Below are 134,348 nucleotides of genomic sequence, written 5' to 3' on the forward strand. Positions count from 1 at the left end.
GTGTGGACACTGAGGACACTGTCATGGGCTCAGGGACAGGATCCTGAAACAGTCTCCTGTATGGGCTGCCTGAGCTCAGGGGCCCAAACCATCCAGGTATATCCCCCAGTTATAACGTAGTTCCCCAGCAATGTCTCCCAGTTATAGGGTAGTAAGAGGGTAGTATCCCCAGTTATAGGGCAGTGTTCCCCAGTTATAGGGTAATGTCCCACCAGTTGTAGGTAATATGCCCTAGTTACAAGGTGGTGTCCCCCCTGTTGTAGGATAGTGTCCTCTATTTATAGAGTAGTGTCTCCCCAATTATAGGGAAATGTCCCCTTAGTTATAGATAGTGTCCTTCATTTACAGGTTAATGTCCTTCAGTTATAGATAATGACTTCTATTTATAGTGTATTGTCTCTGAGTTATAGGTAATGTCCCCAGTTATAGGATATGTCCCCTAGTTATAGGATAATCACCAGAGCTTGGCTAATGAGAAGCTGTAGGTTCATGTCTACAGAACAAGCATGGCGTGTAGGGTCCTGGTTCTTTTCTGAGACCAAAATGCTGACCCATGGAGAGAACATTGAAGCCTCCTGGCAAACACAGAGCCAGCTTGGACTCTCCTGGGGTCACTCCTGAGAACTCAGACCCACTAGCACCTTCCTCTCACCACTAGATGGTCCTACCAGCTTTGGCTGAAACATTTCACTGCTTCTGAACAAAGCAGAGTCACTGCAGCCAAGTGACCCCAGAGTCACTGCAGCATGAGTTTACTGAAGCCACACCTGCATCAGCTGGACCTTGTATCCCTGAACAGCATTGGTCAATGAAGCTTCATTTTGTGAAAATTCTCAGGACTGAAGAGGAGTTTTGAGAGAGACATCACAACCCTCAAGGTCAATCCATTATAAACCAAGGAAAAAACAAAACCCTGAATTCAGACACCAGAACATGGCAGAAAAATGGGCAAAGGGCAAAGCACATCATTTCTAAGAACCAATCCATACCTGAAAGGAATTTAGCAGTGCTTGTTATTCCAAAATGAACATTAGATAATTCACTGCCATTAAGGTCCAGCGTTGTCACTGCAGTGGTAAGGGTTCAATTCCTGACCTGGGAATTTCCACCTGTCATGGGAATGTCTTTAAAAAAAACCTGAAAATTGGCAGAATTTTAAATGTAAGGCAAAGTTGAAATTGACTCTCCAAGGTTGGTGAGTGACTTGACAACCCTTCCTGACACACTTTCTGAAGGATAATCTGACAGTAGGTTTCAAAAAGTTCAAACATGTGCATTTGGTTTCATACACCAAAATATCTGTTTCCAGTGGTTCTTCCTAGTTTTTAAACAGAAAAGGCCATGAAGGGAACTACTGGGGGATGACTTGGGGAGCTCTCTGCTGATAATGAGGCATGGTTACCACCAGGAGTTTGTGGGCACAGTGCTTCAGGGAGACAGGTCCATCCTACAGGCCTGCCTTCTCCACATTGCCAGATGGGGGCACTTTCCCATCCTCAGCATCTTCCACCTCCTCACCCAGGGCTCTTTGGAGGACAACCCTGAAGGGCTTACTTGACAGCTGCCTCTGAAGTCCCCTGATGAGACAAATGGCAGGGTTAGCCATGCTGTTGATGCAGGACAGGAGGACACAGATGTCTTTGAGGGTCTGATCTCTCATTTTGGCTGTGGGGAACCAGATGATGCTGAGTGGTAGACCAAAGAGGAAAAGTCCAGGACAGAGAACAGAAGGACCAGGTAGAGCTTTTTAGGATGATGTTGCTGGGAGGTGGTCTGGACTTGGAGAAGCAGCGGCAGACTGGACACGCCCAGGATGGAGAATGGGAGGAAGACCCAGGCAGTGGTGACAGTCACAAGTGTGGGACAGAACTGACCACAGTCATGGCCTCTCAGTATATTGATCAAAAAGGTCAGAATCCAGAGGATGGCAGTCATGATGGCAGACAGGTGCTTGGGGCAATGACACCAATACCAAATTGGGAGGAGGGCAGACAGACAGCACTGGAAGCTGATGATCATCATCATTCCCAGGCCAGTGAAGTCGAAGAACCTCAGGACCACGAAGACCTCAGGAAGGTGAAGGCAATACTGAGGGAAAACCTTCAGGATTCAGCAAACAGAGAATGCATCTGGAAGCAAAGATGCATGAAATCTGTGATGGCCAGATTGAGGCTACAAATGAAGAAGGGGCATTTCTTGGCAGATGGATGGACAAACCAAATGACCAGTCCATTTCCCACCAGCCTGCAAAGGGCCACAGACACCATGATGGACCGGAAATTCACTTGGCCAGTGAGCCCTAATCCTGGGGCCAGCCCTGAAGCATCAATACCTGAATGACTGGTTGTCTTGCAGTAGTTGTCCATAGTGAGGAGGTCCAGGCTCAGGATGATTCTGATGGGTCTTTGGATCCATGATTCCTGGCCCTCCTGGGTAGTTAGAGATAGAAATTCAAGAGCTCAGGCACATAAGGAGGGCCCTTGACCCCCCCCCTTCTCTCCCCGTGTCTCTCTTCTCTCCTCCCTCCTTCCCTTCTTCCCCTGACTCCTTGTATCTCTCTCTTACTCTTCCCCTTCTGTTAATCCCCACCACCAGGCCCAGCCACAAATGTCCTCAGCACAAGACTTTCCTATGGTCTTGGCTCTCCCTCGAGGATGAGACAAGATCCCAGCTGAATCCTCTTGAGCTGGACCCATGAGCATCAGCACAGCTCACTTATTCATCTCTGCATCCAACAAGCTGATTTGCTTGTTTCCCCTCTAGCTCAGGCTCTGAGAAAAAATGTAAGGTGGAAGGGAGTGGAGAGAACCAGATTTTGCCCCCAAAGTGACAACCATTTACAGAACAATGTGATTGGAATTCTAGCACTTCCGGGGGGGAGGGGGGAGACGACCCTTGAAGACATGGTAGACATTACCAAGGAGGATGGTACCCAATGCAGAGAAAACACTTGAGGAAGGGCCAGAGGCTTGGGGCAGCATTTCCAATCCAAGGGTAAAACATACTATGGTTAGTACAGGGAAGAGGATGATAGAAGATGTAAAGCTGTGTGGAGGTATCTGGTCTACCTCCTCACTTAGGTCCAGGTGGCAGCCCATATGCATGGTGAGCCATGCCTGGGTCCCTAGAGGATCTTGATTTTTTTTCTCTACTTTCTTGTAGTTGTTAATGCTAGTTGAAAATATGGTGCTAAGTTTGTACTTTCTATTCTTGGATAGGGTTGTGTGAATAATTCTGAACAGTGAGTTCTCAGTGGGAGGTTACTTTCAGAAGGAAGATTTATTTATTTGTTTGAGAACTTCCAGACTTCCTTCTCCATGACTTGGGGACCAACAAGACAATGCTTCTCTATCTTCCTGCAATAGACATGGAATGTGAGTAGGAAACAAAAATTCAGTACAAAACAAGATAAAATAAAAAGCTTTTTTGTCTTAGGACACTAAGATTTAGGGATTGTTTGCTACCACAACATAAACTAGCACTCACTGACTAACGCACTTTCCTTGTTTCCACTCCCATGCTCACACTCTCCTATTTTCACACTCTTGAGTGTCTCCTGATTTGCTTTTCTGACTCCAATATTGCAAGGCCCACTGATCCTTCCTACCATCTTCCCATCTTTAGCACATCTGGTCATGTTTTTCCCCATCTTAGAATCTATCAGAAGAGCCCTCAGGATAAAAATTGGGCTCCTTAGCACATGTCCTGCATGTCTTTCTGCTGCCCTGTTTTTGGCTCTCATCATCACACTCTGCTCTTGAGCAATCTTGACTTACTTGACTCATATGTCTGTCCTATGTTCCTTCTTGTTTCCACAGCTTTGCATGCTGAGTGATCTATACCTCAATGCAACCCTATAAGAGTTTTGTCTACATCTACCCTATTTGTCCTTCCAGGCTCAGCTCAGGAATCACCACCCCCAATAAGCCTTCCTTGACTCTTCACTCCTAGCATCACCTTAGATCTTTAGGTGACTATTCCCAGAGTACTTTCTTTCATTACAGGGTTGGTACCAAGAGGACATTATGGAAAGTGAGAGATGGGTGTAAAGACTCTCATTTCAGGCTGTGGATGAGGTACATTGAAAAGCAGACTCTGAAAGATACAAACTACTGTATATAAAATAGATAAACAATAAAGTCCTGCTGTACAGCACAGGGAAATTGATTCAATATCTTGTAAGAAACTATAATGGAAAAGAATATGAAATCATTGCTGTATACTCAAAACTAACACAACATTGTAAATCAACTATTCTTCAATAAAAAATTTTAAATAAAAAAATTTAAGGAGTTCCCATCTTGGCACAGTGGAAATGACTCCAACTAGGAACCATGAGGTTGTGTGTTCAGTCTCTCGCCTCACTAAGTGTGCTAAGGATCAAGCATTGCTGTGAGCTGTGGTGTATATTTCAGACATAGCTCAGATCTGGCATTGCTGTGGCTCTGGCGTAGGCCAGCAAAAACAACTCCAATTAGACCCCTAGCCTTGGAACCTTCATATTCCATGGGTGTGGCCCTAAAAAGACAAAAGACAAAAAAAAATAAAAAGCCAACTTTGAGGAATGGAGAGAGGGTAATGAATTAATTTTTACTTATGTTGATTTGGGGTTGTTTGTGGAACATCCAGGGGAAGATGTCCACATAGTCAGGATTACAGAAGAGAGCTGTGGTCCAGAGGTGTGGATTTAGCAAACATGATGATGTAAGTGGTACCTGAAGCCTGTGAAGAGGATGACATCACAGGGAAGAAAGAGGTGGGGCTGGTGAAGAGTGCCCTCTGATGGACAGATGAAAAATGACCAAGGACAACCTAGAGAATGGGGGAAAATCTTTGCAAATGAAGTGACCTGCAAGGGATTAATCTCCAAAATATACAAACACCAAAATATACAAATATCAAAAAACAAAAACCCAGAGTTCCCGTCATGGCTCAGTGGTTAACAAATCTGACTAGGAACCATGAGGTTGCAGGTTTGATCCCTGGCCTTGCTCAGTGGGTTAAGTATCCAAAGTTGCCGTGAGCTGTAGTGTAGGTTGCAGATGTGGCTCGGATCCCACATTGCTGTGGATGTGGTGTAGGCTGGTGGCTACAACTCTGAATAGACCCCTCCATATGCCACAGATGCGGCCCTAGAAAAGACAAACAAACAAAAACAATAAAAAAATTGGCTGAAAATCTAAACAGATATTTCTCCAAAGAAAACAGACAGATGGCGAAAAAGCAGATGAAAAGAGGCTCAACATCACTAGTTATTACAGAAATGCAAACCAAAACTATGATAAGGTATACCTCCCACCAGTCAGAATGGCCATCATTAAAAAATCTACAAACAATAAATCCTGGAGAGGGCTTGGAGAAAAGGGAGCCCTCCCACATTAGTGGGAATGTAAGTTAGTACAACCACTATGGAAAATAGTATGGAGGTTCTTTGAATAACTAAAAATAGAATTACCATATGATCTTGCAATCCCACTCCTCAGCATCTATCCAGAGAAAAACATAATTCAAAAAGATACATGCACCACAATGTTCATAGTGGCCTTATTTACAATACATTATTCATTTAAAAGACATGGAAGTAACCTAAATGTCCATCGACAGAATAACAGATAAAGAAGTTGTGCTAACTTATACAATGGAATATTATTCAGCCATAAAAAGAATGAAATAATGCCATTTGCAGCAACATGTGTGGACCTAGAGATTATCATACTGAGTGAAGTAAGTCAGACATATGATATCACTTCTATGTGGAATCTAATAAAAAATATCTAATAAAAAGATCTTATTTATAGAACAAATTCACAGATTTTAAAACCAATCTTACAGTAACCATAGGTGAAATTGTTGTGGGGAGGGAAGAATTGAGAGTGTAGGAATTACATACACATTCTACTGTATAAAATAGATGATTAATAAGAACCTACTGTAGAGTACAGGAAAACCCACTCAGTAGTTTGTAATAACCTATATGGGAAAAAACAATGGATATACAATGTGTATACACCCCAATAAAACAAAATAAAATGAAATGCATAATTTAAAAAAGGACCAGGGGATCCACAGAAAAGGAGAATGTTCAGAGGAAGAAAACAGGAGAGAGTGATGTCTGAGGAGCTAAGAGCAGAGCACAGAAGCAGAGGAGAATCAGCAGTGCTATAGAAACTCCTCGGAAGTTTGAACTCATAAAATATATTAGTAGCATGAAGGATTTAGCGTATTTTATATTGTAGACTCATAATGTACTAGTAACAGTATTCTAGGAAAATGGAGGATAAGATTGTAGGAGATCAATATCATCAAAAATAACTATTACTTTGCTCACCAAAATACCCTGAGGCCCCTGTCTTCAGAAGGAACCCACTCCGCAGGCTGGTCAGCTGCTTAAATGGCTGGAGGGTGGTCAGGACTCCAAGGCCATCTTTGCTGTGGTAGGCTCATCCTTGGTCCTAGGCTGCTTATTTTAGCAGCCCTATGACTGCTGACTTCAGTAGCTGTTCCATTTCAGACTCTCATGGTTTAAGGTATTAGTCTCTCCATGCTGTGTAGTCCTAATGTAGAAGTAGAATAAGTCATTCCATGAAGTAATTGGATTAGAATGATGGGGTGGAGTAGGCTGGGAAGGGAAGAGAGCAAACATGTGGTGGCTGAAATTGGAGAAACCCCACTGGGGAATTGTGCAGAAGGGCATGACCAAGGCATCAATGTTCCCCATCAAGATATCAGACCAAAGCCCAGTGGGCAGGGAGAGAGGCTGAATGAACCACAGATCCATGGCATGTTGGGAATACAGGGTGGAAACAGCATGCTCTAGGCTCCAGACCAGGAACAGGCTTAACCTCTGGGAGAAATTCAGAGAACTGGATGGCTCACACTTCCCTTTAGAGCTGATCCAGGAAACGGTCTGTGAGGACAGGAAGGACCTTCTCCATAAGTCTCACCCTGGAGACATCTGCTCCATCCTGGGACCACTGAGCCACTATCAGTGGCTCCTGAGGCAAGTGGAGGTCTGAGTGTTACCAAGATGGTTCAAGGTCCGTACTGTTTTCCCTTGTGGGGTCAGTGGCCAATCACAGGCCAGGTTTCACCCCAGGAGGATATCTCAGTATCACTATTGTGGCTTCTTTGTTTCTTCCTGTATTGCTTCATCCTCACATTAAGCTTCTATCTCAATATTCTCAGAATCATTCTCTTGTGACTTTTTTTACTGCCACACTTGTGGCATATGGAAGTTCCCAGGCCAAGGGTCACATCAGAGCTGCAGCTGCTGGCCTGCACTGCAGCCACAGCATATGCTGCACTCATAGAAACACTGGATTCTTAACCCACTGAGCAAGACCAGTGATCAAACCCACATCCTCAGAGACAATGTCAGGTCCTTAACCCACTGAGCCACAACAGGAACTCCTCATTAGTTTCATGCAGAATCTGAAACCCTATCAATAAACTTCTCATACTCTGTTATGTTAAAATTCATCGATCTAAATTGCAATTTGACTGGCTTTTACCCATGTGTTATTTTGTAATATCATGTATTGGTCATTTGGAAAATATTGGTTCACTGATATTTCAAATGCTGATGAATTTCATTGTATGCTCTGTTTATCTATCTATCTATCTGACTGTCTATGTATCTATGTATCTATCCATCTATGTGTCTATGTATCTATCTACCTATATATATATATGTATCTATCTATCTATCTACCTCCCTATACATCTGTCACATCATTAATACTACCATGAATCTTTCAGAAAGCTCTTTAATTATTGGGAAGACATAACACTCAATGTAACAGATATATGTTTTTCATAATTCTAGTTTTTGCTTGAAAGCCCAAAAGGTACCATTGGCAATAAAACTTCCTGTTGTTTTCCTTAAGATGACTGGTTCGCTTTGCTCATTTTGAGAAAATTTCTTCCAGATCACCTAGTCTGAATAACCAAAGTTGGTCAATTAATCATTTTTTCAAGTAAAAGTGGTGATCAACAGAATAAAGAGGTTGTTTCCCTTCTAAACTCAAATACTTGTGATGCAATAACTTGAGAAAATTACTGACTATGATAAAGCAAAGGTGACATTTTTTAAAGATTTCTATTTTTATTATAGTTGATTTACAATACTCTGTCAATTTCTGTTATACAGCAAAGTGACCCAATCACACACATATATATATATTCTTTTTCTAATGTTAACTTCCATCATGCTCCATCACAAGTGACTAAATATAGTTCCCTGTGCTATACAGCAGGATCTCATTTCTTATCCACTCAAAATGCAATAGTTTACATCTACTAACCCCAAATTTCCAGTCCATCCCACTCCCTCCCCCTCTCCTTTGGCAACCACAATTGTTTTCTCCAAGTCTATGAGTTTGTTTATTTTCTGTAGATAGATTCATTTGTGTCATATATTAGATTCCTCATATGTGACATATGGTATTTGTGTTTTTCTTTCGGACTTATTTCACTCAATATGAGAGTCTTTAGTTCCATCCATGTTGCTGCAAATGGCATTATTCTGTTCTTTTTTTTTACAGCTGAGTAGTATTACATTGTGTATATGCACCACATCTACTTAATCCATTCATCTGTAGATGGACACATTTAGGTTGTTTCCATATCTTGGCTATCATGAATAGTGCTGAAATGAACACAGAGGTGCATGTGTCTTTTTTTTTCTTTTTTCTTTTTTTTTTTTTTTTTTGTCTTTTTGCGATTTCTTGGGCCGCTCCCGTGGCATATGGAGATTCCCAGACTAGGGGTCCAATCAGAGCCGTAGTCACAAGCCTACGCCAGAGCCACAGCAATGCAGGATCCGAGCCACATCTGAAACCTACACCAAAGCTCACGGCAACGCCGGATCCTTAACCCACTGAGCAAGGCCAGGGATCGAACCCACAACCTCATGGTTCCTAGTCGGATTCGTTAACCACTGCGCCACGACAGGAACTCCATTTTTTATTTTTTGCATGTGTATTTTTTAATGAAAGTTTTTTCCTGATATATGACAAGGAGTGGGATTGCTGTGTTATATAGAAGTTCTATATTTAGTTTTCTCAGGTACTTCCATGTTTTCTTAGGTCAGTCTCCCAAGGCAACAGAAATAAAAACAAAAATAAACCAATGTGACCTAATCAAACTTACAAGCTTTGCACAGCAAAGGAAACCATAAAAAAAGACAACCTACAGAATGGGAGAATATTTTCAGGAGAATATTTTCAAATGATGCAACCAAAAAGGGCTTAATCTCTAAAACGTATAAACTTAAAAAACTCAACAACAAAGAAACCAACAACCCAATTGAAAAATGGACAAAAGACCTGAATAGACATTTCACCAAAGAAGGTATACAGATGGCCAAAAAGCACATGAAAAAAAATGTTCAACATCACTAATTATTAGAGAAATGCAAATCAGAAAACTACAATGAGGTACCAACTCACACCGGTCAGAATATCCATCATTAAGTCAACAAACAACAAATGGTGGATAAGGTATGGAGAAAAGGGTACCTTCCTTCACTGTTGGTGGGAAGGTGACATATTTATAATACTTATTTACATATTTATTATATAACTATGTATTTAGACTATATAATATTTCTTATTTGGTCACATAAAGTAGTAAAAAGTCTTAAACTCAATCTAAAGCATCTATATTTAATAAAATTAAGAGTTTTTATGGTTCATCAAAGATCAAGGACATTCCTAGGTGAAGGTGGCTTTTTCAAAAATTGCTGTGAGGCCATTATGCTGGGAAAGAATACAATAGTATGATTACACTCTTTACCACTGCCTTGATTTGAGCTAAGACCCCAGCTGTTTTACCCATCAATGCTTTTGCATTGATCAGTGATTATCTCAACAAATTTGTTCCAGAATAAACTATGAAGCTCAAAATAAATTATTCAAGAATTTCCTGGTGACCTAGCAGTTAAGGACTTGGCATTATCACTGCTGTGGTTTTGTTTGCTGTTATGGCCTGGGTTCAGTCCCTGGGCCAGGAAATTTCACATGCCATGGATGTGGCCAAAAATTATTCAATGTATTGAACATTTGAGCACTTTTGTTTGCTGCCTAGCATTCATATCAAAGAAGACTTTCTTCAATAATTGTCTGCTTCTGATACCAGACAGATACTAGAAATTCAACTATATCCATAGGTTTGTTTAAATATATGTGAAGCAAGTATATTAACTCAGTTTTTTGTGTTGCCAATATATCTTTAAGTTAATGAGTTATGTATCATTAGAAAGAGGGGAGTACCAGCATTCTTTTGCAGACTTATCTCCAATAGGCATTCATCAATGTCATAGCTGCAAGTCAAGTAAGTAGTTGAAGTAAGCAAAGTAGTTCAGAGTGGAAATAGAGATACCTTAAGTATTTATAAGAAATGAGGAAATTTTAGGTAAAGCAGGAAGATTTTCACAATTTATTGAGGGTGAACATTTCCCAAATTACTAAAATATGTTATCTAAAATGTCCAGATTTCAACAAAATATCACAAGACACACAAAAGAAACATGAAAGTATGACCCAGATGCTGAGGAAAAAAAGAAAATCAGGCAATAGAAACTGTAGATGAGATTGAGTCCAGGGGAGAGTGAGAGGGTTTTCACAATCAGAGGAAAAGTGGGAAGAAGACATCCCTCAGAGAAATTCCATTTCTTCTCCACCTCCCCTCCAAGTTCATACCTGGCTTTCCTTCCAGGGACAGACTCACCTCATTCTATGCCCGGTTGTTTTAAATAATGCCCCAATAATCAGATTTTCAGCCATTTAGAAGCAGCCTATTTATCATACTCCAAAACTGCACACAGCATCGGCTAGCCATAGATTAGGCAAACATCCAGCTGTGAAAAGCCTCAAGCCATAGCTTCTGTTGGTGCTCTCTGAAGCAGATGCTCTTGCCATGCTGCTGAGTGATGTCACCTGTACCCACAAGCTCTCTGCCATTCCCCTGTACCCCAGAAGCTCCCCTGCTGTCATCACCCTTGGTGGTGGCCCCTATGCTGTAGCTTCTAGAAGGTCTCATATTGTGAGGGACTTCAAAAACCTAGGTGACCAAACACTTCAGATGCCATGTCCTCATCTGAAAAAATTAAGATACTCATAGGATCATTGGGAGGATCAAATGGCATAAACATCAATCACTTGAAGCCCCACCTGGCCCATTAGTGTCTGTAACATGGGACAGAGCATAGGTGCAAGGTGCCTCCTTGGCCTCTCCCTGCATAGATCTGCTTCCTGTTCATCTTTTCCTTTTTGATGTCTCATTTTTTTTGTTGTTGTTGCACCAGACCTGACTCACAGGCCACAGTGACCATGTGTTTGCAGTATTCTGGAAGGATCATAGCCTCTGGGTCAAGACAGACATGGGTTCTCACTTAGTCTTATGAAAGAAACAATCATCAAGAGTAGCCTCTTCTGCAGCATGAAAAATGGGATGGCCTTGTGGAAGTCACTGGAGAACAAAGTTTTAAAATGCAGGGCATGCTTATCTGTACTAGGTGTGTAGGCATGAGGAAGATGGGGAGAGGAAATGCCATCTTCCACTTAGGCACCATGAGCCCATGAGCTCTCCTGAACTAACTTTCTTCCACGTGGGAAGCCTCTCTTGGCAAATGCATGTGTGGCACTTGGGCCCCTTGCAGAATCTGGATTTGGTTTTGCTCCTGTTCTAGAGGTTGGTCTATTGCCACCTAGAGGTTGGTCTACTGCCACCTTGAGGCCAATTCAGGGACTGATGCCTGGCTGCAGTTCTGGGCAGAGGTTCTCAAACGATTCCTGACTCTCAAAACCCTTTTCTAAACAGCCACCCTGAGTGGGACTTGGAACCTACACAGCACTGACCTTCACACTTCATCATGCCTGTTTGCATAATTCTCTGTCTGCCTCTCACACTTGCATATTGGTGCTTGCCCTTTTTTCTGACCATGAAAACACGGAGTATAAAATACTAGAGAGAGATGAGCAGCTGATGAGGTGCAACATTCCAGAGAATATCAGGGAATTCTAGAGATCCCACCAACTGAAATAGGCAGAGCCAACCATTGTAACTGAGCAGGACCCTGTGAGGCTCCTGGGCACAAAAGCCTTTCTGTGTCCCCAATTTCTTGTTCTTAGGAAATGGGCCTCCTTCAGCCTCCATGGTCTTCCATGAATTCCAAGGGACAGGTTCAGACAGTTGCTGATCAGGGAAGGAAGGGAATGCAAAAACAAGACAGGAACAGTCAAGAAACAATAGAACAGCCTTGGGGCAAGATCTTTGTTCTCTCTTTTAGAAATGGATACTTTAAAATTGAAGAGCTTAAAGTCCTTCCTTGTCCTTCTCCCTGGCTTAATTGCACCCTAAACACAGTCACCTGCAAGTTAAAGATTAGGGACCCTGAGCACAATTGCCTGTGGGTTAAAGATTATTAGCATATGATATTTTTCAGGAACTTGCCTAGTTTGTTCTAATCTCTGATCAATATGCCCTTTTCCCCAGTACTGTTATTTCTGTTATTTTAAGCAATAACCCAGAAGACCAGGACCAGGATTACACAGAGTTCTCCCGACACCAGGTTTGATGACAAAAATTCCCTTAAAGAAGAAGGCATGTTTTCCCCAATCCTGTTTCCTATTTGAAAGCCAAATTTTCTGCTTTTTACTATAAAACTCTCTGCAATTTTTCCCCAAGGGGAGCACAGTTTTAAGGAATCAGCTTGCTGTGGCATCCTTTGCCTGGCAAAGCAATGAAAACTATCTTTTTCTCCTTCACCCCAAACTCTGTCTCTGCCTTTCTCTTTGGTACCACTGAAGAGAGGCCAAGTTTTGGCAACACATTTTGGGGGCTCATCTGGGATTGACTCCTGCACAGCTGCCTCTATGAGATGTTTTGGAGTTTGTCTCCATGCCAGCCTCCTTTGGGAGAGTGGAGGGTCAGAGAGTTGGAATTTGGAGGATGGTTCCAGAGGCCAGATTGTCGGGATCCCCACTGTAGGCCCACACCCCAATCATACCCATCCTTCCATCTCTGTAGTTGGAGCTCCAGGATAAGAGCAGAAAACAAAAGAGAGACTGGCCTAGCAGTGCCAAGGCCAGCTTCGCCTTGAGTACCTCTCTCTCTCTTTCTGCCTCCACTGACATGAACTTGCTACTAGGAGAAATAACTACTTTGGGGAAGAAGAAAAGTATTATCTGGGATATTGAAACCCCTCTGCCAGAATCTGGGTAAGTCCCCAGCCTCAACTCTGAGGACCCCTGGACCTTGTCTGTTTGTGGAAATTTTGGTTCTCATTTGGGGATTTTCCTTTTGGGAGATCCCATTTGTAAGTCGATGCTTGGACTAAGGTCCTGCACTTAGTGGGACTTGGAATTCAATTTGATTCATGGCTTCCTTTTGGCTGGCATGATTTCAGTTTTGCTTTCAGTTCCATGTGTGAATATTTAATTCCATTTCTGGCCTAGGCCTCAGTTTTCCATGCTAAGGAAAGCCAATATGGGAAATATCTTCTCTGAAACTCTATCAAGTGGTCCCCTGAGGAAGATTGTAGACAACTAGTCAATTTATAGATATGAAAAAATGACTAATATACTGGGGTTTGCTCCATTGAAAGTAATGAGGCATCTGGGCTGAGTGGTTAGGTAAGAAGCTAATTCGACACTTTCCCTCAATTTGGCTGCCTTAATGGAATTTATTGGGATAGAGGTCAAAGTATTCCATGAGAGTGTTTGCTCCAAAAACAAGGACAAGTCTCCTCCTGGCCAGGTACTAGTTTCTCAGGTAACTGAGAAATTTATGGGAGTGGTGGAGGCTGGTACTCACACCATGCAGTGTTCCCACAGGGAAACCCACTCATTAATTAAGACCTGCTCAACTGGGGAGAGGAATAAGAACTGGCCATTCAGTGATCTGAGCACCTGTGGTGTCCTAGATGCCACTGGGAGACATGTAGCATGTTAGAGCTGAAGCAACTCTGGGTTAAAATCTAGGTGGAATAGAGAATTTGGGCTCTCAAGCAGCACACTGTCCTACCACACAATGTCATTAGTAAAATTTATCCATGACAAATTTGACTTTAAATGAAAAATAGAGTGTCTCAAACAGAGAAAGAAGGGGTGTCAGGAAGCCAGCTTCCCACTAACACCTCAGCCAGGTTTATGTATGTACAAAACTTATACCTGTAAGTATCTACTTAATTGAGTATTAAAGGAAAAAATTTGTCTTAAAAATAGCCAAAATGTTTTTTTGTTGTTGTTGTTCTTTGTCTATTTAGGGCCTCACCTGTGGCTTATGGAGATTCATAGGCTAAGAAGCCACAGCAAGGCCAGATCCAAACCACATCTGCAACCTACACCACAGCTCACAGCAATGCTGTGAGCAAGGCCAGGGATCAAACCCACAACCTCACGGTTCCTGGTCGGATTCATTTCTGCTGTGCCATGAAGGGAACTCCCCCAAATGGACTTTTTTTAATTACATATGCAATAATTAGAGAAAACAAGCTTGGAAAAAAAATATTTTCAGAATTCTGACCCTGTGGTAACAAGTCCTATTAGGAGAACTTCTTTCCCCTCCCTGAGCCTTGACAACAGGGTCCTTAGGAATGTTTATCTTATTGAGACCATCTCTAATCCCTGAGACAAAAAAAAAAAAGGGGAAAAGAATTTTTTCAAAAATTATTTATAAGCTAATAAGTTTTATTTGTAATATATGACATATTACTAAGTTTAGAAAGTTTGTGTGTGCATACTATGTCAAATTTTGGATGGCATTGTCAAAAATTAAATGTAAATGAGCCCTACTTAATTGACTTAAAGGAAATTAAGAGCATATATAAACTCAAAATATGAAAGGGAACTGGCCAGAATTAATTTTAGGTTCATGTGAACTGGGAAATATTTGGTATTAAATTACTATCTAGCATTAAAGGTAAATTTTGCTGATTTAATAGTATAGTTGTCTTTAGAGTTATCCACATTAAATATAATACCTATCGCCCATAGGTTTCATATAATTCAAATGAGACACTGAGACCTCAGTTACTAATCAGAGAAACTAAAGATATTTAGAACTATTAATCAATAGTGCCACCCTGAGATGTTCTCTATAAGAAAACCACATGCTTTTAGAAATTATAATAGATAATCCACGGTTGCTTTAGAAAAGTAAGACATGCATTTTCAGTAAAGAAGGAATGAGGAATGGAATTGTATTTTATTAAGGGAAAATAAAGTAAGTCTGTCTTATAGCTTGTTGTTTTGGGTGGAAAACTAAGGGTCAGACTAATATGGATACAGAAAGTGATGGAAGGTTTGTGGAAAGTTTAACTGAGAGAAGAGTTTTGTGCATGGTCAGAACTAACTAAGTTCAGAATAAATTTAATTGAGTAAATTAATTTTAAAAGTAAGCTGGTGTAAAACTTAAATTTGGCTTTTCTAACTCAGCTAAAAAACAAAGTCTTCTTGCAATGCTACTTTTTGACAACAGTTCATGGGAAGTTTTTGCCTTTATGTGATCTGTATTTGCTTTTGAGATTTATTGTAACTTTGGGAAAAGTATGATCTACATTGACCTATAATTCTATCTGACCAAACATTAAAAAAAAACTGACATTTTTTCATGATCCTCCTAGAAAATTCTAATTAAAGGTTTTTTTTGGTTTTTTTTTTGTTTGTTTTTTGTTTTTTGTTTTTTACTTCAGCTAACTTTAGAATGATTCAGAGGGTCCCAGGGTTATCCCAGATGGAACAAAAATAAATAAATAAATAAATAAATAAATAAATAAATAAATACATAAATAAATAAATAAAAATAAAAGAGACAAGTCAACTGAGAAAATACATGGAGCGCATTATCAAATGAGTAAGTCTCCTCAGATTATACAGTATGATATTTCAACAGTAACCAGGTTTCTTTGTCATTGCATTGTAATCAGATTTTAAATGTGCCTTCTTAAGTCTTTTCTCATTATAAGCAGTTAATGGATTTCCTCTGATGCATTTGCAAAAATGCTTCCTCTTTATAGAAAGAACTTTTTGAAAAATACAAGTTCCTGATTTTTAGACCATATTTCTGAACTGGGCTTCTGCACTGGACTGGTCTACAGAGAGGATTGCTGATCTCAAAATCATCTTAAAACAATGTGCCAATGGAAGAGAACTACACCAGGCTGAGAAGTTGACATCAGAAGTAGATGGCTGGCCCAAGGTGCTGGACCTGACTTGTATGATGATTTATAATGTTTTCTTGACTTCTTAAAGTATTGCATATAAATCAAATGTTTTTCCATCAGGAGAAGGATCCTATGCTAATTTTAAAAATCAATACAACTTTTGAGTTTGTGGCCTATTACCTGTGTCTAATACTCTGAGATCACTTTGGTGGATTTCTCCTAAGTCTCTGATTGATAGCCCTTAGGAAATTTATTTCATTACTAGGTGGGATTTTCTCACCTGGCCGACTAAAAATACCTGCTCTGACCCTGACCATAAATATGAATTATCTTTTAGGGTCACTAAAACTCAGTTAGAACAAGCTAAGTCTCAATCAAAAACTGTAACCTCCTATTTATTCAAAGGGAGTCTCCCACAGTTGTGGGCTTGATTTATGTGGTTAACACCAAACCCAAGCCATTTACATTTAAAGCCTCCTCTGCTTTAAACATACTAAGAATGACCAGCCTAGTCTAGTAATATTAGGAAATTAGGCTGGGTCCCTTATAAACAATGCCTACCTATTATTGCCCTTAGAGATAGTGGTTGGTATGGAACAGACCGGGTCAAATAATCAGAGATTCACTGGGTCGCACCTAATGAAACTCAGTGGATTTGTGGTACTAATTTATGGCCTTGGCTTTACCAAAATGGATAGGAAGATGTACTTTAGGATTCCCTTGGACTCAAGGTCATATATGTAACAACTTAGAGATGAGCCCAACCAGTCTATGGGCCCAGTGGGTCCAGAGATCTGTGTTCCACTATTACATCAATTTAGCAGTGATTTTTGTACCTTCAATAGGGTTGGAGCATGTAATCAGCCATATTGAAATCTTAAGGAAATTCACTCAACATATTTTAAATGATAATAACCAAGCTATTAGCTGACAGAATTCTGCAGTCTCTTTGTTGCTTTAAGTGACCCACTTCCTAGATTTTTGTTTTTTTAGGGCCACACCTATGGCACATGGAAGTTCCTAGTCTAGGGGTCAAATCCAAACTACAGCTGCTGGCCTATCAAACATTTAGAGAAGAGCTAACACCTCTCCTTCTGAAACTATTTCAAAAAATTGCAGAGGAAGGGATACTCCCAAACTCATTCTATGAGGCCACCATCACCCTGGTACCAAAACCAGACGGATTCCACAAAAAAAGAAAACTACAGGCCAATTTCACTGATGAACATCGATGCAAAAATTCTCAACAAAATACTGGCAAACCACATCCAACAATACATTAAAAGGATTGTACATCATGATCAAGTGGGATTTATCCCAGGGATGCAAGCATTCTTCAATATCCGCAAATCCACAATATATAAGGTAACTGTAACAACCTTAAAAGGAAAAATCGACAATAACACAATAATAGTGGTATTAGCTCTTCTCTAAATGTTTGATAGGCCACAGCCACAGCAATGCAGGATCTGAGCCATGTCTGTGACCTAAACCACAGCTTATGGCAATGACAGATCCTTAATCCACTGAGAAAGGCCAGGGATTGAATGTACATCCTCATGGATATTAGTCCTATCCATTAGCACTGAGCCATGATGTGAACTCCCCACTTCCTAGTCTTTCTGGAAGCAAGATTTCCACCTCTCAGTCAAAGAAGAAACACAGATCTTAAGCTGGCAAGGCCCTTCCTGTGCTTTGAGAACTGTGACATGTATTAAACAACAAACTTCAGGCTTTCTTTTTCAAAACAGTATTTCACTCACTCAAGAATACCCTGCCTGGAGTTTCTGTTGTGGCGCAGTGGTTAACAAATCTGACTAGGAACCATGAGGTTGCAGGTTCGATCCCTGGCCTTGCTCAGTGAGTTAAGGATCTGGCATTGCCGTGAGCTGTGGTGTAGGTCGCAGACGTGCCTTGGATCCTGTGTTGCTGTGGCTCTGGCATAGGCTGGCAGCTACAGCTCCAGTTAGACCCCTAGCCTGGGAACCTCCATATGCCATGGGAGTGGCCCTAGAAAAGGCAAAAAGACAAAAAAAAAAAAAAAAAAAAGAGAGAGAGAGAGAATACCCTGCCTGAGTGGCCCTAGAAAAGGCAAAAAGACAAAAAAAAAAAAAAAAAAAAAAGAGAGAGAGAGAATACCCTGCCTGAGGGTGTTTTGCTCTACCTATAAAGATTTGCCATTTATCTAAATGACTAACAATTTTGATTATGCTTTCTGTAAAATGAACTTTTCAGATCCTGAACACTGTGAGTTTACTAACAAATCACATGCCATGTACAACAGCAAGCAAGCCTGACAGATTTTACCAATCATTCCAGATATATCAGACCAGGTATAGCACTTCCCTTCACAGAAAAACACTGTTGGAGAAAATGATTTAAGAATGGACTGGAAAGAGTTTCTGGTTTCCCTAGGAATGCATATATTTTATAAGGGTGAACAAGATCACTGATTTAAATACTATATAGTTATTGTTATGAGGATAGCAAATAGAAAAAGTATGTTCATACTAGGAATTAAAACCTTAAAAAGTAATCCTACCCACTTGAGTCCTTGGCAGGAAGCTCCTTCTGGAAGCAAGATTTCTAGATCTCATTCAATGTGGAAAACAGATCTTCAGCTGGCTGGGCCTTTCATGTGCTTTGAGAATTGTAGCATATCTTAAGAAACTTAAGGCTTTTGTATTCAAAACACTCTTCCACTCACTGCCTATAGGGCATTAAGAATATACTGCCTAAGGGCATTTTGCTCTACCTATAAAGGTTTGTCACTTAACTAAATGACTAACAAGTTTGATTATGCTCTCTGTAAAGAGACATTTTCAGATGCCTGGCACTCTAAGTTTAGCTCCATATAATATGCTATATACAAGAGTGAGCAGGTCTGACAGATTTTACAAATCGTTCCAGATATCTCAGATCAGACATAGCACTTCCCTTTGTTAGGTAGGTTAGGATAGGGACTCAGACCCAGGTGATTCAAAACTGGCCATTTATTGTTACCCAAATCCAACATGCAATCAAAGAATGAAGACACATGCAAGTACCAGAGGATTGCTCTTTGGAGCATTTACCTATAACCTTTTTCCCATTCAAATAAGGTGTCCCCACCAGAATCAATTAGAGAATGAAAACATGCCCCCATACAGAGATCAAAACAACACTCAGCCTTTACACACACTCACTGCCCAGGGGGGTTGGGACAAGAAGTTAGTGGGCATGGGGCAAGAGAATTGTGTCCCCAAACAGGTCCATGATATAGGGATATGAGGAAAGACCCAGTTGCAGCCAGGGCCAGTCCCTACCCAGAGCAGCCTGCTCTCTCTGAGGGCTTAAATAAAACTTGCTGTACACTGCTACCTGACTCTTGATTGTGACTACCAAGTCAACCAGCAGGAACATTTTTCACTCTGGGCAATGGAGTGGAACAGCTCAATAAAGGAGCCAAGTCAGAGCTGTTACACTGCCGTGTTGGTTCATGGAGAAATTCTCTTTGACCCAGAACTGCTCTCATCCTAAGCTTATTGCTCCTTCCTGGAGAGGCCACCTGCCTCCATCCCTGCACAGCAAGACTCATGGGTTTATCCTGGTCCTGCTTATAGCACCTCCAGCCAGAACCACCTCCCACCAGACCACCTCAATCCTTGTATGATGAAGCCCACTGGCTTTATCCCAGTGCCACTATAGTGCTTCTTGGCCTGCACTTCCAAATCACTGTTGTGTGCAGGCAAGGACCAAGAGAGAGACAGCACAGAGAAGAGGAACTTGATACATGGCATGTGATAATAGCACTAAACTCACAGTGTTCTGCATCTGAAAGATTTGCTTTACAGAAAGCATAATCAAAATTGCTAGTCATTTAGGTTAGTGGCAAACCTTTAGGTAGAGCAAAACACCCTTAGGTGCCGGGGTCCAGCCCCAGCAGCCAGGTGAAGATGAACAGGAGGAGGGGCTACAAACAGGCATGGAAAGAATTGGAGCCAACTCCCTCAGCAAGTGCTGCAGATGACCCGTTTATTGAAAGGAGAGAATCAGCTTTTATACATTTTACTCTTATGCATGATTATACAAACAACAATATATGTTAATTTATTATTCCAAACTATTCTTTTAGTTTTAGATTTTAAATGAAGATTACATACAAACTGTACTTTTATTCTTAGAAAATAAGTAATTAGCAAGCAGAATAATAGGTATCTAATTTTTACTTTAACAATGATTTGGCATAAGGTGATAGATATTCTTGCCTAAGCTACCTATTGTGCTCCTCTAGCAGGCATGAATAACCATTGATGGGGAGTGGGGTATTCACACGTGGCTTGCTTTCGAGGTCAGGCTGACCTCAGACCATTAGCAGGTTGTGCGAACATAAACTGTCTTAAATAAACCTTATCTATTATAAAAATCTTTATTAATTATAAAATTTATATATTAAAAAAATCTTGCCAATTATAATAATAATTTCCACCTGCTGGAACAGGTAGTGTTTATAATAGAAAAAAATATGTCTTGTCTTATAATATCCACAATTGTTGGGCCATGGGCAACACCCAAACGACCCCCTAATCTGTCTCCATGGGGAAGGACCAGAGTCCAACAAAGATCTCCAGGCCTACATGGCAGTTCTGCATAATATTTACTATTTCTCCTATGAAGGGAAACTTCCCATTCTTAGGAAAGTTCTTTATGCATGGTTCAATTGTTTTCAACCTATTTAACAAGGACTTAGGTTTATAAGTAAATAATGGCCCATACTTGGGTGGAAGCTCAGGAATTTGAGAAAGTTCCCATATTATGAGCCAAGAATGACTCACAACACACATAAGCATCAGACAGAAAAGAAGCACAAGAATAGAAGAGGAAATCATATTTCAGAAATTTTTACTGAACAGGATCAGCTGGGGGATTCTTCGAAACTGCTTTGCAGCTTCAGTTTCTTCAGCCTCTGCTGTAGCTTTGCTTACAGTTAGGCCTCACACAGGATTATTCTTCTTAGCTACTTTGTGGCTCCCAGCACTTAGGCAGGGTATTCTTGAGTGAGTGAAATATTGTTTTGAAAAAGAAAGCCTGAAGTTTATTTTTTAAGACATGTGGCAGTTCTCAAAGAACATGAAGGATCTAGTCAGCTTAAGATCTGTGTTTCCACTTGGACTGAGAGGTAGAAATCTTGCTTCCAGAAAGTACTTCTTCTGGAAGGACCTTCCTACCCAAGGCTCAAGAGGGCAGGGTTTCTTTTAGAATTTTTAATTCCTAATATAAGCATATTCTTGTTATATGCTATCCTCAATGAGTGAGGGGATGTAGGAAAGGGGTGAGGGGTGTTGAGAAGGGGTGAGAGGAGGTGAGTAGGAGTGAGGGGAGGTAAGGAGTGAGACTAGGTAAGAAGAGGTGAGCAGAGGTGAGTAGGTGTGAGGGGAGGTGAGGAGGGGTGAGAGATGAGAAGGGGTGAGGGGTGGTGAGTAGGTGGTGAGGGGAGGGGTTGGGAATGAAGGGAGTGAGTAACGTGAGGGGAGGTGGGGGGCAGCATGCCTATAGGAGGAAAGCATAGGGCAAAGGCAGAGCCCATGTAACTTCCCTTGGTTTCAGTGGTGGGGAGGGCTAGGCTAAGCAGGTTGGGGCTCCTGACTTCTTTCCCTTTGACTCAGGAGAGGGGTCTGCCATGTGGGACCACCCAGCCAGCTGGTGGCTTGAGAAGGAAGGGGAGCTCACAGGTAGGGGTCTCATGATTAGGCTTCTGGGTTGGGTAGAGGGGCTTTGTTTCTTTCTTCATGAGGAGGAGGGGGAGGAAGTATGGAGAAAGTGAAAAGGAAGTGGAGGATGGGGCGGAGCAGACCAAGAGAGGTGGAAAGAGAGCTGGAGGTGAATCCAGGAGGTGCAGGAGGGGTACAGGGATTGTCCTGTTTGCAGACAGGCTTCGGCCGGGCCTGGCTCCACTCCGGCCATGGAGAGTCAGGATGAAGGAATCACAAGACTCCAGGCATCAATGAATGCCTTTGAGAACTGGCCCAGAATTCTCCTCCCCACTCACATTCCAGCTGAGAGTTGTGGGACAGATGTGGGCCAGAGCCACTAGTAGGGAAGGTCATCATTCAACCCAGCATCCCTTTCTGGAATCAGCCTAGGCCTGGTGGCAGGCCAGGTGGCACAGCCCATCAGAGGGCAGAGGATTAGCCCAGAGCCTTCTGCTGTTACCACCACGGGACCATAGCTTGCTCACTGCCACCTCTCCCATCTGGCCAGCAGGTGAACTCAGGTGCCCAGAAAAAGCCCAGCTTAGCTTCTTAGGGGTGGAGGAGCTGGCCAGCCTTTCCACTGCTCTGACCCTAGGACCTGTCCCAGGGGGCTTCCCTGGAGCCCAGCTTTTGTCCAATGTCTAGCAGCTCCCTGGAGTCAACTGGCATCTGGCTGGGAGGGACCATAACAGTGCCAGGCTCTGGGGAAGCTTTCTCCTCTGCTTGGCTCCTCCCCACATGTGGGCAGTAAGAGAAACCTGGACCTGCCCTGCATTCTTCCTGGTGGGGATGTTGAGCAGAAGAAATTGAGATTTCAAGGAGAACCTGGGCCAGGCAGTGATCTTACCAGAACTTCTACTCAGAGACACCTACCCACCCCCCCAGTAGCGACCACTACCTCTCATAGGATGACTTGGAGGGGTCAGCTAAAGGCTAGGCTGCCAATGGGATCTGTGCTTACAGTGGAAGTGTGTCTGTGTCTAGAGAGAGCAGGGAGGAGATGGAAAGTGATGGAGATAGTGTCCTCTTTCTTAGACGTGGGGGGCGGGGTTGGCATCAAGAAGCCACCCACACAATCAATAGCATCGGAGAACCAAACATGTACAGCAGCATCATATCATATCAGTGGAACCTGCTGGTCTCAAAAAGGAAAAATCCCCTCTCCTTCGGTGCCCCATGAACCGCTGGTGTGCAAAAAGAAAATTAGCTTATATTTTGGCTTCTGATCTTCCCAGATTCCAGATCCCAGCAACTTTCCCCATCTTTATCAGTTGAAACTTTCCCAACATACAGAATATTTGCAAACAGCACAAGATTTACCTCGTGTTAGCATTCCCATTCCCATACTTGGGGTTTCTACCTAATGACTTGTCTCTCACAGAGACTTCTCTTACCTGTCTCTTACTTAAACCCTGTAGGTTCAAGTTTCTGATGCACACACTTCACCTTTAAGGACTTCAGTGCATCTCATGAGCAGAACACTGAGAGGTGGGGAGTGGGGGGGTGGGGGGGGTGGGGGGTGGGCAGGCTTCTCCAACAGCTGAGGCTGACAGGCTGCTTCCTCTCCTAAGCAGCCTCCCTCAGGTCCCCCAGGAGCAGGCAGGTCCCACCACCTACCCAGAATTTCTACCTACTCAAGCCTCTCCCTGGGAACACAGTCCTAGCCAGAACAGCCCCTGGCCTCCAGGAGTCCTGGAAGTGGGGGCTGGGGTGGGCACTGGCTCTGGCCCTGGGGCCCCAGCCTTCTTGAAGATTCTACACTGATAAGCCCAAAAGCCATGAGAACATTCTGCTGACTATCCTCCTATCCCTTGGCAGAATCCCCTGCATTCACGTCAAAAAAAAAAAAAAAAAAAAAAAAAAAAAAGGCCTGCAAGATCCCACTCAGGCTTCATTCTTCCTATTTGAAGGATTCTTATTATTTGACTGATTGCCTCCCTTATTCATTCTTTTATTAAATCTCATGCTTGAGGCAGCAGAGGAGAGAAAGGAGCTTGTATCTTGCAGCTGCCCTAAAGGAAGTACAGGGATTTCCCTCCTGTGTGCCCTGAAATATTAGGCCCCAAACACAACTTTTTTTTTTTTTTTTAAATCTAAGTGCTTTTAAAGACTTCTTTGAAATGTGGGACAATTATGCAAGCAGGAAAAAAAAAAGCATCCAGAACAAATATTGAACTTTGGTATGTTGAAGTCACTGGAGCATGCAAATCTCTCAGGCATGTCCTATAAAATTAACTTAAAACATCTTGGAGAGATATGGTTTGGGGTTTTGTATAATAGAAGGCTCTATTCTGGAAGCACGTCATTCCATATCACAGCCTGGATGCTAGTGTTTGCCACCACCACTCCCACCTCCCTTTAGACTGCAGATCTTGAAGGCAGAAAGCACTCTCCCTTTGCAGAATATTGGAAAAGCCAGAACTCAGAAACCTCCCAACCTCCCAATCAGGTACTCAGGTACTCAGAGAGAGGCTACTCCTACAGGTGTAGTGGCCAATGATCTTGAGAAAAGTTATTATCTGATTGCTCCTGCCCCAGGCTGGGAGGGGTAAAGCCAGCATTCCAGCTTGAGGTTGGGGGCCAGGCCTCAGCACAACTCCCTTGGGTTTTTGACAAACCCACTGATCCTGGAGTTACAGGATAATAGGATTTGCAGGCATCTTGGGTGGGTGGGGGGGGGGTGCTTTTTTCGATTCTAGGATTCACTTGAGCAGTTGGTTTCAAACCCACTAAATCTTTTCCCCTCCAGGAGGGGCCCTAGCCAAGTCACGGATCTGCACAGAGGCGCCCAGGTTCAAGGTGGCCCAACAGGCAGACGGCAGCGCTTCGCCCAGGCAGAATTGTCATCTGCTCTGCAAACTTTGAGATATGCAATACAGTCTCTGTTTCTGAATCCTATTAGCACAAACCACTCTGGGGCAGGAGTCCAGGGGCACGGGGAAGGAACAAAATTAAGGGACTTTCTGGTCCTCTGGGTTTCATCAATTGGGGGAGGGTGCAGCTCAGAGCAGGGTGGGCCTAGGCGGCCAGGGCGCCTACCTACCCCCAGTTACTACATCAGACCCTGCACATCCCACCGAGGGCGGGAGCCTGCGGGGGAGGGGGTGCCAGGTGGGGCGGGTCCATAGACCCTCGCAGGCCGGAGGGCGCATGCGCACCTTTTGGCGGGAAGAAGACCCCTCCCCCATCCTTGCCGTCCCAACTGCCTGCCTTGGCGAAGGGGAGGGACAGCCAAGCCACTCCCGCCAGAAACCCTGAGCCCAGCTGCAGTACGGGGCGGGGCATGGCGTCCCCACATTCCACGGGAACACCTGAGTGGCACCCGCGGTGGCGGCTTCCGCCCTCCGACTGGGCTGGGTGCGGTGCTGCTCGGGCCCAGCTGCCGAGTCAGGTGCGTCCAGATGGCATTCCTTACCCTGGTGTTCCAACCCACCCTGACTCGCCGAGCTGCCACCGGAGCCAGGAAAGATGGGCTGGGGGGCGCGGGGTGCTGCGGGTGCAGGGAGGGGGTGGCGAGCGCACCGTCCACAGAGAAGGACGTCCTGCGCCCCGCCCCCCGCACTCTTAGACCCTGCTCAGTGGCCGAGCTTTAAGTGCTGGACTCTACCCTGATCGCTGGCTGCTTGTGGAGTGCCCTTGAATTCCAGGAGCACTAGCTATCTGGTAAGGGCAGTCCTGGACACGTAGAGGCTGAGGATGGGGGTTGGGGAAAGGGTTCTCAGGGTCTGGGGCGGGGGGGTCGCTTCTCGGTAGAGACACCCTTCCCCCACCCCAGCTCCCAGTCTTCCTTCTGGAGTAGGGGCCCATTTAAATGCTTTGGAGGCAGCGTGGGAGCAGAGCGCAAGAGTACATCCTTTGTCCCCCACCACCACTACCCCCACCCCTGCGCTTGAACCCCCCCTCCTCACTTCTAGTGCCTCCCCTTGGGGCAAGGAAGATGGAACTACCTCCGCTCTCTGCCACAGGGGGTCTCCTAGCCCTAGGTCACCACCTCGCTGGCCTGGGTACTTGGACTTGCAGGTCCCGCCATGGAACTCACATGGGGCCTTCAGGGGGCACGCGGGGCGCTGGGGACCTGCGCGGGGTTGCAAGGTTCCCAGAGACTCTGCGTAGACTGCTGGTGTCCAGAACCCCCATTCAGGTGCGTGGGGCTGGAGTAGCGGGCTCCATGAGGCCGGAGCGGTGCACCTGGGCGCGGACCCAGGCTTCAACCCCCTGTCACCGGTCCAACCCCCAGGTCCCCAGGGTCAAGTAGTACCCCTCCCACCACCAGGCGCCAGGTCTCTGCCTTACGTGCACTCCAGCTGGGGTGGGGGCTGCTGGTTCTGGTGAACCGTCCCCTTCGCCCCAGTTGCTGCTTCTCGTGAATTATGCAGGAAGCTGGCACCCGCGAGCTCCTCAAGTTTCCTTGGCAAATTCCCTCCGCATCCCTCCTCCCAGCTGACAGGCAGCTCTGCAGGGAGGCATCTTATTAGGATTTTTGGGTAGGGGTGAACTTAGAGATAACTACTGCCGCCTGAGCTGGGGCCGCCGGAACCTGCAAGCATGAGCGACCCCAGAGGAGGGCATCGTAGCCAGGGTTGAGAGGGTGCAGGGATAGGGGTGGCTGGGGCTCAGAGGGTGAGGGCTAGCGGCGGGCCGCCTTCAGGTGAGTCTGTGCCCTCACTCTCTGCGGGGGATGGGAGGGCTGGTGTTCAGGCGAGGTCGGGTTTCTGTGGGGCTGAGGGTGCCCAAAGGGGGCAGGGCCGATTCTTGTGACTGCGGGCTTTCTGGAGAAGCTTTAAAGCGACCCTGGGTGGGTGGATCTGAGATGTTTGTGCCCCACAAGTAGGGGCTCTAGGTCGCAGTACTCCAGGCCCTGGGGACCTGCAGCTGTTGGCATGTCCTGGGATTCCTCAGAGGCCTTACCAAAATAAAGTGGTTTCTGGTTGTAAGTTTGAGGTAGTAAATTAGATGGTTTCATGACATCTTTTTGTTTGAAATCCAGGTTTGTATCTTAATGAAGTCAACTGCTAGTTAAATTAAGCTCCAAGCAGCAGAGTGGTCTATTTTCCAAAGTCCTCTGTGGAGGGATGGTGGCTTGATCCCTACCTGGGACTTGCCCCTGGGCTTTGCTCACCTGGATGCCATGAAGAGTCCCTGGGCACTCTGGCTTCACCCTTCATCCAAGTGCCCTGAGGTCGTATTAAATAATAATGAGTGACCCCCTATTCCCTGCCTGACATCTGAGGGTTTGGGGATGTTCACAGATACCCCTGGAGGTGGCTGCTTTCAGAGACCTGAGTTTTTAAACCATTTGTCAGGGACACGGGGGCTGGGTTTGATAAAGGGATGGAACCTCTGTTTGCCTGGAGCTTTGTGACCAAGGAGGGGGTTCAGCAGTGGTTAAGGGGGGAAGGTCGATGTGGCAGCCCTGAGTGGGATTAATGAATGGTCGTGTGGATTTTTGCCCAGGAGGAAGTCACAGTATCCTTAGGGAGACAAGTGGGAGGCCCTTCTCTTAGTAGGAATTAGGCTACTTGCAAAGTGGCTGGATGTAGAACTCTGTGGGATGCAACGTTCTAAAGGAAGCAGTTTCTATTATTATGCTGAGGAATTTCTTTTACCAGAGGAAAGAATTGGATGGGAAACTGGTGCTTCATTGGGCCCCTAATAAAGGCTTAAATTTTTCAAGTATCTTAAGGAGAACTTTATGAAGAAAGTGATTTTGCCTATAAAGGTGGTTCCCAGTAGGCACTGTTGACAGCACTTGACTGCTTTGAACAAATTAGATCCCTTTGCGGGGTGGGGGTGGGGAGGGAGTATTTCTACCTCCTGGCTCCAAGTACCATTTACATTCAGGTGAATTTCTCAAAGGTTTTCATTCATTCATTTTTATTCTTATTTTTGAAGTGCTTGGGGTTGTGGGCAAGGCCCGTGGCATCTAGGGGTTGCCATGTGCAGGTGGTTTGGTCTAAGCCTCTGGAGGCTTCTATCGGGGAGAAGCCTGGACCTATGGTCCTGCTGGGGTCAGATGTGAGGAATGCCACCAGGAGGAAGATGCAGGGCTTCCATGGTAGCACTGTATTTTATAGTTCAGTTCTTTGGTGATGGGGAAAAGGATGGAAGAGAGAGCTTGAAACTAAGACAGACATGACAGGTTAACCAATGTGCAGAAAAACACTGGCCACAACTTATTTTTACAGAAAGATAACGCTTTGCCTCCTGTGCTTTATTTCCAAATATGCCATATTTGGAATATCCCATTTAGAGGCCTAAATGATAGAGTTCTGGTGTTCTGTCACCCTGGGGGAATTAAGGGGGTTTACAAAAGCGGGGCTCGGTTTGGGAGCTGCCAAGGGGTTGTGTTCCTCTGCCCCCAAGGGAATTGTGGGGGTGAGTTCAATTTGGCCTCCAGCCCCTGACCCCTGAAATCACATCTCCAGGATTCCAGCTCCTGCTTTGTAAACTTCAAGTCCAGGTTGACCACAAGCTGTTGGACCTCGAGTCCTTATGATGTCCTTAGGATGGGGTTGGGGGTGGGGTGGACATGGCTGGAAACCTCAGTAGAGAAGTACATTTACAACATTTTCTGGGGCCTCAGTTCTCAGTCCCAGGGAGGCGTCTTTGAGATCTTCCATCATCCAAGTGACCCTGGGCAAATTTATTGACCCTCCGCTTTGACTGAGGGGGTAATTTGTGGAAGCCTGGGGAAGGAAGCACCCCAAACAAAGGCCACAAAGGCTGGTCTTTTTCATCTCCAGAGCCCCCAGTCCTCATCTAGGGCTGATTGGGTGAAGGGCTGGGAGCCAGGCCAGGTGACTCTTGTGATCTGGATGTGATACCTGCCCACCCAAAGGAGGTGTCTGCCATCCATTTTGAGGTGACCTAGATTATATTGGGTTTTCTCTGCATGTTGTAAAAATAAACCCAGCAGATAATCATCTGAGGGTCAGAAGCTGCCATAGGAGCTGCCCTGGAAAGTTCCAGGCTAGAGGGGAGAAGAGAAGGGATGGGACCATTAGTGTACAGTGGGTTGGGGCTATTGGGTGCAGTAGGGCACAGAGAGGGTCCCCAACCCAGTCTGGGCAAGGAGGGAGATGGGGAATATAAAACACCTGGGTGAGGCCTGAGGCGTCTGATTGTGCCTTGGCCAGCATTACCCCAGGACCTGGTAGGAAGGGACTGGTTCCTGTTCCAAGTCTCTGAAAACTCCAGAAAGAGAGGTGCGATTGATGATTTTTCCACTTTATGGATCAGGAACCTGAAGGGCTGAGGAGTGAAGTCACTGACCTGAAGTCACAAAGCCAGTGAGCAGAGAGCTGAGATTGCTCCCAGGCTCTAGGAGAGCCCCGTCCTTAATCCACCACCCCTACCCCATGCATCTCCCAGCAGGAACTTTCATCTGCTTAGAATATTTTTCTTCTTACTATGGTATATGACAAAGAGCTATAGTCAGCAAGCAAAACAGAGAGTTTGTGATCTCACTTCTTGATGGGCTAAGGCTTTTTTTTTAAAGCAAATTTAAGAAATGCTTTGAAGAAGCTAATGTCATTGGGTCTGGTGGCTGTTCTGAGACAGGCCTTTGGGGAACAAGGATACTTCTAACCCAAGCCTTCCCACCACTCAAGTGCTTTCCAGTCTTAGAGGCTGGGAATGGTAAGCCCACCCCCAGTAATGGGGCAGATCCAGAACTCTCAGGGCTAGAGTGGGTGAGCTGGGTCAGGCTTGACAGATGTGCCTGGGAATGGGCCAACCAAGACTCCTGTCACTTCCTGGGAGGTTAAGAATAGAAGCTGCAGGGCTGCCAGGAGTTAGTGAGCAGTTGCAGTGAAGAACTGTCCTCTCCTCCGTGTGGCACTGTGATTGGCTGCCTGAAGCCTGTGCAGGGAGGGGCAGAACAGGGTTTGGAAATTGTCCTGGTGAAGTTGCCAGATTCTTCTTGACTCACAGGATTGAATGAGGCCACAAGCTCCCTGCTGCAGATTTCACATGATGGGACTCACAGGTGTGGGACTTCTCTCCCACTCGCTAGAAATTCTTTTTGAGGCACAAGAAGCAGGCCTGGGAGCTTCCCCTGTTAGGGGTTCTAGGAACACACTCTGAGGAGGATGGTTGGCCAGAGTTCTGAGCTGCTGTTTAAATTAAAAGGCCTCAGAGTTCCCATCATGGTGCAGTGGTTAATGAACATGATGAGTATCTGTGAGGATGTGGGTGCAATCCCTGGCATTGCTCAGTGGGCTGAGGATCCAGTATTACTGTGAGCTGTGGTGTAGGTGGCAGATGAGGCTCAGATCTGGCATTGCTGTGGCCATGGCGTAGGCCAGCAGCTAATGCTCCGATTTGACTCCTCCTCTGGGAACCTCCATATGCTGGGTGTGAGGTCCTAAAAAGACAAAAAAATAAATAAAAATAAAAGGCCTAATCTGAGAGTTCCCTGATGGCTCACTGGGTTAAGGATCTGGTGTCACTCCTGTGGTTCAGGTCACTGTTGTGGTACAGGTTTGATCCCTGGCTCTGGAATTCCCACATGCTTCGGGTGCACACGATAAATAAAAATAAAAGGCCTGGTTTGGAAGCCTCACCTGAAGGCACCCTCAGGTGAACAGTCATTGTACACCACAGTGGCCCTGCCTTGCCTGGGCAGGTTTCTTCCAAAAAATTTTTTTGTTGTTGTTGTGTTTTTGTTTTTTTGTTTGTCAACTCCCCAATTTTTTTTTTTTAAACCTGTCTGTCCTTTCACACATTTCCTGCAACATTTTTATATGACAAGTGCAAATACTCAGAAGGGCACTGAATTGCACCCTGAACTGCTTTATTTCCATCTCAGCTTCCTCCATTAACCATTTTCTTCCCATGCATTTTCAAGCCAACCGCTAACAATGTGCTTTATGGGTTTAAAGATTTGCCAAAGATGTAGATCCTGGTCTGTGAGGTAAATTTTGACATTTGAAAAGTAACTGTTCCCTAACTTTAACCGAACTCATGGTGTCCTAGACATCCACCTTCCTTGACAGGTCCCTAGAGGGCCTTTACAGGCTGCTCATTGTTTCCTTCATGGTTTGATACTTCCCTGAGGGGTTTTATCTTGATGTGATAGATTTTTATCCTCGTGTGTCTTTTATTAATCAATAAAGCATATTTCTCTGCAAGGAAAATGTACATAAATTGACTTTAAAAATTTCCTGTGACCTCAAGTTGCTAAGTATTTTTTTAAAAAATTCCCTTCTGGATTGAGAAAGCCCTGTGATTAAACACTATGAATGCATTATGGATTTTTAGAAATGGAAAGAGGAAAATGTTCCTGGAAATGTGTCTCTCAGTGATTGGGTGGTGGGTGTTTTTGGTGTTCGAGTTAAAACCTTAGTTTCCCCTTTGGTACGTGGAATTTCTTCCTCCAGGATGCAAAGGGGACTGGAAGGTCTTTAGTAGGTAAAAGATTAGGGAGGGGTAGCTGCTGGGAAAAGGGGACCCCAGGCCTTTCTGTGACTGAGGGATTTCAGGAAAGATAACCCCTTTATCCTGTGCCCCTTTGAAAGCATCCACCCATACCCGTTTGAAGCCCCCTGCAGGGGAGGAGAGATATGTAGGGGAGATTCAGCCCCACCTCCAAGATTCTGGCCGGTGATTCCCTCTGGGGTGCTGTGGTGACACCTAGGTGACATTAGTGACATGGATGCCAGCTGCATGCTCTGCATGACCAGGCCCTGTGGATGGGGTGCCTTCCCCAGAGCGTCCTCACTCAGGGTTCCTCCCAGGGCTGTGCAGAAAAATGAGAAATGGAGCCCATAATCCTGGCTTAGGTAGGGAGTAGCCCCTAGACAGGACCCTTTCCAGGGGACTCTGATGGACCCATGGTGTAGCTTGAGCCTGAGGAAGGACAGGCTGGAAGGCATCAGTAGTTCAAGAATTGACCTCTGTGTGTATTCAGATCCTGGAATTCGCAAAGCCAGCATACAGATTTCTCAGGCCAAGGATTGAACCCATGTCACAGTGACAACCCAAGCCACTGGCCTGTTCTTTCTTCCCCTCACCTTGAGGGTTCAGACACAGGCCAGCCCAGTGCCTGCACTTAGGCCTGACAGCTCCCTGCCACCAGCCCCTGGGATGTAGGTTCCTGGCAGGGGACATGTGAATTTATATCTACCAAGATGACTGCAGGATATTTGTGCAGCTGGCACTTGGAGAGTGTGTGTGTGTGGGGGGGCAAACAAACAGATTATTTTCTTGAACTTGGAGCCCGGATGAAGCTGGGGATGGGGTTCCTGAAGCCTGTTGAAATGAGCCTGGCATGTGGGGTTAATGATTCCCCAAACACGGGGTGAATCCCACATTCTCGGTTCCCCAGAGTTCCAAGCCTTCTCTGCTTTCCTGTCACCAAAAGCTAAATGGTGGTGGTGGGGGGGGGGGGGAGTGACAGCTGTGGACCCAGGAATTTTCCTTTGGCAACATTGTAAGGCAAGGAGGCTGTTTTCTGATACCAGGGAGGGTGTCCACATGCAGAAGGACTGGGACAGAGATGGGGTGGGAGGGCAGGGCAGCCAGTGGGAAGGCTAACCAGGAGAGAACTTTCCACACTTCTCCTTTCTAATCTGGGTGCTTCTACTTCATTATCTAATTGCCCTGGCTAGAATATCTTGTACAATTTTTTAAATCTTTTATTATTATTTTTTAAATATCTGCATGGCATATGGAAGTTCCCAGGCCAGGGATTGAATCCAAGCTGCGACTGACCTATACTACAGCTGCAGCAATGCCAGATCCATTAACCTAGTGCTCTGGGCTGGGGATCTAACCCTCACCTCCACAGTGACCTAAGTCACTGTAGTCACATTCTTAACCCACTGTGCCAACAGCTCAGTAGGAAGTCCATGTACAGTGTTGAATAGAAATGGTGAGAAAGAGCATCCATGTCTCGTTCCTGATATCTAGGGAAGCCTCCAGCCTTTCCCCATTAGGTGAGATGTTAGCTGTGGGTTTCTTATGGATACCTTTTATTAGGTTGAGGAAATTCACTCGTAATATTTGCTGACTGTTTTGTTTGTTTGGTTTTTGTTTTGTTTTGTTTTGGCCAAGCCCACAGCATGCAGGTTTCTCAGGCCAGGGATCAAACCCATGTTACAGTGGCAACTCGAGCCATAGCAGTGACAATGGTCATGTCCTTAACCTGCTGAGCCACCAGGGAACTCCTGTTGAGTCGTTTTTATTGTGAAATATCACTGGATTTTGTCAAATGCCTTTTCAGCTTCCACTGAGATGATCTGCTGCTTTTTGTCCTTTATTCTGTTAACTTGGTGTCCTACATTAAATTATTTTTCCATGTTAACCCAATTTTGCATTCTTGGGATAAATCGCACTTAGTCATGGTTTATAATCCTTTTTATGTGCTGCTGGATTATATTTTCTGGTATTTTGCTGTGTTTTTGTGTGTACGTGCATAAGAGTTACAGGTATGTAGTTTTCTTGGGATGGTGTTGCAGTAATATGGGCCTCATGAAATTAATGGGTAGTATTCTCTTCTATTTTTTGGAAAAGTTTGTGATGAATTAATATTAATTCTTTTTTTTTTTTTTTTTTGGTCTTTTTGCCTTTTCTAGGGCCACTCCCGCGGCATATGGAGGTTCCCAGGCTAGGGGTCTAATTGGAGCTGTAGCCACTGGTCTATGCCACAGCCACAGCAACGCGGGGTCTGATTCACGTCTGCAAACTACACCACTGCTCATGGCAACGCCAGATCCTTAACCCACTGAGCAAGGTCAGGGATCGAACCCGAAACCTCATGGTTCCTAGTCCCATTCGTTAACCACTGCGCCATGACGGGAACTCCAATTCTTTTTTAAATTGAATTCATTTACAATGCCCTGTTGGTTGCAGGTGTACAACAAAGTGATACACATATCATATGCTTTTCCATTATGGTTTATTACAGTATATTGATAGTTCCCTGTGCTATACAGTAGGACTTTGTTGTTTATTCATCCTTTATACAATAATTTGCATCTACTAACACCAAACTCCCATTTCCTCCCATGCCCTTCCCCCTTGCCCCTGGCAACCACAAGTTTGTTCTCTATGTCTGTAAGTCTGTTTCTGTATAAAAGCTCAGATTCAGCATTGCAGTGGCTGTGGTGTAGGTCTGCAGCTGCAGCTCCCATTTGACCCCTGGCCTGGGAACTTTTTTTCTTTCTTTTTTTAAGGCAGGCGTGGACTTAAAAAAAAAAAAAAAAAAGATTAAAGAGAGACAGAATTTCCTTCTTCTTTGTTTTTTTTGTTTTGTTTTGTTTTGTTTCTTTTTTCTTTTGGGGGCTGCACCCATGTCATATGGAGATTCCCAGGCTAGGAGTTGAATTGGAGCTACAGCTGCCGGCTGATACTATGGCCACAACAACATCAGATCCTAGCTGCATCTGCAACCTACACCACAGCTCGTGGCAATACCCAATCCTTAACCCACTGAGCAAGGCCAGGGATCAAACCTGCAACCTCATAGTTTCTAGTTGGATTAATTTCTGCTGCTCAATGATGGGAACTCCAAGGCTTTTTAAGGCTGAATAATCTTCCCATTATACATGGATGGATCATATTGGTTTATCTGTTGCTTCTACATTTTGGCTGTTGTGACTAGTGCTGCCAAGAATGTGGGTATTCAGTCCCCTCCTGTCAGAAAGCACTTTTCTGGGCATGTTTGAAGTAAGTTTGGGTAAGATAGATTTATTTATTTATTTATGTTAAAGTAGGTATTAAGGTAGAGTTGATTTATAATGTCGTGCCAATTTTTGCTGTATAGAAAAGTGGCTCAGTTATATATATGTGTGTGTGTGTGTGTATAATATATATTGTTTTTTATACTCTTTTCTATAATTGTCTATCCCAGGAAATTGGATATAGTTCCTGTACTATCTAGTAGGACCTTGTTGTATGTCCATTGTAAATGTAATAGTTTTTATCTGTTCACCCCTGACTCACTGTCCATCCCTCCCCCAGCTCCTTCTTTGGCAACCACAAATCTGCTCTCTATGTCTGTGAGTGTGTTTCTGTTTCTGTTCTGTAGATAGGTTCATTTGTGTCATATTTTAGATTCCCCATAGAAGTGGTATCATATGTTACATGTCTTTCTCTTTCTGACTTACTTCACTGAGTATGAGAATCTCTAGTTGCATCCATGTTGCTGCAAATGGCATTATTTTGTTCTTTTTTATGGCTGAGTAGTATTCTAGAAAGCGCATTTTAAAGCAGTGACTAGCCCAAGGCCCATCTGGTCTTGGGATTCCAAAGTCAAGATTGTCCTGCCCACCTGCCTCACCCAGGCTTCTTTTCTACAGAAAGAGGCCCACCTGTCTTCTTTCATATCTCCACAAATCAGGGGTGATCCCATATGTTTGAGACAGGATTCCTTCCATGCCTATTGACCCCACCCTCCAAGGAGGAAAGGCACTTTTGCTGGGTACCCTGGATCTCCCCTTTGTGGGTTTGGTCCAGGTCCAGGGCAGGACTGAGGAAGGTGCTGGGCCAGAGAGAATCATGGGGGAGGGGACACCTCCTGCAAGATGTGGATCATTAATGAACCAGTGTTATGTTTCAGGATTTCTGTTTTAAGTCATCCCTCACTTCAGTTTCATGAGACAGTCTCCTGTACTATCTTCTAATCATTTTTTAAATTAATTACTTAATTTTGCTATTATTTTTTTGGCTGTGCCCACTGCATGCAAATGTTCCTGGGCTAGGAGTCTAATCCAAACCACAGCAATGACCAGAGCCATAGCAGTGTCAATTCCAGATCACTAGGCCACTAGGGAACTCCCCTCTTCTAACAATGTTAATATTTTGCTTTTCATTCTTTTTTTCTTTTTTATTACCCATTAGGATTTAGCCCTTGTGTCTAGAACTTGGCAGGGATCTGATCTGTCTCTTGGCACAGGGGGACCTTTCCTGCCACTGCTGGCTTTGCCCTTCTATCATGGCTCCAGTCCCCAAGCTCATTTGGGGATTGGTTTTCCATGATCTGGCTCTAAGTGCATGATGTGTGCTTATAGTTCCTCTAAAAGAAGCTTTGATACTTAGCAGTATGGTTTCCTTTGGACTACAAACAGCATATTGCAGATTATTCCATTATGTGTTTGAGAAAAAGGAACCCAGCTCAGAGCTCCCTGCCAGCACATTGCAGAGCAGAGCAGGCTCAGCTATGCCAGACACTGTGTCTCAGCCTGGCCAGGGTGAGGCCAAAGCATCTTATCTTCAGTGTCTGGACAGGTGGTTCCCCAACAAGGGACCCAGGCCTGCACCAAGCACTTTTGTCAGTTCAGTATGGTGGTACCAGCCACGTGTGACTGTCGAGCCCTTGAAATGTGGCTAGTGCTACAAGTTTAAACAGCAATATTTTGCAGGTACTGGGTTCCATAAAATATATTATCAATATTAATTTCAGCTGTTGCTTTTTTTCTTTTCTTTTTTGAAATGTGGTGGCTAAGAAACTTAAAATTACATTTGTGTCTTGAATTCTTTTGCTCTCAGCACAGGTTGGTAGCATGCCTTACGAAGGGTAGGGATCGGCCTCCTTATTTCATGCTTCTTGACCCCCACCCCAGTCCCTCCTGCTCCTACCTCATCACCCCACCCTCTTGTTCTCAGATAGAGCCCTGTCTTTCAGATGTGTTTCCTGGGCTTAGCAACCAAGGCTCTTCCCTGGTGGGACAGGGAGACAGGTTAAAACCTCTGTCATCTCAGCTTCCTGCCCCCAGTGTGAGGCTCAAATCACCTCTCCCAGAGACTGGGCTTGCAGGGGACCCCAGAGCTGATTTAGGATTCATCAGGGTTCTGGGATGTTGGTGCTGGGAGCCCCAGGTCCAGCCTTTGGGAGGAGGATGTGGGGTCTCAGGAAGGAGAAGGAACCTGGCCAGGACCCCAAACCCCAAGACCAGTGTGGGTCAGTGTAGACCAAGCCCAGTGAAATAGCCTCTGGTGGTCCACTTTTCTAAAGAGCTGGATTCTTACCAAAAGTGCCCAGGAAGAGTATTATTGTTACTATTGAATAGTACTGCCCCCAGACATACAGTTTTCTGGTCCCAGCTGGCCTGTCCACACAGTCCTGAGGCCGTCAGGGTGTATAGTCACCTGAAACACCTGGCAGGTTCTTCAGCAAAATGTAACTTGTGCTTGGTGGTGGGGGTCAGTGGCCCATGGAGGGGTCAGTGCTTTTCCAAAAAATAGGAAACACCTCCAAGCTAACCGACCAGCCTGATCCATGATGCTCTGCATTCTGAGGCAAAATGATTTCTTTAGCAGGTCTAGTTACTGAATTACATCATAATAAATACTCTTTTTTTTTTTTTTTTTTCTGCATCTGTGGCATGCCAAAGTTCGTGGGTCAGGGATTTAACCCATGTAATAGCACTGACAATGCTGGATCCTTAAACAGCTGAGCCACCAGGGAACTCCCAAAGACTCTTTTAAAAAAAATTTATTGAAGTATAGTTAACTTACAATGTTGTGTTCATTTCAGGTGTACAGCAGAGTGACTCAGTTTTATATATACACAACCCTCTTCTTTTTCAGATTCTTTTCCCATATAGGTTATTACAGAGTATTGAGTAGATTTCTCTGTGCTGTACACTAACTAGATCCTTGTTATGTATCTGTTTTGTATATAGTAGTATACATGTTAATCAATATTCCTGTTCAACATTTTCTATTAATAATGTCATCACATAAAATAAGAAAAATAAAATAATAATTACCTATACCTGTGGTAGTTTACTGAGTTATTATTATTATTTGCATTTTATCTACAAACTTTTTCAGAGTTTCATTTCCTACCTGTACCAGGCACTTTCATGCCTGTGATCTCGTTAAATCTTCAGAGTCCATCTTTGAGGGGGAAGTATGTTTATGGCCATTATACAGAAGGAGAAACTGAGGCCCAGAGAGCCACATTGACTGGGGTTTTGAGCTCAGCATGTGCGTTTGTGCCTTGACCAGTCTGGTCTCAGAGCTGGGGGATGGGAAGACTCTGTCCAGCTTCCCTCTAGTACCTCTGTTCCACTTGGTGTGCCCTGTGGCCTCTGCTAACCACTTTTGTCCATGTTTTAAGTGGATTGTCTGGTTTTTTTACCCTAAGTTTTGACAGTAATTTATATTCTAAACACTAGTCCTTTGTTGGATGTGTGGTTTGCTGATATCTTCATGCAGTCCATAATTTGCATTTTTATCTTCTTAAAAGAGTTTTTCACAGAATGAAAGCTTAATTTTGATGAGGTCTTATTTTTTTTTTTTTAATTTTTCTTTGTGTGGACTGTGATTTTGGCATCAAGTCTAAGACCTTGTTTCCTAACCATAGATCCTGAAGATTTTCTCCTACGAGAATATTTTTTCCTAAAGTTTTATAGTTTTACATTTTACATTTAAGTCCATGAATAGTTTTGTGTTGATTTTTTAAAAGTGAAATAGGGTTGATTTACAATGTTGTGTTAGTTTCTGGTGTACAGCAAAGTGGTTCAGTTATAGATATATAGGTATTATATATATTTTTTATTTCTTTTTAATTATTATTATTTTTTAATAGTTATTTCCCCAATACAATTTTTTTCCTACTGTACAGCATGGTTACCCAGTTACACATACATATACAGATTCTATTTTTGCACATTTTCATGCTCCATCATAAGTAATTAGACATAGTTCCCAGTGCTACACAGCACTGGGATCTCAGTGCTAATCCATTCCAAAGGCAATAGTTTGCATCTGTTAACCCAAAGCTCCCCTAACCACCCCACTCCCTCCCCCTTGGCAACCACAAGTCTTCTGCAAAGCCATGATTTTCATTTCTGTACAAAGGTTCATTTGTGCCTTATAGATTCCAGGTATAAGTGATATCATATGGTATTTGTCTTTCTCTTTCTGACTTAATTCACTCAGGATGAGAGTCTCTAGTTCCATCCATATTGCTACAAATGGCATTATGTTGTTCTTTTTTATGGCTGAGTAGTATTCCATTTTGTATATATATATACCACATCTTCCTAATCCAATCATCTGTTATTGGACATTTGGGTTGTTTCCATGTCTTGGCTATTGTGAATAGAGCTGCAATGAGCATGCAGGTGCATGTGTCCTTTTTAAGGAAAGTTTTATCTGTATGTATGCCCAAGAGTGGGATTGCAGGGTCATATGATAGTTCTATGTATAGATTTCTAAGGTATCTCCATACTGACCTCCATAGTGGTTGTACCAGCTTACATTCCCACCAACAGTGCAGGAGGGTTCCCTTTTCTCCACACCCTCTCTAGCATTTGTTATTTGTGGACTTATTAATGATGGCCATTCTGACTGGCATGAAGTGGTATCTCATGGTAGTTTTGATTCGCATTTATCTAATCAGTGATGTTGAGCATTTTTTTCATGTGCTTGTTGGCCATCTGTACATCTTCCTTGGAAAAATGTCTATTCAGTTCTTTTGCCCATTTTTCCATTGGGTTGTTGGTTTTTTTGCTGTTGAGTTGTATAAGTTGCTTGTATATTCTAGAGATTAAGCCCTTGTCTCTTGCATCATTTGAAACTATTTTCTCCCATTCTGTAAGTTGTCTTTTGTTTTCTTTTGGGTTTCCTTTGCTGTGCAAAACTTGTCAGTTCGATTATGTCTCACTGGTTTATTTTTGCTCTTATTTCTGTTGCTTTAGGAGACTAACCTGAGAAAATATTCATAAGGTTGATGTCAGAAAATGTTTTGCCTATGTTGTCTTCCAGGAGTTTGATAGTGTCTTGCCTTATATTTAAGTCTTTCAGCCATTTTGAGTTTATTTTCATGTGTGGTGTGAGGGTGTGGTGTTCCAGTTTCACTGATTTGCATGCAGCTGTCCAGGTTTCCCAGCAATACTTGCTGAAAAGACTGTCTTTTTTCTCATTTTATGTTCTTGCCCACTTTGTCAAAGATTAATTGACCATAGGCATCTGGGTTTATTTCTGGGTTCTCTATTCTGTTCTATTGGTCTGTCTGTTTTGGAACTAGTACCACACTGTCTTGATGACTGTGGCTTTGTAATATTGCCTGAAGTCTGGGAGAGTGATGCCTCCAGTTTTTTTGTTTTTTGTTTTTTGTTTTTTGTTCTTCATGGTTCCATATAAATTTTTGGCTTGTTTGTTCTAGTTCTGTGAAAAATGTCATGGGTAATTTGATAGGGATTGCATTGCATCTGTAGATTGCTTTGGGTAGTATGGCCATTTTTACAATATTAATTTTTCTAACTCAGGAGCATGGAATATCTTTCCATTTATTTGAATCCTTTTTAATTTCCTTGATTAATGTTTTATAGTTCTCAGCATGTAAGTCCTTTGCCTCCTTGGTCAGGTGTATTCCCAGGTGTTTGATTTTTTGGGGTGCAATTTTAAAAGGTATTGTGTTTTTGTATTCGTTTTCTAATATTTCATTGTTAGTATACAGAAATGCGACAGATTTCTTTCTTTCTTTCTTTCCTTTTTTTTTTTTTTTGTATTTTGTCTTTTCTAAGGCTACTCCCATGGCATATGGAGGTTCTCAGGCTAGGGGTCTAATCAGAGTTGTAGCTGCCAGCTTACACCAGAGCCACAGCAACACGGGATCTGAGTCATATCTGCGACCTACACCACAGCTCATGGCAATGCCAGATCCTTGACCCACTGAGCAAGGCCAGGGATCAAATCTACAACCTCATGGTTCCTAGTTGGATTCATTAACCACTGCACCATGATGGGAACTCCAAGAAATGCGACAGATTTCTGAATGTTAATCTTATATCCTGCCACTTTGCTGAATTTGTTGATCAGTTCAAGTAGTTTTGGGATTGAGTTCTTATGGTTTTCTATATAAAGTGTCATGTCATCTTCATGAAGTGACGGTTTTACCTCTCCTCTTCCTATTTGGATGCCTTTTATTTCTATTGTTTGTCTGATTGCTGTGGCTAGGACTTCCAGTACTATGTTGAATAACAGTGGTGAAAGTGGACATCCTTGTCTTGTTCCAGATGTTAGTGTGAAGGCTTTCAGATTTTTCCATTGAATATTATATGTGCTGTGGGTTTGTCATAGGTGGCTTTGATTATGTTAAGGTATGTTCCCTCTATACCCACTTTGATAAGAGTTTTAATCATGAATGTATGTTGGGATTTGTCAAATGATTTTTCTGCATCTTTTGAGATGATCATATGGTTTTTTACTTTTGTTAATGTGGTGTATGACATTGATTGATTTGCTTATATGTTGAACCATCCTTGTGCACCTGAGATGAATCCCACCTGGTCATGGTGTATGATCTTTTTTACAGATGAATTCTACCAAACATACAAAGAGGAACCTATGCCCATCCTCCTTAAACTTTTTCAAAGTTTGAAGAAGAAACACTCCCAAAGACTCTATTCTATGATGTCACCATCACCCTAATTCCAAAACCCAACAAAGATATCACCAAAAAAGAAAACTATAGGCCAATATCTTTGATGAATATAGACGCAAAAAATTCTCAACAAAATTTTAGGCATCAGAATCCAACAACATATAAAAAAGATCATACACCATGACCAGGTGGGATATCTATTCTTTTTCAGATTATTTTCCATTTTGGTTATTATAGACTATTGAATTCAGTTCTCTGTGCTATACAGTAAATCCTTGTTGTTTATCTGTTTTAGTATTGTGTATATGTTAATCCCAAACTCCTAATTTATCCTAATTTTTTCCCTTTGGTAACCATAAGTTTGTTTTCTATAGCTGTTAGTCTCTTTCTGTTTTGTAAGTAAGTTAATTAGTGCCATATTTTAGATTCCACATGTAAGTGATATCATATGATATTTGTCTTTCTCTGACTTACTTCACTTAGTATGAAAATCTCTAGGTCCATCCATGTTGCTGCCAACAACATTATTTCACTCTCTTTTATGGCTGAGTAATATTTCATTATATATGTATCTTCCTTATCCATTTGCCTGTTGATGGACATTTAGGTTTCTTCTAAGTCTTAGCTATTATAAATAGTGCTGCCATGAACTTTGGAGTGCATGTATCTTTTTGGATTTGAGTTTTCATCTTTTCTGGCTATATGCTCAGGAGTGGAATTACTGGGTCATTGTGTAAGGCTCAGGTTGATGGCCATTATTTTAATCAGTGTCTAATCACTCCAGCACTCTTTGTTGAAGGAGCCATTCTTCATTGTTCCAAAATCAGTTGGGCATTTGTATGAGTCTATTTCTTGGCTTTCTGTTGAATTCTGTTGATCTGTGTCCCTATCCATCCACCAGAACCTTGATTACTGTACCTGTGTTAAGTCTGGAAATTGGATAGACTAAGTTCTCTCTAATGTTTTTCAAATTTGTTTTAGTTTTCTCTCTAGTTCCTTTGGCTTTCCTTATAAATTCCGGAATAATATTGTCTATATCTACAAAAGAAATCTTGCTGGAATTTCAGTTGGAATTGCCTTCCACCCCATGTCAATCTGGAAAGGATTGACATCATGATTGTGTTGAGTCTTCCAACGCATGTCTCTCCACTTTAGATGTTCTTCAATTTCTTTCACCAATGTATAGATTTCAGCACAGAGAATCTTTTACTTATTCCATTAGATTTGCACCTAAGTATTTCATTTTTTTGAGCAATTATAAGTGATATGAATTTTATATTTTATTGTTCGCATGTTCATTATTAGCGTATGGGAAAACAATTGACTTTTATACATTGATCTTATATCTTGTGAACTTGTTCAACTCATTTATTACTTCTAGGAGGTGCTTTGGAGGAGATACTTGGGATTATCTACCACCTTGTCATCTGTAAATGGGGAGTTTTATTTCTATCTTCCTGATCTGTCTGCTTTTTATTTTATTTTCTTGCCTTTTGTACAAGCTAGAATGTCTACTGCTATGTTGAATAAGAATGATGAGAGCAGACATCCTTGCCTTGTTTCTAATCACAAGAGGAAAGCATTTATTCTTTTCCTCTTTGAAATAATGTTAGCTGATGAGATGAAGTTTTGCAGATGCTCTTTATCAAGCTGAACAATTCCCCCCTTCCTATTTTTGGGAGAGTTTTTGAAATAGATGGATGATGAATTTTTGTCAATTTATTTTCTGCATTGTTTATTGCAACTGTGATTTTCCTTCTTTAGCCTATTCACATAGTGTATTATATTGATTGATTTTTTAAAAATATTGAACCAGCCTAGCATTCCAGAAATAAACCCTACTTGTCATAATGTATAATTATTTTCCTATATTGCTTAATTCTACTTGATAATATTTTGTTAAGCATTTTTTTTTACATCTCTATTTAGGAGGGATATTGGTATGTGCTTTTTTTTAATACTCTTTTTGTATAGTTTTAGCATCAGGATCATATTTGTTTCATAAAATGGATTGGATTATATTTTTTGGAAGAGACCATGTAGAAGTGATATTAATTCTGTAAATATTTCATAGAATTCTCTGGTGAAACCATTTGGGTTTGGAAATTTCTCCTTTTTTAGCAAAACTGTGAGTTTTAAAATTAGGAACTCAATTTTCTTAATAATCTCAAATCACCTGTTTCATATCAAGTGAGTTATAATTGTATTTCTTGAAGTATTGGTTTCTTTCATTTATGTTGTCTAATTTAAGTGTTTGGAACTGTCATTAGTACTGTTTTACTATCCTTTTGATGCATGCAGGATCTGTAATGATATCTTCCCTTACATTCTTGGTATTTGTTATTTGAGTTTTTTCTGTCTTTTGTGGGTCAGTTTTGCTAGAGTTTTGTCAATTTTATTGGCTCTTACAAAAAGCCAGCTTATTGTTTGATTTTGTCTATGTTTTTGGTAATTATTTATCTCCACTCTTATGATTTTTATTTGCTTCCTTCCTTCCAACCCTTTCTTGGGTTTTTTTTCTCTCTTCTTTTTCTGGCTTCTTGAGATGGGAACTTAGATTTTGATTTGAGATTGTTTTTTTTGTTTTGTTTTTCTAATGTATGAATTTAGTACTATAAATATCTGTCTCAGTGGTGCTTTGACTATGTCAAAGTTTAATGGATGTTATTTTTATTTTCATTCAATTACATGTATTTAAAAATATTTTTAGTTTCAAAGTATTTGAGATTTATGTTAGCTTTGGTTATGAATTTCTAGTAAGAGAATGCAGTACAACTTCTTTGTTGAGGCTTGTTTTATGCCCTGCATATGGTCTGCTTGGTATATATTACATGAAAACTTGAGAAGAATGTGTATTTTGCTGTTGGTTGATGGTACAGTTGAGTTCTTCCATATCTTTATTTTCTCTATCTAGTTATTCCATCAGTATAAGGATGTTGATGTCTCCAACTCCTATTATGGATTTATCTCTTTTTTCCTTTCAGTTCTGTCAGTTTTTGCTTCTCATACTTTGCTTCTTTGTTTTTTGGTGTATATGCATTTAGGATTGTTATATCTTTTTAGTGCCTTGACCTTTAATCATTATATAATGTTCTTCTTTGTAGTAGTCTTCTTTGCTCTATGTCTGCTTCATCTAATATTAATATAGCCATGCCTACTTTCCCTGGTTAATGTTTGCATAATATATTTTGTCATCCTTTTGCTTTCTTCTTATGTCATTATATTTGAAGTGAATTTTTGTAGACATCATGTAATTGGCTCTTTTAATTGTTTTGTTGTTTTTTTTTTTTTTCTTTTTAGGGCCACATTTGTGTCTTATGGAAGTTCCCTGACTAGAATTTGAATTGAAGCCATAGCTGCTGGCCTTAGTCACAGCCACAGCAATGCAGGATCTGTGCCATGTCTGCAACCTGTACCACAACTCACAGCAGTGGTGGATCCTTAACACACTGAGTAAGGCCAGGGATTGAACCAACATCCTCATAGTTGGGCTCATTACCACTGAGCCACAATAGAAACTTCCTTAAAATATTTTTTAATCCAGTCTGCTAATCTCTCTCTCTCTCTCTGTCTTTTTTTTTTTTTTTTTTTTTTTTTTTTGCCACATCCATGGCATATGGAAGTTCCCTGGCCCAGGGTTCAAATCTGTGCCAACCCATCCCACAGCTGTAACAAGCCTGGTCCTTAACCCACTATACCAGAGTGGGAGTCCTCTTATCTGATCTATTTTGACCATTTACATTTAATGCAATTACTGATGTATTAGGGCTTAGTTCTGCCATTTTTGTTTTGTGTCTTTTTTCTCCATTTTTCATTTCTCTTTTCTTTTTCCTGTACCTTCTTAGCATTCCATTTTTACTTATCTATAATATTTGACTTTTGGTAGTTTTCTAAGTGTTTGCTCTAGGAATTATATCATATAACTTTATTACCATCCACTACAATATAGTTTGAGTAAAAATAATCAAACATTATTTCTTTACATCTTTTTATCCTCTGCCTTTTATAATATAAATGTCTACATATTTCCTCTACATAATTCAGAACCAAATAAAATTGCATTGTAATTTTTGCTTCAAGTCAAACAATTTAGAAACTTTGAGAGGAGAGGGAAAACTTATACCCATGGCATATGGAGGTTCCCAGGCTAGGGGTCTAATTGGAGCTGCTGGCCTATGCCACAGCCATAGCAACACCAGATCAGAGCCATGTCTGCAACTTACACCACAGCTCACGGTAATGCTGGATCCTTAACCCACTGAGTGAAACCAGGGATTGAACCCACAACCTCATGGTTCCTAGTTGGATTCATTTCCACTGAGCCACAAGGGGAACTCCTTGAGCCAATGTTTTAGGGTAGGTCTGCCAATGACAAATTTTCTTAGTTTCCCTTCATCTGAGGATATCTTGACTTTCCCTTCATTCTTAAAGGATATTTTTGCTGAAAATAGAATTCTAGGTCAATAGCTCTTCTGTTTCATCACTCAAAAGATATTATGACACTTCTTTTTGTCTCTGTAGGTTCTGATGAGAAATGCATTGTCACTCCAATTGTTTTCCCTGTTAAGTGTCATTTTTCTCTGCTGCCTTTAAGATTTTTCTTCATCACTAGTTTTCAGAAGTTTAATTATGATGCATCCTTGTTTGAATTTCTTGAGTTTATCCTATTTTGGATTTGTTCACCTTCTTGAATGCATAGGTTTCTGTCTCTTGCCAAATTTGGGAAATTTCAATTTTTTTTTTCAGTTCTTTTCCAGCTCTTCTCTCTTCTCTTTTCTGGGACTCTGGTGAGTCAAATGCTTGATTTTTGGTTAGAGACCTACAGGTCCAGAGGCTCTGTTTATTTATTTTCAGTCTATTTTTCCCTCCATTGTTGGAGTTATTTGATTTGGTTAGATTCAGTTCTTCTGGTTTCCAGCTCAGTGATTGTTTCTTCTATTCCCTCCATTCTGATGTTAAATCAATCCACTGAGCTTATTTTAGTTACTATATTGTTCAGTTCTAACTTTACCAACTAGGTCTTCTACAGATGGTCCTCAACTTACAGTGGTTCAACTTACAATTTTTCAACTTTTTGATGGTGTGAAAGTGGTACACATTCAGTGGAAACCATACTTTGAATTTTGAATTATGATCTTTTCTGGGCTAGTGACATGTGATACCATACTCTTGTAATGCTGTGGAGGGGCTGTGAGATGCACATTCCCATCAGCCACACAATCCTGAGGGTGAACAACCAACACACTTAACAACCATGTTCACAGACACCATTCTATTCTTCACTTTCAATACATGATTCACTAATTCATGAAATAGTCAACACTTTATTATAAAAATAGGTTCTGTATTAGAGGATTTTGCCCAACTGTAGGTTAATATACATATTCTGAGAATGTTGAAGTTTCAGCAGGTTGGAACATCTAAGAAATGTTAGAACAGAATTCTGGTTGTGGTTCAGTGTATCTATGAGGACATAGGTTTGATCTCTGGCCTAGCTCAGTGGGTTAAGGAAATGGTGTTGTTGTGAGCTGCAGTGTAGGTCACTGATGAGGCTTGGATCTGATGTTGCTGTGGCATAAGCTAGTGGCTGCAGCTGAAATTTGACCCCTAACCTGTGTGAGAATTAACATATGTCTTTATATCAAAGTAAGTCTTGATTACTCCATTTCATTCCTGCTTTGCTTGAGATACACTCCTACACCCCTCCCCTTTTCCCTCTCCTCCCAGTAACAATTTGGTTCAAATTAGCCAACCAAGAAGCATGTGCACCCTGAATTGACCAATGGGAAGGGGACAGATATGCTACCTGTGTTAGGGATAAATGGGGGGTCTTCCCTCTTTCACATGTGCTTTTGAGCACTTGCACCCTTCTGCAGAAGTAAAGAGCCTTGTCAAGATCTCCCCATGTTCATGTGCCTTACTTTCTGACATTGACGATCCAAGCCAGAGTCACTTTTCCCCAACAATTTGGAGGCATATCTGGGATTTGGGGTCCACTGGAGCATGGGTTCTTGAGGAGTTGAGATGCATCCCACAGCCCTGTTGTGGTGGTCCTGAACTGAGAGGTCAACACCCATGAACTTCAAACCTGTGGGGAGGTTCTTGACAACACAGGAGGGCAGTCTGAGAAAAATGACAACCACAGCGACCAGGTGACTCTGTCTATGGACCAAGGTAGGAAAGATTGCAGGGATAATTGAGTATATCCTTGGTGGTCAGGGAAAGGGATCTGTAAGCCTCAAAAGGTCTCAAGTGAGACCAGTAGTCTTGGGTGAAATCAGAAAGTCAGAACACAATCCTCAAAAGGTCTCAGGTGAAATGGGAGGATCAGAGCATGATCCCAGGGAAATGGGAAGTCTTCCTGACCCACGACTCCACTCAGAGGATTAAGTGGCAGGGGAAACCAAATTCCTCCAGACAGTCCTCTGGGATTAATGTTAAAGTATCAGGGGGGCAATCCATGGATGAAGAACAAAAAGAAGGGAAGATTGATTCAATATTGTTGTTTTATCTGGACACAGACACCTATTCTTGTCCCATTCATCTTCTGGTCAAAGTTTGGGTTGGATGAGTATTGGGTCTGTTAGCTGCTCATTCAGTTTGTCCAGGACAAGTCACTGGGGTCCCAGGAAGAAATTGATTATGCTGTCTGTTGGTGACAGGGACTGGTGGTCTTATTTCCCCTCAGCACAGGAACAGAAGGGAAATGAGGAGGAAACCCAAGAACATTCACATAGCAATCCCCAAATTGTTGCTGGCCCCCTCTGCCATAGCTGTGCTGCTGTCACCACCAGTGGAGTGCAGGAGGGGTAGGGGTGCAGGGCCCCCTGGACAGGTGTGAGAGCACTGGGGCCACTCACAGAGTCAAAGCCTGCCACCTCAATAAAACCAAAGGATATGACAGGGCCTTAGTCCAGACTTAGACGAGAGTTAAAACTATGTCAGGAAGGTATTCAAAGTTTTTCATTTCCCATAACTCCTGCTGGGGATGGACAAGAAGAGCCACAACTTCTATTCCCACTACAGGAGGTTCCCTTAGGTGGGTGAGGAATAGGATATGTAAATGCCCCTTTAACCAGCACTAAGGTCAAAAATTTTAAGAGGGAATTACAGCCATTGCTGGAGGACAGTACAGGGTAGAGGATCAAGTGGATCAGTTCCTTGGACCACAAGTCTATACATGGTCTGAATTAATGTCTATTTGAGCATTCTATTTTCAGGGTAAGAAAGGGGGATGATTTGAAGGGCAGCCATGGCCTCATGGGAGCAAACCAGAAACTAAATTTCCCAATGAAGACCTTGGGTGGGACAATAACAATGCTGTCCACTGGGGGGAATATGATGGACTTGAGAAATCTCATAATTCAGGGAATTAGAGGTGCCATACCTCAGACTCAAAATATATCTAAGGCATTTGAAGTATGGCAAGGTAAAGTGGAGGGGCAAACTAAATTTTTGGAAAGACTCAGCTCAGATGAAAAGCTATGGTGGAATAGATTCCACTGACCTTTCAGGAAAGGGCATGCTCAAACTTCATTTCATAACTAATAGTTGGTCAAATATTTCCCCAAAAAAAAGTTAAAAAAATAGAGGATTGAGGAGATAAACCATTAGGGAACTTACTAAAAGAGGCACAAAAGTTTTATGTGAGAAGGAATGAGGAGTGGAATTCTATTTTATAAAGGAAAATGAAGAGTAAGTCTGTCTTCTAGCTTGTTGTTTTAAATGGAAAATAGTGGACAAACTAATGGATACAGAAAATACTGGAAAGTTTGTAGGAAGTAGAAATTGGTAGAAGGGTTATGAATTGTCAGAAGTAAGTTTAGAATAAGTTTAATTGAGTAAACTAATTTTAAAAATAAGCTGGTGCAAAATGAACTTGACTTTTCTTTGTTAAGAAAACAAAGTTTCCTTGGAATGCTACTTTGATAACAGATTATATAATGTTCTTTTAAGTGCTATGCTCTATTTGCCTTTTTTTTTTTTTTTTTTGTATTTTTGTCATTTTAGGGCTGCACCCATGGCATATGGAAGTTCCCAGGCTACGGGTTGAGTTGGAGCTACAGCTACTGGCCTACACCACAGCCACAGCAATGCATGCAGCATCTAAGCAGCATTTTTGACCTACACCACAGCTCACAGCAATGCTGGATCCTTGAGGCCAGGGATAGAACCTACAACCTCATGGTTCCTAGTCAGATTCACTTCTGCTGCACCACAATGGGAAATCCCTGTATTTGCTTTTGAGATCTCTCAACTTTGGTTAAGAAAAAAGTATTATCCATAGCAATCTATTATTCTGACTAAATTAAATAAAGATTTTTTTATGAACTTCCTATCAAATTCTAATTAAAGTGCTTTTAACTCAGCTAACTTTAGAATGCTTCACAGGACCTTGAGGCATTCCAAAAAAAAAAAAAAAAAAAGTACATTTACTTGAATTATTTGTTATAGTAAAATACATAGACAACATTACCAAATGAGTGATAAACCTCAGATTATACAGATGAATAGATGTTTTTAATATAGATATTCTAGAACATTTAGTTTCTGAAATTTGGATATGTACTGATATGGTACTATGCTATAATACCTTTTTTTCTAGTTATTTCAAGACATTATGTCACCACAGTAACCAAGTTTCATTGTCAATTGCATTGTAATCAGATTTAAAATATACCTTAAATCTTTTGTCACTGTTATATCACTGGTTTTACTCTGATGCCTTTGCAAAAATGTTTCCTCTTCAAGAAGATCTATAGAAAGGACTTTTTAAAGTAGTACAAGTTTCTAACTTCCAGACCTTATTGATGAGCTGGGTAAGAAATTACAAAAATTCTAAAAGGAAATCTGATGATTTCATATACAGTTAAAAAAAAAAAGCATTGGTTACATTGGACTGGTGTGAACTGGTGAACATGGTTATAATTTTATGGTTTCTTTTTTGTCTTTTTGCCTTTTCTAGGGCCACTTTCCACAGCATTTGGAGGTTCCCAGGCTAGGGGTCTAATCGGAGCTGTAGACACAGCCCTATGCCAGAGCCACAGCAATCCAGGATCCAAGCCACGTCTGTGACCTACACCACAGCTCATGGCAACACCAGATCCTTAACCCACTGAGCAAGACCAGGGATCAAACCCACAACCTCATGGTTCCTAGTCAGATTCATTAACCGCTGTGCCATGATGGGAGCTCCTGATTTTTTGGTTTCTAGTGGAAATAATACTGGCTTCTAATCTGTGTTTTCCAGGTATAAAGAAATTCTCCCCAACAAGCAATTTGGTAAATTACACCTTTGTAATCAGAATTGAAACATTTCTCTCTTATCGCTACCTGATTTCTTCAGAGAATGTAAACTCTCAGGTTCCCAGAAGCTTTATCAGATAAATTAGGAAGGCCACATTGTATGTAGCCTGTAGAAACCTCAGGGTTTTTAAAAGGGAAGAAATTCACCTAGATCTTTACAATAAAAATCTTTAAGACAAGCCCTCGGCATGACTTTTCTAGCCCTGAGATGCATTTAAAAGCTTAGTTTGAGATTCCATATAAAGTTCTAACAAAGCCAGTTTTGAAAACCCTATATTATCAATTATGTTTACATAAACCATCAGGCCAAGGTTATTGACACCAGGCTTAATCGGCAAAGAAATTAGTCTTGGTTTGGATATATTTGATAAAAAGAGTAATTTTAGAGAGGGATGTCAGGAGACATGTTTCTACAATCTTTTCTTAGCCTCTTTCCTTCTATTTTCTATGATGAAAACTCTATCTTGTCCTGCTTTACTTTACCCCATATTCCTGCTTGAAAAGCAGTCACAGTGCTGGTAAATAACTTAAGAACAAAGACTAAAAGTCATGTTATTCACATGGTCAGCTGAATGAGGACATAATGCATTGGCCTAGGCATGCCAGACCTGTGCAGATTGTTATGTTGTTTGCACAGCATGATATGTCCTATTAAAATTAGAGAAAGGAAGCTCATGGCCCCAGGGGGTTTATGAGTGGTTGTTAGCAGAATATGCATAAGCAAGGAGAATGAGGTGCAAACCTAGGCACTCAGATAGGCATGCCATTTGTGGAAGCACAATGATGATTCTCTAGATGCTATGCATGGACAGCTAACACCAAGCTTCCTCAATGCTAATGATTGTTAAATGCCTAAAGGTCAGAATAAAAGCTTAACAATCTACCAGCTATATGACTTTTAAAATAATAAAAATAAGTTTTTAAAATAATAAAAGAACTATATCCTGCACCTACAGTCCTCTCCTCACTTGACTTAATCCTAAGCAGTGTGGTTTCTTGAGGAGGTGCTCTTGGTCCCTGAGACCTTGAGTACCCCCTCATTCCCACCTTTAATTAGGATAAATGTCTCTGTGTCTTGTTTTATGTTAACTTTTTCTTAAGTTTCACAGCACCTGTTTTTCAGCCCTTACCAGCTGAGCTGCTCTCGGCAGAGGAAGAGATGTTTCAATGAACACTTGCTAAATCTGTTAATCTAATTCTTTTAATTGTAGTCAGTATCACTAGGACTTACTTCCTAGATAGTTCTTTGTTGTTATTTATATTGTTGCAAAGCTTAACCAAGCTTCTAAAAGAACATTCTAAGCTTGTTTCTAAAGTTTATCTCAGTGATCTATTTTTTGGATGAAGAGTAGATGCCCCAGAACATGTGACAAGGGAACTATACGTATTGAAAAGGACATAATATAAAAGGACTATTTCCAAGCTTATAGAGGAAGGCACTGATCCCCTATGATGGAGCCAGGAGGAGATACAACAATTTAGGGATTTAAGAGACATGCTGACAGGTGCTCCTCTTCTGGCTCTACCATCCTTTGAAAAACCTTCTCATTTATTTGTAAGTATGGACCAGGGAATGGCTCTAGGGGTCCTCACACAGGAACATGGGGGAAGTCACCAGTCAGCAGGCTTCCTTTCCTGCCTCCTGGACCCTGTCACCAGAGGATGGCCTGATTGCATAGAGTCAGTAGTTGCCACTGCCCTATTAACTGAAGAAGAAAAAAACTCACCTTTGGAGGAAGGCTGATTATGAGTATAAAAACCAGATATGGGGACACAAATGCCCAAGGCCCTACACAGACTAACAACCTTAGCAGAAGAACATTCAAAAAATTCTGGTATTAATGACCCCTTCATAGACCTTTTAGAAAATTGGCTTAGAAGATGGAAGGGACTAATAGCTTCAATCCTGCCTCTCTGATTGTTATAGTTAGTGTCCTTGTCCTAGTTGGATGTTGTATAATTCCTTGTGCCAGGGGACTTATTCAAGGATTAATAAAACTGCCCATGGAGTTCCCGTCGTGGCGCAGTGGTTAACGAATCCGACTAGGAACCATGAGGTTGCGGGTTCGGTCCCTGCCCTTGCTCAGTGGGTTAACGATCCGGCGTTGCCGTGAGCTGTGGTGTAGGTTACAGACGCGGCTCGGATCCCGCATTGCTGTGGCTCTGGCGTAGGCCGGTGGCTACAGCTCTGATTCGACCCCTAGCCTGGGAACCTCCATATGCCGAGGGAGCGGCCCAAGAAATAGCAACAACAACAACAACAACAAAAAGAGACAAAAGACAAAAAAAAAAAAAAAAAAAAAAAAAAAAAAAAAAAAAAAAAAAAAAAAAAACTGCCCTAACAAAACAACTGAGACCCCCCCCACCAAGCCAATATGCTTCTGATGGACACAATAGAACATAAAAGTCAAATTATGCTCAAAGTGTTTGAAGAAAAGAATATTTGATGAAGAAATGAAAGGGGGAAATTGTGCAAATTAACATGTCTTTTCTATTAAAGGAAGTCTTGGTTACTCCATTTTGTTCCTGCTTTGCCTGAGACACCCTCCTCCACCCCTCCCTTGTCCCTCTCCTCCTAGTAATGATTTTTTTTTTTTTCAAATTAGCCAACCAAGAAGAATGTACAACCAGAACTGACCAATGGGAAGAGGACAGATATACCACCTGCATTAGGGATAATAGGATGGTCTTCCCTCCTTCATGTGTGCTTTTTGAGCACTTGCACCCTTCTGCAGAAGTAAAGAGCCTTGTTGAGATCTTCCTGTGTTCATGTGTCTTACTTGCTGATGCTGACAATGTGAGCCAGAGTCACTTTTCCCCAACACCTGGGAACTTCCATATGCCGTGGGTGCAGGGCTAAAAATAGGAAAAACAAAAAAGTAAATAACCAATGTGCTGTTCCCTGGGTCCCTGGCCCCTGACCCATCTACCTTCTTCTCTTTACTTCTCAGGGTCTTATATTTATTTTATGTACAATATCTTGGGATTTACTTGCATTTCTTGGGAGCAATAGGGAAAAGTGCATCTTCTCCATCTTTCTGGAAGTGTAAGTGTGGCCTCTGGTTTTCAGCTCTGGATGCACTTGAAGGTTTTTTTTCCCTTTTTAAAAAAGATATATTGTTTTCCATCATGGTCTATCTCAGGAGATCAGCTATAGCTCCCTTTGCTGTACAGTAGGACCTCATTGCTTACCCATTCTAAATGTACTAATTTGCATCTACTAACCCCAAAATCCCAGTGCATCTCCCCTCCCCTTGGCAACCACAAGTTTGTTCTCTATGTCTATGAGTCTGTTTCTGTATAAAAGGTCATTTGTCTCATATTTTAGATTCTGCATGTAAGTGATATCATATTGTATTTGTCTTTGTCTGACTTACTTCACTTAGCATGAGAATCTCTAGGTCCATTCATGTGGCTGTGAATGGCATTGTTTCATTCTTTTTTATGTATGACTAGAATTCCATTGTATATATGTACCACATCTTTTATTTTTTCAGTTTCAAGGTGTATTTGTTTTACAATGTTGATTTTACAAACTTGATTTACAATGTTGTGCCAATTTCTGTTGTATAGCAAATTGACCCAGTCATACATGTATATACATTTCCATTCTTATATTATCTTCCATCATGTTTTATCCCAAGAGACTGGATAGAGTTCCCTGTGCTATATACAGTAGGACCTCATTAATTAACCATTCTATTTTTTTATTTTTTTGTCTTTTTGCTATTTCTTTGGGCCGCTCCCGCGGCATATGGAGGTTCCCAGGCTAGGGGTCTAATCGGAGCTGTGGCTGCCAGCCTACACCAGAGCCACAGCAACGCAGGATCCGAGCCGCGTCTGCAACCTACACCACAGCTCATGGCAACGCCGGATCGTTAACCCACTGAGCAAGGGCAGGGACCGAACCCGCAACCTCATGGTTCCTAGTCGGATTCTTTAACCACTGCGCCACGACGGGAACTCCTAATTACCCATTCTAAATGTAATAAATTGCCTATACCAACCCCAAACTCCCTGCTACTTTTTCCTCCTTCCCCTTTGGCAGCCTAGTCTGTTCTATATTGTACCACATCTTCTTAATCCAATCCTCTGACAATGGACATTTAGGTTGCTTCCATGTCTTGGCTGTTGTGAATAGTACTGTAGTGACCATAGGGGAGAATGCACTTGACATTTTAACCTCTGCCTCTTGGAGCCTCTCTTGATGGTCCCCTTGTTTTTCACAGCTCTGAAACCTCTCCCATCTCCATGCCTTGGCCCACCTGAGTGTAGATAGTTCCTTTTCTAAGAAGCCTTTCTGTGGGGCCCAGCCTGCCAGTGCCTCTGGTGAGTTAGAACATTGTTTCCTTGTTGTCACCTAAAAGCCAGTTACTGCAACAGGGGTGTGGTCCACCTTGCCCCCTTGGCACTTGGCCAGAGCATGGTCAGTTCCTCCCAGTCAGGACCCAAGTGTTTATGTCAGAGTGGGGACAGGGTGGGTGGAATTGTCCTGGGTCCTGGGGAAACAAGCCTGCCCCAGCTGATATGACCTTGTGGTTCTTACTGGGACCATAGCTGAGGCTCCAACTCTGGCTCCTTGTCTCTGCTCTGAGATGTCCAGGCTGGACTCAGCCCATGTGGCTCAGGGTGGGTGCAGGTGGTGCAAGGTGGAGGAAGTAGTGCAAGTGCCCCACCTCCATCTTTGCTGGACCAGGGGATACCTGTTTGTGTCCAGTACAGAGGCCATGGAAGAAAGCCCATTGGCTATGTTTTTGCTGGGCTAAGACACATCCTGGGCTCACAGTCTAGGGCCAAGAGCTAGGTATCATTTCACCCGTGATATGTACTTAAAACTGGCATTTGCCAAATGTGCCTGGATGCTGGGCTTTACCATGACTGACCTCCTGATAAAGGGTCTGGTGATTGCCATTCTGGTGAGGAGACAGGCTCCCAGCAGTTTGACACCCTGCTTACAGCCTCATTGGCATCAAGAGGCTCAATCCAGTCCTGGCTGTGCACAGACTGGCCTCTTTTGGGTGCAACACCATCAAGCTTGGCCCCATGTGCTGAGGACTATAAAGACAGGCATGTGAAGTCCATATCCCCTTGGACACTGTATCTCAGCTTTAAAACAAAATAAATTATCACCCATCTAAGGGGGCATTTTATTTTATTTATTTATTTTTAAAAATATTTTATTTTATTTATTTATTTTTTGTCTTTTTGCCTTTTCTTGGGCTGCTCCTGCGGCATATGGAGGTTCCCAGGCTAGGGGTCTAATCAGAAGCTGTAGCCACCGGCCTACACCAGAGCCACAGCAATGTGGGACCCGAGCCGTGTCTGCAACCTACACCAGAGCTCACGGCAACACCAGATCCTTAACCCACTGAACAAGACCAGATATTGAACCCACAACCTCATGGTTCCTAGTCAGATTCGTTAACCATTGAGCCATGACGGGAACTCCTAAGGGGGCATTTTAGATCTTTTTTCCAAATTATTCACCCTAATGAAATTCTAATACTAGGAAATGCTGTATATTTCTGTATGTCCTGCTAAATATCTGTGCCTTGTACTTGAAAACACTAAGCTCTGTTTCATCTTTCAAGATGCTATTGAGAATGCACATCCTGGGGTTTTAAGTATGGTGGGTGGAGTGTCAGAGCCCCTGTCCCCACTGGTGCTTGGTCACCATGGTCTTTGTGGGTCTCCTTTAACTGTTTTCTTACCTCTAGTCCTGTCTGAAATCCAGTTTAGACCCTCTACCTCACCCTGTTCAAGCCTTTCCATGTGGATCCTCCACATGCTCCAAGCTGCATTTCTGGGCTCTGCCCCCACTCTCCCCTATGCTCTGGGAGGCAGGTGGTGATGGGTCCCTAGAGAGGACCAGTTCTCACTGGCCAGGCTGAGTGCACACAGCTTGCAGTCCACATGACCTCTTGTCCTTGCTGATGATGGACACTGTTCCCTTGATGGGGACCACCTGGCTCTGATCCCCATGGTGCCTGCTCACCTCCTGGGACTCAGTGGATGGGTGACATATGGATCACATGAGATGCATGATGCTAGTGAAGGATGTGGCTGCCCTTCTGGAGGCTGGGTAGGCTCAGAGAAAGGAGGGCACCCAGGTTGGGCAGAAGGACCCACACTAGGCTGAATTGTCCAGCATCATCTGTAAGGCCTACTTTTCCCATCCTTGGGCTCAACACTTGGGACTTTTGCATTGTGCAGCACATCTGCATTTGGGGGGCATCTGCACCAGGGCTGGGTGGTGGCCTTGTCAGAAACTCTCTGAGCCTTGATCTGTACCAAGGCCCTTGTCCCTCCCACAGGTTTCTTCATGAGAAAAGGGCACTTGACCAGCTGATTTGCATTTTTCTTGTCACCAACACCATGCTCTGGAATCCTGTTTCATAACTGGACCCCCTAGCCTCTTCTTAGGGAACTATTTACCCTTGGCTCCAAGTGGTAGGGAGAGCAGATTTCAGAATCCAGCCCTGTTAGCATAGTTGCTGATGTACAAGGGGCAGGAAGAATGGAAAAGCTCAACCAGCAGCCCCTGTAGGCCAGGAATGGACTTGTTGTAATCTTGGTTTGTTGGTCAGGATGCTTTTTGCCTGCATACTTGGCCACCTCCAAGACAGGGACTGGGTGTTCCCCTGGGACATTAGCCCCAGGGGAACCTCCCATATCCTCTCAGCTGGAGGAGGATGGTGGCCCATGTGCTGTGCATAGAGAGGGGTTTCCATCTCTCTGGTCTTGACCTTCCATGAGCCCAGGCAGTGCTGTGTCCTTGGTGGGGGAGAGTGGAGGCATAACTCCCCATCAGGCCAAGGTTGATCTGGGCACTTCCCTCTCTCACCTGTTCCTCCTGCATCCTCAGGTGTCCTTCAGATGCACTGGAGCCCCCATTCATCATGTACTCCCCCTCTGTGGGTGCCTCTTCACCCCACTGCCCCAGCTACAGTGTCATCCTACACTGGAGATATTTATCACAGAATAAATATGGATTCTGGGTTTCAAAACCTTTTGTGAGGATCACCTCCTGCTGCACTTGGAAGAGATGGAAAATTACCCTGGAGTGGTAATTTAGTGAGTAGCCTGGATATTGCATGATGAATTGCAGAAGCGTTCCAATTTAAAATCATGAAATTAACATACAGTATTATGAATTCTCACCCAGGATTCAAGAGGTAAGACTGAATGAATTCAAAGATTTGGTTTTCCTGGAGTATTCTTTGTTATTGCCTCAAATTATTTTTTTTCTACTTGGAGGAGTAATCAAAACCTCCCCTTCCCCCAGTGATTAATCAGATGGTGCTGAGTATTTCTGATGGAACAGGTGACTTTCTTTGCAGTCACCTTCAACAGACTGGGGTAACATGATACCTTCAACAGACTGGGGTAAGGACTGAGGTATTCTGTGATAAGACTTGGGTCATTCTCTACAAAATTGGGTGCCTAGTGTGTGGTCCTAAATCAGAGTTTGGCAGACTATGGCTCTTAGACCAGATCCTGCCCATCTTCTATTTTTATAAATGGCTCACTCAGTGCAGTTTTCAATGTCTTCTTTTTCTTCTTCTTTTATTTTTTCTTTTTATGGCTGTATCTGTACCATACGAAAGTTGCTGGGCTAGGGATTGAATTGAAGCTGCAGCTGCCAGCCTATGCCACAGCCATGGCAACACCAGTTCTGAGTGGCAGCTGTAACCCACGCTGCAGTTTGTGACAATGCTGGATCCTCCCACTGCCTGAGGTCAGGGATTGAATCCAAATCATTGCAGGTTCTTAACCTGCTGAGCCACAATGGGAACTTGAACATTTTTTGTGTGTGGTAAAATACACATAAGTTTTTACCAGCTTTACCACTTTAAGTGCATAGCTCACCAGCAGTACGTAGATTCACATTGTTGTGCAAAGCATCACACTGGGGTAACCACCAGAACTTTCCGTCTCTCCAAACTAACCTTTTGTCCACATTAAACTTTAACTCCCTCTCCCATCCTCCAGCACCTGACCCCTTGCATCCATCTTTCTGTCTCTATGAATTTGCCTCTTCCAGTGACCTCCTCCTATGACTGGAATCAGACAGGATTTACTCTCTTGTGTCTGACTTATTTCTCTGAACTGTCCTGAAGCTTCTTACATGTTGTAGCCTGTGTCAGAATTTGCTTCTTTTTTAAGGTCAAATAATATTTCACTGTCTAGAGATCAAATTTTATACATCTGTCCCATGTAGATGGACATTTAGGTTATTTCTTTCCACCCTTCAACTCTTGGGATTAATGCTGCTAGGTGAATGGGATTGCAGACTCCAGTTCTTTGAGGGCTAGACCCAGAGGTGGTATTGCAGTAAAAATCACCTGATAATTTTAAATGTAACTTTTTATGGAACTGCCATATTGTTTTCCACAGTGGTTTCATCATTTTACATTCTCATTAGCAAGGGTTCCAATTTCTTCACATCCTCACCGGTACCTTTTTTTTTTTCTGTTTTTTGTTTGTTTGTTTTCTGCTTTGTTTAGTTTTGGTTTTGATGGTAGCCATCCTAGTGGGTGTGAAGTATCTCATTGTGGTTTTGGTTTGCATTTACCTGTTGATAAGTCATGATGAGTATCTTCAGGGGCTTATTGGCCAATCATATGTCTTCTTTGGAGAAACATCTCTTAAAGTCTTCTGCCTATTTTTGAATCATATTTTTTGGTGCTTGTTATGGAATTGTAGTTCTCTACACATTCTGGATGTTAATCCCTTGCCAGATATGCAATTTGCACATCTTTCCTCCCACTCTGTGGGTTGCCTTTGGTAAATAAAGTTTTACTGTGATATAGCCTTTCTCACTCCTTCCCTATTGTCTCTGGCTGCTTTCAGGCATAACAGCCAAGTTGGAAAGTTTGCTAACATCTGTTCTACATATCTCAGCACATCCAGTGCTGAAACCAGCCACTGTTCTCTGATCAGATGGTGAGATATGCTCTCTGGCCCCAAACCCCAGGGGCATGAGTGTCCAGGTTGCTAGCCCTTGGCATCCTCTTGGCCTGAAGCCCTCTGGATCTTGGTTAAGTTGTGTTGCTTTCTCTTGCAACATCTGTGTAGGAGGCTAGGCACCCCCCTAAACTGTGGCCCAGACAGAGGACTGGCAGTCAAGTCCAAAGGGCTCCTGCCCTGGCCTGAATGTCTGTGGTGGACATGCTCGTGTGTCCACGGACCCAGGAAATGGGAGGAATGGGCCCTGAGTTACAGGCCCTCTCATGGTGGCACCTCCATTCCCTGAGATGTTTATTCTCCATCCCAGAGGCTGCTGAGAGGTTCCTTGGAGCAGGATGAGCCTGTGTCTAGATGTGGAATGTGATTTCTCAGGCAGAGGAGGGTGCATCCTTGGACCTCTCAGCAGCAGCTTGAGTCTCCCATCCTCTGAGCTCATACCCAGAGATTGGAAGTAGCTGCATGGAGTTAAGACCCTGTCTCAATGTGTGGCTGGCTTTACTTGTAGTTATGGCTACCTGGTAAGAAAGGAATTTAGATGAGAGTGAATATAAGCAACGTGATGGTAACATGAATATACATATGTGTTTGTCTGTTTCAAATGGAAAAAAAAATCATAGAGCCAAACCAGGAATTTTCTAGGGTAGTGATGCTGGGCTTTAACCACATGTTCCCAGGGGATGGTTTTACCAAAGAGAGCCCCTGGGGACACCTAGGACTGAGGCTTGTGACCAAAAAGTCCCTTGGAAGTTATGGAAACCATCTGTTTCTCATATTTGGGGGTCACTGCTCCATCTGAGGATCTGGTGAGTATTTTGTGAAGGATGCACAATCTGAATGTGGGCTCATAGCCCTGCCTGCCATTTTGGCAGCATCTTTCCCCTTCCCCTGACATGGTGGGCTAGGAAGACCCATGAGCTATAATCCTGGAGTAGGTGTGCCCCCATGTATCTCCCCAAGCAGAGGAAGAAGGGGCTGTGTTGAGACAACCTGGTTAAGAGCTTGGTGTCTGGAGCTCACTGATGGTTCAGAGTTCCCAGACACACTCGGCAGAGAGGGTCTCACTGATGCTGGCCTGTTGTCCAATGGTCCTAGGCTCATTCTGCTCAAAGGCACACTGCTGTTTGTCTTTACAGCTCTGCAGGGAGTTACAACCTTGCTGCCTTTACCTCTCCTTGAACAGAACACAGGAGAAGTTAGAGAGAATGGAATTCACCAGAACAAACCTATCACCCTGCTGATGTATGAGATTTTGCCTGTCTTGGCCCCATTGGAAATAAAATTCATGGTGTTTGTTTGAATACAAATTTTCTCCTTCCTTCCTTCCTTCCTTCCTTCCTTCCTTCCTTCCTTCCTTCTTTCTTTCTTTCTTTCTTTCTTTCTTTCTTTCTTTCTTTCTTTCTATTGTTGACCCTTTTATTATATTACCAATTATCACCTGTTTGCCTAGGTAGCAAGTTGGTCTTTGGGAAGCATAGGAGACAAGGTATGTGATTTTGCTATGGTTCCATAGCTGTGGATGTGAAAATAATGCAGTTTACCCATCAAAAGCACAGACTGGGATGAGGAGCAGGGCTGCTGTTTGCCATTTTCTATATTTATGCTTCTTTTCCTCTTTTATATTCATTCCTTTCACTTGAATGGCAGTTGTACATTTGCCTTCTAAGGGCTAATTCCCCTTTGGTGTTTTTATTTTTTATTTGATTGCAGCCTGGTTGATTGACAGCATTACATTAGTTTCTGCTGTACAGAGAAGTGATTCAATTATACATATAGGTACATTCTTTTTCATCCCTGGATATTTTTAGGGGAAGAGGTTCAGGTAATAAGAGTTGTTTCACAGTCATGAAATTGATTCAAAGTAATAATTAGTGAAACATGGAGAGGAAAACAGCCAGCCACCATGAGGCTAGAATGAAGTTCAAACCATGGGGTCTTTCTTGTGAGCATGGCTGTCTGCAGCAACATATTCCAAAGTAGAAACCAGCAGTGGGGAGGAAGTTCTTCTGCAAAGAGACCCAGCAGCGTGTTAATGAAAGAAAAAGTGGAAAACTTTGCATTGATGCCCCTCCCCCACTGTGATAGCACAGACACCTGACAGTGCAGTGGCCCTCGAGCTGGCTTGCAGAATTCATTGGTTATTTTTTCCACATGCATTCATGGGTTGATCACTCTGGGAGACACTGAGGTCCCCCCAACAGGCTTGGGGGCACAAGGACAGAGGTTGGACATGGGTCCCCTAGATTTGAGGCACGAGGCTGGCAGGACCCTTGTGCTGATTGAGGCCCTTCTTCCCTGGGGGCAGCTCCCCTGGCCCTCATGTCTGCAGCAGCCTTGGTAAATGACTCTGGATGTGGCCTGTGGATACCTACCTCCCCACCCAAGGGACCTACAGACTCAGCTGCTCCCCACCACCAACACACTAATGTGCCACACACACCTGTAATCTAAAATGCCTTAGGGTGGCTTGGTAGGTCTGTGGGGGGCATTGGCAGACCTTCCCCTTCCTAGAACTTTCTTCCTTGTGGAATTTAGAGATAATCCAGAGGCAGACTTCAGGCCAACATCACTCAGGCCACCATCATCTGCCCACCCCTAGCTTTGTCCTGAGAAGGACTGTGTCACACATCCCAACCATCCTGGCATCCATTCCCCAGCCTGGAATCTCTGTCAGCGCCCTGGACAGGCCAAAGGGGGGATGGTGTTTCTTTTTTTTTTAAATTTTTTTGTTAAAGTATCATTGATTTACAATGTTCCTTCAATTTCAGTTGTATAACAAAGTGACCCAGTCATACATATATGTTTATTCTTTTTTTTATTACGTCTTTCTGTGCTGTACTGTATGACTTCATTGCTTATCCACTCTAAATGTAACATCTACCAACCCCAAATTCCCTGTGAATCTGATCTCCCCACCCCAGCAACCATAAATCTGCTTTCCATGGCCAGATATGTTGTTTCTGTGGCATCTGCATCTGGCACCCCTCCCACAGGACTGGCTCCACGTGGCTCCCTGGTGGCTATCACCAGTGGTGTCCAGGGAGAACTAATTGGTAAGTCTCTTCTGTGACTCAGATCAGGCCAGGGCTGGAGGCATCTCAGAAGGAGTCTGTGGCCTGCAGGGCCTCAAAAATCCAGCTTCCCATGAGGATGCAAGAGCAGCTGGTGGGGACCAGGTATCCAGTGTGTGTGAGTGAAGTACACCCACCTCAGGAGTCCCAGGCAGCACCTCATCCTGCTTCTTACTTGGGGTGCCCATCACCCAAGAGATCATCCATGGGGAGCATGAGACCATGCCTGGCACTGTCTCACCTCACCTGGGGGTTGGCAGCTGTTCCGTGCAGCACAGGCTGGAAGTGCATGGGATCCCATTACCTGCCTGGGGGTTGTCCCTGCAGCACAGCCACCTGGGGCCAGGACGCATGCTCACAGCCAAGGCACTTGCCCTGGTTCTTGGTTACCAAGGGTGCAATGGTCTCCAGATTTCCTCTGTGCAGTTTTTGACTACTTTTTTTTTTTTTGGATTGACATTTTTTACTGTTACAAAGGTAAATTTTGTTCTGGTAAATTAATCCAGATGTCAGTTTCCTTCCCCTTCCTGACCCTGCCATGCACTTGACTGTCCTGTCTTCTTCCTTATGTAGTGTCACCTGTGTGGGAAGAGGGCCCTGCTGTGCCCCTGTGGTAGTCCTGCTGCCTCTGTCCTCACCCCAACTTTTCTTAAGTTTCTCCTGAGGCACTCAGGGAGAGAGAGGGGCCCCACTGGAGCCCTGCACATTACAAGGTACAGCTTTGAAAATCAAGGGAGGAAATGCTGCAGAGTAAAACCGATCCATCTACTGGGAGCCTGAGTGACAGGCCAACCCCAGAAAGGGGTTCATGGACATGAGGGTGGGGTCTGGTGGGTCTGGACTGAGCATGTGGTTAGATGCCCTTCTGCTGGCCTCTATTCAGAGGGCTGGGCTCTTTGTCAGAGAGGGTCCCACTGTCCCCATCCTCTTTCTGATTTGCTTTCTGCAGTGAAATGCTGCCTCCACCCCACTGCAGCCCCTACTGTCCTGCCAGACAGAGGGCCCTGGAGCCATGTATGACCAGTATGTCTGGGCCTGTGACTTCTGGGCTGACTGGCCATGAGGGCCAGGAGGCAGTTGGCAAGAATGGGTTTATCTGTATGGAGACACAGAGTATAATGTCAGAGGTGGCCTAGTTTGTTAAACAGCAAAGGGATTAATAGTGGTAAAGCTGCCCCATCCCCCCATGGGCCTCTGTGAGCTCGTGCCTCAGTGGGCAGGACATTCCCCTAGCACTGAGGTTAGGCCAGAATTTTCCTGTCATGCCTAGGGCCCCAGGACCCCCACAAAGGGCTGAGGTAATTCCCAGGGCTTCCCCCTGCCCAGTGTGGGGTCCCTGTGTCCGGGAGAGCCACTTGCACCCCACAAGCACACATGCAGGCCTGTGGCCACACTGTGGACCCATGTGTAAATTTGATTCTTATTCTGTCCTCATAGAAAATTGTGAAAACAGGAAAAGGGACAGTCACACAACCTGGGTTCTGCTTTCTGAGGCTGGGGCTCTGCCGCATGGGTCAGGGCTGTGTTCATTTCTGCTTTGTGTACTTTCTGTTCTAGCTGGAAAGGGGATGTTGAGTATAGTGTCAGTGCAGCCAATGAGGTGAGACAGGCTTGCCTGTGATCAGGCATCTGAACAGGGATAAGCCCAGGGGGCTGTCCTCAGTGTCCCCGAGGTGCTCTCACCCTCCTGTGCCAGGTCCCCTGCATGCGGGGCCAGCCCACATCCACCCCCTCAGATACTGTACCAGGCTATGGGGCAGAGGGGGGCCTAGAATGGGCAGGCTGGCCTGGGGGCTGTGCTGGGTATGGAGTCAGGGGACCTGGTTCTAGCTCTGCCCCTACCTGGCTGTGGCTGGGAAACCCCTGCCTCTCAGGCCTCACCTTTACTCTGAAATGGGGGCAGTAAGGCCCACCCATCCCCATGGGGATCCCTGAGGTGCCTGGATCTGGAGGGACTGAGGGTGCCCACTCTGCTGGCCTGTCCACAACCTGAGCTGTAGGTCCTCCCTTGCCTGGAGCTCCAAGGGAGTGGGGTCCCTGGCATAGAGTCCCCCACCCAGGCTGGTGTCACTTATAATGATGCCAGCTGCACTTTCAGTGCAGAAGATGGTGGTTCACCTTGACTGACCATTTATACCATACTACTGTGCTAAGTGCCTACTGTGTTCCCAGTGGGCCAGGTGGGTGCCTTTCCAGCCTTCACCCTGCAGTGGGGGTCTGACCCTCCAATATCAGTACTTGTAAAAATAATCCCCATTGCAGCCCATGTACCCAAGATCAGGGGTCCTGCCACCTTCCAAGAAGCTACTCTGAAACCTGGCTTCAGGAAGCCATGTCAGGTTCTGGAAGGTTCCTCAGCTCAAGGTGACTGGAAGGGGTTTCAGGGGCAGCCTCACCCCACCTCAAGCTCATTTCTACCCACCAGGAGATGACTCTCTCCTTCAGGCCTTTAGAGCAGGGTCCCCATCCCCCTAGAGTCTGTCTGTGGGGTGTGAATCGCCTGTCTCTGCCGTGTACCTGTGGTGGCCATGAACTTGTCAACCAGACTTCTTGAACCTTGCTTTTCTTATCTGTAAGATGGGAGTAGTCACTGGACATAGAGTAAAGCTGTGCTCATCAGATGTGGGTGCTTGAAACTTTCCTGGGATCTAAAACACATCCGTGAGGGCAGAGGCACTGAGAGGGCCAAAGCTTCTCTCATGGTGGTGCTTGAGTTTTGTGGTTGTATCATTGAAATGCCAGATGGGGCTTCATGGGCTGGTGTGGAAAGGGGGGCATAGGAGAGCTAAGCATGATCTGCAGGCTCCCCAGGGGCTTGACCTGGTCAGTAACTTTCAGTCGCAGAGGAGACATCTAAGAAACATTAATTTCCTCAATCATTTCTTCTTTCTTATGGGTGATTTTGGGGTAGTGGGAGTCTTTATCTAGTCTTCAGATATGTCCTTGGTGTCTGGAGCAGGCCCTGCCATGTTGGGATGTTTTCTTCATTCAACATGTCATTTTTTTGGTCTTTTTGTCTTTTAGGGCAACACCCATGGTATATGGAGGTTCCCAGGCTATGGGTCCAATCAGAGCTGTAGCGGCTAGCCTACACCAGAGCCATAGCAACATGGGATCTGAGCCGAGTATGCGATCTACACCACGGTTCATGGCAATGCCGGATCCTTAACCCACTGAACAAGGCCTGGGATGCTAGTCGGGTTTAGCAACAGCTGAGCTACAATGGAAACTCCCAACATGCCATTGTTGAATGAAGGACTGAGCAAAGTTTTGAGCCACAAATTCATTAACACGTTGGTTTCCCCTATGTCACAATCACTGAAGTAAAGATCTTCCAAAAGGGTGCAGCAGTTGAGCCATGAGAGCTTTCTGTGGTCAGATGGCTGAGGGTGAGAGAATCTGACCCCCCCATAGAGGTTCCCAGATGAACACACAGATAAAGTTCTTGAGGACAGAGTGACATCTGAGTGAAAGAGTGTGGCTGTCCTAGCCATGCCAGAGACACTGTGAAAATGTGGCTGCCTACTGTAAAGAGCAGGCCACAGTTCCTTAAGAGTTAACCAGAGAGCTTCTATATGACTCAGAAGTTCCACTTCCAAGAGAATGAACACATGTCCACCTCTTCATACCCAGGGGGCATGAACACATATGGCTGTTCACAGCAGTGTTATTGACAGTAGCCCCAACATGTAAATTACCCCATGGCTATCCTCAGATGAATGGATAAACATGCATCATCCATTCATACAGTGGAATATTATTCACCTATGAAAGGGAATGAAATACTTCACATGCTCCAACATGGATGAACCTCCAAAACCTTATGCCAAGTGAGAGAATCCAGACAAAGTCATACACGTGTGATTCCCTTTGTATGAAATGCACTGAATAGGAAAATCCACAGAGTTGGAAAGTGGATTAGTGGTGGCCAGGGGCAGGATTGGCTGGGGAAGGGGAATTTGGAGGAGGAAGGAAGGACAACTAATGGGTGGTCATATTGGGGGTTACAGAAATGATCCTGTGATGTTTGTACAAACTGCTAAGCACCACTGAATTGAACACTTTAAATGGTGAATTTTATCTCAATGTAAAAAAATTGGATAAAAATACCACCACACACCTATTAGAATGGCCAAAATCCAGAGCATTAACACCAGATACTGGGGGGGATGTGGAGCAACGGGAACACGCATAGTTGCTGGTGAGGATACAAAGACAATTTAGTGGCTCCTTACAAAACTAAATAGGCTCTCACCATATGATCAGCAGTCATGCTCCTTGTTATTTACCCAATGGAGTTTCAAACTTAAGTTTACACAAAACCTGCACATGGGTATTTATAGCAGCTGTATTTATCATCACCCCAAATTGGAGGCCTTCAGTAGGTGGATGGATATATAAACTGTGGTCCATCCAGACCATGGATGGAATATTATTCAGCACTAAAAAGAAATGAGCTGTCCCAGCCTAAAAAGACATGAAGGAACTTTAAAAGATTAAGACTGAGGGAAAGAAGCCCATTTGATAAGGTCACACACTGTGTGGCTCCAACTATGTGAAATTCTGGAAAAGGCAAAACTATGGAGACAGTAGAAACAGCAGTGGTTTCCAGGCATGGGGGTTTTGGGGAGGGATGAACAGGCAGAGCTAAGAGGTTTTTACAGCAGTGAAAATACTCACCATGGTCCTGTAATGGTGACTGAAGAAGATATATGACTGAAAACCCATAGAATGTATACCAAGAGTGACCCCTGATTTAAGCTGTGGACTCTGATGTGTGATGATGTGTCAGTGTGGGTTCACCAGCTGCAAAAAATGGACCACTCTGGTGGGGATGTTGACAGTGGGGAGTGGGGGCAGGGCTGTGCTTGTGTGGGGCCAGTAGGTATAGGGAAATCCTGTACCTTCCCTTCAATTTTGTTGTGTAAAAAAACTGCTTTAAAAAAAAAAGTCTTAAAAAGCAGTTAAGCAAAGAAGAAAACCAAACTGTCTGCCTTTGGGAAAGAATAATGTGTTTTGAAGTGAAATTCCATTCTGTTTGCCAGAGGGCTCTTCTGCCTGGACTTCTGCTGTCTTCTCATCCCTAATGCCCATGACACTGTCCCCAACAATACCAACACATGCAGCCTGCACCTGGGGTTCTGCTTGTCCTGGATAGGGTCACAGGCAATCTCTTTCAGGAGACTGGAATTCTGTGTGCCAAGGCCTTTCATTGTCCCCAGTGACCTGATTTGTGTTAGAGGCATCCATGGCGGGTAGCACTGGGGAACATCCCTGGCAGTCACACTGTCCTGTCCTTCTTGAGTCTTTGCTGCTTCTTACAGGCTACTTAAGAGAAATGGAGAGGGAGGAAGGAAAGAGGGAAGGAGGGCATTATTAAGAAAGACCACAAGAACCAGGTTACCTTGTGCTGCCTGTGGCTCTCTCCTCTATTTGGGGTATTACCATGGGGTAATAAACTGCAGTCACCATGACTGGGGGCCCTGCAAACCTGCTGCCACCTGTACTTTCTGGTCCATTCCAATCAGTCAGGAAGCTGCAGACATTGGTTGCTTTGACTCAGGGTCAACAATTTGTTGCTGATTCTTTTGTTTACTTTTTCTTTTTAATTAGTTAATTAATTAATTAATTAATTTGCTTTTTAGGGCTGCATCCACAGCATATGGAGGTTCCCAGGCTAGGGGAGCTACAGCTGATGGCTTACACCACAGCCACAGCAACGCAGGATCCAAGCTGTGTCTGCGACCTATACCACAGCTCATGGCAATGCCAGATCCTTAACCCACCAAATGAGTCCAGGGATCAAACCCACAACCTCATGGTTCCTAGTCAGATTCATTTCTGTTATGCCATGATGGGAATTCCTTCTTCTTCTTTTTAAAAATAAATTTCAGTGAAGTATAGTCGACTTAAAATGTGTTAGTTTCAGGTATACAGCAAAGTGCATCAGCCATACATATACATATATATCCACTCTTTTTTAGATTCTTTCCTCATATTAGACTATCATGGAGTACTGAATAGATTTCCCTGTGCTATACAGCAGGTCCTTGTTACCAATCAATTTTGTACATAGTAGTGTGTATATGCCAGTCCCAACCTCCCAATCCATCCCTCCTCCAGCATTTTCCCCTTTGGTAACCATAAGTTTGGTTTTGAAATCATTGAGTCTGTATCTTTTTTGTAAATAGTTCTTTTGTATCATTTTTGTTAGATTCCACATATTAGTGATTTCCTATGATGTTTGTCTTTCTCTAATTTCATTTAGTATGATCATCTCTTGGTCTGCAAAGAGTCTTTTGTATTCTGACAGGCAGATTGCTTTCATCAACTGTTTTGTATTTGTTTTGCCTGACTTGTGTTGTGGCCTTTGTGTTTTAACCAGAAACAGAGCTAGTCTCTTACTTAGTTTACAAAGTTCCTGCACAAATTATCTGATGTGATTTACTCAGGAAGATGAGAATTATAGCATTGTGTGGCAGATGAAGAGGCTAAGGTTCAGAGAAGTATAGAGACTTTGTCAAAGTCACACAGCAAGTGGCACCCCCAAGACTGGTGTGTGGTCCTAGAAGGTGACATACAGAGGCATGGGCCCCTCATACATATTTGGGAGGGGGGGGTGGCAGGTGGCCAGGGCATAAAAAATGGGATGGATTTCAGGGAAATGGTCACATGTGGAGTCACTAGTGCTGGTGGTGTCACAGACAGCTCTGAGCCCAGTGGGGTGAGCTTGCCACAGGGTATTTGGGCAACAGAGGTCCAGAACTACCTCTGAACCAGAGGTCTCTGCTTTCTCTGATGGATTTCAAATTTCACACAAGGATATTGTGGACTGTGCACCTGGAGGGTACTCAGGATTGAGAAAAGCAGAACACTGACCCCAGAGAGCTGTAGTGCCTGTCAACAGAATTATTCCTTTGAGCCCAGATTCTAGCATCTTCCCACACAGAGAAAAGTGCTAAATTCATTGACTTGAGATGTCTGGTTTTCTTAAATTAACAATAATCTTTCTAAAAAGTTCATTCCAGGAGTTCCTGTCATGGCTCAGTGGTTAACAAATCTGACTAGGAACCATGAGGTTGCAGGTTCGATCCCTGGCCTTGCTCAGTGGGTTAAGGATCCAGCGTTGCCATGAACTGTGGTGTAGGTTGCAGACACAGCTCAGATCCCACGTTGCTGTGGCTCTGGTGTAGGCCAGTGGCTACAGCTCTGATTTGACCCCTAGCCTGGGAACCTCCATTTGCCACAGTAGCAGCCCAAGAAATGTCAAAAAGACCAAAAAAAAAAAAAAAGTTCATTCCATTGAAGAATGGTTGATTTACAATATTGGGTTAATTTCTTCTGCACAGCAAATTGATTCAGTGATATATAATTAATATATATTGTTATATACATATACATTCTTTTTTATGTTCTTTTCCATTAGGGTTTATCATAGGATGTTGAATATAGCTCCCTGTGCTATACAGTAGGATGTTGCTGGTTATCCAGTCTATAGATATTAGTTTGCCTCTGCTAATCCCAAACTCCCCATCCATCCCTCCCCTGGCAACAAGTCTGTTCTCTATGCCAGAGTCTGTTTCTGTTTCATAGATAAGATCATTTGTGTGATATTTTAGATTCCACACTTAAGTTATATGATATTTGTCTTTCTCTTTCTGACTTATTTCACTTATTTTGTATTTTTTGTCTTTTGTCTTTTCCAGGGCTGCACCCATGGCATATGGATGTTCCCAGGCTAGGGGTTCAATTGGAGCTGTTGCTGCTGGCCTATGCCAGAGCCACAGCAATTCCAGATCTGAGCCGTATCTGTGACCTACACCACAGTTCATGGCAATGCCAGATCTTTAACCCACTAAGCAAGGCTAGGAATCTAACCTGCAACCTCATGGTTCCTAATTGGATTTGAACCGTGAAGGGAAATCCACTGACTTCTTTCTTTTTTTTTTTTTTTTTTTGTCTTTTGTCTTTTGTCTTTTGTTGTTGTTGTTATCTCTTGTTGTTGTTATCTCTTGGGCCGCTTCGGCGGCATATGGAGGTTCCCAGGCCAGGGGTCGAATCGGAGCTGTAGCCACCGGCCTACGCCAGAGCCACAGCAACGCGGGATCCGAGCCGCGTCTGCAACCTACACCACAGCTCACGGCAACGCCGGATCCTTAACCCACTAAGCAAGGGCAGGGACCGAACCCGCAACCTCATGGTTCCTAGTCGGATTCGTTAACCACTGCACCACGACGAGAACTCCCTGACTTATTTCACTTAGGATGATGATCTCTAGTTCCACCCATATTGCTGCAAATAGCATTATTTCATTCTTTTTAATGGCTGAGTAGTATTCCATTCTATGTATGTATGTATATATCTATATCTATATCTATCTATATCTATATCTATATATCACATTTTCTTTATCCATTCCTCTGCCAATGGACGTGAAGGTTTTTTCCATGTCTTGGCTATTGTGAATAGTGCTGCAATGACCACTGAGGTGCATGTATCTTTTCAAATTAGAATTTTGTCCAGATACATGCCCAGGAGTGGAATTGCTGGATCATAGCTCTATTTTCAGTTCTTCGAGGAACCTCCATTCTGTTCTCCATAGTGGCTCTACCAATTTACATCCCCACCCACAGTGGAGGATTGTTCCTTTTTCTCCCTGACTCCTCCAGCATTTGTTCTTTGTAGACTTGTTAATGATGGCCATTCTGACCCATGTGAGGTGGTACCTCATTGTAATTTTGATTTGCATTTCTCTAATAATTAGTGATGTTGAACATATTTTCATGGACCTATGGGTTATCTGTCTTTGGAGGAATGTCTCTTTAGATCTTCTGCACATTTTTGGTTGTGGTGTTTGTTTTTTTTTTGTTTGTTTGTTTTTGAGTTATAGGAAGTATTTGTATATTTTGGAAGTTCAGCCAATGTTGGTTGCATCATTCATAAATACTATCTCTGAGTCCATATGTTGTCTTTTCCTATTGTTTATGGTTTCCTTTGATTAGGTCATTTAATTGACAGAAATCTTTTCATGTTCCAGCTACCTAGTCTCTGTTGCAAACCCCCCTCCATATCCTGATTCCTTCCAAACTTCTTCACTGCTATCCCTCAGAGCAACCTGAGAGGCTGCCTACTAGGCTTAAGGCCACGGGAAGTCCACTGAATAAAACAGAAGCCTCAGCTTTTAAACTGTGCTTTTTTTTTTTTCATTTTAGGGCCACATGCGTGGCATATGGAAGTTCCCAGGCAAGGGACCTGAGAATAAAATAGCAGCTGTAGCTTCTGGCCTACACCACAGCCAGAGCAATGCCAGATCCCAGCTAGGTCTGCGATCTGCACTGCAGCTTGTGGAAACACTGGATCCTTAATGCACTGAGTGAGGCCAGGGATCAAACTTGCAGTCTCATTGATACTAGTTGGGTTTTTAACCCACTGAGCCACAATGGGAACTCCATAGATCGTTGTTTCTGTTATTGTCCCCTGGTTTGCACATGCTCTGACATTGAGTTCACAGCAGGGGGCCAACGCCCACCTTTCCTGGCTAGTTTGGTGAATAAGTCTTGTTCCTTTAAAAGCCCTCTCATTGGGTTGGGTGTGTGTGGAGCCATGGCTCAGAGATATACTTCCAGTTAATCAATGGTTATTTATAAACTGCCTCTGGGGATGGAAGAAAATACTTCATGCAAACGGGGATCAAAAGAAAGCTGGAGTAGCAATACTCATATCAGACAAAATAGACTTTAAAATGAAGAATATCTTAAGGGACAAAGAAGGACATTACATAATGATCAAAGGATCAATCCAAGAAGAAGATATAACAATTTTAAATATCTATGCACCCAACATAGGATCAACACAATATATAAAGCAACTGCTAATGACCTTGAAAGGACAAATTGACAATAACACAATAATAGTGGGGGACTTTAACACCCCACTTACAGCAATGGACAGATCAACCAGACAGAAAATCAATAAGGAAACACAGGCCCTGAATGATGCATTAGACCAGATGGACTTAATAGATATTTATAGGACATTTCATCCAAAAGCAACAGAATACACATTCTTCTCAAGTGCACATGGAACATTCTCTAAGATTGATCATATCCTGGGCCACAAATCTAATCTTGGTAACTTTAAGAAAATTGAAATCATATCAAGCATCTTTTCTGACCACAACACTATACGACTGGAAATCAACAACAAGAAAAAATCTGCAAAAAACACAAACACGTGGAGACTCAACAACATGCTACTAAACAACCAATAGATCACTGAAGAAATCAAAGAGGAAATTAAAGAAATACCTAGCAGCAAATACCAGCGAAGATACAACACTCCAAAACCTATGGGATGCAGCAAAAGCCATTCTAAGAGGAAAGTTTATAGCAATACAAGCCCACCTCAGGAAACAAGAAAAAGCTCAAAGAAACAAGCTAATGTTACATCTAAAGCAGCTGGAGAGAGAAGAACAGACAAGACCTAAAGTTAGTAGAAGGAAAGAAATCATAACAATCAGAGCAGAAATCAATGAAATAGAAATGAAGAAAACCATAGAAAAGATCAATGAAATGAAAAGGTGGTTCTTTGGAAAGATCAACAAAATTGCTAATCCCTTAGACAAACTTATCAAGCAAAAAAGAGAGAGGACTCAAATCAATAAAATTAGAAACGAAAAAGGAGAAGTAACAACAGACATCACAGAAATACAAAGGATCATAAGAGACTACTATATGCAATTATATGCCAATGAAATGGAAAACCTAGAAGAATTGAACAAATTCTTAGAAAAGTACAATCTTCCAAGACTAAACCAAGATGAAATAGAAGAGATGAATGGACCCATCACAAGAACTGAAATTGAAACTGTGATTAAAAAACTTCTAACAAACAAAAGTCCAGGATCAAACATTAGAGAAGGGCTAAGACCTCTCCTTCTGAAACTATTTCAAAAAATTGCAGAGGAAAGGACACTCCCAAACTTATTTTATGAGGCCACCATCACCGTGATTCCAAAACCAAAGACTCCACAAAAAAAGAAAACTACAGTCCAATTTCTCTGATGAACATCGATGCAAAAATCCTCAATGAAATACTAGCAAACCACATCCAAAAATACATTAAAAGGGCTGTACATCATGATCAAGTGGGATTTAACCCAGGGATGCAAGCGTTCTTCAATATCCACAAATCCATCCATGTGATACACCTCATTAACAAACTGAAGAATAAAAACCATATGATCCTCTCAATAAACACAGAAAAAGCCTTTGACAAAAATCCAACACCCATTTCTGATAAAAACCCTTCAGAAAGTGGGCATAGAGGGAACCTACCTCAGCATAATAAAAGTCATATATGACAAATCCACAGCTAACATCATTCTCATTGGTGAAAAGCTGACAGAATTCCCGCTGAGATCAGGAACAAGACAAGGATGTCTGCTCTCGCCACTACTCTTCAACATAGTTCTGGATGTCCTAGCCACAGCGATCATAGAAGTAAAAGAAATAAAAGGAATCCAAATTGGAAAGGAAGAAGTAAAATTATCACTATTTGCACATGACATGATACTCTACCTAGAGAATTCTAAAGACTCTACCAGAAAATTATTAGAGCTCATCCACGAATTTGGCAAAGCCGTAGGATACAAAATTAATACACAGAAATTGATGGCATTTCTATACACTAACAACAAAAGATCAAAAATAGAAATTAGGAAAGCAATCCCTTTTATCATCACATCCAAAAGAGTCAAATGCTTAGGAATAAACCCACCTAAGGAGACAAAAGACTTGTACTCTGAAAAGTATAAGGCACTGATGAAAGAAACCAATGATGACACAAATAGATGTAAAGATATACCATGCTCGTGGATTTGGAAGAGTCAATATTATCAAAATGACTATACTACCCAAGGCAATCTACAGATTCAATTCAATCCCTATCAAATTACCAAGGACATTTTTCACAGAGCTTGAACAAAATATTTTAAAGTTTGTTTGGAAGCACAAAAGACCCAGAAGGGCCAAAAACATCCTGAAAAAGAAAAGTGGAGCTGGAGGCATCAGGCTCCCAGACCTCAGACTATACTACAAAGCAACAGTCATCAAAACCTTATGGCACTGGCACAAAGACATATAGATCAGTGGAACAGGATAGAAAGCCCAGAATTAAACCCATGCACCTACAGCCAACTCATCTATGACAAAGGAGGAAAAGATATATGATGGAGAAAAGACAGTTTGTTCAATAAATGGTGCTGGGAAAACTGGACAGCCACATGGAAAAGAATAAAATGAGAACACTTCCTAACACCATACACAAAAATAAACTCCAAATGGGTTAAAGACCTAGATATAAGACCAGACACTATCAAACTCTTAGAGGAAAACATAAACCAAACACTCTCTGAAATAAACAACAGAAACATCTCAGATCTACCTATTAGATTATTGACAATAAAAACAAAAATAAACAAATGGGACCTACTCAAACTTCAAAGTTTCTGCACAGCAAAGGAAACCCTAAACAAAACGAAAAGACAACCCACAGAATGGGAGATAATCTTTGCAAGTGAATCAACTGACAAGGGATTCATCTCCAAAATTTGTAAACAAATTCTGCAGCTCCATACCAAAAAAACAAACAACCCCACCAAAAAATGGGCAGAAGATCTAAACAGACAGGTCTCCGAAGAAGACATACAGATGGCCAAAAAACACATGAAAAGATGTTCAATATCACTCATTATTAGAGAAATGCAAATCAAAACCACTATGAGGTACCACCTTACACCAGCCAGAATGGCCATCCTCAAAATGTCTACAAACAATAAGTGCTGGAGAGGGTGTGGAGAAAAAGGAACACTAGTACACTGTTGGTGGGATTGTAAATTGGTGCAACCACTGTGGAAAGCAGTATGGAGATTCCTCAGAAAACTACACATAGAACTACCATTTGATCCAGCAATCCCACTCCTGGGCATCTATCCAGAGAAAACCATGACTCACAAAGACATATGTACTCCAATGTTTGTTGCAGCAGTATTTACAATAGCCAAGACATGGAAATGATGCAAATGTTCATCGACAGTGGAGTGGATCCAGAAGATGTGGTACATATACACAATGGAATATTACTCAGCCATAAAAATGAATGAAATACCAGCATTTTTAGCAACATGGATGGACCTAGAAATTATTGGGCTAAGTGAAGTCAGCCATACAATGAGACAGCAACTTGAAATGCTTTCACTGACATGCGGAATCTGAAAAAAGGACAGACTGAACTTCTTTGCAGAACAGATGCTGACTCACAGACATTGAAAAACTTATGGTCTCTGGAGGAGACAGTTTGGAGGGTGGGGGATGTGCTTGGGCTGTGGGATGGAAATCCTGTGAAATCAGATTGTTATGATCATTATACAACTACAGATGTGATAAATTCATTTGAGTAATTAAAAAAAAAAAAAGAAAAAAACCTGCCTTGGGAATTCCCATTGTTGCTTAGTGGTAATGAACCCGACTAGTATCCATGTGGTTGTAGGCTCAATCCCTGGCCTGTCTCAGTGGGTTAAGGACCCAGCAACACCATAAGCTGTGGTATAGGTCAGAGACTTGGCTGGGATCCTATGTTGCTATGGCTATGTTGATAGGCCAGCAGCTGCAGCTGTGATTTGAGCCCTGGGATCTTCCATATACCACTGGTGCAGCCCTAAAGAGAAAAAAAATTTTTTAAATTGCCTTTAGAGGATGGGGACCAGGTCTAATGTGGGCAAAGGCCCTGGCTTCAGATTTCTTGTCCAGTCAAGCAGGTGGGGTTTGCCCAAATGGGGAGACAGAGGTGGTCCATTGAACATCGAACCTCCCATATTGGGCTCCAGTGGCGTGATGAGGGCAGGTCATGGGCCTGCAGCATAGCCCTTATTTTTGGAGTCTTGTAACCTGACCCACTTGCTCTCCCTGACTTGGGCTTGTCTAGCTCTTTGCTCCAGCTGATGCAATGACTCTGAGGGTCCCATCACACATTCCTGGAGAACATGGATTCAGGTAACTGTGTGTGAAAAAATCACCTGCCACATCAGTAAACAAAAGATGCTGTGGCCATCAAGCCATCACATTATAGCCACCCTGAGGATGAGCCCTGAGTGGACCCAGGATGGAGACTAAGTGGCTTCCCATTCCCAAGCCCACAGCCACTGCAGCCACACTGACTGTGCACCCTGAGGGGACTCAGGATGGAAAAAAGCAGGACACTGGCCCCAGAGAGCAGAGATGCCCTTCAAGGGAGTGATTTCAATCAGCCCAGACCCTTGCCTCTTCCCATACAGAGAAAAACACTGAATTCATTAACTTGCAATGTCTGGTTTTTAAAAAATAACAGTAATCTTTTCATGTTCTAACCACCTGGTCTTTGTTGCAAAACCCCTATGTATCCTGGCTTCTCCCTTTGGAGCCATCCCTTAATGCCACCTGAGAGGCTGTGTCCCAGACTTGAGTTCTCAGAAATACACCCAGTAAAATATAACTCTCAACTTTCAGTTTATGCATAATTTTCAATCAACATAATTCAAAAGCTGTTCTGCCTTCAGTTCTGTTAATGTTCCCAGTGGGATTGAAGCTCTTGGGGCAGGGCTTTTTGTTGGTTTTGGTCAGTGGTCCCAAGCACCTCAGCAGAGAAATACCTGTTGGAAAGAGAGGGTGGATTCTCTGAGTGGTGGCCAGGAGAGTCCTGCTCTGCTGTGCCAGTGAGACTTTAAGACTTCTGAATGAGTAGAACCTTCCTTTTCCACAGAAAGAGCCAGTGGCAGACTGAGAGCCTGGACAGGAAGAAGTCCTGGGCTGGAGTTGGGGAACCACATCTCTTCCTGAAGCTGGCTTTCCTTGCTGGCAAGTGGTTCTCTGATGCACATCTTAGTGCTCACACATGGCAAAGAGAATTTCAGTTACTTGTGATTTTAAAATTAATAGTTATTGTATTCAGGGTACAAACCCCAAGACTTAACTTAAAAGCTCATGAATTTGATATATGGCTTATACTCTATTTGTGAACCTTGTTGATTTTTTTTTTTTAAACAATCCTAAGGGAAGGATTAGAGAAGTGGGGAACTTGGGTAACAGTGGGATTTCACTTAGACACAAATGCCTGTGAATTCTAACAAGAAACTCTTTCAAGGATGAAAATAATTATTTTGTTACTTTCATTAGTAATATATGACCTAATTATATGGGAAATTGGTGGGAATCTTAAGTGCTCTGAAACATTATAGGGAATTTTCAGCTTTTTAAAAATTATACATTCTGTATAAAGTCTTGTGTCTAAATCTGCCATTTGGTTCCATATTTTGGCTCAGATAATGAGTATAAACAGGTACAGGTAATAAAAGTGAAGCCTTCTTTCTGGATTTAACTTGTGATACTGTTCTTGGGTACCTGTGGGGTGAAAACACTGAACCCTAACCACTTAATGTAGATCCCAGAAGTTGTCACTTTGGAGAAAGAATTCTGCAGAGATTGAGCATAGTGAGGCAAATAGTGTCTATTAAGAGAGAAAAGAGAGAAAAGAGAGAAGATAGGCAAAGGAAAATCACCAGTAGGCTCTGGTGGAGTGGGGGTAGACAGGCAGAGAAAGAGAGATACAGAGACAGAGAAAGAGCAAGAGAGGGAGAGAGTGACATGTGCTTTGGAGGTGGTTTAAATCACTTACATGGGGCCATCCTTCTGGGCTTCCTGTGGCCAAACATCTTGTTTCATCTGGCCTTGAACACACATCTGGCCTAACTCAGGGCCTCCCCTGTGCCCAGGCACTTCTTTTAGCCAGGATGGGTTCTAGCACAGGGTTTCTGGGAAGTTAATAGGATGTACTATGGACTGCTGGCCCTCTCTTCTCTGACCCCTGAGGAATCTTTCTGTGAGTGTGTAGTTCTGGAGATCTCTTTGACCTCAAGAATGAGAAATAGGTGGTCTCTATCTTTTAACCCATTAAGAATGCAGCTGCTCCTTGCTTCTGCCTTCATCTTTAGCTTGAAGTTATCTGTCTAAAGGGAATAGATTATAGTTACTCAGCCTGAGACCCATCTATCTCCTGCTTCAATACCAGTTAAGTGCTTTTGGTTTCTTTCCTTCCTTCCTTCCTTTCCTTCACTTTCTTTTCTTTCTTTTTTCTCTTTCAGCTACACCCATGGCATATGGAAGTTCCTGGCAAGGGATTGAATCCAAGCCACAGCCATGGCATCTGTGACCTGTGCTACAGCTGTGGCAATTCCTAATTCTTAACCCACTATGCCAGGCTGGAGATCAAATTGTACACAGATCCACTTGGTCATTAACCTGCCACACCACAGGGGGAATTCCTTGGTTTCTTTATCACTTCAAGGCTTCTTGGAGTGAAGGAAACAGACCAGCACAGCAATGTGGCCTAGAGTCTCAGGCTCGGATTGACCATCCACCAAGGCCTGGGACAGTGACTTACATTTTAGCCGGTGGGTGGTGCTTTCTCTGGCTAGTCCCTCCTGACTTATAAGGCTGGGTCCTGCAGCACAGCAGCCCAAGGCCCTGCTTCCTTACAGAGCCTGGGGGATTCTTAAGGCTTTGAATCTACAATTCTAGCTTGAAAGGAAGTTTATAGCCAATATCCTCCATTGTTTGGTGCTATTTTGCATTTCTTTTGCTCTACTAAGACTTTTAAATTACTTCCACCTTGGTTCTGAGGACACTTCATGGCCATTTAATCAGATCCTCCACACTTGCCTATAATTTCTTGTAACTTTATAGGGCCAGGAATTCTGTATTCTTCTGCATCTCTCTCACTGCTCCTCATCTTGAAATCTGCCTCTTGTACCTCCAGGGCCACCCTTTGGATCCAACAGTTAAGTCATGTTTACTGGCTTGATTCTGAATTTTCTTTTGAAATAAAATTTGAGTTTAAAATAGGGAAGTGATTCAAAGACTAATGAGGGAGTACACTGGGGTAAGAGATTATGTTGGCTAAGGTGGCTTGTGTATAGTTGAAGGTAGAGGTGGGGGCTGTATAAGACTTAGCTGTCCCTTCCCCCATACCCCTGCAGGGGGCCGAGTTGGGTCTTAGCACTGACCCCAGTGATAGTGCTGGAGCAGGCACAGGTAGTTGTAGAAGTCCCAATAAGGGACCATCGATAAAGATGGAAACTTAGGGGACTTTGGGAGATTACTGTCAGTTAAGAAATTGCTCAAAAAAGCCATCAGAACATGGCAGCCTTGCTTGACTAGTGGAGGTGTGAGAATTGCCTCAGGTCATTGGGTGGGGGATGGGATGAGGCCTGCATTCAGATTCAGACCAAGGACAGCCCTTCTACTGACTTTAATGTATACCTTACCTGATACCAAGGAGGAGCTACTACTCGCAGAAAGAAAGAGGTGGTCTTTTCTGACCCCCCATTTCCCTCGGATGATAAAACCATAGCCCACCTTGAGCCTCCTTGCCTGCCCGCTTGAATCTCTCACAAGCATCATATCTTAATAAATCTATTTTTTGCCTATCACTTTGTCTTTTGCCAAATTCCTTCCACATGGAGGCATGAAGAACCTGAACCTCAATGAGTCCAGACACCAGGTGAGAAATTCTAATTTAAAACTGTGGGTTAAAGTCCCAATCTGGGTTTTGTTTGAGTCCCACATGTGTATTCAAGTCCCTGTCTGTGTTTTGGCTAGGTTCAGGTCATAAGTGCTGTCAGTTTTACCAGCACTGGGCATTGTGCTGGGGCTTGGGGACCATGCTGACTCTAACAGGTACCTGCTTGCCTCTTAGTTATACCTGAGGCTCAGCCACCTGCATGCAGACATCAGGTATAGCCTTGCTGGCTACCTGGGGAAAGCTTTTCTCTTGAGTTGTCTGGACCACCACCTTTCTGGTTTGCCCCACCCTGGAGTTGGTGTGGGTCCCTTTGGTGTTGTAAGGCTTTGGGCTTCTCTTTGTGCCATGATTTCCCTGTAGCACAAAATGACAGTGCTCTTAGCGATGATGTCATTGGCACCATGTCCCCCCAGATTCAAGTGCTGATGTCCTAACCATCAGTGCCTCAGAATGTGATTGTATTTGGATTTCAAAATTGATCTTATGGCTAATGTAGGGGAATCCGTGGAGAGGAGAGAGGAATTGGGTGGATGGGACTAACATATACACACTACTACACAGGTTATATAATTCACTAGAACCTACTGTGTGGCATAGGGGGATCTACTACTGTATAGTGTTGATGATTAACAAGAATCGACTCTATAGCACAGGGAAATCTACTCAATAGTATGTAATAGCCTATATGGGAGAATGGAATGGATATATGTATATGTATAACTGATTCACTTTGCTGTACACATGAAACTAATACAACATTCTGTCAACTATACTCCAATAAAGTTTATGAAAAAAAGATCAAATACTTTTAACATCAAAATATGAAAAATAAAAATGGCTGAACACACAGAGAAAGAATGTGACTCCATTTGGAGAGAAGGCCTTTAGAGAGGTAAATTAAGGTTGGCTCTGATCCAAAATTACCTGTGTTCTTCTAAAAATGGGAATTTGGAGACAGATGTGCACAGGGGGAGAAGGCCACATGAACATGAAGTTGACCATCCACCAGCCATGGGAGGTGCCTGCAGCAGGTCCTTCCCTGGCCAGCAGATCACACACAGAAACCACCCTCCCCATATCTCAACCCTGGACTTGCAGCCCCAAGGCTGAGAAACACCCCACATGTGGCACTTTGTTCTGGCAGCCCATGCAAACTTATACAGGCACCAAGGGCCAAAAGGGACAGAGACCTCCAGGCAGAGAGTTCACCATGGGCAGGAGGCAGGGACATGCTAACAGCCAGCAGGACAGAGACTCTGGTCTTGGTGGCTGGATGGTGCCTTTTGACCCTGGAGAAGTGGCAGGTATTACCAAGTCTCAGTTCTCCCTTGCCATGATGGTGGTCCTCGTGCTTCCTCTGCATGGGGTCAGGAGAAGTCTCGCTCTAGCTCCACAGTGGGACATGGAATAGCCCTGTAGACAGTAGGTAAACCAGAAAGTGGGTATCTCCTTCTGGCAAAAAAAAAAAGTCCCATTTCAGATGCCAGCAGCTTTTGTGCATTGAGTATAACATGAGGGAGGCTCCTGGCTTTTGCACAGCCTAGGCTCCAGGTTACCTCTTGGTATCACCTGGGGACATCAGTCTCTGTGCACCTGACAAGGTGACTGTAGGAAAGATTTCCTTCCTCCCTTTTTCTTGTCCTGGTACTTCAGATAGCCAGGTTCAGGTCTCCAGACTTTTTTTAAGATAGTAAGGAAGATTAAGTGTCTGTGCTTTTGCTTGAATTGGATGTTAACCTTTGACAAGGACTGTTCCCCAACAAAGCTCTAATATTTTAGAGAAGCCATTCTGTTATTTCCTCAGGCACCCTGCACAAGACTTACCTAATTAAACAGGCTTGGAATTCCCATAATGGCTCAGTGGTTAACAAATCCGACTAAGAACCATGAGGTTGTGAGTTTGATTCCTGGCTTTGCTCTGTGGATTAAGGATCCAGTGTTGCCATGAGCTGTGGTGTAGGTTGCAGATGCGGCTCAGACCCTGTGTTGCTGTGGCTGTGGCATAGACCAGTGGCTACAGCTCCAATTTGACCCCTATCCTGGGAACCTCCATATGCCACAGAAGCGGCCCAAGAAATGGCAAAAAGACAAAAAAAAACAAAAACAAGAAACAGGCTTGACTGTGTTCTCTGGGGCTCATTTTTTTCCTGTCACTTTTATGAGCTGATACCTCCTGATGTCTTGATAAATACTCTAGGAAAGAGAAAGTCTTAATGAGTATAGATTTCCATGCAATTTGCATGAGTAAGTGAACATTCTAGCAATGACTGAAAGCAGAAAGTGTACAAGTGGATTGAATAATTTTCTTGATCAAGGCAAGACTTTCCAATTTAGGCTTGTACAGGCTATTCCATTAACCCATGCCTTGAGTTTCTTTTCATTTATGGCACCATCATGAAGTTTTGAGGTCCAGGGACAGCTTGGGGGGTCAGAGTATTATCTTGTTCCATTCAGGAGGACTGGCCAGCCAGCCATCTGGGCAAGAGCTCACATAGGCAGTTCCAGGTATGTTCCCTGTAAGCATCTTTGCTGCACTTTTTCTGCATAATGAGTTGGCCATAAGGCAATTTTGCTGCAGAAGATAAAATAATGAAAGATAAAAGTGGGACATTAAAAAAAGACATAATGAAATATGAGAAATGAACAACAAAACCTAAAAGACTGTCTCAAAATTCAAAGTGTTTGAATACAATTAAGATGTGTATAGATTCTCAACAGCGCTATGAAAATGATAGTTCAGCTGTGTGGGTTGTACCTAAGCCCTCATTGTTTTTCCTGCAGGTTTTTTGCTTGATGATTTGTCTCCTCATTCAGCATCACACTTTTCCTTTTTCTCTAAAATTCTTTCCTTTATTAAAAGAAGTGTCAGTTTCCAAGCTCTAGGATTTGCACCTGAGCAAAGGAGTCCAAAAGGAGGCTTGGGAGCAAGAACCTGGAACAGGGCTGTTGAGGAAGCTGTATGGTTGATGGCTTCAGGCCCAACCCAAGCATCTCATCCAGGGGCTGGGAGGACACCGTGCTTCTCTTCCCCTTGAGTCACTGGGTCCTGGCATTGGCTATCATTCCCTGTGGTCTGGCAACTTACAGGGGCTCAGCCTTCATCCAGGTAGGAGCTGTGCTCCAGGAACCCCAGGGGTTGTAGCACCTGCCTTGACTCTGTCGCCTGATGGACTGAGGTAGTGACCCCTTTCCATTAGAGAAAAGGTCAGGGTGGACATGAACACCATCTGGACACTCTCCTTTTTACCTTGATGAGACCAGTACTGGAGCACACAATAGGTGCTCAGCCAGTGGGGATGGGCACTGCTTGAGGATGGAAGAAAAGACAGGACATTGGGCACCAGCATTGTGTGTCCTGTCTGCATGGCCAGTCCATCTTGACTTTCGTGCATCATCTCCACTGCTCAACCTGGTTGCCAATTCATATAGCCACAGTCATTTCCATCCTCCTGTGATTCCCATCCCTCTGCTTCATCCTATGTCAGCTCTGACCGTGAGCTGTTTTCCTGTCTCCTTGTACATACTTTCCTCTGCCCAAAGGGAGAGAATTCTGTTTCTGGAAGGAACAGAATGGGCCCAGGTTGGGAACCCTTGGCCCGCAGTTGATGATGTATTCTAGGGGCTGGATAGCTGGGGGGCTTTTTCTGGTACATTTTGCTGATTCAGCTAGGAGAGGGTGCAGGGACCTGGCATGGGGGATGGATGCTCTCTCCTCCTGTTCTGAAGATGCTTTGACAAGCTCCCAAACTGTCAGTGGTCCTGTTGCAGCTTCTGGAGGTGGTGCAACATCCATCAAAGTCTTGCTTTGTTCTCTGAAGGCAAGGTGGTTTGAAGGCTGTCCACAGTGGCCAGTGCTGCCCAGCAGTTAGCAGGGACAGACCCAACCTTGGAGTGAATTCCAGTCTAGCTGAGAAGCAGAGTTGGGATTCTTTCCTGTCATCGACACCTGCTTGAGAAAAACAACCCCAAAACTTAGGTACTTAACACAACAACTGTTTTATTTGAAGTGACATACTAAGTGAATTGTCAGACAGAAAAAGAAAAATATTATATAATATCACTTATATGCGGAATGTAAAAAAGAATGATACAAATGAGCTTATTTACAGAAAAGAAACAGACTTGCAGACATAAGAAACAAACTTATGATTATCAAAGGGGAAGGGGGGTAGATTAAGAGTTTAGGATTAGCAGGTACAAACTACCTTGTTTAAACTAGATAAACAATACTACTCAGCCATAAAAAAGAACAAAATAATGCCATTTGCAGCAACATGGATGGAACTAGAGACCCTCATGCTAAGTGAATAACCCTGAAAAAGACAAATACTATATGATACCACTTATATCTGGAATCAAATATATGGCACAAATGAACATTTCTACAGCAAAGAAAATCATGGACATGGAGAAGAGAATTGTGGTTGCCTAGGGGGAAGAGGAGGGAGTGGGATGGATTGGCAATTTGAGGTTAATAGATGCAAACTATTCCCTTTGGAATGGATTAGCAATGAGATCCTGCTGTATAGAACTGGGAACTATATCTAGTTACTTATGATGGAACATGATAATGTGAAAAAAAAAAGGATACATGTATGAGTAACTGGGTCACCTTGCAGTATCGCAGAAAATAGACAGAACACTGTAAACTAGCTATAATGGAAAAAATAAAAATCATTATTAAAAAATTAAATTAAATTAAATAGATAAACAAAGTCCTACTGTATAGCTCAGGGAACTATATTCATTATCTTGTGATAACCTGTAATGGAAAACATACTTAAAAATAATAGCCACTATACACCAGAAACTAACAAAACATTGTAAATCAACAAGAGTTCAATTTTAAAAAAAGAATAAAAGTACCTCCTAAGGAGGGAAAAAATGTGAAAAAAAAAAATCTGGAGTTCCCATCGTGGTGCAGTGGTTAACAAATCCGACTAGGAACCATGAGGTTACGGGTTCGGTCCCTGCCCTTGCTCAGTAGGTTAACGATCCGGCGTTGTCGTGAGCTGTGGTGTAGGTTGTAGACATGGCTCAGATCCCGCGTTGCTGTGGCTCTGGCGTAGGCCAGTGGCTACAGCTCCGATTGGACCCCTATGCTGTGGGAGTAGCCCAAAGAAATAGCAAAAAAAAAAAAAAAAAAAAAAAAAAGACAAAAAAAAAAACACCAAAAAACAAACAAACAAAAAACAAACAAAAAATCTTATTTTTTCAGAACTCTTTGGGCTGGGCTTTCACGTGGGATGAGCTGGTGGTATTCAGTCCCCTCCAGAAGTGCTGGCTGTCCCCCCTGATTCTGCGTGGCTCTCTATGGCTTGGAGTGATAGACCCCTTATGTGGGAGCTGTCACTGAAGAAGTGGGCTGTCCTGCAATGAGGGTGGGAGTCACGGCTCTCCAAAGGCTCAGCCTCAGAAGTTGCCTGGCTTTATTTCTGCCATATCATGTTGGACAAAACTAGCTGCTGGCCCAGCCAAGATTCACGGAGATGGAAATGAGTTTCCACTTCTTGATTGAGGGACTTTGCAAAGTTTGTGGCCACTGTGAGTCCATTGCAATGTATCATGCCTAATGTCTACTTAATACAAACTAGTAAGTTCGAGGCTGCGTAGGGTTGCCATGTAGTGGCATCACCTCTGAGGTCAGCAAGTGTGGATTTGATGCCTGTCCTCACTGACCAACAGCTGTATGACCATGGAAACAATTAGGTCTTGCAGTGCCTTTCCTTCCATGGGATTCCACATGGAAGTAGTACCTTACCCACTTGGTTGTTGTCCACATCAAAGAGGACCCATGTGAAGCATTTGGCCCTCGATTGGTGTTAACCCACTGCTCGGATGGGGAGAAATGCATCTACTGGGGATACAGAACAAAGGAGCTGGACTTTAGTTGTCAGTGCATTTCCCTGAGGAGTTGAAGAATGGTGTAATCAGAGCTTTGTTGGTGACTCTGTGGAAGTAGGCAGGATGGCAGGAGATGGTGCAGGCAGTCCTAGAACATATATGGTGGGTGGGTTACACAGTGGAAGGGAATCACTGAGAGGGAAACCAAATCTTTTATACTGGACAGTAAGCCTGTCTGCTCTGGGCTTCTGAGAGAACACTAGGTCTTCTGTGTGCATTGAGTTGGGTCTCCCCCAAGATGTGGTGAATTCTTAGCCCCAGGATCTGTGATTACAACATTACTTTCAAGTAATGCAGATATGCAAGATGAAGACATTAGACTGGGCCCTGATTTGGCATGACTCAGAGGACTTTTAGTCACACACATAGAAGGAAGATGATATAAAGACCCAGGGAGATGACAAGCCAGGAGACCCTGAGGTCCTGCTGGGAGCTGGGAGGAGGTCTGGGGCAGGGTCTCAGCTCTCAGGGGACCTGCCCATACCTTGACTTGGACAGCTGACCTCCAGAACTGTGACAGCATACACCTCTGCTGCTTTAAGCTGCCCTCCTTGGGGTACTTTGTTACAGCAGTCCCAGGAAACTAAGACCCCTTTAATAAATAAATAACCATAGTTGGGAAAAAAGATCACTCGTTCCTCTTTTTCCATATGTGCAGAGGTGTAGAGACCTCAGTGGAACCATCTCCCGGAGAGCAGACAGAGGGTGGTACCATTTATACCATTTATACCACTATGGAGAACTGGTAATTGGTCCAAATTAGGAGAGGATGTTTCCTTTGATGAAGAGAAGATTGTGTTGTGGGAGTAAGAGACCTCAGCCCTCTAGCAGAACCCAAGTTACTCCCAGGAAACCACAAGGACTTCTTACCACATCCATAAGGGGGAGGGAGTGGCCTTGAGGGTCCACCTAGCAGGGCCACCTGGTGGGGTTGCTACATCTGGTATGAGGTTGGACTAGATCTGTGATGCTTAAACTAGATAGCATATTGGAACACTTGGGGAGAGTTTTCTTTGGAGAATACCCCCTCCTCACCCTCACCTTGCCAGACACTTATTTGTCAGCTCTCAGTCTGGTGGCCTGGGACCTGAGTCTTGTAAGCTCACAATCTGGGTCTGACAGGCCCAGGTTGGTGGCTTGCCTCCATGCAGCTGGGGCTCTTTCTTGCACCAGGTGCATTCATTTGAAAGGTGTTGGAAGTTGCCTTAATACCTAGCATCTCCATGTGTCACCTCCATGGACATCTTGTCTGGACTCTTTGTTCAATTTCCTAGGGAAGCTTCTAGCACTTTCCTCCTACATGGCCACTTTCTTGTCCCTGACACCAACAGCTCTTGTTGCCTTTTGGCAGCTGACCTGTGGTGCTATGGCCAGGGTCTCATTGTCATTGCCATGCTTGCAATGTCCCATACTGTGTCATTCCTAGAGGCCAGACACCCCTTACTAGTCTATGGCTTTTTTGCATTTGAGGGTGCCAGGTGCCAAGGCCAGAGCCCTGTCCTCTGGGAGCTCATCCCTGAGAAGACCTGGATGCATCCCCCAGATGTGAAAGAGGGAGACTTATTCTTTTGTGGAAGAGTGAGATTCCTCCAGAGGGTTCCCCTATGTCCACCCCAGCAGGCAGGAGAGGGATGAAAACTGCTTCCTCTGTAGGTGGGTCTCAAAGATAAGCCCACAGAAGTATCACCTGAGGGCTGAGTTGGGGGTAGTGTGTCCTGGAAGCTTCACTCTTATGGAGCATCCGCCCTGCCCCCCCAGCCCCAGCCAGCACTCCAGGGACCACACTGAAGAATACCAACAACCATATTCAAAATAACATTCTGAATCTTTGCTGACTTCATGGTGAAAGTCCTATTTCACCATTAATGGACTTGTCCTTAGTTGCATCTGAAAAGGTGATTGATAAACCCCTCCCTCTGTTTTCTGTACTTCCTTTCTAGAGCTTATATCAGTTCCACAGCAAAGTTCCAGTCCTTGTATGGTTACATTGCTATCTCTCCTCTCCTGTTTTCCATCTCTTTCCATTTTTGTTCTGATTCCTGGAAGATGCCCTCAATTTTATTCCCACCCACCCCTGGCCTTCTGCAATCCTACTTGGAACTTGCTTGGAGTTAGTCTTTTTTACTTGAGAAGGACCACTGGCGATGTGACAGGAAGGTGGGTGGTATTAGGATTACAGAATTCTGAGCATCCTACAGGAGATCCAGGAGGTTTGTCCATTGCAATGGGAAGTGAACATTTTCTCTTGGATTCATCAATTCCTCCAAAGTGCTTGAGTCCTGGGTTGGATCCCAGGAGGGGAGGGAGCCATAGTGGGTGTAGAAATCCTGTTGTTTGGTGTTTGGACTCTTACTCAGTCCCCTGGTTACCTGTGGCCCCACTGCACCTCGGTCAGGGTCTCACTCCAAGACATCCACTTTCCATTTTTATCTGGTAGGGACAAGAACAGTCACCTGGTTGCCCTGTGGGAGGACTGGAGCTGGGGGTCTGACGGCTACCCAGACAGACTTTGCACAAGCCTTCCAGTCTTAGACCCACTGCAGGGAACCCTTTCTGGGATTCCCTGTGGCAAGTTGGCTACTGTCCACCCTGGGCAGCAGCTGTGGCCACTCATCCTTCATGATTTCTCCTTGGCTTTCCTAGCCACTCCTTTTCTGTCTGTCCTTGTGTTCATGGTAAAAATAAAATCCCTTTGCTGCATTCTTCTGTGGGATTTTACAGGGAAGCACGAATATGGCCAGTCTTCTCCTTGAAAGTGGAAGTTTGCTTCATAAGGAGAAATGATTGGGCTGCCAGGAGGGGGCTGTGCCGTTGAGCTCCCCCTGGCAAGGAGGAGCTGTGCAATCCATCCTCGCCTCAGGACTTTTTGGCTCTCTGCAGTGGTCTGCTGGAGACACTACTCCATTGGGATGTAGTTCAAGCACTTTCTAGAGGCCTGAACTCTTGGGCTGAAACAAATTTGATTCATGTTGGCTTGTGGGAAAGTACAGTGTTGTTTATGTTGGTGGAATGACAAGCTTTCTCAAACATGCCATCTTCAGGTGTTTTCTGGAAGCCTGTATCTATTTCATTAGGAACTGGATTTTTTTTTAAATTTCTGTTACTGGTTCTTGAGCTGTGGACTTTACAGAGTATTGTTAGACAGGTTTAGGTGTAAGGAACTTGGGGTTTCTTTGCCTTTCTTCTTCTCCCATTTGGGCAGGAAGTGCTATTTTAACTGGCCAAACATAAGTTAACAAATCTTGTCACCAACTTCACATTCTTGTGTGGAAAATGCTTCCTCTGTTCTCTTTAATTCTATCCTCTGCCTGTTGATCCAAAGTACCAGTAGGTAGCATTTAAATGCAAAGCACGTATAATCAGCAATGTTGAGCATTTTTTCATGTGTTTGTTTGCCATCTGTATATCTTCCTTGGAGAACAGTCTATTCAGGTCTTTTGCTCATTTTTTCCATTGCGTGATTGTCTTTTTTGCTGTTGAGTTGTATAAATTGCTTGAATATCCTAGAGATTATTCCCTTGTCCATTGCATGATTTGAAACTATTTTCTCCTATTCTGTAAGTTGTCTTTTGTTTTCTTTTGGGTTTCCTTTGCTGTGCAGAGCTTTTCAGTTTGATTAGGTCTTATTTTCAGTTGGATTGCTCTTATTTCTGTTGTTTTGAAAGACTGACCTGAGGAAATATTCATGAGGTTGAAGTCAGAGAGTGTTTTGCCTAGGAGTTTGATGGTGTCTTTCTTCTATTTAAGTCTTTCAGCCATTTTGAGTTTATTTTGGTGTATGGTGTGAGGGTGTGTTCTAATTTCATTGCTTTGCATGCAGCTGTCCAGGTTTCCCAGCAATGCTTGCTGAATAGACTTTCTTTTTCCCATTTTATGTTCTTGCCTCCTTTGTCAAAGATTAATTGACCATAGGTGTCAGGGTTTATTTCTGGGTTCTCCATCCTGTTCCATTGGTGTGTCTGTTTTGGTACCAGTACCACACTGTTTTGATGACTGTGGCTTTGTAGTATTTCTTGAAGTCTGGGAGAGTTATGCCTCCTGCTTGGTTTTTGTTTCTCAGGATTGCTTTGGCGATTCTGGATCTTTTGTTGTTCCATATAAATGTTTGGATGGTTTGTTCTTGTTCTGTGAAAAATGTCATGGGTCATTTGATAGGGATTGCATTGAGTCTGTAGATTGCTTCGGGTAGTATGGCCATTTTTACAATATTGATTTTCCCAATCCAGGAACATGGAATATCTTACCATTTCTTTACATCTTCTTTAATTTCTTTGATTAAGGTTTTATAGTTTTCAGCATATAAATCCTTTACCTCCTTGGTCAGGTGTATTCCAAGGTATTTGATTTTTTGAGGTGTAATTTTAAAAGGTATTGTATTTTTGTATTCCTTTTCTAATATTTCATTGTTGGTATATAGGAATGTGACTGATTTCTGAATGTTAAAACTACCATGAGATACCACCTCCCACCCGTCAGAATGGCCATCATTAATAAGTCCACAAATAGCAAGTGCTGGAGAGATTGTGGAGAAAAAGGAACCCTCCCACACTGCTGGTGGGAATGTAAACTGGTATAGTCGCTATGGAGAACAGTTTGGAGATACCTTAGAAATCTATACATAGAACTTCCATATGACCCCACAATCCCACTCTTGGGCATCCATCCGGACAAGAGTTTCCTTGGAAGAGACACATGCACCTGCATGTTCATTGCAGCACTATTCACAATAGCCAAGACATGGAAACAACCCAAATGTCCATTAACAGACAATTGGATTAGGAAGATGTGGTATATATACACAATGGAATATTACTCAGCCATAAAAAAGAATGACATAATGCCATTTATAGCAACATGGATGGAACTAGAGACTCTCATTCTGAGTGAAATAAGTCAGAAAGCCAAAGACAAATATAATATGATATCACTTATAACTGGAACTTAATATACAGCACAAATGAACATTTTCACAGAAAAGAAAATCATGGATTTGGAGAATAGACTTGTGGCCACCTGGGAGGAGAGGGAGGGAGTGGGAGTGATTGACTGCTTGGGATTATTGGATACAACTTGGAATGGATTTACAATGAGATCCTGCTGAATAACATTGAGAACTATGTCTAGATACTTATATTGCAACAGAACAAAGGGTGTAAAAAAATATGTATACATGTAAGTGCATCTTGGCCACCATGCTGTACAGCAGAAAAATAAATAAATAAATTTAAAAATAAATAAATTGGAAAAACTTAAATTTGAATTAGCAATGAGATCCTACTTTGTAGCACTGAGGACTATGCATATCACTTATGATGGCCATGATGGAGCATGATAATGTGAGAAAAAAGAATGTATACATGTATCTGTAACTGGATCACCATGCTGTAAAGTAGGAAACATTGTATTGGGGAAATAATTAAATAAATAAATAAATAAATAAATAAATAAATAAATAAATAAATAAATGCAAAGCACAAATCCTGTGCCCTGTGGCCTGGTAGAGCAGGGAATCCTGATCTTGGGTACATCTGGGAAGGGGATCTGAAGAACCAGTTGCTTCTGTGTAGAGTTTTTCTGCAAGTTCAAACTGGAAACAATGACATTTGTTCCCAGCAAAGTCAGCAAGTGCCCTGGCACTCACACATTGTATGGGGATCTTGGTGTGGATTGGTTTTCAGCTCTGGGGAAGCCCTGTGCTGCCAGGTCCCCAAATGGTATCAAGGTTAGCAACAGCTTGAATTTTGGGGTTCCCCTCCAGGGGCTGTATTATAAATGGTATTGTCCTTAGACTTCAGTTTCCAGTTGTTCCTTGCAATGCTGTAGAAACATAATAGGTGGTTTTATATTCATCTTGCATCCTACAATCCTGCTTGGATCATAGCTTGTTTGAAGATGCCAATGAATTTTCTGCATGGACAGACTCTGTCTGCAAATAAAGACAATTTTATTTCTTCCCTTCACAACAGGATGCATTTTATTTATTTTTCATATTATTGCATGGAAGCTGTGAAATTGGAGTCACTGTCTTGTTGCTGATCTTAGGGGAAAAATTTTCAGTCTTTCACCATTAAGTATGATGTTAGCTGTGGGCTCTGCAGAGACATCCTTTCTCAGGCTGATAAAGTTTCTTTCTAGCCCCAGTTTGCCAGGAGTTTTTGACATGAATCAATGTCAGATTCTGTTGAATGCTTTTACTGCAGCTATTGAATTGATTGTATATGTCTTTAATTTTTGTTAATATGGTGAAATACATTGATTGATTTTCAAATGTTAAATCAACTTTGCATTCCTGATATAAATCACTCTTGGTCATGAAATACTATATTTTGTTGGATTTGATTTCCCAAAATTTTGCATAGAATTTTTGCATCTATGTTCATGAAGGGTATTGATCCATCTTCTTTTTAGTATCAGGGTAATCATGTTGGCCTCAAAGAATAAATTGGGAAGTTTCCTCCTCTTCAGTTTTCTGCAAAAAGAACTTTTTTAACTCTAGCTTTCCTATGTTTAGCAATAATGTGGTTTGTTTTTTCCTATCTTCTTAGTTTTCACCTATTTTTGTTAAATTTAATGTGCTTAAAGACAGCTTAGAGTTGGGTCATATTTAGAGTAAAAATGGTAATGGTTTGGTTTAAATTTGCCATCTTGTTATGTGTCTTCTGCTCATTGAATCTGTTATTTATTCTCATTTTTCTGCCTTCATTCAATTGATAGAATAACTTTTTGTTATCTACTTTTTTGGCATATTAATTATTCCCCTTTATTTTATTATTTAGTGGTTGCACAGGGTATCTTGCATACATCTTAACCTTTTTTTTTGTCTTTTTTTCTCCTTTTCCAGGGCCACACACATGGCATATGGAGGTTCCCAGGCCAGGGGTCGAATCAGAGCTGTAGCCACCAGCCTAATGCCATAGCCATAGCAATGCCAAATCTGAGCCATGTCTGAGACCTACACCACAGCTCATGGCAATGCCAGATCCTTAACCTACTTAGAAAGGCCAGGGATCGATCCCACAACTTCATGGTTCATCTTAACCTTATGACGGTCTATCTTCAGTGATATAAGTGCTTGTGTATAGTGTAAGAACCTTACAATAATGTACTAACTTTCCTCACTCAACTCATGCTTTTGTTGTTATATATTTTTCTTCTACATATTTTATAAACTTCTCTCACTCTAACACTCTGTTTGTTTAAATTGTCAATTGTCTTTTAAGAGGCTGCACAAAAATAAACTTAAAATGGCTTAAGGACTTAAATATAAGACAAGGCACCACCAAACTCCTGGAAGAGAATGGCAAAACATTCTCTGACATCAAACTTATGAATATTTTCTCAGGTCAATCTCCCAAAGCAACAGAAATAAGACCAAAAATAAACCAGTGGGACCTAATCAAACTGACAAAGGAAACCAAAAAGTAAACAGAAAGACAACTTACAGAATGGGAGAATATAGTTTTAAATGATGCAACTGACAAATGCTTAATCTCTAAAATTTACAAACAACTTATACAACTCAACAGCAAAAAAGCCACCAACCCAGTGGAAAAATGGGCAAAAGACCTAAACAGACATTTCTCCAAGGAAGATGTATAGATGAAGCACATGAAACACATGAAAAAATTCTCAACATGACTAATTATTAGAGAAATGCAAATCAAAACTACCACCAGATGCCACCTCACACCAGTCAGAATGGCTGTCATTAAGTCCACAAATTACAAATGCTGAAGGGGGTGTAGAGAACAGGGAACCCTCCTGCACTGTTGGTGGGAATGCAAGCCAGTACAACCACTATGGAGAATAGCATGGAGGTACCTTGGAAAACTATACATCGAGCTACCATATGACCCATCTATATCACTCTTGGGCATATATCCAGACAAAGCTCTCCTTGAAATAGACACATGTATATTAATAGTGCATATTAATTGCAGCACTATTCACAACAGCCAAGACATGGTAACAACCCAAATGTCCATCGATAGACAATTGGATTGGGAAGATGTGGTATATATACACAATGGAATACTATTCAGCCATAAAAAAAACAAAATAATGCCATTTGCAACAACATGGATGGAACTAGAGACTCTCATCCTGAGTGAAGTAAGTCCAAAAGAAAAAGATAAATACCATATGATATCACTTATATCTGGAACCTAATATATGGAGCAAATGAACCTTTCCACAGAAAAGAAAATCATGGGCTTGCAGAATAGATTTGTGGTTGCCAAGGGGGAAGGGGAGGGAGTGGGATGGATTGGGAGCTTGGGGTTAATAGATGCAAATTATTGCCTTTGGAATGGATTAGCAATGAGATCCTGTCGTGTAGCACTGAGAACTATGTCTAGTCACTTATGATGGAGCATGATAATGTTAGAAAAAAGAATGTATACATGTATAAGAAACTGGGTCACCATGCTGTACAGTAGAAAATTGACAGAACACTGGAAACCAGCTATAACGGAAAAAATAAAAATTATTACATAAAAAAAGGCTTAAATAAGAGACTTGTTTATTTACTCATGTCATTGACACTTCCAGTTGTCTCCATTCTTTTGTGTAATTTCATATTTTTTTTCAGGCATTTCCTTCTGCCTGAATGTTCTCCTTTAACTTCTTTTGCAGGAAAGGCTTTCTGGCCATTAATTCTTTCAGGTTTTATATGCCTGAAGAGTCATTTTTAAAGGACATTTTCCCTAGTTATATAATTCTAGTTTGCCCTTTTTTCAATATGTACTTTAGAGATGTTGATCCACTGTACACTCAATTGCATTGTTTCCAACTAGGAATCTGCTGTCATTCTTAAGTTTTTTTCTGGATGAAACATGTCTTTAATTTTATCTCTTTGTCTTTTCTAGGTAATTTTTATCTTTGAACATTTGGTTTAGATTTTTTATTTTTTTTTTTTTTTTTTTTTTTTTTTGTCTTTTTTGCTATTTCTTGGGCCGCTCCCGCGGCATATGGAGGTTCCCAGGCTAGGGGTCTAATCGGAGCTGTAGCTACTGGCCTACGCCAGAGCCACAGCAACGTGGGATCCGAGCCGTGTCTGCAACCTACACCACAGCTCACGGCAACGCCGGATCATTAACCCACTGAGCAAGGGCAGGGACCGAACCCGCAACCTCATGGTTCCTAGTCGGATTCGTTAACCACTGCGCCACGACGGGAACTCCAAGGTTTAGATTTTTTAAAAAAAATCTTTCATATCTTGACTTGTATTTTTGAACATACAGAATACAGTTAATATAGTTTTTAATGCTTTTCCACTAATTCTAACATTTATATCAGTTTCCTTTAGTTTTCTTTTTTTCTTTATCTTTTTAGGACCACACCCAAAGCATAGGGAATTTCCCAGGCTAGCAGTCAAAACTGTAGCTGTAGCTGCCTGCCACTGCAACACCAGATCTGAGCCACATCTACAGTGCTGGATCCTTAGCCCACTGAGCAAGGCCATGGATTGAACCCATGTCCTCCCAGATACTAGTTAGGTTCATTATTCATGAGCCTCAGTGAAAACTCCCTGTTAATTCTGATTGACTGATTATATTCCTCATTATGGTTCATACTTTCCTACTGCTTTGCATACCTAGTCATTTTTTATAGTTTTATTAACTGATTAATATTTTTATTGCTAAACTCTTTGAATTGTGGATTTTTCTTGTTGAGTCTATATATTTTTGAATTTGGGTAGATATTGTTGAAATTTTTTCTGGGATTTGTTTAAGTTACTTAAAGATTGTGTGATCATTTCAGGGCTTGATTTTGGTACTTGTTCATGGCATCATAGCAGCATTCAGTTCAAGTCCAAATATTTCCCACTACTGGGGCAAAGCACTGTATGTTTGGTTCCCCATGAGTCATGGGGTTTTCCAGTTTGGCTGGTGGGAATGGGTACTGTTCCTGGACCTGTGTGATTGGAGTGTACCTCTAGTCCTTTGGGTGCCTCTTTCCCTGGCCCCTGTTAGGTCTGCCACAAGCATGGGCTGATCAAACTTTATGGAATACCCCAAGGACACTCTTCAGATATGTAATAGCCTCTGCATTCCAATATCTCCTCTTCTGGCACCATCCTGCAAGCTGTCACTACCTTGGCCCCCCTGCATTCTCAGCCCTGTTGCGTCCATGCTTGGGAATTTTCCCAGTGTCACCTTGTCTTTTCTTGGACCATGGCCTGGACACTGTGAAGATAGGAAGCTGGGAGTAGTCATAAAACTAACCATATCTCATATATCACTAACCAGCATTTTAAAAAATTAATTAATTTATTTATATTTATTTTATTTTTGATTTTTAGGGCCAAACCCACAGCATGTGGTAGTTCCCAGGCTAAGGGTTGAATCAGAGCTGCAGCTCCCAGCACACATCATAGAGACAGCAATGCAGGATCTGAGCTACATTGGTGATCTATGCTACAGCTCATGGCAATGCCAGATCCTTAACCCACTGAGCAAGGCCAGGATTCAACCCACATCTTCATGGATATTAGTTGGGTTCATTACTGCTGAGACACAATGGGAAAAACTGACATGCACTTAAAAAATTTTTTTTAATTTTACATTTTTTAGTAAAGTATAGTGAGTTGATTTTTGTCTTAGTTTCAGGTGTACAGCAAAATGATTCATATATATATGTATCTGAATATATACATATGTATATATCTGAATATATACATATACATGTTATTTTTCATATTCATCTCCATTGTGTTATTACAAGATATTGAATGAATATAGTTTCCTGTGCTACACAGTAAATTCTTATCTGTTTTATATATGGAAGTGTGTTTCTATTAATCCCAAGCTCCTAGTTTATCCACCCCCTACCTTTTCCCCTTTGGTACCCATAAGTTTGTTTTCTAGGTGTGTGAGTCTCTTTCTGTTTCATATATAAGTTCACTTGTATCATATTTTAGATTCCACATGTAAGTGATATCATATGATATTTATCTTTCTCTGTCTTACTTTACTCAGTTGGATAATCTGTTAATCTATGTTGCTGCAAATGGCATTATTTCATTCTTTTTTATAGCTGATTAATATTCCATGGTATAGATGTACCACACCTTCTTTATCCATTCCTCTGCTGATGGACATTTTAGGTTGCTTCCATCCTCTTGCACTCCTTTGAACATCAGCTTTGCCAAGTTCTCTGTGCAGAGAATTGTCAACTTGCTCCTTTCCACAGATTTGTTCTACTCTTCAGGCTTAAGCAGGAGCACAAATGGAGGCTCATGAACCACGTTTTTCCTAATTAAAAATTTATAGTCAAGCTAGCAAACTGATAGATAGAATATGTTTTCTCTTTCTGCTTTCACAGATTAAATTTCATAATGACATAAATTTAAAAGTGTAGAAATTTACCATTTTATATGACCCAAAGCTGGTAATATACCAATATGACTGTAATTATTTCCACACAGCAAATACTGTGTCAGTCCCCAATGATATTTGGATAAGTAATGAAGATAAACATGCATTATTACACATTCCTTAAAATGTACTTCCCTTGCCTTCTATTTAGCAAAATTACTATGCATGTCATTATAATCCAGGCTTTTACATAACTCATATTCCATTGAGTGTGATGATCTAAATAATTAAGAATTTAATATGTTCAAAGTGTACAGAATCTGGATGGGTTTTCATAAAAGTGTAAATAAAAATAAATTTAAATGTTAAATCTTTTTCATAGGGTTTCAAAACAATAGCTACTAAAATATTTTAAATTATCCATTAAAAGGCAAAACATATTAAAATTAATGAACATCATGATTTCAAATTGTAATACTCTGAATGAAAGGAAAGTGTTTACATTTATTTTTCTGAAAATGTAATCTCATTGACTATTTTTATGGACATAAAACAAGTCACAGTCCTGCTACTCAGATGTCAGTGCTGGGAACTGGTACCTTGTTCCATACATGTTGTGTCTAGACTTATGTGGCTACTCATCTTGGAGTTGATCTTGTCAAATATTTCTCAGGCACCACATGCCACTGTTGTGAATATTGAGTTTCTAGAACAGGGGCTGGAAAGTAAGGAGAGTCACACCTCATGGTACCAGGGTGGTACCATGGGCCATGCTTCCACTGCATTCCTGCCATCTGGAACAGCAATGTCATGACTGGTTGGCTTGTCTCTTACCCACTTCCCCTGCTCATGTTCTTTGCAAGTTTGGATGTCCAGTCCATCAGTCCATCCATCTGTGCAGCATGGAGGGTGTGGAAGAGTGGGCCTCCAGTTAAGGTCAGCAAAGGAGGAAGGGAAGGTGGCTTCCTGCCAGGGGTCGTGGAGATGCTCTGTGAACTAGACCTGGGCTGGGGCCTAGAACTGGGAGAAGTAGACTGTTGGGTTAGGCAGGGGAGGGTATTGCCCAAAGACAAGAGAAACACCAGCCCCCAGGGAGGGGTGCTGCTCAAAGACAAGAGAAACACCAGCCCCCAGGGAGGGGTGCTGCTCAAAGACAAGAGAAACACTAGCCCCCAGTGAGGCTGTGTTTAGAGATGGGCCTCTGAGGAGATCATTAGGTTGCACCCTTGGCATTTGGAGTTTCCCAGGCCAGGGATCAAATCCGAACCACAGTGCAGGCATCGCTGTATCCTTAACCCACTCTAGCAGGCCAGGGATTGAACTGGTACCTCCACAGTGACATATGATGCTGTAGTTGGATCTTTAACCCACTGCACCATAGCAAGAGCACCCAAGAGTTTTTATTTTTAAGACATTAAACCTTAGCATCTGTGGTTATGGTGGATCTCTCCATCCAAATCCATCTATTCCTACATTTCTTTCTTTTTTGGTTGTTATAAATAGTGTTCTATTATTTTTCTCCACCAGCCTAGAACAGAAATTTTAGAAATTTCTACTTAGGTGTCTTTGGTTATTGTTGGGACTACCATAGTGTTTTTAAAATGTTTTTTTTTTTTCAGTTGTTTATTGCAAATGTAACAGAATTTATCATGGTCTGTGCACATGGGTGAGAAGAAGAATTTCCAGACTCAGGAAAATGAAAAGAAAAAGGAGTTTAAGATGAGAGGTGCTGCAATTGCAGAAGGATGACTTCCTGATTATCAGGGAAAGCCAAATCTGGTGCGTGGTCATGTCTGTTTTCGTAGTCCAGGTTGAAGTCCCACAGAATTCAGTTAACTTTTCTGTATGAATTTCTTACCTATTATTTGCCGGGCTTTTTCACTGGTTGAAATAATTTATCTTTAGATTCTTTTGGCTTTTGTATGCAGAGAAGCATAATATCTGAAAAATAATTAATTTCCCTGAAAATTAATTAATGCTCTTTTTCAGGTAAGGAAATGCTTTTTCCCCCCCATTTTCCAAGAATTTGGGTCCTGATCAGAGGTGTTTCATGTCTTCCTCCCCTGATGCCCCCCTGGGATTGTCAGAGTCTGAGCCTCCACCCTTGAGGACACGGGACTCTTGCACAGATTCGGGTTAAGAGGTGTGGGCAGGGGTAGCCCCCAGGAGAGGAATAATGACTTCCTGACCTTAATTTCATCATCCTCAGGAAGCCTTTGACTTTGGGTGGATTGATTCTTGGTTTTGCAGTAATGTTAGATGAGTGAGCCATGTCCTCCTGAAGCATCTGGGAGCTCTGTCTACATTCATTGTCCAGAATCTCTTAAATTAATGCAGGAAGAAAACTAAAAGGTAGTCCCATTTGTGGAAATAGCTCAGACAGGAGCTCCCCAGGGCCCCAGCTGGAAACCAAGCTGCTTTCTCCAGAACCAGGGAAGGCAGAGACTGAGGCCATCTTGAGTCTGGACAAGGAAGTAGGGGGGTCACTCCTGTTGCACACCCATTCCCAAGGGAATCCTGCAGCATGGAGGGGAAGAAGGTTCATCTCATGAACATCCAAACACCAGGCTTTCTGCTCATCTACCCAAAACCTGTCTCCGTATCTCACAACCCGGCACATGATTCTTCTTATAGGTAGCAATCTTCAATGGAAACTTCATTTTAATTCAGGCATCTGCTTTGTCATCAGCTCCTTTTCTGATTGGGGGACATTGACTTTGGCATCAGGAGAGGACACTGACAAGGAACTGCAAAATCCCTGGGACCTTTTTTTTGGGTAGAGGAACATTGCAGACTTCCTTCTATCAGCATCTTTACCCAGTAAGTGTGCTTGTCAGGAAGTTGGCCTCTGCAGAACACAGCTGTTGTGGGAGGTGCCATTTGTCCTCTCTGGGTAAAAGTGTTTCAGGGGCAGATGCATTTGGGAAATGCTACATTTGCCACTCTGAGAGATGACCATATAAAGCATTCTGATACATTCTGTGGTAAACTGGTGCATTTTTGTTTAATCTAGTTATGTTTCCCAAACTTCTTGGACCGGGGATGGATTGGACTGTGTGTGATGGGTTAGTTCTCCAAACATTAGCTGGTAATCATCAAGTGGGGACAACCTGATGATCAGGGAGGAATGAACAACAAGTGTTTCCAGGAAAGAGGAAAGTGGGTCCATGGAACTTTGGGAGTTGGGTCTAACCTGGGCTGGGATGAGCCTGGCTTGAAGGAGTGACTCTGGGGAAGAGGATAATACCCACAGGCAGAGGGAAAGAGAGAACAGTTCTCCTCTGAGTTTACCTGAGATGTAGGAAGGGATGAAGATAGAGATTGTATCAGAGACCATGGTTACAGAAATGCCAAGAAAGCCTGGCTAGCTGGTGATTCTGGTAGTAAATGTGGTTCATTTACCATTTAATATGCACCCTAGGAGAGTCTCTACCCCATGAAAGTTTCCTATGGCTGCCATAGCCAAGTCCACAGATGGGGTGGCTTAAACAGCAGACAGTTCTGGAGGCTGGAATCCAAGACACAGGTGTGGGCAGGGCTGTTCCCCCCTGAAGCCTATCTCCTGGATGTGTAGACAGCAGTCTCCACCCCATGTCCTCAGAGGGTTATCCCTCTGTGTGTGTCTGTGTCTTGACCTCCTCTTCTTATAAGGACACCAGTCATTTTGGACTAGGGCCCCACCCTAGTGACCCAACTTTATCTTAATCTCCCTTTTAAAGGCCCCACCTCCAAATATAGTCACATTCTGCTGTGGTGAGTGTCAGGAGTCCAACATGCGATTTTGATAGAGGGACACAGTTCAGCTCATAACAGGAGCTAACACCATGCTGGTGGCCAGGACCTGCATTTATACCACTGGCTGGCCCCGAGTGTAATGAGTGTAGATGACATGGCCAAGCACAGATGGGGTGGCCACCACATGGGGCCCTGTGTGTTGCAGCTGCAGTTACATTGCTGAGGGTGGGAGAGGGGTGGGACATGGCTTCTAGGCAAGAGTCCCAGAAGAATGGGTTCTTGTCCTATGTCTCTCCATTCCCTGAGGTGTGGTCTGATCCCAGACTTCCTCCTCCAGATATTGATTCAGTGCCTGGGGGGCTGGAGCCTTTTTCCAGGGGAACCTAAGCAGGGTAGGTCACCCTGTGGGTATTTGGGGAACTGGGACAGAAGGCCTGGTCTTTTAGAAACCTCCAGGGAACACCTACACACACACACACACACACACACACACACACACACCAGTGCCTTTTGGTTCCTTCTCAATGGATGTCATGTGTGGGTCCTGGGAAAGTAACACTGATTAAATAACACTGAGATGCAAGGTAGGCTTTTCTCTCACCTTCCCAGATCACCTCATCTTCCACCTGGCCTACTTGTCCCTGAAAGCTCCAGCCTGCGTTAACCATCATCTGTTAGCGATTTTCAAACAGCGAGACAGAACCTGGACTCCTCACAAATCCAGTTCCAGACATACCAGTTCTGGTGGAGGCAGCTGCCAGGCCTTGGCCATAACCTTGACCTGATCTCTCATGTCTTCACAAAGGCACAGCCCCTGAAGTGGGGAGGTCTCACTGCTTCGAGGACAAGCCAGTTTGTACATTTGAATATACAAAATAGATGAGTAATCACAAAGTCTTCTTCCAATGTTTTAAATGTATTGGGTGTCTATTTGTGATTCTACTTTAATAAAAGCCTTTTTTGGGCAAACAAATCATTTACATATAATAAACCATGTATGGTATATAATATACATTATAATTATATGTAATATATAATATAATTATTATACATTATTTTTGATTCAACATATAATATATTTTTATATTTATATGTTCTATAAATATATATTTATGTTATGCAATTTACTATATATATGGTTTTCCATATATATACCAGAGCCAGTGAAACATCTGCATTTTTATAGGAAATCTTTATACAGGTGATTCTTGCAAATTTAACCTTGATAAAGTCAGTCATAGTCATGAATTTTTTGGTTTGTTTCTATTATGTGTCCTTTGTCCTAGGTCAGCTTCATAATTTCATGGTGTCTGATGAAGAAGCCATGAGGAAAGTCTGTCTGCCTGCCTATCACAGGAGTTAGGGGATGCATGAGACAGATTTTTATGTTTTTTTGGAACACTTCAGCAGCAAGGTATGAAGTATTTGTTAAAATTGCTTTCACCACTCTTATTTTATTTTTCTTTATTAAGAGGTACCCAGCAGGGCCAATGAAACAAACACATTCTAAAAGGCATAGGATTTTATCAACCTATGTTTTTCAAGCTTGAAGTTTACCTGAGAGCTCAGTTATGCTAAAAATGTTCACCCATGGGTGGCGAGTTACCATCCTTCCCCTGTCCTGCTGCAGACTTTCTTGGGGAAGCTGCTTCCAGATTCAGTTTTCGTCTTTCCTCTGGTCCCTGCCCCTCATGATCCTAGGGTTAGAGGCCCCTTGTTGTCCCTTCATCCCTGGGTTCTGCCCATTGAGATGCATGATGCCCACTTCTGTGTGAATCTGTTAGATAATATAGTGGACATATGGCCTGTGCCATATTTAGAAAGTACTTAGGATGAAATGCATTCATTTTTTTATCCAAAATGCAAATGGCCCTCTGTGTCACCTGAAGTCCCACTTGGCATTAATAATTGTTTCCCTAGGTGTTTGCTCTTGCCACAGATCAGCTGATCATGTTACTCAAGCTCTGTATTAAGGTGAAGACCCACATACTGGGGCCTTTGGGCTGACCACCCAGGACATCCTGGAAAGAAGCAGACACTGGTGCTGCCTTTTCCCCTTCAGATCCATCCAATGGGTGTTGGTGGCAGACATGTCACCCCTAAGCCAATTTGATGGCCATTGTGGGTCCTCGTGGACATATGGAACTTGTGAGGGGTAGGTAGGTAGCACAGGACCCTTCTGCTTTGTCATCAGTTCTGTTCCAGAAGTCGATTTGGTTACAGCTGGGCACAAATATCCTCAAACCACGACCACTCTGCCTTTGATTTATTGGAAAGAAGACCCTAGGTTCAGGTACCCTTTACTGTTCAGACCTATGTTTCCATGATGGGTCCAGCTGTAAAAATCACCCTGGAAAAACAAGACATTCCCAACATTTGTACATTCCAGTTTTTTGTCTGTCATGTCTGTCATCTGACCTGTCACAAAACCATAATTTGAAAAGATACATGTACCCCAATGTGTGCTGCAGCAGTATTTATGATAGCCAAGATATGGAAGACTTAATGTCCACCAACAGAGGATTGGATAAAGAAGTTGCAGTGCTTATATATAATGGACTATTACTCAGCCATAAACAAAGAATGAAATCATGCCATTTGAAGCAATATGTGTGGATCTAGAGATTCTCATACTAAGTAAAGTTAGACAGTGAAAGACAAACAAACAAAAAAAAGAAATAGAATCACAGATTTTACAGTCACCAAAGGGGACCAGTCAGGATTTGGAAGGGATGGACTAGGGGTTTGGGATTGGCATATGCACACTGAGGTATGTGGAATGATTTGCCAACAGGGACCTTCTGTATAGCACAGAGAACTCTACGCAGTATTCCATGCTAATCCATGTGGGAAAAGATTCTGAAAGAGAATGGATGTGTGTACATGTAAACCGAATCACTCTGTTGTACAGAAGAAATAATCACAACCTTGTAAATCAACTCTACTTCAATAAAACTTTAAGAAATGAAGAAGAGAACAAAAACAGGAAAACCACCTGCAAATCTGGAAATGTTTTGCACATGCCCTGCAAAGAGCAGGGGCTCATGGTTAAAGGATGCATGCCTGCAGATTTGGGGTGTGTGGCTTGATCCCTTGTGTCCTCACATCCTGCATGCTCCTGGGGCTTCACTGACTGTCCACTGTGCTCCAGGTGCTTGAGGGATAGAGAGGATGGGCAGGCTTCCTGAAATGCTGTATTAACGAGGATGAGATGCAGAGCATAGCACATCAGAGGCTAAGGAGCACATTAGAGAAAATGGACCTGGTGGAAGTGGACAACAGGGGTGTACTTTTTTGTTTGTTTGTTTGTTTTTAATTTAAAGCCATGGGAGCTGTTTCTGGAAGCCAGGGCTGTAATGCACATGAAGGAGGCATGTCAGGGCCTGGCAGGGACAGGCCTGTGCTCTGTATGCTCTGAGCCTGGCTCTCCATGCACCCTTTTCTCAGATGTTGGCACTGAGGCCCATGCTGCCTGAAGCCCATGAGCTTTCCAGGGCCCCAGCTCATCCTATATGGGAATGATGGCTGAGCAGAGCCCCCTGCAAGCAGACTTTCCTGCTGGGGCCTGTGCCTGATACCCATTCCCACTTTTGAACATGATGGCATATCCAATTCCATCCCTCTGCCTGTTTTCCCCATGTCCCTGCTGGGTTTGGAATCAGCACAGACACAGCTTCAGGAGGGGAAAAAGCAGTTCTTACTGGAGCAGAAGCTACTGTCAGCCAACTTCCACCCATCAGGGCAAAAAGAAGCCACTGAACCCCAGACCAACCCTCTTGCCCATCCTGACTGCTGACTTGGCCCTTACCCCTTCCCCCAAAGGCTAGGCTAATCCCTCTGCACTTCTCTGCTGCCACCCAGTCCTTCACAGTTACAACCACCAGCTCTGCTCTAGGGGATCCAGAGTTGTAACTCTCATCACAGTCATCTGGGGTGTGTCTGAAGATAATGTCCATAATGAGGTCTCATCAGACCAACTGAATGACTTTTGGCACCAGTGTTTGTTTTGTTTTGTTTTTTTAGAGCTCCCAGGTAACTTCCCTCCATAGCCAGGATGAAGAAACACTTTTCTAGGGAATATACTTCACTGAAACTTGGTATCTAGTTGGAAATAATTATGTACATGCAACTGTATAACACAGTTAATACATTTTACATTTATATTATGTTATACTATATCATTATTATTCCTCCTATATAATGATATGTAATATATTTTAATGCTATGTAAATATTTGCATATTATGATTGTAATTGCATTATATAGTATATGCACACCATATAGTGTATAATTACACCAGGCACTTATTTTTTTCATTCATCAGTGGTGAATGTGGAGTGCAGGAACGTGTTAGTAGAAGTTGCAGCCAGGCTAAGTGCACCCTTCCCTTGGCCACAGCCCTTTCCACACTCAGCAGATTTTGCATGTCTATGATTGGGAAAACATGAAGCTGATATGACCAAGGCATTTGGCAGTGAGCATTCCTACGTGCTCTAAAATTTTAATTCAGAATTACAGTGGGGTGAACTTTGGAATTTTAGTTTAGTAAATAAAGTCCTCCCAGCTGGTTTGGACAATCTGCTGTTGGGATGTTTAACTGGGGCCCCCTCGTGGATGGTGTCAAGCAGGGGGAGGCAGAGGCCAGCATGGGGCTTGGGTGGTGGATCAGTGGTCAGGAACTCAAACTCATGACCTGTGGACCAAGGAGAGGAAAGGAGAAGCCTGGGTGGGTGGGAGAGCTGGTAGTGTTGAGTCTCCTGGTTCTGGGAGGAGCTGACACAAGGTCGTGATGGTTGAGGAGGTCTCTGTGGCTTGCTCCTGTCCCAAGGTGCTGCATGGCATCCCCAACAACACCAGGTTTTCCTGATGGTTACCATAAACCAGAAGTCTGGGTTTCCATGTGGAGCCTCCAGTCAGCCCCCATTCAGAATCATCTGTCAGACAAATAAAACAGGACCTGTGGGCTGCACGATCTTGACCCCTTTGCCCAGGGCAGTTGAGACCCTTTTGGCAATAAGGGAGTCCCTGACCCAGTCATGGTCTTGTCTTTCCCATGAGAATGTGCATTTCTGGAGTGGCTCCTGTGCTTTCCTGGGCTTTGTGTGTCTGGTGAATCACCTTGGAAGTCCAGGGACCTAGTGGCTGCATCCCAGGACTGACATGGCAGGCCAGGAAGAGGAACATTTCTGGGGGTGTTTGTTGTCCTTACATGAACTTGGAAATAAGTGGTCAAATTGGCCTTTCCAAATTAAATGCAAAGTTGGCACTGGCTGGGTTGTATCCTACCTGGAACCTTTCCAGGGCTGCCCCCAAAATGATACAGAGCAGGGGCCATGCACCCAAGCCACTGGGGTAGATGTGCAAATGAGCATCTTCCTTCCTTCTCTCTCCTTCCTCTCTCTCACCTCCCTCCCTCCACCCTCTCTGCCTTCCTTCTACTGGGAAATATTTCCAGCACAGAGAAAGCGATGCAAAGAGAACTATAAAGCAGACATCTGGCCCCAGCTTTGTCAGAGTTTGGTGTTCTGTCCCATGTGCTGGAACTGTCTTAAGGAAACCAAACATTACAAGTGGCATCATGGACCAGTGAACCCCTTTCTGCCACTCCAGAATTTAGGTTTGTTTCCCATCTGGTCATCACTCACATCATGCCTATAGTCAGTAGGATAAGCCGTCATCTCTCCAATCTTTGTGTAAATGACACCACATTCAAATCATCCTGCAAACCCCTTTCCCTTCCCAGGATTATGTTTGGGGTCCTCCGAGCAAAGCCAAGGTTCATTCTTTCTCACAGCTTTTCAGTCTGTGGGAAGAAGAGATCATGCCTTGGCTGGGCAGACCCTGAACTTACGGGGTCCAAGGACAGTCCATTTTTGCAGGAAACAATGTTGGATATCTTTTCTGTGCACATGGTCTTGACCTCCTTAATAGAGTTCATGCAGAAGTGCAGTTACTGGCTTGGCCCATCCCCACCAGCTCCTAGGGTCACACAGGTGGGCTCTTATCCTCACCTTTCTGGACCCCTACCCATAAAGCTGGGGTGTTCCAGTGGATGGCCTGCTCCCAGAATTGTGTCTTACTAATAGCAAGTGGTCTGCAGTGACAGTCAGCCCCCGACCTAGGTCCTTGCTTGGGGACTTTCACTGGATATGATGGTGAAGATGATGCATTCACTGCCACCACAGGCTCCTGGAGAGTTGGGCCTCCTCCTTTAGCCTTCCCATGACTGTGGGTTCTGCTCAGTCCTGGGCTTGGATATTATCTCATTGCCAAACTTGGCCCTGTTTGCCGGGTCTATTTTTACATTATACCTATCATTGCTCTGTGTTTGAAGCAGAGGGGTTATTACAGTAGGAGACTGGTACCCTTCTGACCTGAAGTCTGCTTTCTTCCTTTTCTGCTGCTCTGTCTTCCAAGAAAAACAAAGGGAGATTTTTCTCTTACTTTAGAACTTTTCAAACTGCCCCAGAAGCCCTTCAGTTAATCCCTGTAAGCTGTGGTCATGGCCACAACTAGTTAGGGCTCCTTTGAAATGCCAGGTTTCCAGGCATAGGGACAGAGCTCTGAACAGAGCTCACAGGGTCCCCACTGGGTCCTAGTGGCCATCTTGCTTGGGCTCAGGAGGAGGTGGGAATGCCTAAAAGGTGTGTGAGTTACATAGATTGATCCCCAGTCTGCGACCAGGCCCACAGTCACAGGCACCTGCACCCAGATGCCTGTTTCTTTACACCCTCAGTTTCTTTCTTTTCTTTTTTTAAAATTAAAGTATAGTTGATTTACAATGTTTGTGCCAATTTCTACTGTACAGAAAAGTCACTCAGTTATACACATATGTACGTTCTTTATAAAAATACTTTTTTCCCATCACAGTCTATCCCAGGAGACTGGATATATAGTTCCCTGTTGTGTAAAGTAGGACCTCATTGCTTATCCATTCTAAATGTAGTATTTTGCATTTACTATGGACTGGAGGTTACTTTCTTTATGTTTGCATTTCCTCAATGTGTGTTTTCCTTCTCCCCTCCCTTTAGACACTAGCAGCCCCACAACCAGCGAGAAGAAGATGGCCCAGAGCTTCTCCAACTCCTCAGAGGAATCCGACTTGGATACCTCCATGGAAGAAACCATACGTGATACTATCTGGGCCAGAGCGGAGAAGCCCAGCAGTGCCAGGAGAGCCTGGGCAACTCACCAGTGAACTTCCTCATCAAGAAGCTGCAGCAGATGGTGAGCCATCCCCTGGTCAAGCCTGACCTGAACTCGAGGTACCTCTGGTCAACCCCTGCTCAGCCAGTCATGCTCCAGTACCTACCCTACCCACCCTTTCCTGCTAATCCCTCTTCCCTTCCAGCATCAGGTGGCAGTGCCCAGACCACTCTGTTTACCAAGCACCTACTCCCTACCAGGGGAGGCCAAGCCTTGGGGGCACAGAAATCAGTCTTACAGAGGCCACATGCGCAGAGAATGTCTTAGCAGCACATGGGCCCTCAGTCCCCAGGTGGGCCCTGCCTCTTCCCCCTGTATCTCTGTGACCCCTGCTTCCTGGGGTGTGCAAGTTCTGTCTGGTGTGCCCTTCCCTGCACTGCCTGATGGTCACCTCCTGGTTGTCCCTTGAGGCCCAGGCATGATGTCATTTGCTGCCTTGCTTTCCTGAAGCTCTTGAGGCTGCTTCTTGCCTGCAGTCCCTCGAGCCCCCCCCCCCACCATGCACTTGCTTGGTTCCTGTGGATCCTTCCTGCCAGGGCCACCTCTCCCACCCACCAAGTGTTGGCTTGTGGGGCATGGGCAGGGCTGGGGTCATGACCCTGCTGTGTGTGGCACTTTTGCAGTAGGCGCTCTGAATAGCTCACTGGAGGACCCAAGTGGGGCTCCCAGGCCCTGCCATCCCTGGGCTTTATATGGTGGTAAAGGGTGAAAAAGTAATCTGGGTGGGGGGTGCTTGTGAGGAGGGTTCTTCCCGGCCATGGTTCCTTTTTGGCAGGGCCTTGGAGGACCAAGAAGCCCTTCATCCTGTGGATGGCAGGTTACAGGGACATTCTGAAGCCTGGGTGGGCAGTGCCTGGCAGTAGAAAGATAGGACCAGGTATGGGGTGCAGTGTGGTGAGTGGACCCACTGGGTTGGGCTTGGATGGACTTCACTCCCCACCTCTGCTGCATGGAGTCCCTGCACAGGGTCTGGCTGGTGGATGCAGCATCTGGGCCCAGTGGGAAGCTGGGGTGTGTTGGCCCACAGTCAGGCCAAATGGGCACCTCTGGGTGGGAATCCTTGTCTCCTGGGATCAGGTAGGTGCTTGGGGTGTCAGGGCAGCTTTCTGCCACAGGACTATGTGGAGTGGGCTCTCCTCTGGTAGGCTCAGGTTCATCTCTTGACTTCTTAGTGCCTATATCCTTCAGTCCCCATGGGTCTTGGTGTGCCCATGAGGACCCCTCATTTCAGAGTCAGGTGGAAGGAAGTGGGAGATGTATGACTGGGATATGAGTGGCCAAGATGGGTGTAGACAGACTCTCAGGTGCTCCAGATGGATCCAGGGGCTCTGTCCAGCCTGTGTACTTGAAGGCCCTGATGGGGGAGGGGCTGCCATGAAGATCAGAGGGACTGGCAGGGAGGCCTGCTGCACCACCTCCTGGCCATTTGGCACAGGTGTGGCACTTGGCCTCTGACTGGAATCCATCTCCTAGAGTCTGGGGGTCTAGAGAGTTGGCTCTGCCTGAGGTCTCTGGAAGGGGCTCAAGCAGGGAAGCCCTGCTCCTGGCCTGCTCCCAGCCCTGCTCTCTGGGTAAGGGCTCTCCCTGGGCTGAAAGTGCTGTCACCTGTCATTTAAGGGCAAGGTCATATGGCCCCACCTTTTAGGGGAAGCTCAGGCCTTGGGGCCACCCTGCAGCAAAGACATGGGAAGTGTGCATTCAGCTGTTCTTTCTTCCATGTCATCGAACAGTTTTATGAAAGTTACACGATTATTATAAAGACCTCAAGCTGTATGGGAAAGCACAGATGCCAGCACCAGAAGTGGTTGTCAGTAATGTTTCATGAACATTCCAGATGTGCCTCTCCAAAGGGTTACAGGTAATGGGTGGCCATGTACAGATAGAAATACGTGGGTAAGTGTGGGCTCAATGTACACACAATGTTAATAAATCAACAATAAGATGATGTGAATTGAACATAAAAGGAGAAAAAGTCAGTGTAGGAACTGCTGCACTTTAGTGATTTTTTTTTTGCCAGAAGAGATTCTTTCTGGATAAATCTGTAAAGTTAAAAGAAACAATGAATAAATACGGGAAGGCTAAATTCTTAATTTTTTTTATTATAATCTTTCCTCTTCTCTTATTGCTGTACAAAACTTAGCATTCTCTCCATGTATGGTTTGGGGTAGATTAATCTGATTGCTGTGATAAACAGGCCTCTAAACCTCAGGTACTTAACACAGAGGTTTCCTTTCTTGGTCCACTGGGGATTTGCAGGAATGAAGAGGTGGTGGTTCTGCTCCATGCAGCCATGAAGGGACACAGGCTGCATTGGTTGGGTAGCAGGGACATTCCCTGGACCCTGGAATCCTCCACAGTATCTCCTGTGTCTACCCAGAGGATGAGGGAGGGGAAAGAGAGAAGTCATGGATCACAACTGTCCTCCTACCTTCCCTCACATCCTCTAGAGGCTATTCTTGACCTGTGTTCCTGATCTGGGCTCCTGACCCAGGCACCTGACCCATGCACCTGACTGCATGCATCTAACCTATACTAACCCACCTAACCCATACTCTTGACCCAGGCAACTGACCCATGAACCTGACCCATACTAACCTACCTAACCCATACTCTTGACCCAGGCTCTTGACCCATGCTTTTGACAGCATTCCCCTGACCCATGCTGCTGACCATATGCACCTGACCTATGCTTCTGACTTTCAGAGACTGAGGAATATAGTTTAGCTTTTGTTCCAAGAAAGAAAATGTCACTATCAGTGTGTACACAGGCATCTACTGTGTGGCCTTTATTTCTCATCAGAGAACAAAGAGAAAGACCCACATACCGTTGGCTCTTCAAATCGGTGTGGTTCATGCAATGAAATAATGCTCCAAAGAAGGGGAAAATCCTCCACAAGGAACAGAGAACCCCATTGATCCAGGAAATGTGAAGTGTCCATTTCCACTGGTGCTCTGTATCTTCTCTGTGGCTTCTGAAGGAGGTGGGCAGAGAGATGAATGGATTCATGTATAAGCATTATCACCAAGGTGAGTTTCAGTGAGTGAAACAAGAGAGGCATTAGGTATGGATTTGTTTTCATACAAAATGAGTCACCATGTGCATGTCAATGGCTTCCATTTCAAAAAAGTCATTCTTGTTGCCTCTTGTGCGAAAGAAGTGTGGAGAGGCTTGCTGTGCAATTTCCCTGGTTGATTTTTCAGAAGATTCATGAAAGAATAGCTAATAGTTTTACATTCTTGACCTTTTTCTTTTCATGGGCAATAGATCCCCACAGTTCAAAGGTCCAAAAATGGAGTTTGAAGAAAAAAGTCCTAGCTATCAGCAATTAGTTGCACTGGTACCATTTTTAGTCACATTTCCTAGATAGAGATGTCATTTTTGCCTATTGAAGGACATACATATGTCTTAAGTTTAAGGAGGTCTAGGAAGTGGTCTAATATATGCTTTCATTTCCTTTCCCAACAAAGGTCATCATGTCCTCCAAGTGGCTTGTGGTTTTGGCTTGATAACCTCTAAAGAAAAGGATTGTTCCATAACCAAATAATTACACAGCCCAGAAGCAAATGCATGCTTGGGGTTTAGGCATCCTGGCGAGCCGCTTGCAGGCTGACTTGTGTGTCTATACTGATGGAGCTTGGACTCCAGGTGGCCTTGGTCAGAGGACACTCAGGGGATGAAGGGCTGTGGCTGGGTGTACCCCTCAGCTCAAAAGGCCTTGCATGCCAATGGCAAGATCCAGATGTTTCCACCTCTCAGGTATGCATACCCATCCAAGCTCCACCACCTGCTCCCTTGATGTATGACATCGCCCATGTGCACCTGGCTGATCCTCAGTATCTCTGTGTGGACAGCAGGGACAGTCACACTCTCAGCCTCACAGGGGCATGCATGAGAACATGATTACAGACAATATAACAGGACAGCAATGCCAGATCTGAGCTGTGTCCATGAACCAAGGAACAGGTCCCAACAATGCTGGATCCTTGGCCTACTGAACGACACCAAGGAATGACCCCATGCCCTTGTGTTTACTAGTCAGCTTCCCTTCTGCAGAGCCATGATGGGAACTCCTGTGGCACAGGTTTGGAAGGCCTCTTGACTAGGATCTTCCAGATGACATGTTCGGACAAAGCACAGACAATGCCAAGGTGTGAGGTGGCGGGGAGTATCCTGCTTCTTAGGCACTGCACTTTGAGAGACTAGGTTTTGGTGTTTGGGGTTGACAGACAGGCCATCTGTCATCTCTTTCTGGCATTGCCAAACACTGGTTCCATGATCCCAGGACAGGGTAACTTCCCCCAGCCTCAGGTTCCCCATGTGACCCGTGGGAACCATTGGAATACACAGATGGCTAAGGGTCCAGTAACCAAACCCATTTGGTGGGAGGAAGCAGGCCCTTCCCAGCACCACAGGCACCACAGCTCTGCCTCTGACCATGGGCCCCAACGGACCTGACGGAACTCTGCCATGCAAACACACAGGTGCCTGGCAACCAGTGCAGATGACCATTAGGGTGGAGGGAGTGGGAGGCCCACCAGGTTCTAGAAGGCCCTTCTCTCTTATTCCTGTGCTTCCTGCTCAGGGATCTCACAGAAGCACTGCCTTTGTGGAGCGCCAAGGGCTGATGGAAACCAGGAGCTGGATGTGGCAACAGGCAAACTTTGATGGTCAGGCAGTGTCCTGGCTCTTCTGGGTGTCGTTTTTCCAACTGGAAAATGATCTGACTGGTGGTAAAACCGTCAGACTTAGATGATTTCAACTTGTAAGGTGATCTTTTTGTTTGTTTGTTTCAAGAAATTCATACCTTCATAAAATCCTTTCAAATATTAGAGAAGGGGAGGTCATCAAAGCAGAAGGCCCCTTGTGCCTCAGCAGTAATGGACCCATTAATGTCCATGAGGAAGCGGGATTGAACTCTGGCCTTGCTCAGTGGGTTAAGGATCCGTGAGCTGTGGATTAGTTGGTAGACCCATCGCGGATTGTGGGTGGCCAAGGCCATGGTGGTGGCATAGGCCAGCAGGAGAAGGTCTGATTGACCACCAGCCTAGCAACTTCTCCATGCTGTGTTTGGGGCCAGAAAATAAAGATAAAATCTACCTTTCTAAAAAATCTAAAAGATACACATTGCCTCCTGTTATTACTGAGGCACTGAAGTAACGAATCTTCGCATCTTTGCCCAGGGCATACGTTACTAAGTCGATTTTAACTGAAGCATGATATCCATAGAATTCCTATAAAGATGTACACAGGGATCTACCGTGTGACCTTTATTTCTCATCAGAGAATGAAGAGAAAGACCCATTCCCTGCTAGCTCTGGAAAGAGTTGCGGTTCATGCAATGAAATAATGATGAAAAGAAGGGGAAAATCCTCCATAAGGAAGAGAGAACACCATTGCTCCTGGAAAAGTGAGGTGTCCATCTGCACGGGGGCTCTGTATCTTCTGTGTGGCTTCTGAAGTAGGTGGTAGAGAGATGGATCGACTCATGCATAAGCATTACCACAGAGGGGAGTGACGGTGAGTGAAACAAGAGAGGCATTAAGTATGCACAGGTTTTCATATAAAATGAGTGACCATGGGAATGTCAATGGATTCCATTTCAAAAAAGAACTCCCTGTTGCCTTTTGTGTGAAAGACTTGTGGATAGGCTTCCTGTGCAATTTACCTGGTTGAGTTTTCAGAAGTTTCATGAAAGAACAGCCAATAGTTTTAAAATCTTGACCTTTTTCTTTTCATGGCCAATAGATCCCCATAGTTCAAAAGTCCAAAAACGGAGTTTGAAGACAAAAGCCCTACCTGCCATCACTGAGTAGCACTGCAACCATTTTTCATCACATTTCTTGATAGAGAGGTCATTTTGGCCTATTGAAGGAAATGCATATGTCTTAAGTTTAAGGAGGTCTAGGAAGTGGTCTAATATATGCTTTCATTTCCTTTCCAACCAAAGGCAGGCTCGTCATCCAACCGGATTTTTGGTTTTTGCTTCAAAACCTCTAAAGTAAAGGACTGTTCCATAAAAAAAGAATGACGCAACACAGAACTGAAAGCATACGTGGGGTTTAGGCCACCTGGTGAACCGCTGGCAAGCCGACTTGTGTGTCTATGCCAATGGAGCTTGGACTCCAGGTGGCCTTGGTCAGAGGACACCCATAGGATGAAGGGCTGTGGGTACCCCTCAGCTCAAACTGCCTTGCATGGCAATGGCAAGATCCAGACTTTTCCACCTCTCTGGTCTGGGGACCAATCCAAGCTCCACCATCTGTTTCCTTGATGTATGACATCACACATGTTCACCTGGCTGAGCCTCAGTCTGCCGTTCTGTACAACAGGGACAGTCGCACTCTCAGCTCCCAGGGGCTTGCATGAGAACATGATTATGGACAATACAGGGACAGCGATGCCAGACCTGAGGAGTGTCCATGACCTAAATAACAAGTCCCAGCAATGCTGGATCCTCAGCCTACTGAACGAAGCCAAGGAATGACCCCATGCCCTCGAGGTTACTAGGCAGTTTCCCTTCTGCTGAGCCATGATGGGAACTCTTGTGTCAAATGTTTGGAAAACTTTTATTGGGATGTTCCAAATTACCTGTGTGTATCAAATCACAGACCACCCCAAGGTGTGAGGTGGTGGGGATTATCCTGCTTCTTAGGTTACCCACTTGGAGAAAGTGGGTTTGGAGTGTGGTGTCCAGAGACAGGCTTTTGGCGGTCTCCTTCAGGACTTGCCAACCAACAGTTCCATGATCCCAGGACAGGGTAACTTCCCCCAGCCTCAGGTTACCCATGCGACCTGTGGGAACCATTGGAATACACAGATGGCTTTGGGACTGACAGCCAAACCCATTTGGTGGGAGGAAGTAGGCCCTTCCCAGCACCACAGGCACCACAGCTCTGCCTCTGACCATAGGCCACAACAGACCCCACGAACACTGCCACCCAAACACACAGGTGCCTGGAAACCAGGGCAGATGGCCGTTAGGGCTGAGGGTGTGGGAGGCCCACCACGTTCTAGAAGGCCCTGCTCTCTGATTCCTGTGCTTCCTGCTCAGGGATCTCACCAGAGCACTGCCTTTGGGGAGTTCCAAGGGCTGATAGATGCCTGAAGCTGAATGTGGCAATGGGTAAACCTTGATGGTCAGGCAGTGTCCTGGCTCTTCTGGGTGTCATTTGTCCCATCTGGAAAATGATCTGGCTGGTGGCAAGACAGTAAAAATCAGACATTGTCAACCTGTAGGGTGCATCTTTTTTTTAAAGAAAATCATACATTCATAAAATACACTTTCAGAAATTCCAGAAAGGGAGGTCATCATAGCAGAGGGCCCCTTGTGGCTCAGCAGTAATGGACCAACTTAAAATACATGAGGAAACAGGTTTGAATACTGGCCTTGCTCAGTTTTTTAAGGATCCGTGAGCTCTGGATTAGGTGGTAGACGCATCTCATATCATGGGTGGACAAGGCCATGGCTGTGGCGAAGGCCAGCATGTGTAGTTCTGATTGACCACCCTCATAGGAAACTCTCAATGCTATGTGTGGGACCCCCAAATATCAAGATGAAATCTCCTTTATTTTTAAAAAAGATACACCAGGCCTGCTGTTATTATTTTTTATTTTATTTTATTTTATTTTTTTATTTTTTATTTTTTCCCACTGTACAGCAAGGGGGTCGTTATTATTGAGGCATTGAATGCATCTTTGAATCTTTGCCCAGGGCATACATTAGTATATTCATTGTATCCAAAGAATGATATCCATTGAAATTCTATTACCATGTACACAGGGATCTACTGTGTGGCCTATATTTCTCATCAGAGAAACAAGAGGGAGACACACTCCCCACTGGCTCTTGAAATCGTTGTGGTTCATGCAATGAAATACTACTGAGAAGAAGGTGAAAATCCTCCAACAGGAACAGAGAACATCATTGCTCCTGGAAAAGTGAAGTGTCAGTCTGCACGGGTGCTCTGTATCTTCTGTGTGGCTTCTGAAGGAGGTGGGCAAAGAGATGGATGGGCTCATGCATAAGCATTATCTCTGAGGTGAGTCATGGTGAGTGAAACAAGAGAGGTGTTAGGTATGGACAGGTTTTCACATAAAATTAGTGCCCATGGGCATGTCAATGGTTACCAGTTAAAAAAAGAAATTCATGTGGCCTGTTGTTGGAAAGAATGTGGAGAGGCTTGCTGTGCCATTTACCTGGTTGAGTTTTCAGAAGATGCATGAAAGTACAGCAAATGTTTTTACATTTTTGAACTTTTTCTTTCACGAGCAATAGATCCCCATAGTTCAAATGTCAAAAAATGAAGTTTGAAGACAAAGGCCCTACCTTCCAGCCCTGAGTAGCACTGGTACCATTTTTTTGTCGCATTTCCCAAATAGAGAGTACGTTTTGGCCTATTGAAAGAAATACAATGTCATAAGCTTAAGGAGGTCAAAGCAGTGGTCTAATATATGCTTTCATTTCCCTTCCCACCAATGGCAGTCTCTTTCTCCAACCAGAATTTGAGTTTTGGCTTGATAAACTCTAACACGATGGAGGATAATGTGAGACAAAGAATGTATGTATATGGATGATGGGGTCACTTTTCTTACAGCAGAAATTGATGAACATTGTAAATCAACTATAATAAAACCTTATTTAAAAATCTACAGCAGAATTAAAAAATATCTACAGCAGAATTTTTAGGCTGATGCCCCTGTCCCCAACTACCTGGTGTGGTCTAGGAGAGGTGGCCACTGGGGGTTGTCACTCCCTCCCCGTGGTACTTGGGCATGTGTGGGACAACTTTGAGCCTCAGTGTCCCCTCCTGTTTAATGGAAGCAGCCACCCTGCATTTAATAAATGTCCCCAGGTCCCCAGGTGTCTGGGGTCTATGCTCTGTACTGGGCCTGGTTTCTTTGGAGCAGGTCTTGCCCCTTTGTTCCAATCCAGGAACACTTGTGAAAGCAACCAATCATGGACCTCACTCTCCTGCAAGTCTCAGAGCAGGCTGGACCAATGTGGGACTTCCTGTGAGCTTACAGATGGAGGGATAGAAGCCAAGGAGAGGCCACAAAGCTGGCTTTTCCCCCACCATCCCTTGCCTGGACCCCCCCTTCCACCTGAGCAGCTTGGCCCAGGGCAGCCCTCGCCCTCCTGGACTGCACATGTCCTTTATTAAGGAGGCATAGCTTAAAACACGGTCATGTGAGGCAAATGGGATAACCACTACACTACAGAAACCCTGCCCACATGAACAAAAGAAAAGTCAACAACCATATGATCATCTCAATAGATGCAGACAAAGCATTTGACAAAGTCCAACATCCATTCATGATGAAAACTCACCAAAGTGGGTATAGAGGGAACATTCCTGAACATAATCAAAGCCATTTATGACAAACCCACAGTGAATATAATACTCAATGTAGAAAAACTGAAAGCCTTCTCACTCAAATCTGGAACAAGATAGGGATGCCCACTCTCACCACTGCTCTTCAACAGAGTTTTGGAAGTCCTAGCCACAGCAATTAGACAAACAAAAGAAATAAGAGGCATCCAAAGAGGAAGAGAAGAGAGAAAACTCACTGGATGCAGACGACATGATACTACACATAGAAAACCCTAAGGACTCAACCCAAAAACTACATGAACTGATTAATAAATTCAGCAAAGTAGCAGGATATAGGATTAACATTCAGAAATCAGTCCCATTTCTGTATACCAACAATGAAATGTTAGAAGAGGAGTACAAAGTTATAATACCTTTTTAAGTGGCACCTCAAAAAAATCAAATACCTTGGAATACACCTGACCAAGGAGGTAAAGGACCTATATGCTGAGAACTATAAAACTTTAATCAAACACATTAAAGAAGATATAAAGAAATGGAAAGATATTCCATGTTCATGGATTGGAAAAATCAATATTGTAAAAATGGCCATACTACCCAAAGCAATCTACAGACTCAATGCAATCCCTATCAAATGACCCATGACATTTTTCACAGAACTAGAACAAACCATCCAAAAATGTATATGGAACCACAAAAGACCCATAATCACCAAAGCAATCCTGAGAAACAAAAACCAAGCTGGGGACACAACTCTCCCAGACTTCAAGCAATATTCCAATACCACAGTCATCAAAACAGTGTGGTACTGGGATCAAAACCAAGGGAACAGAATAGAGAACTCGGAAATAAACCCTGACACCTATGGTCAATTAATCCTTGACAAGGGAGGCAAGACATAAAATGGGAAAAAGAAAGTCTATTCAGCAAGCATTGCTGAGAAACCTGGACCGCTGCATGCAAAGCAATGAAACGAGAACACACCCTCACACCATGCACAAAAATAAACTCAAAATGGGTGAAAGACTTAAATAGGACACCATCAAAGACTTAAACAGGACACCATCAAACTCCTAGAAGAGAACATAGACAAAACACTCTCTGACATCAACATTATGAATATTTTCTCAGGTCAGTCTCTCAAAGCAATAGAAATTAGAGCAAAAATTAACCCATGGGACCTCATCAAACTGAAAAGCTTTTGCACAGCAAAGGAATCCAAAAAGAAAACAAAAAGACAACTTACAGAATGGGAGAAAATCATTTCAAAAGATGCAACGGACAAGGGCTTAATCTCTAGAAGATATAATCAACTTATACAACTCAACATCAAAAAAGCCAATCACCCAATAGAAAAATGGGCAAAAGACCCGAATAGACTGTTCTCCAAGGAAGATACACAGATGGCCTACAAGCACATGAAAAAATGCTCAACATCACTGATTATAAGAGAAATGCAAACCCAAACTACCATGAGATACCACCTCCCACCTGTCAGAATGGCCATCATCAATAATTCCACAAAGAACAAATGCTGGAGGGAGTGTGGAGAAAAGGGAACCCTCCTGCACTGTTGGTGGGAATGTAAACTGGTACGGCCACTATGGAGAACAGTCTGGAGATACCTTAGAAATCCATACATAGAACTTCCATATGACCCTGCAATCCCACTCTTGGGCATATATCCAGACAAAAAGTTTCCTTGAAAAAGACACATGCACCCCCACATGTTCATTGAAACACTAGTCACAATATCCAAGACATGGAAACAACCCAAATGTACATGGACAGATGATTGGATTAGGAAGATGTGGTTTATATATGCAGAATGGAATACTACTCAGCCATAAAAAGAACGACATAATGCCATCTACAGCAACATGGATGGAAGTAGAGATTCTCATCCTGAGTGAAATAAGTCAGAAAGACAAAGACATATACCATATCACTTATAACTGGAATCTAATATACAGCACAAATGAACCTTTCCACAGAAAAGAAAATCGCAGACTTGGAGAATAGACTTGTGCCCGCCAAGGGGGGTGGGTGGGAGAGATCGGGAGCTTGGGATTATTGGATACAACTTGGGATGGACTTACAATGAGATCCTGCTGAGTAGCATTGAGGACTATGTCTAGATACTTTTACTGCAACAGAACAAAGGGTGGAAAAAAATGTATACATGTAAGTGTAACTTGGTCCCCATGTTCTACAGCGAAAAAAAAATTGAATTAGAAGAATTAATGTAAAAAAAAAAAAAAAACCTGCTGTCGTGGATCTTACCTGAAGTCCTCTATTCCCCGAAAAAGGTATTTTTTCTTCATTTTCCTCGGGCAGGGAGAGTCTCCATAACAGTCTGCATGATGTGGAGGACCCCAAGACAGCAGCCCAAGGAGGACAGGCACTCTCGCAAGACAGCTGGAATCTGGGTCTTCAGCTTCACTCTGGTGCCACAGGGGCTTCTGGGAGTCCTCCATCTTGCAGACAGTTAATGGCCAGGCAGCTGCTCTCTCCTGGATCTGAAGGCGTCCCTGGGAGCAGAGTGATGTTGGGTAGGAGAATCCTGTATGGGAAGCTCAAAGAAGGTAAGCAGGGTGTCAGGGAACCCCTTGCAGAAGACCACATACTCCTTGGGGTACTTGGCAGCTGCTGTGTGGCCACGGACTCAGTGCCATCCCTCAGTGTGGTGTGTGGAGCCGAGGTTGATGGCAGAAACCTGTGGCGGGAAGGATGGTCATGAGCAGGTGAGGCCAGGGGCCAAGTGACTGCTGGGCTAACACTTACACAACTCGCAGCCCCTTCTAATTTTTCAGTTTCCACGTGGAAGATTATGGGATTTGGCAGCTTTCAAAATTGTTTTTAAAATCCCCTTACCTATATCTATATTTATATATATATGTGTATCTGTATCTGGAACTTACTAGTTCTGTTTATATTGTGTATATAATAGTAGTTATCATAGACTGTTTTTTATATTCCAGAAACTATTTTTATCTTATTTATTTTTTTAATTAAAAAATTTAATATATAAAAAAATCAGTTTAAACATTTCCCTCCATCTTCCCATATGGATAATTGCAATAATTAGAAATTGGGGTATATTGTAATATTATTTTATGTGAAATCTTAGTGAAAAAGTTCCCCTTTCCTCCAGTCTTGACCTAAAACCAAGGTGGCTTTTTTTTTTGGTATAATGATCAGAGCAATCTAATTTCACAGGATTTCCATCCCACAGCCCAAGCACATCCCCCACCCCCCAAACCATCTCCTCCAGAGACCATAAGTTTTGCAATGTCTGTGAGTCAGCATCTGTTCTGCAAAGAAGTTCGGTCTGTCCTTTTTTCAGATTCCACATGTCAGTGAAAGCATTTGATGTTGGTGTTTCATTGTATGGCTGACTTCACTTAGCATGATAATTTCTAGGTCCACCCATGTTGCTAAAAATGTTGGTATTTCATTTTTTTAATGTCTGAGAAATATTCCATTGTGTATATGGAAGACATCTTCGGGATCCACTCCTCTGTTGATGGACATTTAGGTTGTTTCCATGGTTTGGCTATTGTAAAGAGTGGTGCAAGGAACATCGGAGTACATGTGTCTTTGCGAGTCGTGGTTTTATCTGGATAAATGCTGGGATTGCTGGATCAAATGGTAGTTCTAGGTTTAGTTTTCTGAGGACTCTGCGTACTGCTTTCCACAGTGGTTGCACCAGTGTAGAGTCCCACCAACAGTGTACTAGGGTTCTATTTTCTCCACAGCCTCTCCAGCACTTATTGTGTGTAGACTTTTGGATGCTGGCCATTCGGGCTGGTGTAAGGTGGCACCTCATTGTGGTTTTGATTTGCATTGCTCTAAGCATGAGTGATGTTGAACAACATTTCATGTGTTTTTTGTACGTCTTCTTTGGAGACCTGTATGTTTAGATCTTCTGCCCATTTTTGGATGGGGTTGTTTGTTTTTTTAGTATGGAGCTTCAGAAGGTGTTTATAACTTTTGGAGATGAGTCCCTTGTCTGTGGATTCACTTGCAAAGATTTTTCTCCCATCCTGTGGGTTGTCTTGTCATTTTGTTTAGGCTTTCCATTGCTGTGCAGAAACGTTTATGTTTGCTTAGGTCCCATTTGTTTATTTTTGTTTTTATTGTCAATGCTCTTTCAGATCTGGATCTGGGAAGATGTTGCTGTCGTTTATGTCATGGAGTATTTGGCCTATGTTTTCTTCTAAGTGTTTGAGGGTGTCTGGTCTTATGTCTAGGTCTTTAACCGTTTGGAGTTTATTTTTGTGTATGATGTTAGGGAGTGTTCTCATTTCATTCTTTTCCATGTGGCTGTCCAGTTTTCCCCGCACCACTTACTGAACAAGCTGTCCTTTCTCCATTGTATACTCTTGCCTCCTTTGTCATAGAGGAGTTGGCTGTAGGTGCGTGGGTTGAATTCTGGGCTTTCTATCCTGTTCCACTGATGGATATTTCCATCTTTGTGCCAGTACCGTACAGTTTTGATGATTGTTGCTTTGTAGTATCGCCTTAAGTCAGGGAGCCTGATTCCTCCAGCTCCATTTTTCTTTTTCAGGATGTCTTTGGCTATTCTGGGTCTTCTGTGCTTCCAAACAATCTTTGAAATATTTTTTTTTTTGGTTTTTGTGAAAAATGTCCTGGGTCATTTGATGGGGATTGCATGGAATCTGTAGATTGCCTTAGGTAGTATATTCATTTTGATAATATTAACTCTTCCCTTCCACAAGCATGGTATCTCTTTCCATCTGTTTGTGTCATCTTTGGTTTTCTTCTGAGTCTTATAATTTTCATAGTACAGGTCTTTTGTCTCTTGAGGTAGTTTTACTCCTAGGTATTTTTTTTCTTTTGGATCTGATGGTAAACAGGATTGCTTCCCCAAGTTCTCTTTCAGCTCTTTCAGTTCTGGTGTATAGGAATGCCATTGATTTCTGGGTATTAATTTTGTATCCTGCGACTTTGCTAAATTAATCAATGAGCTCTAACAGTTTTCTGGTTGAGTCTTTAGGATTCTCTAGGTATAGTATGATGTCATCTGCAAATAGGGATAGTTTACTTCTTCCTTTCCAATTTGGATTACTTTTTATTTATTTTACTTCTCTGACTGCCATGGCTAGGACTTCCAAAACTATGTTGAAGAGTCGTGGTGAGAGCGGACATCCTTGTCTTGTTCCTGATCTCAGAAGGACTTCTTTCAGCTTTTCACCATTGAGAATGATGTTTGCTGTGGTTTTGTCATATGTGGCCTTTATTAGGTTAAGATAGGTTCCCACCATGCCCACTTTCTGAAGAGTTTTTATCAGAAATGAGTGTTGGATTTGGACAAAGGCTTTTTCCATGTCTATTGAGAGGATCCTATGGTTTTTAGTCTTCAGCTTGTTAATGGGGTGTATCACACGGATGGATTTGTGGATATTGAAGAAACATTGGATGTCTGGGATAAATCCCACTTGATCGTGATGTACAATCCTTTTAATGTATTGTTGGATGTGGTTTGCTAGTATTTTGTTGAGGATTTTTGCATTGATGTTCATCAGTGAAATTGGCCTGAAGTTTTCTTTTTTTGTGGTAACTTTGTCTGGTTTTGGTATCTGGGTGATGGTGGCCTCATAGAATGAGTTTGGGAATGTCACTTCCTCTGCAATTTTTTAAAAATAGTTTCAGAAGGAGAGGTGTTAGCTCTTCTCTAAATGTTTGATAGACTTCACCTCTGAAGCCATCTGGTCCTGGACTTTTGTTGGTTGGAAGTTTTTAATCCCAGTTTCAATTTCAGTTCTTGTGATTGGTCATTTCATCTTTTCTATTTCATCTTGGTTTAGTCTTGGAAGATTGCACTTTTCTAAGAATTTGTCCATTTCTTCTAGGTTTTCCATTTCATTGGCATATAGTTGCATATAGTAGTCCCTTATGATCCTTTGTATTTCTATGATGTCCGTTGTTGCTTCTACGTTTTCATTTCTAATTTTATTGATTTGAGTCCTCTCTCTTTTTTGCTTGATAAGTCTGGCTAGAGGTTTATCAATTTTGTTGATCTTTCCAAAGAACCAGCTTTTCATTTCATTGATCATTTCTATGGTTTTCTGTTTCTATTTCATTGATTTCTGCTCTGATCGTTATGATTTCTTTCCTTTAACTAACTTTAGGTCTTGTCTGTTCTTCTCTCTTGAGCTGCTTTGATGTAAAGTTAGCTTGTTTCTTTGAGCTTTTTCTTGTTTCCTGAGGTGGGCTTGTATTGCTACAAACTTTCCTCTTAGAATGGCCTTTGCTGCATTCCATAGGTTTGGGAGTGTCGTATCTTCATTGTCATTTGCTTCTGGGTGTTTTATAATTTCCTCTGTGATATCTTCATTGGTTGTTTAGTAGCATGTTGTTGAGCCTCCATGTGTTTGTGTTTTTTGCAGATTTTTTTTGTTGTTGATTTCCAGTCATATAGTGTCATGGTCGGAAAAGATGCTTGATATGATTTCAATTTTCTTAAAGTTACTGAGGTTGGATTTGTAGCCCAGGATGTGATCCATCTGAGAGAATGTTCCATGTGCACTTGAGAAGAATGTGTATTCTGTTGCTTTTGGATGAAAAGTACTATAAATACCTATTAAGCCCATCTGGTTTAATGCATCATTGAGGGCCTGTGTTTCCTTATGCATTTTCTGTCTGGTTGATCTGTCCATTGCTGTAAGTGAGGTGTTAAAGTCCCCCACTATGGTTGTGTTCTTGTCGATGTGTCCTTTTAAGATTGTTAGAAGTTGCCTTATATATTGTGGTGAATCGATGTTGGGTGTGTAGATATTTAAAATTGTTATACTTGGATTGGATTGATGCTTGGATCATTATGTAATGACCTTCTTTGTCCTTTAAAAATTCTTCATTTTAAAGTCTATTTTGTCTGATATGTGTATTGCTACTCCAGCTTTCTTTTGATCCCCATTTGCATGAAATAGTTTCTTCCATCCTCTCCCTTTCAACTTGTACGTGTCCCTAGAAGTGAAGTGGGTCTCTTGAAGACAGCATATATATGTGTCTTGTTTTCATATGCATTCAGGCATTCTATGACTTTTGGTTGGGGCATTTCATCTATTAACATTTAAGTAATTACTCATATGTATGTTCTTATTGCTATTTTATCAATTGCCTTGGATTTGTTTTGGTTGCCCTTTTTTCTTTCCTTCATCTATTGTTCTCTCCTCTTCTGGTTTGATGACTGTCTTTAGCATTGTATTTGAGTTGATTTTTCTCTGTGTATCCATTGTAGATTTTTGGTTTGCAGTTATTCTGAAGTTTTGATATGAGTCCATATGAATATGAGATTGTTTTCAGTTGCTGGTCTCTTAATTGCAAGTTCATCTCCAGTGTCCTGCATTTGTACCCCCACCTCTTCTCATGATTTCTGATTTTGGTGGTATACTTGTGCATGGATGATTTTGTATCTTTGCTGTATATATGCGTTTACTGGTGAGCCTTGTCATTTGAGGAATTTTTGTTTCCTGTTGCTGTCTTTTCTTTTCTGCCTAGAGAAGTTCCTTTAGGATTTGTGGTAAGGCTGGTTTAGTGTTGCTGAATTCTCTCAGCTTTTTCTTGTCTGTGAAGGTTTTGATTTCTCCATACAATCTGAAGGAGAGCCTTTCTGGGTAATGTAATCTTGGTTGGAGTTTTTTTCTATTCATCACATGAAGTATATCATGCCAATCCCTTCTGGGCTGCAGAGTTTCTGCAGAAAAATCTGCCAATAACCTTATCGGGGTTCCCTTGGATGTTACTTGTTTCTTTCCCTAGATGCTTTCAAGATTGTCTCCTTGTTTTTAATTTTGGGCATTTTGATTAATATGTGTCTCCTTGGGCTTATTTTACATGGTTCTCCTTGTGCTTCCTGGATTTGAGTGAGTGGTTCCTTTCCCATGATAGGGACGTGTTTGGTTATTATCTCTTGAAATATTTTTTCTGTCCCCTTCTCTCTCTCTTCACCTTCTGGCACCCCTGCCTTATGGATGTTGGTGCATTTAACGTTGTCCCAGAGTTCTCTGAGACTCTCTTCATTTGTTTTCCATCTTTTTTCTCTTTTCTGCTCTGCCTCTGTAATTCCCACTAATCTGTCCTCCACCTCGTTTATTCATTCTTCTGCCTCCTCTGTTCTGCTGCTAGCTACTTCTAGTGAATTTTTTATTTCAGTTATTACACTTTGCATCTCTTCTGGTTTACATTTTCTATCTTGTATCTCTTTGCTCAGTGTGTCCTGTTCGTTATCCATCTTGGCCTCCAGTTTATTTCCAATGTCTTGCATCCTCTTCTGCATCAACAATCTAAAGTCTTTCTCCTGGAGGCTGAGAATCTCCTCATGGCTTAGCTGATTTTCTGGGGTTGTCCTGTCTCCCTCATCGGAGTTATAGTTCACTGTCTTTTCATTTTTATAGGTTTTTGGTGTGGTGACTTTTTACCGAGAATAGAGTTGTAGCTGCTCTTGCTTCTGGTGTCTGTACCCCTTGTGGCTGAAGTCAGTATGGGAGCTTGCTGGCGGCTTCCTGATGGGACGGGCTGATGCCTTCCCACTGGTAGGTGGAGCTGATTGTAATCCCTCTGGTGGGGGGGCTTAGTCTCTGGATAGGATTAGAGGCAACTGTGTTCCTGAGGGGTCTTTAGGGAGCCTGTTTACTGAGGGGCAGGGGTATGATCCCACCTGGATTGGTGTTTGCCCTGGGGCTTCTCAGAGCTGACTGATGGATGTGTCCAGATTTTCCCAAAATGGTGACCTCCAGAGAAAGGCATGCTGCTGAATATTCCTGAGAGCTTTGCTTTCAATGTCCTTCCCACACAACAAGGAAAACATAACACACCTTTGGTGGTATATATTTAGGTTCCAGTCCATGTGCCTCTTCTCAGCCTCTGCGGCATAATGCCCCCACAATGGCTCCTGGGGCATTCTTGCTTCCAGGTCAACCATCCACATGTAACCCTCATCTTTCCAGAGTGGATGGACTCTCGTGACTGGACTCCAACATAGAGATCTTCTCAGGACAATTGTGGGAGTTCTACTAGCTCCCCTTTCCCTGTGTTCATTCTTGCTATCCCTCGGAGCTCTTTCTCACTGCTCTTCCTCTGTCTTTCTTTCTGACTTTGTTCTTGTCTCTCGTTCTTTTCCTGTCCCTACTCTCTCTACCCACCCCGACCTCTTTCACAAATGAATGCACTAATCAGTGGAGATGTTGTTGACCTCCTTCTATGGGATGTTGTCAGTTAAGTTGCCATGAGCTTATGGGTGCCTATAACGTTTTTAAAGGTATTAGAGTTGATTTACTATTTTTGTTAGTTTCTGCTCTCACATCATCCACCCTCCTGTTCCATTCCAAGCACTTGGATAGAGTTCCCTGTGATACGCAACAGGATCTCATCGCTTATCCACTCCAAAGGCAATAGTTTACATCTACTAACCTCCAAGGCCCATGCCATCCCACACCCACCCCCTCCCCCTTGCCAACCACAAGTCTCTTCTGTATGTCCATGAGCTTCATTTCTGTAGGTAGGTGCATTTGTGCTGTATGTTAGATTCCAGATATAAGTGATACCATATGGTATTTGTCTTTCTCTTTCTGACTTCTTCACTTGGTATGAGAGTCACTAGTTCCATGCCTGTTGCTGCAGATGGCATTGCTTAGTTCTTTTTTATGGCTGAGTAGTATTCCACTGTGTATATGTAGCCCTTCTTAATCCTTGCATGTGTCGATGGACTTCTGGGTTATTTCTGTGTCTTGGGTTATTTCTGTGTCTTGGCTACTGTGCATAGTGCTGCAGGGAACACATTGGTGCATGCATCTTTTTAATGAAAGCTCGGTCCAGATATGCCCTGGAGTGGGATTGCTGGATCCTATGGTAGTTCTAGAGTTAGTTTTCTGAAGTACATCCATACCATTTTCCATACTGGTTGTTCCAATTTACATTCCCACCATGAGTGTAGGCGGGTTCTCTTTTCTCCATACCCTCTCCAGCATTGGTGATTTGTAGACTTCTTTATAAATGGTAGCCATTCTGACTGGTGTGAGGTGGTTTCTCATTGTCATTTTTTATTTGCCTTTCTCTAATAGTAGGGATGTTGAGCAATTTTTCCTGTGTCCATTGCCCATCCACATGTCTTCTCTGGAGAAATGTCTGTGTAGGTCTTCTTCCTGTTTAATCATTTGGGTTGCTTGCTGTTTTGCTGTTGAGTTTGTGAGTTGTTGGTATATTTTGTAGATGAAGCCTTTTTGTGGGTTTTGCCAATTACCCATTACCCAGGTGGGTGTCTTTTGGATTTTGTCCTGGTTTCCTTTGCTGTGCCAATGCTTTTCAGGTTGCTTAGGTCCCATTGGTCTAATTTTGTTTCCCTTTCAATTAATACCTTGAGAGACTGGCCTAAGGAAATATCTGTATGGACACTTGTCAGAGAATGTTTGCCTGTGTTCTCTTCTAGGTGTTTTAGAGTGTTTTGTCTTCGTTATAAGTCATTGAGCCATTTCGAGGTTACTTTTGTGCCCAGTGCAAGGGTGTGTTCTGTTTTCCTTGATTTACACCTAGCTCTCCAGGTTTCCCAGCACCGCTTGCTGAAGAGAGTGTCTTTTTCCAATTTTGTATTCGTGCCTCCTTGGTTGAAAGTGAATGAACTGCAGGTGTCTTTGTTAATTTCTGGGCTCTCTATTGTATTCCATTCATCTCCATGTCTTTTTTTTTTTTTTTTTTTAACCAGTACCACACTGCCTTGATTACTGTAGCTTTGTAGTATTTTTTAAAGTCTGGGAAAGCAATGCATTTGGATGTTTGTTCTTATTGTTGTTGTTGTTTTCCTTTGAACTGTTTGTAGACCATTCTCAGTCTTTTATGGTTCCACGTGAACTTTCCGATCATTTGTTCTAGTTCTGTGGAAGATGTCATGGGTAATTGGCAAAGGATTGCCTTAATCCTGCAGATTGCTATGGGTACTGTGTCCATTTTAAGAATATTCATTCTTCCAATCAAGGCGTATGGAATATCTTTCCATTTCTAAGTATCCGCTTTATTTTTCCTGCTGAATGTTTAATCATTCTCAGGATAAAATCTTTTACTTCCATGGTCAGGTTTATTCCTAGGTATTCAATGTTGGTGGGCTTGATTTTAAAAGGCTTTGTAGGAGTTCCTGTCGTGGCGCCGTGCTTAATGAATCCAACTAGGAATGATGAGGTTGCAGCTTCATTCCCTGGGCTTGCTCACTGGGTAAGTGATCCAGCGTTGCTGTGTCACAGACGCAGTTCAGATCCTGCATTTCTGCAGCACTGGTGTAGGCTGATGGCTAGAGCTCCGATTAGACCTCTATCCTGGGAACCTCCGTATGTCACGGGAGCAACTCAAGAATAGGTAAAAAGAGAAAAAGAAAGAATGAGATAAAGAAAGAAAGGGCATTGTATTTTTATCTTCCTTTTCTAATATTTCATTGTTACTGTACCAAAATGCAGCCAATTTCTGAGTGATAGTTTGTGTCCTGCAACGTGGCTGAATCTGTCCTTCAGTTCAAAAAGCTTTCGTGTGGAGCCATTAGGGTTTTTGCTCTATGGTATCATGTCATCTGCATAGAGTCACAGTTTTACCTCTTGTATTCCCTTTCATTTTGCTTTGATCGATTGCTGTTCCTCGGACTTCCAATACTAGGTTGAATAAAAGGGGTTGGAGTGGGTATGCTTGTCTGGTTCCATATTTTATTGGAAGGCTTTCAGCTTTTCTCCATTGAGGATTATATTGGATATAAAGATAATATACCTTTGTTCTGTTAAGACATATTCCCTCTTTGCTCAAATTGGTTAGAGATTTTTATCATGAGTGGAAGATGGATTTTTTCCAAATGCTTTTTCTGTAGCTGTTGAACTTCTCTTGCGGTGGTTAACTCTCCTTTTTTTTAAGGTGATGTATGACATTGAATGTTTTGTATATGTTTACCCATCCTTGTGAACTTGGGATGAATCCCACGTGGCCATGGTATATGATCTTTTTTATATGTAGATGGATTCAGTAGGCTAAAATTCTGTTGAGAATGTTTGCGTCTAGACACATCAAAGCTATTGGCCTGTAACTTTCTTTTTTGGTAATGTCATTGTCTTCTTTTTGTATGAGGGTGAAGGTGGCTTCATTGAATGTCCTTGGGAGTGTTCCTTGTTCTTGCACCGATTGGAGAAGATTAAGAAGGATGGATCTAAATTTCATCTTGTATGTTTGGTACAATTTGTTCCCGAAGCCATCACATCCTGGACTTTTGCTTGAGGCGAATGTTATGACTACATGTTTGATTTCCTTTTTGAGGATAATTGTGTTCAACTTATCAATTTCTTCTTGACCTGGAGGCTTCATGTCTCTCCAATGTTGTCCATTTCCTCTGGGTTTTCAAATTTGTTGGCCTTTTGATTGTTCATGGTATTCTCTTGGGGTTTTTTTGTTTGTTTGTTTCTGTAGTATCTGTTGAGATGTCTTCTTTTCCATTTCTCCTTTGGTTGATTGGAGTTCTTTCCTCTTCTTGGTGAGTCTGTCTGGAGTTTTGTCAGTTTTGCTTTACCCTTTCAAAGAACCATGGTTGGTTCTCTTAATTTTTGCTGTTGTTTTTTGAATCTCGATTTTCTTGATTTCCTCTCTGATCGGTATGATTTCCTTCCTTTGGAGGACTTTAGCTTTTGTTTGTTCTTCGTTTTCTGATGCCTTTAGGAGGGAGAAGATGATTTTCTTCTTCTTTGAGGAAGGCCTGTATTGTTATGAACGTCCCTCTGAGACCAGCTTTTTTGGCATCCCATAGATTTTGACAGGTTGTGTTTTCTCTGTCACTTGTCTCAAGGTATGTTTAAATTTCCCTTTGGATTTCCTCATTGACCCGTTGCATGTGTTTAGTAGCATGTTGCTTCGCCTCCAGGTAGTCTTTTTTTTTTTTTTTATTGTCCTGTGTTTGATTTCTAGTTTCCTGCCATTGTGGTCAGAGAAGATGCTTGGAAAAATTTCTTTAGTCTGAAATTTGTTGACTTCAGTTATATGCCCCCGTATGTGGTATGTGGTGAGTCCATGAGACTTTTCCACATGTACTTGAAAAGAAGGTATATTGTGATATTTCCGGATGTAATGTATACGTTTGGGTGTAAAGTCCTGAAAGTATCATTAAGTGTAATGTTTCTATTGTGTCATTTAGGATCTCGTTTGGCATACTGATATTAGGTCCCAAGGCCCTGTGCATTCAAGTGAGTGGGGTGTGAAAATCTCCTCTAACTTTATTGTATTCTCCTCAGTTTGTCTTTTTATGTCTGTTAGTATGAATTGTATGTATTTGCGTGCTCTTATTGTAGAGGCATATCTATTGACGAATGTGATATCCTCTACTTACATTTTCCTTTTATCATTAGTGTCCTACTTTGTTTTTCTTTATGGCCTTTGTTTTAATGTGTACTTTGTCTGTAGTGAGTGTTACAAAGACCTGCTTCCTTGTCTGTTCCATTCACATGAAATACCATTTTCCATTCCCTCATTTTCAGTTCATATGTGTCTTTGCCCTCAGTTGTGTCTCTAGGAGGCAGGATATTGTAGTCTTTTTTTTTTAAAATCCATTGTGCCACTCTGTGTCTTTTGATTGGAGCATTTGGTCCATTGACATTTAAGGTGATTATTGAAAACTATGTATTTATTGTGTTTTAAAGCTCATCTCCCAGTTGCGTTTGTGTTTCCCTTTGTTTCATTTCTTTCTTATCTTTTTCTTTCTTTCATTCTTGGATGATTTCCTTTTATTTTAGGGTTGTTTTATCTTCTTTTTGCTTTTGCTGAATGTGGTGTTTGGTTTGGATATGTGGTGGCCATGTTTTTCAAGTATGTTAACCCCTCCTGATATCTGCTCATCAGTCCTAAACTGACATTATAAGAAATAATCAAAGGTCTTCTTGCAGTGAAAAAGAAAAAACTACAAGAAATAATGGGAGTTCCCATTGCAGCTCATTGGGAACTTACCCGACTCGTGTCCATGAGGACATGGGTTTGTTCCTTGGCCTCAATCAGTGGATTAAGGACTGTGTGTTTCCCTGAGCTATGGTGCAGGATGGCATGTACAGCTCCCTTGACCCCTACCCTGGAACTGCCATAGGCCACAGGTGTAGCTGCAAAAAAGACAAAAGAAAAATTGGAATGGATAGCAAGGGGAACAATCGCACCTTCAAACAACAAAATGGAAGTTCCCATTGTGGCTCAGCAGGTTAAGAACCCAGCTCGTATCCAGGAGGCTGCAGGGTTAATTCCTAGCCTCCCTGGGTTAAGGATCTGGTATAGGGGCAAGCTGCAGCAGAGGGCACAGATGTGTCTCAGATCTTGCATTTCTGTGTCTGTGGTGTAGGCCAGAAGCTGCAGCTGTGATTCCACCCCCAGCTCTGTGTCAAATCGTATGCTGTGTTCACAACCCTTAAAAAAAAAAAAAAAGAGGAAAGAAGGAAACATACCAAAGGCTGCGAATGAAACCACTTAAAGAAGTTACTATGAATGTTTGCAAACAATGATAAAATCAACTCCACCTATGACAAATAGGGGACAGATAAGAAGATGGAAAATAGGTCATTATAAACAGAAAATATGGGGGAGGGTGTATAACAGTAGATCTTTTAGAACATATTTGAACTTCAATGAGTATCAGTTTAAAACAACTGGACATTGTTATATATCAACATATATGAAACCCAAGGTAACCATAAGTCAAAATCCTCTAACGGATATGTAAAAACAAGGGAAGGGAACATCAGCTTAATACATGAGCTATGAATTTTCAGCTCAAAGATGGAGAGAGGTGGCCTGGTGTGGCTGCAGACAGGCAGGTGGAGGCACAGGTCATCCCGGCAGCCTGGGCTGGTCTGAACCTGGCTGGGGACAAACTTCAGGTCCCCAGGATTCCCAGGGCTGTTTTCAGGCTGGGCAGGCTGGGCCCCACCAGCACACAAATTATACTTTTCGAACATGCATGAGCATTAATCCGTGACAGATCCTCTTCAGCTGTGGATCCTGGTTTGCTAGTCTCATCATTGCCAGTTAATATTCTGCTGGAATCTCGGCATATCAGTGAGTGAAGGAAGTGTTCTCCACTTTCCTTATGAGCTGATATCCTGGGAAGGCTGTGGTGTCTTTGGGAGGCTGTTTTCCCCATCGTCATTGAAAATCATTGCCAGTGTTCAAAATTGGGAGAATATGGAAATCTGAGTTTGCTGGTTTGTTGGTTGTCAGGCTTGCTCCTTTACTTGCTAAGTGTTTGCACATTGGGGCATTTAATATGTTTTTGTGTAGAAGGTACTTTGAGAACAGTCTGTTGCTTTTGGAACTTGCTTGATATTTTAAAGCGTTGATTCTATTTATGTATGTCTGAATGTATGTATTTAGGTATGTATGTATGAAATCAATGGGTTTTCATATATGGTTGGTGGAATTTGTGTTAGCTTTCCTAAGGTTTTCCAATGGGATTCATTTTGATCTTGGTTGGGATGGTGTTAGCAGTTGTGTCAGGTCATAGGAAAGATGAAATTTGAGAGATGATCACACTTGATGAAATAATGGGGCAGCCAATATCTAACCTGTGTATGGAGGAAAGAGAAGCCCATCAAGGGGATTGGGAGGGATCCATTAGTCACTTTCCAGGAAGAAATCAGTAGAGTCTGAGGTCCATGGAAGGAAAACAGTGAGTGGGATATCCTGGGGGAGAAAGAGTATGAAAACACAAGAACCCACACTCCTTGGATCGGCAGTTCTGTGAGATGTGAAAAATATTTCGCACCTTCTGTAAGCAACTCCTGTTTTTTTTTTTTTTTTTTTTCTGAATGATGGGAGCAGTATCTATGTAGCTGTCTCAAGGGTGTAGTCCTATCTTGAGCAGTATCATGCATGTATGATTTTATTTCTTGGTTTCTTTATTCGTGGTAGACAGTGGTCAACTTCCTGAGGGATGGAAACATGGTTTCATTCATCTTTGAAATGTGGACTGTGTTTGGCACAAGGGGTCTGTAAAACAACACTTATGGTGAATGAATGACTGACTGATGGTTGCTGATTGAGGCCCCAAGTTCACAAATGAAAACAGAAAAACAACTTTTGCTGTAGGGCTAGAACCATTGATCAAGTGCCTTGGCTCCTTGGTTGGCTTTGACCATGGAGTAGAGTGACCCTTATAGACTCCGTTTGTTCGATGGGTATGTGGAGCGCTTGATGGTACCATAAGGTGACTGACTGCACTGTCATTGGTGATTCAGCCTTGCCCCTTTCTAGGCTTCCTTGAATGAAACCTGGTAGATGCTTGGAGGGCAAGTGTCTGAATATGTGTTTCAAATGTTGAGTTTTGTTGAACCCCAATGCTAGGGACCATTTCCAGGGATTTAGCTGTCCAGGTTGTTTTGGTGCTGAAGTTCAGGATACAGGCCCAAGGCAGCAGGAGTCCTAGGCCCTGGTTCCACCCCCTGTGAGGTTTCCTTTTGTGCTCTCAGACCCGCCCCCTTGCTGGCTGGCTGTGCTGCTTGTGGGTGCATGTGTCCTGCGGATTGAACCTAAAAATATGGCAGGTCACGGTGCTCGCTTGCTGTCTGCCTGCCCAGGAGCTGGAGCTGGAGGTGTGAGCCAGAGAGGGGTCAAGCCACACACTCCCATCTGGCAGTGGACCCCGGGCA

The 134,348-nt window shown here is 43.1% G+C and overlaps 1 long non-coding RNA gene across 7 annotated transcripts; it reads left to right on the forward strand.

Annotated features, from left to right (window-relative positions):
• Nucleotides 24,714-117,710, forward strand: LOC110255465. 7 transcript variants are annotated; one of them, XR_002335761.1, is made up of 7 exons: nucleotides 24,714-25,560; nucleotides 99,035-99,194; nucleotides 100,105-100,235; nucleotides 101,760-102,564; nucleotides 108,183-113,125; nucleotides 113,640-113,875; nucleotides 116,139-117,710. It is a non-coding gene; the product is annotated as an uncharacterized LOC110255465 (long non-coding RNA). The 7 variants fall into 7 exon arrangements; XR_002335762.1 differs by having other exon boundaries at nucleotides 108,183-111,384; nucleotides 111,826-113,875; XR_002335765.1 differs by having other exon boundaries at nucleotides 108,183-111,384.

Source organism: Sus scrofa, chromosome 9 (genome assembly GCF_000003025.6).
Source record: "Sus scrofa isolate TJ Tabasco breed Duroc chromosome 9, Sscrofa11.1, whole genome shotgun sequence".
Taxonomy (NCBI): domain Eukaryota; kingdom Metazoa; phylum Chordata; class Mammalia; order Artiodactyla; family Suidae; genus Sus; species Sus scrofa.